The sequence below is a fragment of the Astatotilapia calliptera genome, chromosome 9, assembly GCF_900246225.1.
Source record: "Astatotilapia calliptera chromosome 9, fAstCal1.2, whole genome shotgun sequence".
Taxonomy (NCBI): Eukaryota; Metazoa; Chordata; class Actinopteri; order Cichliformes; family Cichlidae; genus Astatotilapia; species Astatotilapia calliptera.
The window spans coordinates 10,645,311-10,748,357 of NC_039310.1; the positions used below are offsets into that span (position 1 = coordinate 10,645,311).

General features: G+C 40.5%; 3 protein-coding genes across 7 annotated transcripts; 1 reads left to right on the forward strand and 2 right to left on the reverse strand.

Annotated features, from left to right (window-relative positions):
* The first annotated feature begins 27,975 nt into the window (after positions 1–27,975).
* Positions 27,976–38,194, forward strand: tecrl2a (trans-2,3-enoyl-CoA reductase-like 2a). Its single transcript, XM_026179237.1, has 13 exons — positions 27,976–28,002; positions 31,398–31,448; positions 31,629–31,680; positions 32,253–32,297; positions 35,611–35,714; positions 35,804–35,919; positions 36,096–36,201; positions 36,551–36,623; positions 36,708–36,751; positions 36,822–36,879; positions 36,997–37,085; positions 37,185–37,230; positions 37,370–38,194. Exons 1-13 carry the CDS (start codon positions 27,979–27,981, stop codon positions 37,495–37,497), a joined length of 936 nt encoding a protein of 311 aa, XP_026035022.1. The 5' UTR covers positions 27,976–27,978; the 3' UTR covers positions 37,498–38,194.
* Positions 38,195–38,270: 76 nt separating this feature from the next.
* abca4a (ATP-binding cassette, sub-family A (ABC1), member 4a) lies at positions 38,271–69,718 on the reverse strand. Of its 3 annotated transcripts, none has more exons than XM_026179232.1 (51): positions 69,386–69,718; positions 68,835–68,946; positions 68,451–68,544; positions 68,203–68,344; positions 67,905–68,044; positions 65,686–65,813; positions 64,936–65,133; positions 63,075–63,164; positions 61,310–61,544; positions 60,150–60,289; positions 57,828–57,944; positions 57,352–57,549; positions 55,235–55,440; positions 54,978–55,154; positions 54,547–54,769; positions 53,569–53,790; positions 53,105–53,309; positions 52,932–53,009; positions 52,566–52,778; positions 51,447–51,624; positions 51,221–51,352; positions 50,950–51,089; positions 50,636–50,773; positions 49,782–49,960; positions 49,435–49,537; positions 48,825–49,030; positions 48,491–48,545; positions 48,222–48,302; positions 47,409–47,566; positions 47,130–47,254; positions 46,853–46,951; positions 46,579–46,768; positions 46,334–46,428; positions 46,216–46,248; positions 45,894–45,999; positions 45,685–45,759; positions 45,401–45,570; positions 45,082–45,259; positions 44,854–44,969; positions 42,995–43,142; positions 42,752–42,875; positions 42,265–42,394; positions 42,004–42,124; positions 41,831–41,893; positions 41,641–41,747; positions 41,349–41,490; positions 41,123–41,257; positions 40,894–40,997; positions 39,875–39,967; positions 39,499–39,748; positions 38,271–39,303 (listed from the first exon to the last, which is right to left on the reverse strand). In XM_026179232.1, the coding sequence occupies exons 2-51, from the start codon at positions 68,898–68,900 to the stop codon at positions 39,184–39,186; spliced, it is 6,966 nt and encodes a 2,321-aa protein (XP_026035017.1). In that variant the 5' UTR covers positions 68,901–68,946; positions 69,386–69,718; the 3' UTR covers positions 38,271–39,183. The 3 variants fall into 3 exon arrangements, with proteins under 3 accessions (XP_026035017.1, XP_026035016.1, XP_026035018.1); XM_026179231.1 differs by having other exon boundaries at positions 42,986–43,142; XM_026179233.1 differs by lacking the exon at positions 48,222–48,302 and having other exon boundaries at positions 42,986–43,142.
* Positions 69,719–70,051: 333 nt separating this feature from the next.
* arhgap29a (Rho GTPase activating protein 29a) lies at positions 70,052–102,520 on the reverse strand. Of its 3 annotated transcripts, XM_026179234.1 has the most exons (23): positions 102,263–102,520; positions 100,786–101,179; positions 86,595–86,738; positions 83,652–83,748; positions 83,263–83,335; positions 82,722–82,782; positions 81,971–82,117; positions 81,047–81,111; positions 80,839–80,949; positions 80,650–80,730; positions 80,031–80,213; positions 79,663–79,800; positions 79,323–79,513; positions 77,318–77,487; positions 76,734–76,862; positions 75,205–75,303; positions 74,912–75,075; positions 73,975–74,163; positions 73,032–73,169; positions 72,519–72,754; positions 72,084–72,399; positions 71,784–71,892; positions 70,052–71,694 (listed from the first exon to the last, which is right to left on the reverse strand). In XM_026179234.1, exons 2-23 carry the CDS (start codon positions 101,051–101,053, stop codon positions 70,793–70,795), a joined length of 4,011 nt encoding a protein of 1,336 aa, XP_026035019.1. In that variant the 5' UTR covers positions 101,054–101,179; positions 102,263–102,520; the 3' UTR covers positions 70,052–70,792. The 3 variants fall into 3 exon arrangements, with proteins under 3 accessions (XP_026035019.1, XP_026035020.1, XP_026035021.1); XM_026179235.1 differs by lacking the exon at positions 86,595–86,738; XM_026179236.1 differs by lacking the exons at positions 100,786–101,179; positions 102,263–102,520 and having other exon boundaries at positions 84,675–86,662.
* Positions 102,521–103,047: the final 527 nt, after the last annotated feature.

The following is a 103,047-nucleotide window of genomic DNA, read 5'->3' on the forward strand; positions in this document are numbered from 1 at the left end:
ATCTCAGAGAGAGGAGACACCAGCATCTGAACAGAGACTCAAACCAGCAACCTGCAGCTCCCTGCTTGGGCTGCTCCAGTTTTCTCCTCACTCATGTTGCCCACCAGTGATTTCTAGCTGCCCACCCACACAGCAGGCTAGAATATGTGCTGAGCCTCAGCACCCAATACTTGGACATGTTTTCTTTATTAAATAATGAACCAGACCCCAAAAGTAAACAGCTGTTATTGCTAGGCAACGGGAGCAGCATTTGGTCATGCAGCACCTGACATTCCTGACCATGTGGGCGGAGCATGCATGAAATGGAATGTTCAGTAGAACTGTGCAACACAAGAACTTAGTTCCAGCATGTTTCATTGTATCCAGACACAGCTAGAGACACATCTACAGCAGCATCTCTGTGCAGGACAAACGACAGTTGACGAAGAAACATCGAAAACTTCACTTCACTCCTCTACAAAACGTTGGTTCCTTTGTTTAAAAGGCCAAAATGAATCAGGGGAGAACGAGAAGAGGATCGGCGAGTGCTTCACCTCACAATTCAGTACAGCTGATTAACCTGCAAGAAGAACTTCAAATGATACAGGCTGAAAATGTCAAATTAAAAGAAGAGGCAGAAAAATCAAGAGGAGAAGCTAAAAATTCACAGTTTGAAACTGAAGTAGTATTGCAGGAATTACTGCATGTGGGCCTCAAACTTAAAGGAGAGAAGATGGGAAAACAACAGGCAGAAAACGAGAATGAAAAGATGAAGAAAGAACTGTTGGAAGCTCAAAAAGCATTGGAGGAAGAGAAAAGCACAGCACAAGAAGCCAAAAATAAATATCAAACTGCAAAGAAGGAGGCAGGAAATGTGCTGCAGGAATTACAGGAGGTGCAGGAAGCTTTTGAAGAGGAAAGAAGGAAAATGCAGTTGGCGACACAAGAAGCTGCAAATGTAACGGCTGAAGCTGAAACACTAAGAAAGGAATTACTGCATGTGAAGCAACAACTTGAAGAGGAGAAAAAACGTAAACACGAGGCAGAAAATGAGATTGAAAATATGAAGAAAGAATTGTTGGAAGCTCAAAAAGTGTTGGAGGAAGAGAAAATGAAAATAGAGGAAGCAAAGAAAGAAATGGAAGATACAAAGAGTCACAATGAAAACATGAAGAAGGAACTGATGAAAGTGCAAGAAGAACTTGCAGAAGAGAAAATTGAGGTGAAGGTATTGAAGAAAGAAATGACGGTGACCAAGAAAGGCTGCAAAGATGCACTGAAAGAACTACGAAAGCACAAAAAGGAAGCTAAAGAGCTCCTCAAACACAAAGGGAAACTGGCCAAACAGCAGCTGAAAGAAACATTTAAAGATGCCGAGGAGCAGCTAAACAAGACCTTAAAAGAACTGAAGGCAAAAGAAAAGCAAGGCGAGGACAGGAGGGGATTCTGGAGCAGACTGCTGAGGAAGAACTGACCCAGCAGCATCTCAATAGTTTCTTCCTCCTCTCTCCACCTTTCTTTCTCCCCATCCTTCTTCTTGGGACGTTTGCTTGTTTTTTAAAAACTCTAATCTAAATACATGTACTGAAACACACAAATAAAATTGCCATAACTTGACCTCATGTTGCCTGCTTCTTTTCTTGTGTGTCTGTGGATGTAAAACAGTAACACACTTCCTGCTCTGTGTCTTTAATTGTAAATAAATGCAATGTTTTCATTTTAAGATGCAGAGCAAAAATCTTCTGCTCTAAATCTTTTTTTTAGCAAAAAGCTTTTTTTTTGCCTGTTGTGGAAGTTTTCCATTAAATAAAGCCTGCAGACGAGCGGTGAGCGGTAGCTAACATTCTTTAATCAAACACACAAAGAACAGACAACCAAGCTTGATGAAGTCCCTGCATGACCGCGGGACAGACGGTCAGCAGAGTCTCCCTGAGCCCAGCATGGCTCTCAGTTAAATACCTTCTCCAGGAACAAAAGGCAGCACACAGCTGTTTCACACCTTAAGGTTCACACTCCCTTGTTACCTCCCAGAGTCCTCGAAGAGACAAAAGACTCTTCCTGTGGAGTTGTCTGCTTCCCCCCAACTTCCTTACTACACCCCCACCATCTGTCTTACTGTATGAGTGTGAGACATGTTTAAATCCAGTGGCACCAAGGTATCATACAATAAAATAATCTGATTAATACATAAGTAAAAGAAATTCCTATACATGCCCCTTCCTGATTTCTTATGTTTTAACATGTTTGTTACACTTACATGTTTCCAGTTTCAAATGTTAACACAGATGTTCAGAGTAAATACAGATTGTAGTTTTTTAAATGATGATTTCATTTAGTTTGGGGAAACAGCTCCAACTTTACCTCATGTAGAAAAAGTCATTTCCTTCTAAACCTAATAAGTGGTTTTGTCATCTAGCAAGAACTGCGATCAAGCATTTGCAATAACTAATAAAAAAGCACTTGGGACAATTGTGTTGGTGACAGCTTTTGTTATAATATCAATAATATTCATATGAATATGGGATACTGTTACATGTTTGCATAGACTTTTGTGGAATATGGAGACACTCCTGGCATTATATGAGCAAAGTGAGACTCATTTTTAGGGTTGGTGGAGATGAGTGTGAAGATCCAAACAATCCCTGTCAGTGATGGAGAAGCTTTGATGAAAATATTTGGTAAAAAGTTCACCAGCATGAAGGAAATGAAGTTTCAAACTTTCCTTAGGAGGAGCCCAGCACGCCTGCTTAAAGAAAAGTGAGTGTGGCGATGTGGATGCTTGCAGCGACTGCTGTATAGAGGCCATCCTGCTACACATGAAACACATCAGAGTCATAATTGTTATTTTAGTCACGTTGTTTATTATCCTTATTGTTTTATCTGGGACTGTTTGCAGACATCTCAGAGAGAGGAGACACCAGCATCTGAACAGAGACTCAAACCAGCAACCTGCAGCTCCCTGCTTGGCTGCTCCAGTTTTCTCCTCACTCATGTTGCCCACCAGTGATTTCTAGCTGCCCACCCACACAGCAGGCTAGAATATGTGCTGAGCCTCAGCACCCAATACTTGGACATGTTTTCTTTATTAAATAATGAACCAGACCCCAAAAGTAAACAGCTGTTATTGCTAGGCAACGGGAGCAGCATTTGGTCATGCAGCACCTGACATTCCTGACCATGTGGGCGGAGCATGCATGAAATGGAATGTTCAGTAGAACTGTGCAACACAAGAACTTAGTTCCAGCATGTTTCATTGTATCCAGACACAGCTAGAGACACATCTACAGCAGCATCTCTGTGCAGGACAAACGACAGTTGACGAAGAAACATCGAAAACTTCACTTCACTCCTCTACAAAACGTTGGTTCCTTTGTTTAAAAGGCCAAAATGAATCAGGGGAGAACGAGAAGAGGATCGGCGAGTGCTTCACCTCACAATTCAGTACAGCTGATTAACCTGCAAGAAGAACTTCAAATGATACAGGCTGAAAATGTCAAATTAAAAGAAGAGGCAGAAAAATCAAGAGGAGAAGCTAAAAATTCACAGTTTGAAACTGAAGTAGTATTGCAGGAATTACTGCATGTGGGCCTCAAACTTAAAGGAGAGAAGATGGGAAAACAACAGGCAGAAAACGAGAATGAAAAGATGAAGAAAGAACTGTTGGAAGCTCAAAAAGCATTGGAGGAAGAGAAAACCACAGCACAAGAAGCCAAAAGTAAATATCAAACTGCAAAGAAGGAGGCAGGAAATGTGATGCAGGAATTACAGGAGGTGCAGGAAGCTTTTGAAGAGGAAAGAAGGAAAATGCAGTTGGCAACTCAAGAAGCTGCAAATGTAACGGCTGAAGCTGAAACACTAAGAAAGGAATTACTGCATGTGAAGCAACAACTTGAAGAGGAGAAAAAACGTAAACACGAGGCAGAAAATGAGATTGAAAATATGAAGAAAGAATTGTTGGAAGCTCAAAAAGTGTTGGAGGAAGAGAAAATGAAAATAGAGGAAGCAAAGAAAGAAATGGAAGATACAAAGAGTCACAATGAAAAGAAAACATGAAGAAGGAACTGATGAAAGTGCAAGAAGAACTTGCAGAAGAGAAAATTGAGGTGAAGGTATTGAAGAAAGAAATGTCACTGTCATAACTATTCCACAGGTTAACTCCTCTAACAGAAACACATCTCTGCTTTATGTTTCGTCCTTATTAGAAACTGTTCCCCTTAAGTCATATTGACTCTCTCTGACTTTTGAACAGCTTCTGAGTACTGGGCAAAGCAAGTTATTTGTGCTTTATACATTATCTGTCCATTTTATATTCAACTAAATCATAAAATTGCAGGTATTCAGATTAACAAACAAAATGTTAGTTGGTCTATATAGTTTAATTGTTTTATAATTCTTATAGCTTCTTTTTTGTAAACTTGAAAATATGAAGAGTGTTTGTTTTATATGCATTCCCCATATCTCCCAGACAGTAAGTCATATATGGAAGCAACAGAGTACAATAAAGTGTGTGAAAATGATTTTTGTTCAGGACATGCTTTGTTTATAGAGAATAGCAATGGTTTTTGACATTTTTGTTTTCACATGGTTTATAATGAAGACTTCCAACTCAGTTATCATCAATTATCACGGGTGACCAAGAAAGGCTGCAAAGATGCACTGAAAGAACTACGAAAGCACAAAAAGGAAGCTAAAGAGCTCCTCAAACACAAAGGGAAACTGGCCAAACAGCAGCTGAAAGAAACATTTAAAGATGCCGAGGAGCAGCTCAACAAGACCTTAAAAGAACTGAAGGCAAAAGAAAAGCAAGGCGAGGACAGGAGGGGATTCTGGAGCAGACTGCTGAGGAAGAACTGACCCAGCAGCATCTCAATAGTTTCTTCCTCCTCTCTCCACCTTTCTTTCTCCCCATCCTTCTTCTTGGGACGTTTGCTTGTTTTTTAAAAACTCTAATCTAAATACATGTACTGAAACACACAAATAAAATTGCCATAACTTGACCTCATGTTGCCTGCTTCTTTTCTTGTGTGTCTGTGGATGTAAAACAGTAACACACTTCCTGCTCTGTGTCTTTAATTGTAAATAAATGCAATGTTTTCATTTTAAGATGCAGAGCAAAAATCTTCCCTGTATGACCGCGGGACAGACGGTCAGCAGAGTCTCCCTGAGCCCAGCATGGCTCTCAGTTAAATACCTTCTCCAGGAACAAAAGGCAGCACACAGCTGTTTCACACCTTAAGGGGCCGATTAATGCTGTTTTGTTTTCATAATAATATTTCCATCCCGTGCCGTCAATGCTTGTCAGTATTTGCACTCTGAATTCAAAGTACCTGAGTTTCTGTGACAAATATGTGTTCAGTGGTAACAAGGATTAGAAGGGTGCAACGCTGCGGTGTGAGGTCCTAAGCTGTGTCCGGATGTCACTCTTACTATACTCTGCAGGCTCAGAAACAATAAAGGATTCATGACAATGTAGGAAACATAAAACAACATCACAGATTGTTAACGGTTTGATCTTTTAGTCATGCTCATGCCCATTCTAGACATTTTGGCATGGACATAATTGCCATTATACAAGCCTTACGTCTGTCAAATCTTACTGGATCCATAAAAGTTTGGGTTTTTTTTAAACTGCAGTAAAAAGCCAGTGTACACCCTTAGCCACTCTTTTGAGCTCTGGTCCTTTTTTAACAGCCTCAGATCTTCTATTTTCATTTTTTGCATTTTATGTATTGAATTTACTCATTAAGCTCACAGGGTATAGCAACTCAAGTTTGGTATTAGAGGATTGCATTGTATGTCAGTAAGCAGTGATAGGGATGGTCTCAAAGATGGCTATGGGTGTCAGAGCAGCAGTTTTGTGTCACTATTCTGCTGCAACACGACCAGGTTAGTGTGTGACTTTGGGTATAGAAAAGTTATGAAATGAATCTAACTGAGACGTATCAGAGAATCTGAAATTTAACTGTACGAACCCACTGTGTGCATCGTTCTGCGTCCTCACTGTTCTGTGGAAAACATGACAACAAGGATCAAAAAGAGAACAGATGTTTAAAACTGGTTGAAATTATCCAGCTTTATACAAATTCCAAGGACTCCTGCTTGTTAGTATGAATGCTAATGTACGACATACTGTAATTATAACAACTGTGAGTTCTGAGCTACAGAAATTATACTGTGTGAATGTGATGCTGTATATTATTATGTCTTCGATAGATTAAAAAGATTGGCAGTATATCTGTGGATTCTGTGATAGTCAACACCTATAGAAAAAAAATTACCCTCTCTGTTTGAACCAAAAAGAACAAAAAGGCTCTCTCACTTGTGTACAAGCACAACAGTCTGCTGCTGTGCCCGGCACTTCTTTGCCTTCACCTATGTCCCTATCTCATTTCTCCTCCTCCTCTGCCACAAAACAACCCAACTGTGAAGATGCTGGCTCGAACACAAAGACCCGGGGCTCAATAGAGGTTATGCAGGTGCTGTTCCAGTTTTGGCATTCTAAAGGAATATCTAGACCATAAACATGAAAGATTCCCATCAGCTTCCAAGCACTCGCGGCCTCAATCTCTAATAAATATAACGAGATCACAGGCTGTCTGTTGGGCAATGGACCTCAGGTTAGGGTTTACGATAGTGAATCCTCTCATTCCTCACTGAATTCCTCAAGCTGCCATATTTCATCAGTCTGGGATCCTCAGTGCATCCCAGAGCTCATTTTGTGATGAAATGTTGTAATTTACTTTCTTGGTCTAGCCACATTTTTACCCCACCTACCTCGTCTACTTCTATTGCAGTTCCTGATTTCCTATATTCTCTCAAATTACTTCTCAGGTCTCCATGATAGAGAGTGATAGCAAGTTCTCCTCTGTGTAGAAGAGAAGTGATAGTGAAAAGAGAAAAAGGACACACAGCTGCAGTAATTTGTTTGAATTACACAGAATGCTGCTGAAGAGTGTTTTGTTTTTCACATGTTGATGATGACAAAGCACAGAAAAAGTTGCTGGGAATGGATTTTAAGATGGCAACAATCACAGTTTCACCCATGTGGGGTGAAAAAGTAGCTTATTGTTAAATCACTGTAAAATGAAATGTGAATAAGTGATTTCTCTGTAACAATATCTTCAATTATTAGCAATAACATAAACCTAAAGGGTTGTTCATTATCCAGGGGAAAAAATGACTAAATGTGATAAGAATAAAAAAAAATAAATTCACAAGAAACCTAAAAACTGAAATGGACCTAGATGAAGAGGCGCAACCATTTTTTTTCATGTAATAAAAATAATTTCATTATTCATTCATTATTTACGTGATATTGGCTAAATTTAAGACCTACTTTATCTTATCTTATCATAAACAATTTAAACCTGTCCTGCCCCCTAACATAAAATAAAGTCCAGTGCGAGTCATTCTATTCATCTGGACTGGAGTGGTGGAGCAGTGCACTTAGAGGAGGTGCCTCTTTAAATACTGATGGATGCTCAAAAGATTCATTGTGTCACCTACCAGTATGATTCAGCTTTCCTCCCAGGTAAGACTGTGGAAGCAGTATTTAGATAGTTTTTATGTTAGTCTGCTCAGAGCTGGCCGTAGTCAAACATGATAATGATGACAGGAAGCCAGAAGTGCCAAACTTTTGTTTGTACTCGAGCATTCCTGGGACCTGTAAACTCAGAGCGTGAGCGTTTCTTGGAGGATGCAAAAATATGCTGATCTGAGGTAACTGAGGAGCAAACTTTCTGAAAAAAAGTGAAATACCTGCAGTTTGCAGAAATTATTCTGTTTTCTTCACACTGGAAATTCCATAAAATCTTGCAAGAAATTGCTTTCTGGCCTAATGCTCCTGTCCTTTCAAATGTTCATTACCTTCAAATTCTTACAAGTGCTTACAAGGCACAACCTGCATTTCAAACTTCAAAACTAGAAAAATTTGCATTTCCTGCGAAAATGCTGTGTGAATGCCTTGTAGTAGAATCTGAAAACAGCAGAAGGAGAACAATCTGCTGAAAAGAGCTGAAGTTTGTGCCGAAAACAGCTAAAGAATCTGGAATTTTTGCTGAAAAGAGGTGAAAGTCAAAAATTCTGCTAAAAAGCAGTGAAGAAGCCTAAACTTGCACTGAAAAGATTGAAAAAAAAAAAAGACCGAAAGACTTAAACTATCTCCTGAAAAGAAGGTTTGCCACAAGCTGGGTTCAAACCCAGGCCTCCTGGCGTCAAGGCAGGAACTCATCTCACTGAGCCAAACTGGTTCACAGTATACAGAGAAGAGAACTGAATATTCTGCTTAAATGAGCAGAAGCAGTAGCGATTTGTGCTGATAAGAGGTGAAAAAGCTGAAAATTTGGCTAAAAAGAGGTGTATCAGCAGAATTTCTGCAGAAAAGAGGTAAAGAAGCAGAACGTTGTGCTGAAAAGAGGTTTCTGCTGAAAACAGCTGAAAAAGCTGGGATTTGTGCTGAAAAGGGGTGAGAAGCTTAAATTTGTATTGAAAACAGTTTAAAAAAAAAAGTAACTATGAACTGAAAAAATTGTTGCCATAAGCGGGATTTGAACCCGGGCCTCCCGCTCTGAGAACGGCTGCTCATCTCACTGAGCTAAAACACAGCTCAACCCAGCAAGCAAAATCAGTGACCACACGGATGATGTGGTCCATTCATGTCAATGGGCAAAAAAATTGCATAAAAAATTTAATATCTCAAAAAGTATAGAAGTAATGAGAACCAAAAGCCAGAGCGGGCATTAGCAGAAAGAGCAGAATTTTTTAAAGTTTGAATGGCGAAAATCGGATAAAAAACTGTGGAAGTACTTCCACGGCGAAGAATCATGGGGCAACTAGAATAAAGTATAAAGAATAAAGAGAAACAGGAACTCAATAATGCGAATGCCTGTGAGGTATTCACACAATAAATGCTTATTGTGCACTTATGAGCTTCATTTTGTCTTGATTTATGATTCATGATTGCTGAACGTTTTACAAAAGTAACTATTTTCAAATAATGACTCAAGTGACCCTATCTCGCTTGGATTGCTGTATTTTTTTAAACGTGGTATCATTTTTAACAGTTTTATTGTCAGTAACTCAGATTTAAAGGAGGAGAACCCCAGTTTGACAATGGTAACCCTTTAGAGCTTAATTCAGTGACACTGAGGAAATTAAAGTAATTAACTGAACAGTTTATTTAATGGGAAAAGAAAAGTTTTTTCCTGCTTTTGTTTGGGGCTTTTTTTTTTTACTTTTTATTGCTAAACTTTCATATTACGCTTAAGAATCCCTGATATATATTTTAAAATTGTGAATTGTCTTTTCAGTGTCTGGATGCTGTTAGCTGAATGTATTAAACATAGAGTCTGAACTCGTTTTTCAGTGTTAAATAGTTGGCTCGTTAGCAATACTGTTGTTTTGATGTCAGATATTTGCTCTTTAAACATCACTTTGATATTCAATTGTTATAAACAGTAATATAGTCGTAGTTTTGTATATTCGGTTTATAAAGATCACCCATCATATTTGTAAAGATGAAGATTTTCTTTAAAAAAAGACTCCCTTTTTTTGCTAACTGTGGTTGCATCAGCGTGGCATCATCCCATCTCTGCTGAATTGTCTTCCTAACAACACCCATGCTCTTCCTAAACTGAGGAGTTGACAGTCACTTTCATGGCTTTTTTTTTTCCAACCGCATCGGCAGATTGGTGACTGTCAGGTGTTGAGAAAAAGAGACAATTCGAAAAATGGCAAAATGTCACGTTTCATGCTTTGAAAGAGTTAAGCGTTCAAAATGTCCTTGATCTTCGCATATAGCCCAGAAAAAACATACGAATTGACTTAAGATGTGCAACATTCATGCCAGTACCACAATGACTTACTAACTTCATTTGACTTTAAAGTTTTGCATTGTCCTTACTTTTAAACAGCACATCCTGTCTGCAACACACCGCATGCAAAGCTTTTTATGCTTTCAGCTGCACCCAGTGTTTCAGTGTTATGTAACTGTTCTCCAGTGTGTCAGCATTTGGCACCAATTAACCAGGTTTATTTGTCCGTGTGCCTATTGTGCCTAGTGAGTAAAAGTGTTTCTGAATCCACTGTGGAATTGTGAGGGGGTTTATGGACCGTGAAAACTGTGATTCCAGTTTGATCATTTGACATCGCTGCATTAAATGACTGCTGTGATTTTTTGTGATAATTACAGGATTGTGAAATTTCACACCCACTATAGAGGCGAGACACCTATGCAAGATGTTACAATGGGCTTTTCAATAAAAAGCTCAAAAAAGCTCTCCCAATGTAACAGTTTACCACTATGTGAGTTGTTAAGAAATGTTAAGTGGTGAATCACTTGAGTATCCTTTATTTTATTATCTGTTAGACTGCATTTGTGTGCGATGTGATGCATTTAGCATTGTTTTTCTGATTTATAGGTGTCTTCTGATCAGCAAGGAGGGCAAAACATTCATTTTCAAGCTAAGCTTTGGCTGATAAACAGAGTTCATGAGGTCTTACAAAGACCGAGTACTTTGAAGACCCTGGCTTATCAGCAGCAGGTAGGGCAATGACAAATATTTTTAAAATAAAATATTTTAAAGGACATTTTACAGACCGAATTTCATAAAATGCTTTCAATTTGATTCAAATTTTCTTCATATAGCGTTAAATAAAAACAACAGTCGACTCAAGGCACTTTGTACTGTAAGGTAAAAACCCTACAATAATGGAAAGAACACCCAAAAAAATCAAGGAACACTCCCCTCCTCTTGGTCACGGTGGGAAAGAAAAACTTCCTTTTGAAAGGAAGAAAAAGAAGAGTGCCTCTTCTTTCTGCTCCCATCCCTACTCATGTTTATTGCCACTTGACGGACTGTTTATTCTTGTAACAGATCTGATCTTGAACTGTGTGTTGACCTGACTATAAATTAAATCCTAAGCATTAAATCCTGAGGTCAAACACTCAGGTTAAACACAAACTTAACAACGTAATGTATGCGGTACAGTGCAGTGAGGAATGCTCAGACCTCTACATTGGAGAGACCAAACAGCCACTCCATAAATGCATGGCACAACATAGAAGAGCCACCTCGACAGGACAAGACTCGGCTGTCCATCTGCATCTAAAGGACAAAGGTCACTCTTTTGAGGACGCCAATGTTCACATTTTGGACAGAGAAGATAGATGGTTTGAAAGAGGAGTGAAAGAAGCCATCTATGTCCACTGTGAATGACACCAACTGTCTGTCATCTATAATGACCTCAGGAAATCACATGAAGGGTGGGGCTAGGTTTCACAATGGTTTTACCTCAAACCTTGGCTGATTGTGACCCACCCCGTTTTCACTCCTTGGGTTGTGTGATTAGGTAGAGGATCAATAGGGGGTCCATGACCCCCTTGGGGGACACTCCCATAGGGCTTAAAAATCTGCGACTTTCCACCAGTTGCTCTTAGAACTGAAGAAGCTTCTCGGATGAGAGGTGAAACATCTTCAAGCGAATTAAGGGAGTCCAGATGCTTTTCTATCCAAGCTCCTTAGACTGTATATGATAAAGTGACTGTGACATTTTCAAATATGAAATTACTGCAATTCTAAGGGTTTCCTATAGAGGTTTTCCAGCTTTGACCATCAAAAAAGAAAAGAAAGAGTCTTGTATTGCCTTCCATCCAACCTTCAGTGGACTCACCTTACATTGTATACTTCCTGCATTAACCAAAATAGCAAGTTAAGTAACAGAGCTGCACTTTCAGACTGTGAGAACAAAATAAAGCAAGCAAAGGGCAGTAACAGTTAAAAAAAAAGTTAGCCCATATACACACCCAACTCCAGATCATTTGTCCAGGAATTAAATAAACAACGTTTAGTACATCTTTGAGGTGCATATTGAGCAGTTACAGTAAAGATCACAGCACAGGTTTTGAGGACTGAGCTCAAGGGGCAAAGCAGCATATGTGGTCTCAAACAGGGTATGTCGGGAAATCGAACAGCCAGCCTGCTCAGTATGAACGTTATCTTAAAGTGCCACTCCTCCCTGATTATTATGGAGCTGAGACTTTTCCCCATAAGATAATCTATATGCTAAAGATTGAAATGACTGAGCGAATTGTGGGCTGAAGTGACATTTTTAAGGGTCAGCCATAAAAGAAGAGGAATTTCTGAGCTAGAGAAAAATCATTACTCTCCTGGTCTATGCTCCCTTATCATGCTACAACAGCCGCACGGCTTAGAAAGAGAAAGAAACAAATGCAGAGTTGGAGAAAGAGCCTTCTTGTGTTTTTATGCACGTCAGGTGTTGAGGCTGTAGCTCAAATATCATCTCACCAGTCCTCCTTCTCTTATAAATTACTAATTTAAGCCAAAAATTTTGAAGCTGCTTGTACAGGAAAATAAATTTGATGCCACAGATACAGCTGAAATCAACAGAAATGAACATCTACAGTAAGTTAATCAGTGTGGGTCATAGTACAAACTCCATTTGTAAGCCAAAAAAAAACCCCTCACTATGTATATTTATGCATCAGAGGCCTCAGGAGTTACTACATCCCATATCATGGATTTCAAAAAACAAAAAGAAAAAAGCATCTCTTCATTTTCCAAGCTAATAAATCACCTGTGTAGTTTCAACAGAATCCACACTACACGCAAGGAAGCTAAAGGTATGAGACAAACAAGGAAGAGCCTTTTCCATCATTCTTTTCTAAGGCAGGCATTGCTTTGCCTTTAGGCAACGCTTTGTCTTTGCCTCTTTCTTTCCCACATCTGACAATCCTCGAAGGATTGGTGTGCATGAAAAAGTAAGGATCTGATTCAACTTATAGCATACTGCTACGCGTACAGTCTCTCTGAAAGACACTCACACGCGACAGCTGTGTGAGAACAGCAGGCGACTTCTATTTGTGATAAAAACATTTTAAAAAGCATACAGTTATAATGGTATGCCACAACAGAGCATCGTGTCATTATGGATTCACTGTGCGCAGTTCCCTATCAGTGGCAACTCCAAACAGAATGGCACAGTGGTCATGGCAGTACATGCGAGCTATTTCTCACTTGAACCTTCTCATTAGCTGCCCATCGTAGTGCAGGAACTGATGCTTAGAAACTCCAGGAAATGGTTTTCATTTGCACATTCCATGTTAGCTTCTCCTCTGTTCAGTGGCTCGGTTTAAAAAAAATCATGTGAAATGACAGTTCAGCCACAGGTTCCTCTCTCTGCTGGATAACAATCACTTTTGGGATGCGCACAGATCATTTAGCTCCAGGCTGGGTCACCTCCATCCCATATACATAAAGCTTTAATCTGACTTCACTGGGAGAACAGGTCACCTTTACTGTCAAACTCTCTTTATCTCTGGAATAATGCTGGGAGGAGTTTGGTTTGATGCAATATGAAGGCACATCTTTGAAGTATTTCAAATGTAGGTATTTAATTATAGCTTTTTTAAACCTGAAAAGAGAAACAATTTTAAAACGTGAGATTTTTCAGGCTTCTGAGAGTGTTAGATGTATTGAGTTTACATTTCTAACAACCTGTCTAACAAGTCTGCAGTTATCTAAAGCAAGAATTTTAGATAAAGATTAAAGTCGCATATAGAAAAGAAATTCAGCATATGGTCAGGCTGGCAGGTGGAAATTACAAAATACTGTACCTCATACCTCAAAATAATTCAGATTAGTATGCAAATAAATGTGCAATCAGTGAAAGCTCTGCTCACTGCTCAAACAGCATCCATGCAACAGGTCAAGGGTTTGAATCCAGGCAAATGCCGTGGTTGCTCGCAGGAAAACAACTACAGCTCAGCAAAAACAAGCTGCAAACGGAAACATCAAACATCAAAATGCAATAGGGCCATATCATTTGCAATGCAAATGTGACACATATTAAAGCATTATGTTTATGGATCAGGTTAAAATACTGCAGGTAGGGAGCTAAAGATTTATTAGAAGTGAAAAAGACAGTGGAATATAAAGGAGGAAGGAGGCACTTGTCCATAAATAGCAGACACTGCAAACAATCTACTTTGAGTGCCTTTAATTGGCACCTTATGTCAGTCACTTTGCGCTACAACTTCACATCTCTTACAAACAGAAACCTCTGTAAAACGGGGCTATCATGGCTCAAAGAGTTGGCAGTTCGTCTTGTAACTGGAAGGTTGCTGGTTCGAGCCCTGGCTGTGTGCTATATAAATGCAATCCATTATTATTATTAAAAGATAGTGTGGTCAAGATAGTCTGCAGCAGGTCAGATTAATGGCAGTAAACAGCACGACCAGGTTTTGTCTGGCCAAGAGGAAAATTTAGTTTGTTGCTTCCAGCTGTTTGTAGGAGTCTTTTTTCTGACCTTATTACATACGAGCAGTTATCATATGCAGAGTTTTGCAAATTTACCCATGTTGCAGCAGTAATCTCTAACTCCTAATGAAGACAGAATGGATCTAACAATACTCCCAGAACCCCACGAATTCTAACAGAAATTGACAAACAAAACTTTACATGTGTGTAATTAAAATCTGTTTCCAATATGTACTCGGTCTGATCCATCAGTATCAAAGCAATTACATCAGTACATAGTTACATAAGGACATAATGACAGGCATTACAGCTCATCTGAGCTCATTAGTAGATGAGTTTTAGTTCAGCTCTGTTTTGGTTTTCACCTCTCTTTTGCCAAATCTTTCATTATGTTCAGCAGGTTGTTGCATATGTTGCCTGTGTCCTGCTTACTGCTGGCAGGTTTTGCAGAGTACGTTAGTCCCATTTTTTTTTTTAAATTAGCTGCCTGCTAAGAGAGCAACAAACTTGAGATAAAATCACAATGACATTTATAATACTTTACAGCTAATTTATGACAAATGGACTGACGGTGAAGAGAAGACACATGCAGTCCATGTTGGCTAGACTGTTTGTGATGCAGTTGTGCCCAGTGTCACATTTACAAGTTCTTTTACATTGCTTCAAATATTGGGTCTGACACAAACGTGTCTCATTTTATTAAATGCCTGTGGTGTTGAGACCCTCCAGTCCTCTTTGTGAAATCCACCCAGGTTTTGTGTTTTTCTGTCCGTCATCTACACTCTCTGTGTTTTACTTGTTGTGTCTGTGCTTGAGGGAGGGAGTCGACCTGGGTTCCCTCCCTTGTCACCTGCCTGTTCCTGATGAACTCATCCTCCACCACTTTAAGGTAGTGGCTGGCTTTCAGTCTTACCTGGATCAAACTACTCTATTTCCTTCTCTGTTGCGTGGTGAGAGTTTCCCCGAGATTGAGAAGTATTTCTGTGTGGATTTTACCTTCCTCCCTGGCCCCTGGGCCATCATTACTCCTTTCTTTGTTTTTGTATTTGTGCTTGTGTAAAATAACCTGTTGAACTTTTTAAGACAAAGTCCCACGTTTGAGTCCTGCCCTGCCACACTAGCCGTGACACGTGGCCTTGACTACTCTCTCTCCTCATGTCGCTTGCACGCCTTTCTGCTAGTATCTCTGGTGGGAGGATCTAGGACATGAGGGAGGAGTCGAGAAAAGGAATAGGTTGAAGAGGTTGTGGAGTTTGGGAAATGAGAAAAGGGGGAATCACAAAGGAGGAAAGACAGACAGGAAGCAAAAGCACAGGGAAGTAAAACAAAGACAATTATGCATAGCGAAGAAAAGACGGGGAACTATCCTGGAAACAATTACACAAAATATTAGAAGCATAAGAAAAGACTATCAATAAAATAAAAATAGGCCCCAAAACTCAATAAAAACTAAACAAAAACTTGGGAGAACACGACACTACAGGGATATCATATTAATGGACTGTACTTGATGTCTAGGTGTATTCACTTGTTCTGGCTGTCATGGTATGAGGCATATCTGTTGCTTTAACTGATGCCCCTGCACCAGCAGCCCAGCCTTGTGGGCTTTATATTCATAACCATATCCTGGCTTGAAGATAAGTGTCAAACACTTTGACAGTGTCAAGTAGAAGAACCCAGTGTGATGAACTCCCACACCCCAAATACATACCATGCACCTTTCATCTTTGTGAAAAAAAATCAATAGTGTGTGTCCGCTGTGAGTTTGCAGCTTCCTGAGTAAACCATGGGTGAGTCTAAATGGGTGGACATGTTTTTTCTGTCGTGGCTAGGGACAGTACAGTTGAATCAATCCCCCACCCCCAGGCACAGAACAGCCTCGGGCTATTAGATGGGGAGCTCTTACTGTCAGACCCCAAGGGTTAATAGTGCTGACAACAGCACTCGAGCACTTTGAATCAGATGCTCAGATTAGTCTTTATACTGTTGTGTATAACTAAGTTCAGCTAAAATGTTGAGGAAAGGCTAACAATTAGCATGCTAATCAGCGCTGTCGGAGCTTCACTTTGTACTCTACTCTTGCTGACATTATCACAGCACAGCAGAATTCATAAAGCATGTTGGTCAGAGCCTCAGCTGCTGCCATAGCTTCAGTGCAGTAAGCTCAAGCAAGACTTTTGGATTCTCCAAATATATACACTAACAGTGACTTAATTGCATTTTGACTTTTTGGAGAAAGTGTGATGAAATCCAGAGTAATCTTGAGAGTCTTGTGGATGTTTACAAGGTGCAGTGAACAGTTCATATGCTGGTCAATTCTTTTCTTTCAATGGCACATATTTTTGAAGTTTATAATGAGGGCACAAGGGGAACGATACTAATCTAGCAATACAGATCAAATAAAAAACAAAGAATGTAGCATCATATGAAAACCCAGTTAGAATTAAAAGAGTCACTGAGACAGCTGTGCATAAAAAAGCCTTGCTGCGTCTACTTCACCCGGTGAATCTATCCCAGCTGCTCTGTCACAGTAGAAAGAGGACCTACGTGTTAAGAGTGTGTTACTCATTCAAAACCAACTCTGCCAGTGAAAATCCCATTACCCAACAATGTATTGTCCAGGTGGTCCAGTAAAGCCTCCAAAAATCTGAATTACTAAAGTGATTTTTAGAGAATTATCATTATAAAAGAAAATAACTGAGGAACGTGGGGGAAGATTGTGGGGACATTTAAAATGTAATCATACACTGAATCGTTTTCACCAAATGAATTCTTTCATATGACCTGAAACACATTTATATACAGTATATATAAACCTTGGGCTGCAGTTCCACACACCAAAACAGAGCCCTATCTAATGAAGACACACATACAATCTTTCTTTTAGTATTTGCATATGAACAAAAAAAATTACAGCACATAGAAAATTTGAATAACAGCCCAAACAAACCAGACTTCAAAGTGTGTGCACTTTGGAAACATGTAAGGGTAGAAACAGAGGCTACAGTCCTGCAAACCTGACTGCTTTTGTGGCCTGTTGGAGTTCAGCATCTGGCTGCTGATGATTGCAAAGAGCCAAATTTCGATATGCACACTATTTGATCATGCTCTTGTCCTTGCTTGTAATGAAAATAAAAGTAATGTCCACGTCTCTATTGCTCAAAAGTTATAGACCAATGCACTTGAACTTAAACCAGCAGATTACAATACATGTACACAGCATGAGAAAGGAATATGAGTTAGATTTTTTTTCTTTATCTTTTTTCAGATACCGTAAGTAGAGAGCTTTTGTAACACAAGTAACAACATGATCGTAACTATAATAATATAAATTATTATAATATAAAAATAAGATATGATTACAGTAACACGTTAGTTTGGAACTAATTACACCCAAAACTGGACAAACATGCAGCTTATGCAGTTGGCAGAAGTATATAAAACAGATTATCATAGTTGTTTTTGTGTGGCAGAGCATTTAGCAGCAACAGTTCAAGACTTTCAAGAGCTGATAGATGCGGTGCTCTCATAACAAGCAAGCGGTGACCAAAAGTCACCTTTACAAACAGCCTCCTGAAAGTTTGGCCACTTCTGGCATTAATAATGGCCCAGTACTCCATCCAGTTCTTCCAGTTCTCCACCACCAATGGAGTGGTTTGGGACAGATTCTGCTGTTGACAAGGTCAAGTATCATTGTGTAACTCTGATCAAATTTCTCACAGTGCTCACTCCAGCTCCTTGCATGGCTGACTACCATTGGTGTGGGTTTATTTATTTGTTTATTTATTATGGACTATTTCAAATTAATGGAAGATAATGACTGCCAGGCAGGTAGAACAGAGAATTTTGGAATATGCTTTGGAAAACGTTTGACAGCAGTGTGTGCAATTTCTAGTTAATGGGCCAAAATATGCAAAACCAGCCTGCCTCCTTATTAGTGCAAACAACATCATCACATTATAAAGATGTGTTGACATTTCTATTAAACTTTTAGTCAGCAGTTTGCATTTATTGCCTCAGGATTAGAGGCACATTCTGGGTACATAAACAATACATAAAACAAGCATCCAATATTCCCCACTCAATACTGGAACAGCTGTGGAAGAATATGCAATACATGTTTAAAAATACATTCTATGACACTGGAAAATGATTTCTGTTTTAAAATATGTAACAGAATCATATGATGATTACAAAGAAATGGGTATGACAATAAAGCTGTAAAGTGGGGGTATATAACTCAGGGAAAAACTGGACATGCATTCCAGATCCAACAAAAACACATAAATTAATTCATTTAAAATAATAATAAATGTCTTTTCTTTTTTTTTCTTTGAAAACAAAGAATTAAAAATCGTCTAAAACCACATAAAGGCATTTTGTAAGCTAGGGGTAAAGTGAAATAGTTTGGAAAAGCATAAGATACGAAAAAGAAAACTTGGGCAACTTCAAAAGGTGGCTTTCATGGCCTTATGTAAAAAGATGTGGCTACACCTTTTTACATAAACATTGAAAAAGCAGCAGTATATCGAAAAATGTATACATGCCAAGTTTTCAGATAATAGCTCTTGGGGAAATCACCTTGTTGATGCAGAAATACTATTTTATGCCTGTCAACCTGTTTGTGAGGCTTTATTCTTAGATTCAGATGAAGAAACATAGAGAATTTGAATGTTTGAATGTTTTCTAATAAAAACGTGCCTAAAGAAACAATTTAAAGTGAGCTTTTTGCTAAGTTGTCTCTTATGTAGAGACATGACACTCTTTCATCTCTTGAGTAGGATGCCTTTTTTATGCTTGAATAACTGATGGGTCAGTGTTAAGTGGCTTAACAAACAAACCAAAGGAAACACAAAACATTCTCCTAAAAATGGTTATGTACAAGTGAAAAAGTAGCCAATGTCCAGAGGAAATCTAACCTTCAGAAAGCCTGGAGAAGTAATGCTCGAGACCACTTTTAAAAATGATAAGAACGTCTGGATCCTTAGAAGCAAAATACAAAGAAGGTATATAAATAGTCTTTTCTTTATTCTTCTTGATACAGTGACAGGAACATTAACAACTACATGTCTTAGGTGTCAGATGTCATGTTCCTATTCAATGTTAAAAGGGAAACAATCATTAAAAAGTAGTAGTGTTTTTACAAGTTTATGATTGGTAATCTTCACAGCTATCTCTAGGCTGGGTGAGGTCAGTTAGTCAGCAAGATATAAACCAATCAAATCAATAATTATTGTCAAATGCTGCCATGAAAGAAAAGTATGATTTAATGAAGACTTGAAACACTTTTCAGCCAAGTTCTCAGATCGAATGGAAGATCATACCATAAACACTGCTATATCTGGTCTAAAAGTCCTGCTCGATGCATTTTTCTCACCACATTTATCTGATCTGTAATTCTACAATCCCGTGCATTAGTGTGTCTGATTCACCGTTCAACAGGAGAAAGAATTTTTGAAAGGTAGTGTTAAAACAGTGTGGCTGAATAAAAGATTGACTTGAGTAGTAAAAATGCGAAAGACACGTGTTTATCACAGCAGCAATCATGTCACGGCTGAATAAAGAAAATCATTGTGAAGTCACAGAGGAAGCCATCTGTTCAGACAGCATCTGCAATTTTCCCCAAACGTTTTAGCTGGGACACAAGCAGGTGGCAGGTTTTTGACAAAGTATCACCGTGTGATACTTTATAATTTCGACAAAACTTTTCAAATCGAAAAATCTCCCATTGAAAACGTGAAGGCAACATTTATGTGTCTTCACCAGCTACAGCGTTTTCTGTTTTTAATTCATACAAATCCTCCAATTGTCTCCTAGCTGTTTTCCACAGCCCACTCTAATCTCCTTGGCACGCAATTATCGATTTTTATCTGTAATTTGTCTTTTTCTTCAAATACTTTGTCCTTGTCTTGTCTCTTATCCCCTCTAATAGAATTCTGAAGTTACCCATTAAGGTGCTCTTGTTTTTCCGGTTGTTATCTGATGTTTCTAGCTGCCTCTCTGCCTTCATATGTGCTTCACTTTTTCCAAATCAGCTTGTCGTTTCCTCTCAGATTTCTATTCTTTTTCTCATTGTTTGACGTAATCCGTGGCTGTCTGTGTCAGTCTGAACATTTTGTGCCAGTGGCTTTAACTTTCCCATGTCTGCCTCAGCTGTTCCACTTTCCTGCTCTTCTGCTCCTGACCTTTAGCACACACTAATGGTTGTTGCCCAGAAGGTCATTTCTATTTCCTCATTTTGATTTGAGGGGTTTTTTAACACCTGGATTTTCTCCCAGGTAGTTCTTAGTTAACAAGGAGGAGCAGAACATCTTAGTGCCTGCCAACATGCTCAGTAAGCCCTCCTAGGTCGAGGTCTTGGATTTGATTTTATCCCAGTCCCTCTGATTACTGGGAGACATTTTGGTCCGTGCTTGTGTTGTAAACTGAGAAAAAGAAAATGATGTAGTAGTGACTGCAGCGTATTTTATTTTTTCTTTTATTTTTTTATTTCACTGAAGTTTTGAAAACCAGAGATGAGATTCCTTTTAATCTGAGATGATTGTTGTTCAGTTGTTTTTCATATCTGCTGCACAGAGAGATTAGTGTCCCTGGTATATTGTACAGCCGACTGCAAAATTGCAATGAACACCCAAAGTCACACATCTCTGCCCTTTTTCTTTTTGCTTTTTTTACAGAATAATATCCCACTGGTGGAAATGGCAGTTATCAAGCTGTGCCTGTTCAGCAAAACTTTATGTACATGGCAGGAACTCATTTAGGAATAACTAAACTCCCATTTTATGATCTGTATCAGTTATGTAGTTAACTCGTTTTTATTGCAGTATATCTGTATTATTATCATACTGTGATAGCCTACATATTGTGTCTTCTTTATGTATTGTCCTAAATGTCCTGCACAGCTGTTTGGTCAGAACAGATACACTCAGCAAGACAAAACAGACAGTTGGTGCAGTGTTACATTCACCAAGACTTTACAGGAATGAGACAGTAATGTTCACATCCCTGCACAGATTGCTTCTATCTGTTGTTCAGTTTTTCTTTTAAGACGTGATTCAAAAGCTGCGTTTCACAATGACCATGTCCACTAAGAGTCAGTAAGGCAGGACAGATACCCTGTGCCTATGCCGTTGTCATCGTCCACGATTAGGCTTGTGCAGTAGTGTGCCTACGCTGCCCTGCACTAATAAGTGAAACTGAGCTAGTCATGATGGCCTTGGAGCTGATAAGTAATTCATGTCAAATGTCAAAATACATGGACATGGAATTTTTGTGTTGAGTAATTTTACAGATGAGGTTTAAAGAAATGGAAATGGGAATAAGGTTTTCACATGCATAAAAACCACACACATTTCGCTGACATCAGTGTCTAACATTCGATAATTTGCTTTAGATTGTGTACTACCAATATGAAAATGTTAATCTTATTGTGTTAATCTACAGATCTGCATTTCAGAGAGTCCTGATTACAGGATGAATAACTCATGCCAGTGTACTGATGATTTAAAAAGGCATTCAATTTGCAATTGTAAGAATATAAAAATAAATAATAAAAAAAAGTTACAGACATGGGTGGCTTATTATACTGAATAAAACTGTTGCTGAGGGGGGTTTTTTTGGACTGAGAAGTAAGCCTTTTAGCTTTGGCTTTGAATTGCTTATCAACACCAACTTATAGTGCATTATTGCACTATTGTTGAGCAGCTGAAAATGCCTAATAAAACGTCAGATTTTCAGACAGAGAGGCTTTTTCACCCCCCAAAAAAGGGCAGGTCAAAAAGGGATTTTTGAAAGTCAGAAATGTCAGCACTTAGGCAGGTAATCACCGAGTTGCTGTTATGAAGCGACCGCTCCTGAAGTTCATAAATGTAAAGAAAGGATGAATAATGTATTCCAAACTTAAAATATGGTATTACCCTGTGAAACAAAGAAAAACAGGTCGCTGGGGGATTTGTCACTGCGCATGCTCAGATATGTGCTGAAGTTCATTCTAATGTTCAAAAAGACATTTGAGTCAAGACCCCAATAAGACATGGAGAGAGTTAGAGTAACTTAATTCTCCTCCTGATTGGTGTTTGTGGCAAACTGAACTCTTTCAGTAGTGTGTCACAGAGAGAGGGGGAAAATTTAAAGCCAGCAAAATGAGTGTTAAGGATCCAGTAGTAACTACTTGACACCTTAAGGTTAATAATAGTCGTGTGCGCACACAGCCAGCAACACAAACCAAAAGCATAACTCCTCTGAGAAGTGACAAACAAAACAACATGATCTCCAAAAATCTCATGCAAGCAGAGGAAAAACAGGACCCCAGGGCTCCTCTACTGTATACAGGCTGCCATAGAACTTTCATAATAGCTGCCAGTGCAGCTGACTGCTTTACCATCTGTCTGGACAATGAAGATGACGTTACTTGAGTAAAACTAATGAAAACAATGATGTGTGAGGCTGCAGTGACACATTGTAATATGTTGACTGATTACTCGGGATATCTTCCGCAGCAGTGGTAATATCTTTTCCCTATAGCACTGACAAGGCAACAAAAAGCAGCAGTGACATCCCTCCTTACGAGCGCCTCATATCTGCAGTTTATGTGGTGAAACATTTACTTCATCTTTGTTGCGATGCAGGCATCAGCGTTGTTAACAACAGACATTGTTGCAGGCTTGATTGTCAACACATTGAAGACTTACAGAGTTAGGGTTAGCAAAAAATTACGTGTTTGTGCATGAAAGTGATGGAGCAACTTCTATGAGAAAAGCTCCTTTTTTTACTTGCAGTGGGGAAAGTGTGATTAATATAATCATTAGTACTAACAGATGCAAAAGATCACACGTTTTATCAAGGCTAAAACCCCTTTACCTTCATAATCTCTCAGTGTCAGGTCAAATTAGCTTGTTAGCTAGCTTGTTAGTATTCTACACTTTTTAGCTAACACTTTCAAGCTAACTACTTGAAACTTCATATTTATCACCAATATGTTTTGTAGGCTGAACAAAAATCAATCAAGCTGAGATTGTGTTGTAGTGAATGACATACCTGAGAGACTGGAGTGTGCCATTTTCCACACAAATGGATTTTGATGAAGGTCATTTCACAGAATTCTCATTATTTCTTTTTAACAAGTCATTAGTTTTTCTAAAAATAAATAAATAAATTAAAGGGTTGTTTTTGCCTTGGAAATTAGTGCACCCAGTCACTTGTGTTCTCTCAGTTCACTTGAGTCTTTGCTAATGGAAAAAAATCAAAGTAATTTTTTTCCACTGTGCTGCAGAAACAGCTCTGGGTAAAGCATACCCAAAACTAAACGATTAATTCTTCATGATTTTCTATTCTACTTCAAATTCAAACTCATTTGATAGAAATAAAACACAGAGCATAGCTCATAACTTCAGCTCAACTCCTTCATTTACCTCAGAATTACTAGTCGTCAACTCGACCACCATATGCTCTTAACTCACATATCATTTATATTAATAAAGAAATACTGAGTGCTATAAAATTGGAAAATGTGTATTCTTTTAAAAAAGGTTTAATGGTAAAAGTTTAGCTGACTGTCTTTTATACTCTACAGGTTTAATTTTAAAGTTGACAAACTTCATATAACTCGCTGGAAGTTAAATGTAATTAGTCTGTATTTTTTTTTTAAGTTTTATAAGATTTACTTCCACCTCCAGCAGAACTTCTCTTCTCAGACATCAAGAGGAACAATAGGTTGGCTGAGTAGTCTCCCATATGAGTTAGATTCCTCAACACAGACCGGAATCTAAGAAAGACGATCAAACAGAGACACATGAAAGAAGGTGGTTTAAGAATTTAAGAGATCCTGGCTTCATTCAAAAACTGATTCTGCAGGATACCTGTACTACCCAGTGGTAGGCCACTATCTCCCCCTATTGGAGATACACCGGTTTCACTGGAGAACAAGATCAAATAATGTGCAGCAGACCTTAATAAACTAATATATTGCCTTTAAACTGTAGATTAGTTTATAGATTACAATTTGCAGCAGCCACACTGAAGTGTGAAGAGGTGGTTGCAAGAGTGTATCTGCTATAGATTTAATAAATAAATGAATTTTAGCATGCATCAGTTTAAAGCAAAGTAAACCCCTATATATCAGACATGCCAGATGCTTATTTGAATTCCAGCCCATGCCTCAGTAACCCTTGAAGCACTAGCATAAGAGGCTCTCATGAGAGCCAGGTGGGAGAAGTGCTGCAGGCCTCCAACCTTTCTCTAACACTAAATAGATGACTTCAGTTCAGGTAGGGGGCGGAGAACTGTTCCGAATAGTTAATGTTTCCTGCAAATATGTGGAAGTCTAAGAAGGGGTCCTCTGACTTTTTCTCTCGTCTGAAGTGTTTTGTTTTTATTCCGCTGTTACTTTGCAAAAAGGGACATGCGGTTCATGAGGATATTTCATGTATGAACCATGATGCAAAAACACCAAGATGGTATAACAGCTTTAGGTCTGCATTAAAGATTCATTATAATATTTCCTGCTAGAGGCATCAAGCACTAACATGCCAGGGTTAGGATATTAATAGTTTATCTCATGTACATTGAAAAAGAACCTCATGTACTAATTTAACACTACAATAAACAGTATTTTGATTGTTGTTAGGAAAAAGCAATAGAGAGAGACACTCTGGCTTATCAAATCTCTAAACGTCCAATATTATGCCTCAGATAAGCTTTCTCTTTTCAGCATTAAACGTCATAGACTTGGCGGTATGCATGTGCATGCACTGCGTGGACACACGATGTCTTCTTGCAGAGGGTCGCCGCCTCAGGTCTCGACAGAGAAAGTGAAGGAGACATCCTGCCAGCCACCATCACACCCCCTCACCCAGCAGTGAGCTGATTACATTTAGCTATAGCCTCTAGCTCATTTCCTACTAAACTCCACATCCCGACAAAAAAAAGAGCCCCAAACTACAATGAGCCAGAGCTCTCGGAGGTTAGAGGGTGACGCAGCCTGATGGAAAAATCAATAATGGCCCATGGGATCAGCAGGCGACAGGACCTGATGTAGACTTGGAATTTTTTTTTTTAACATAGGAGTCAGCTACCATGAATAAGCTTTAAACAGCGAATCCGAAACTGCCCATTAAACTCCAAGATAAGCATATTACACTATAATTAAGTCACAACAAATTCTAATAATTTCCCCCTTTAGCGAATTGCAAAATACATGATCCCGAGCGCGTTTTTTATAAAGATAGATTATGTGTTTGCCTTGAAAGTATCTACCAAACTCTAACCTGTTAACTGGCCATCAGTTTAGCATCTAAAGTTTAATGTGTGGTCCAAAAACAGCTGGGGATTGTGGAGCATGCAGAACTAGATAAACAGCCACAGTAGGGTCACCAAGAAATACTGACCACACTGACCAGCAGAGGACAGTCTCATCCTACATGGTATAAGGAACTCAAAGTGGGAGTCTGTTCAATATAATTCCCTAAAACATTATTCCTCAAGTTGTCATGTGTTATTTTTCTAATAAGGTATCTACTACTGTACAAGTAGCACCTGGCACATATATTCAGCTTTACATGTTAGTGTGATACTTGACCTTGGTTAACCTTTTATTAACTGTAATTAGTATCAGTAGTTTGCAGTCAATCAGTGGGAACATTCCTGAAAAAAAGTGCTGGTGTATGTTTTTAAGTGATGAGCACATCAAATAAAATCAAACAGCACACCACTGCATAGACTGAATCCATCATTCCTTTGGAAGTTGCTCGAGCGTTCTTTAAAAAAATAATCTAAGACTATCGAGATAATTTAAAGAAAGTTGATGCCTGAAAAAAATCTTCCACTTTCTTTGATTAAGAAAGATTTTCATTCTAGATATTTGAAACTTTCAGTGAAGCACGGCATCAAGGAGAAAGCAAGAAGATGAAAACAGTGCTGATAGCTACTGAACCTTTATGTCCACGGATATAGGTATATGAGTTTTAATTTGACAACACTGATTGATTTTGGATCTGTGAAACATCCTAGATTTATGATTAATATAGTTACAAAAAGTTAAATAACATATGTGCCACGTGGTATTATCAAATTACAAAGGTTATTCATTTCTGTATACCTGCTCAGGGAGTAAGAGGCTGTACAAATACAAATACAGATACCAAGTCTTATACTGTACAGTGAATAATCATTTTGACTGAGGCCTTTAGAGTCTGGTTTAGCATCCAATAGCCTTTCAATCCCACAAACCAAATCCCCCTCAAGTATCACAACAACAGAAGTGAGGAGATGTTCTCAACTTGTTTTTTGTGTCTGAATCTACCTTTGAAGGGGACAACTGGAGAAAATGCTGAGTAAGTGCATGTGGAAAAACTACTAAAAAGAAAAGCAGGTTAGAAAAAAATAACTTACTAAGCAGGCAATGCAAACTCAAAATGTCTCACCAAGGCTGTGCAGGAGGGGTAAGTGAACCCAAAAACAGTCTGCATCTTTGGGCAAGATACTGTACTCCGAGTTGTCCCAATGACTGTTATTGTCCGTGTGAATGATAGACAAAGTGCTTAAGTGTAGAAAAAAGTTAGTATAGAAAAACACTATGGAAGCACCAGTCCATTCATTTATTATGGACCTCAGTTGTGTAAACGTAGCATATGTGTTGTGCATACAGCATATAGAGCCGCCTCAGGAGTGTGTGGACAATCAGCAGAAAAATATTCTGTGAAAACATCTTTTATCCTTGTAAAAATTTGTTGTTGCTATTGCGACAAACTTCTTTTAGTCATATTCAATTTGGATTCTTTTCATTGCAGGTGTTACCAGAAAGAATGTAACGCTTTATAAGAAACCATAAAGTAAAACCTCACAAAATATTCAGGTGGAGAGACCTTAGAATTCAAAGATACTTTTGGAAACAACAAAACACTTTCAAAGTGTTAAAGGTTTCACTCTGACAGGATTCAACTGTGAGGATGACTTCACGCTGAAGACAGTTTTTCACCAGAATGTGTGAACTACATGCACTCAATTAAAAGTGATTACAGTGTGACTCCATAATAATCTACTTTTGTCCTCTTCTTGTGGCACAGCTCAATATTGCATTTTAAGACTTACATTTAGATTAATGAAGTCTCAAATATCTCAAATGAACTGACATTTTTCATCAGTATTTCTTTTCACAAGGGAGTTATAGTTATTTCTTGCTCTTCCATTTCTGCACTCTTAGCCACTGCAGCAGACCATTTTATCCACAGGAGAATTTCAAGTTTTGTGCCATCTTGTGTATTTTTGAAACACTACTGTTCTTGTGCATACTCCACTCCTTGAGCATCTCAGTTTCCAGTGGCCACATGAGCCAACACAGACTTATGAGCCAAGAGTGTTCTCCAAAGATACTTTAACAAACAGGGAAAAAACAGAGTGAGAGACAGAGGGAGGTGGGGGGAGGAGGAAGTTGGAGAAAAGAAAATCAAGAGTAAGACCGCGAGCAGGATCTCTACAGTGCCTCTAGTGATTCTGTGTTCCCAGCACTATCACGGATAAAGAGAGGAAGGGTGAGAGAGACAGAGAGGGAGAGCGTGGTGAAGACTCGGAAGAATAAGGGTCAGTACAGGGTTTGTCTTTGAAAGGAGAGGAGCAATTCCTGCATGTGTGAGAGGGATCTGTGCATGTGTTTTGTTTGCTCATACTAATAGTTAAGGCCATTCTTTCACCGTGTGCACAGAGGACATATCAAAAATAAGCCACCGCCATGAGCCGGACCACCTTCTTTGAGGTAAGCCAATGCACAGTTTTACTGCTACTTGAATAAATGACACGGGCAACTGTCACTTCCTGATAGAGTGAGTTACTGAAAGGCACTTGACCAAAGGACTCTACAGAGTGATAAGAGGTGCAGCCAAATTTGGGGAAAACTTAACAAGGCTGAAAATATTACATGTTGTTCTAAAGGGATCGGAAAGTTTATAAAGTCCAAGTTTATTGTCCAGATAAGCTCAAAGCTGGTGGTGTTTCTATGATTTTTCTGTAGCCTTCAGTTTTGGCTTAAGGGCCTGACAAGCTTTAATGAAGAAGCAGACAAGTAATTTGCTGTAAGTGCAGCAGGCCTATGAACTCGAGCTAATTACAACATGCTCTGGGAAGTGTGCCATGCTCTCAGAAGCTGTTATTGAAAAAACTGAGTCACAGTGGAAAATATGGAAATAGTTAAGCTTCCAGTCTTTACAGTAAGACAGCCAGAAAATCCACCTTCACACTGACTGGACAGTTTTAAAAATGGTACTGATCCTCTACTTCTGATATATAAGAAAAAAGGAGGTTTTGCAGGATGGAGGCACATTTGCCGTAATGTTTAACTTTCCTTTAACTTCAGGCTGCCATTAGATTGGCACTACAATATTTAAGAGAGTATCTTTACCTTGATGCCTTGGAGGCTTTTCAGACGTACTTCATCCTTCACTTAGGAAACGTCATTTTCAACTTCATGAAACAGCCATTTAAGTAGTGGACTGTAATTTGTGTCTATTTGTGTGTAGTGTACAGGGTCAGACACACGTGAAAAATTTAAGACAAACTAAGAGGTGAATTACTGTCCTTGACTGAAAGAGAAACTGTCTAGATAGTCTGTCTATCTTATAAAACTTAAAAAAATTAAAAGTATGTGAGGGTCATGCAGGACATTTATGAAGACAGCGAGATAGTGGTGAGGTGTGCGCTAGGAGTGACAGATGGGTTCAAAGTGAAACTGGCTCTGAGCCCCTTCTTGTTTGCACTGGTGACGGACAGGCTGACAGATGAGGTCAGGCAGGAGTCTGTGGACTGTGATGTCTGCCGGTCACATTTTGATCTGTAGTGAGATTGTGAGGCAGGTGGAAACGTGTCTGAAGAGGTGGAGGTATACACTGAAGAGATGAGGAATTAAAGTCAGTAGAAGCAAGACAGAATACATGTTTTTGAATGGGAGGAAGACAGCTCACAACAACAGTAGCCTTGAGGGGATTTGTTGAACTGGTGCTATATAAATAAAACTGAATTGAACTAAACTGAACAGTGAAGCTATGAAGAGTAGAGGTGGTGAAAGGTTAATGAGTTTAAATACCAGCCATCCAAAACAACAGACAGTGCACATGAGAGGTGAAGGAGACCGTGCAGGTGAGGTGGAGCGGGTGGTGACAAGTATGAGGAGTGATTTGTAGCAGAAGGATGGCAGCAAGAGTGAAAGGGAAGGTATAAAGATGCTGGTGAAACCTGTTATGATATATTGTTTGGAGATGGCAGCACTAATAAAAAGAAAGGAGGCCAAGTTGGAAGTGCCAGAGATTATTAGATTTGTGATTAGAAAGGAAAATATTAGCATGACAGCTCAGGCTGAGCGGTTTGGAAACAAAGTTAGAGAAGGACATGCAGAGGAGGGACAATGGATATACTTGACAAAGGGTGTTGAATATGGAGCTGCGAGGCAGGAGGAAAAGAGGAAGACCACACACAGCAAAATCTCCAGTGTTAAATTAACACTAGAGAGTGTCTATATGGGTCCACACCTCTGAGTGTTAAATACAACACTGTTGAGTGTTAAATTAACACTTTTGACAGTGTTATATGTTTAAAAGTAACCTAGTCAGTTTTGAAGATTAACAATGGCTAACACTGAGCAGTGCTGATTTTCTAACACTGGAATATTTCTAACATTTTGAGTTATTTTCCAGTGTTAGAAAATCAGCACTGCTCAGTGTTAGCCATTGTTAATCTTCAAAACTGACTAGGTTACTTTTAAACATATAACACTGTCAAAAGTGTTAATTTAACACTCAACAGTGTTGTATTTAACACTCAGAGGAGTGGACCCATATAGACACTCTCTAGTGTTAATTTAACACTGGAGATTTTGCTGTGCAGATTCAGGGATGAAGGAAGACATGCAGAGGGCTGGATGTAGCAGAGCAGATGGAGGAGGGTAGGGTGGAGATGAGCAGGTGTGGGGACCCCTAAAGGGAACAGCTAGAAGACGAAGAAGATTATGGATGAGAGTTTTCTCCAGTTTTATCAGTTAGTTATATTAGTCCAAAGACAATATGTGTTTGTTTTTTAATTAAAAAGCTGGCAAGCTCAGTTTCTCAGATTTTACCCAGCAAACATAAAATAAATGTTTATTTAAACATTTACTTAAATTTCCCCTGCATCCCCAAGGCCTCTGCAAGCATGTGCATGTTCTGTACAACCTGTGCTGTCAGCACTGCCGCCCGCACAGGAGGACAGGAAATCCTAATGATCGGTTTTACAAAGCCATGGCACATCTGAGTGCACAGTGTGCAGCCCAACGACACCGTGATGCTCTTTACCAGCATGCTAATACATCAGCGTGTGCCACCAGAATGCAGCTGGGAAAGCTGGCAGATGGAAAGCAAAACAATCCCATCTCCCACGATGCGCTTTGCTGAGACATGAGCATGATTTGATTCCAGATCCCGCAAGCATCCTCACACATCGCAAAGAGTGAAAGGGTGAAATAATCATTTTATATATGGAACACTGAGGTTTGCAGCTAAACTTTTTACTTAAACCTCTGTATGAATTAAATGTCCTATAAAACTTCATTCACTCTATCCAAAGAGGCTGATGGCTTTTATGTTGAGCTTTTCCTCATCCTCATTCCCTCTGTTGTGACTGTGCACTCAGCAAATCTTCAGATACCCATTAGCAGGTTATTACACTGTCCAGTAAAGGAACCTATTTAGCTAGGACAGCTCTGCTGAGCAGCACAGTATGGAGTGCTTTCAGAGCAAATTGTGGGCCCACCCACCCACCCTCCTTGCATATGCTATACATCACCGCTGACATGGTCTAATTAAGATGAAAACAAAGAAAGCATGTGTGCAAGAAAGCATATCACTAAGGACAAATGGACACACTTTGCAGTAGGTATTTTAGGAGCAGACGTGACCACATTTTATTTGAGGCGTTTATATTTTATTCAAATTGTGTTTTTACAGTGATGATTACATGTGCAACAATGTCTACCTTACAGCTGCAAGAAAGCAATACATAACTAAAAGTAGCAATAGAGTTTAATCTTGTGCTACTGTGATCAACAAAGCTGAAAAGAAATCTTAAATCTGGCTTTTACTCTGTGGGTTATATACATTATAAAGGTGCCTCATTTTCTTTCTTCAGGTGGAAGTTCTTGATGCCAAGACAAGGGAGCAGCTTTGTTTTCTAGACAAGGTATGCTGACATTTTAACACAATTCAAAGGCCCCCAGGATACGTCTTAAGTTTATAATTATGAATAAATAAGGACATGAAAATGACTTTTCAATCTCATTGACACAGTGCTTTGTATTTAGTGCTTGAGTCTGACATAAAGTTGAGTTTATACTGACTGTAAACTTTCTGTTGCATTAAGGTGGAGCCCCACTCGACAGTAGGAGACATAAAGAGCCTTTTTCACAAATCATGTGAGTGCCTATAATAGTAATGTAGCGCACAAATGAGCCTGTTTAGATTTGTTAGAAGCACATGTGGCTGTAATTTTGTTAGTCTTGCTGTTACCTAGAACCCTGTCAATAAATAGAACAAGACTTGAGTTATACTATAATTCAATAAAACACAGAAGATCAGTGCTCCTAGTTCTTTATTATCTTTCACTGCATGTTTACTGTAAACAAATCCTTCAACTTGTGGTTATTGGATAAAAAAACATTATTACACTATCTCTGAATGAAAAATCTTACAGTTCCTCCTATTAAATCTCTTCACCAGAGAGCTGTCCTTCTAAAAAACAATTTTTTATTTACTTCTCTGAAGCCCACAGTGCTTCTGTCATCAGCATGTGTCTGGTCAGAAACGTTACCAAATGTCTGCTGAGCCCAAGGCCATCGGCATCTATCAGAGTAGCAGAGCTCAACGTTATTCCATTGTGATCAATTATTTTTGGGCCTGAGGCCAAAAAACTGTGTGTGCGGTACCAGCTATGTCCAACACTGCGACTGTGTTTGTGTGTGCATACGTGCTCGTTTGATCGGCACAGATCCTCACTGGTATCCAGCAAGACAGGCCCTGAAGCTTGATCCAAGTAAGTGGCTGTGTTGTAAATCTAGCATTTAGTGTGTGTGTGTGTGTGTGTGTGTGTGTGTGTGTGTGTGTGTGTGTGTGTGTGTGTGTGTGTGTGTGTGTGTGTGTGTGTGTGTGTGTGTGTGTGTTTTATAGCATTAAACACTACAGAAGGCAATGTGGCCCCAAAGTGTCAAGACTGGTTACTCAGTTCAAGTTTCAAACTGTCTAAAATATTTGGACATCATTACCCACAAGTACCCGTATAGATAAGTATGAGAGCTTTTTTCGTCGTAAAGGCCAACATCTCTACAAATACTCTTGATTTTAGTTAAAACTCATTTATTCATAGATACGTCTGTATTGGTCTGTATCCATCACCTCAGGTACTGCTGTTTTGCAATGCTACACTTACAAAACTGGGGTGGGACTTAAATACTGTATGTCTAGCTCAGTACATTTGAATCAAGCTGTGAATTTGGGTTTTGCAATAAATCAACAAAAACTGGAACGTAGAAATGTTTGGTCTGAGATTGTGTTGTACTTTCCAGGCCATAAACTTTTAGATACACATGCAAAATTGGATGCCACAATAAAGTCAAAGCTTTAAACAAGAAGCACTGTGAGAGCACAAACATCTTCCAAAGAAGCTCACTCTGTGGGCGCTACTTACTTTTAAGGGAATAATTTTGTATATAATACTTTGGTTTCTTTGATTTTTTTTAAAAAATATATATTTAAGAAGTTTGTAGTGCAATAAAAATCAGATAAGGGAAGCATAGCAGATATTTACTTTATTTACAAGTATTGATTTGTAAATAACTGGACATGAATAACTCAAGCTTACTGTATAATATTATACTTTCATTAAAAATGTAACACATTTGGAGGTCAACTTGACAGATAGGCAGACTTGAAACGTAAAAGTGAGGTCAGAGGTCAAATGTGAATAATATTTAGATCCAAATTATAATGTGATAATTATAATGTGATATTTAGAATCCCCCACATTGATATGATGTTCTAAATGTTTTCAGTACAAACAAAGGCAAAAGCATTTTTTAAGGAAAAGGCATAAGTTCTATGGTTTTTTGTCACTTTCCTGACTAATTAGTCATTAAGTTGACCATGAAGACTTCAGATGACCTCATTGGATATAAGATACATTTTAGTGGATTGTTAATACGACCCCGCTCTACACCAGTAAAAAGTTTTATCACATTGTGACAAAGTGGCTAGGACTGAATTCATTTACCATTTGTTACTTGCATATATTGTTATTTTGTGTTCTGTTATCTAATCATAATGCTTTAATGTAAACACAGCGCATGTAACCTCACCTCTGCATACTATCCCGGGTCTGTTTGTGGTAGTATTGGTTATACTCATTACAGCAGTGCAAATGTTCTCAAAGCTAAATGTCACTTCATCATTAGTTGATTTGAATCTTTCATTTGTTTATGTAGTTTGGTTATACTTGTGTGTTCCTTTGTGCAGGTCCTATGTGTAAAACAGGTATGTGGGAGGGGGAAAATTAAGAACACTTAAAAGAAGCTTGAACAGTCTGCAGATGCCGTGTTCCTATCACTTTCCATGCTGCTTATGTTATGCTACCCCACACACATTAATTGAAACCTTTTTGAGCTATCATGTTTGCAGACAGAATCACACCCACATAATCACTACCAAAAACATCACCTCCATGGCAGAGAAGGTTTATGTTAGTATACCGTAGAAAGAAAAGTACGTGTGAGGAACACAGTTCCTAGTTACAGTTCTGAAAGTAAGCCTACACCTGACTTCTAAATGTATCTTTGGTGCTGTCAGTTCAGTATTTTCAGGTGTGCTCCTGACTTGATGGAGAGCTAAAGTCCATCAGAAAGAGGTCAGAGGTAAAAGGTTTGTGATAACCTACAGTTGGATGCATCCAGAATGCATCCAGAATGCATAAAGAGGATCACACATCTTCAGTCCCCAAAGCACTTTTGTAGTGTTGCTGACCACTCAAAGTGCTTTACACTACAAGCCACATTCAGTTTTTTCACACAGCACTTTATGCTGCGCTCTATGCTGTGCTCTTTCAGCCACACTTATGGCTAATTCAGATTCACCATTGAATCTAACCTGATGTAAATGAAATAAATACAAACTAAACCTCTGCAGGTGCACGCTGTCTAGTGTTTGTCAAGCAAAAAATTTGATTAATCAAACAGACTAATGCAGAAAACTGATGATATCTGTTTGACCTGCTCCCCTGCTCCCCTCAGGCAGGAGGCTCCGGTCCATTCGCACCAGAACCTCTCGCCATAAGAACAGTTTCTTCCCCTCTGCTGTTGGACACATGAACAATAACCATATGACTGTCCCCACCACTAACACATGACCCTACGCTGTGTCACTGCATCATTCCATGTTTGGCACTGATCACCACCTGCACTCATGTATATATCTTTCAACGTAGCACTCTTAATTCTTATTCTCATGTATATATCTCATGTATATCTCATGCACATATCTTTCTACGTAGCACTTTTAATTCTTATCCCTACTTTTATTTTTTCATGTCTATTTAAGTGCTATTTATGACACTATGTTTGCACTGAAGCACCGCAGCAATTTCCTAATGTTGTAAACCTGCTCAACATTTGGCAATAAACCCCTTTCTGATTCTGATTCTGATTCTGATTCTGATATGCCACCTCCTAACCCTAAAAATATCCTTGGTTGAATATAGGATCATTTGCTATTGATAAAAGTTTATCCAATAAGTTCTGGCATATTTATCTTTACACCCATCCTGTACTTCAGTGAGCAGTGAACCATTAATACATTTCAGCGTGCTGCTTCCACTATGAAATCTTTTGTCCATTTCTCCTTTATTGTTTTAAAGACCATTTAATATGCATCACTGCTCCATCCATTTCAGCCCAAATTAAAGCTGTAAAGGCAAATACAGCCTAACCTGATGTATGATGTTGGAAGGCTTTAGTCTTGAATATCTGGGATCTACCTGGCTGCTAAGAATTAGACAAGAGAACTTTGGTTCAAATCTATTTGGGTCAGTTGCCCCTCAGGATATTCTAAAAATGCTGCCCAATTAGTAGAGCAAATTATCTGTGGCCGTGCCCCCTGGAGCTTGCAGGTAGAGAGAACGTGTGCTGAAAACCTGAAACTCTGCACAGCGCTGCCTGTGTCACTATGAAGATTTCTGCTGTTTTGTCCATTTCTCAAGCCCACATTCTAGAGGCGATGATCTCTGTTGAATAGTAAAAATGTTTGTTGGTATTTTTCCAGATGGATTTGTTTGCCTAAAGGTTGTTTTTGTTCTTATACAGAGGGAAAATCACTCAGAGATGATGAAATCTTACAGAATCTACCAGTGGGAACCACTGCCACCATGTATTTCAAAGATCTTGGTCCACAATTAGGCTGGACTATGGTACGATTAATTCAACAGGCATATTGGCAGTTGTTTTTTTTAATCTGTGACACATTAAAAAAGAAAGTCATCTTTTCTTCTGTTTTCAGGTGTTTCTTGCAGAGTATATCGGGCCCCTTCTGAGCTACCTCCTCTTCTATTTTCGAATACCCTACATTTACTCAAACAGATATGCACTTAGTTCCAGCCCCCACCCTGTTGTCACGTACGTTGAAAATGAAATATCAACTACAGCACAAATTACGACAGGCCACGGCTAAATTAAAATTGTTCTATGATGAAAACATGCTATTCTAACTATTATATATACGTATACATGTACTATGCAAGAGAATGACCTGTTGCCAGAAGCCAGTCTTATCCCTCGGCTCTCTCTCTCAGACTGGCCTGCGTCTGTCATACCTTCCACTACACGAAGAGGCTGATAGAGACAATCTTTGTGCATCGCTTCTCACATGGGACCATGCCTCTCAGGACTATAGTCAAGGTGAGGTACGTCTAAAGTTAAAGAGGAGAGCCTCTGATAATAAGCTCCTCTCTTTCACAGTGTGTGGCCTCATTTTTACTGTCCTGCACCAGTTTTTGTTTTTTCATGTTTTAATGTTTATTTATAGCTACAAGCATGTAGCACGTACCACTGCCAGTTTCCAATGCCCATCCACACAAGGTCCTTGAATGCACTATAATTCATGAATGTCATAATAAAGCTAAACAAAGCTTCGTTTGGCAATGCAGAATACAACTTGCAGTCTCTACACAGTATCTTTGTGAGGACTGGAACTTCACTGATCATTTTCACATTAAGTATTTATGTATGTGCTCATTTCGTCTTTCAGAATTGTGCCTATTACTGGGGGTTTTCAGCATGGTTGGCTTACTATATCAACCACCCTCTCTATACGCCTCCATGTAAGTCAGTCCGAGTATGCCACATACAACATGTTTTTCTCCTGTATTTTCATCATATCAAAGCCAAACTGTCTTTCTCCACAGCATACGGAGAACTGCAAGTCAACTATGCACTAATTCTATTTGTGGTACGTATACTAATAATTACACATGGCATATCACATATACAGACTCCTGATTTGTTTATTTCTGCTCTAGATGTGTGAAATGGGCAACTTCTCCATTCACTTGACTCTGAATAAGCTCAGGGGAGATGGTGAGTCGCTGAGCTTTGTTAACATTCATGGATGAAGCAGGGTCACCCATCAATTCAAATACTGTAAAATGAAATTATACATATGTAATCCGTTCACTGGACGAATTATCTTTGCAGGACCCAAGGGTAGAAGATTTCCTATGCCAAATAAGAACCCCTTCACCTGGCTTTTCTTCTTTGTATCCTGCCCAAACTACACATACGAGGTAACACGCAGCATTCAGAACGGTTTATCTAGCATTACATTTTCATTCATGCTTGAGCATAATCTCACTTTCTGCTTGCACACTGGACATACACTGTAGGTTGGAGCTTGGGTGAGCTTTTCTATCATGACCCAGTGTCTGCCAGGTATGAGCTTCCTTTCACCTTTTGCTGTCACCAAGTGAGCATGTCCATAAATATAATCCATTGTGGAACTGTATGGTTGATGAGAAAGCCTGCATAGTCCTCTTGGTTATCCCCACATGTTGTATATTTTGTCTTTCAGTGGCATTTTACACATTACTGGGGTTTATTCAGATGACCATCTGGGCCAAAGGAAAGCACAGAGCCTACATCAGGGAATTCAAGGACTATCCCAGTCTCCGAGTGGCTATTATACCTCTGATTCTTTGATAAGGCTTAAAGCATGAACCTCATACAAAGAAACAAAGAAGTCTGCTGCTGCTGCTACTATGCAATTTTGTCTACAAATGAATGAGCCGAACTAGGAGGAAACAGAGCAATAATGTGGCTGTTTACGTGTTTAAGGCTTTAAAAAACATGCCGGAAACCTTTAAAGTCAGCAATAATAGCAGTGTTTAATATCAACAGAAGATTGGATTTCTTTCTCAGAGGTTGATTTAGCATTGTGATAAAACTCAGAGTTCTTCCTGTCATATTAGCTACGCTTTAACATTTGGATTTTCTATGTTTGATTCTTTCAGAATATTAAGGAGTGTTTGAGAAACCAGCGAGGAGTGCTGACTGCATATTGCTTTGTTAGCATACGTTGTTGCTTTTTATTACGAGATGAAAGTTTTCTAGTTACATGTAAGTGAAAGAAATTGAGCATCCTCATCCTCATCATAAAGTGCCTGCGGAAGCAAACGAAGAAATTTGAAATGTCACAGCATCCATTTAAGAGTGCGACATCACTTTTAAGCTCTCAGGAGGAACGCTGATAAAGCAGGTGTTTAATCACGCTAAAGTTAAGCCCTTCTAATGCTTATCTCAGATAGTTTTCTCCAGAGAAGTGCAAACTGTACTGACGTTAATGTACAGAGACTTTATCAGGTAGTCAGTGATAAGTGCTGCAGTTCTCAAGCCTATATTGCCTAATCTCAGGTTAAAACTGTTCTTTTTTTAGTTATAAAAGTGAATGCAAGGTCTGAATAAAGGTCCACATCTTAAAGAAAACGCACTTCATTATTTATTATACTCTGCCTCACAGAAACACGTCATCATCTTCTAATGACACTAGGTGCTGCAAACAAATCATGAGGACAAAGCGCAAAAATTAAAAATGAATGGCATGAAGAGATCATATTAATGAAATGTATTTAACAGCGCAAGAAGGATTTTGTAATGATTATGAGCTGTATTACACAGATCACCAATAAATCTCATGATGCTTCGAGTAATACTGCATCAATAAGGTGCTAAGCCTTTGCTTCTCTGAGCCCTTACTCCACATATCTAAAGAAGGCAGTGAAAGTGAATCTTGCTTGGCATCTGAAGCAAAAATATATATATAAACAATCTATGCTTTCTTTACACACCCTTTCTTTACAGGTTGTTTTTTTCATATTTCATCAGTTAAAGGCCTAAAAGGTGAGCAGAACGTGGAACAAATAGCAGGCAGGCACAGAAATGCTCCACATTTTCCAAAAAGTCAAAGCCCGCTAACATTGTTTACTGGAGAAGCAAAATCGAGCAGCATGCACTTTTGCCACGAGTGAAATCAGTTTAAGGGATCGACTTCTTCACAGGCTGCGCTGTGAGGTTAGAGGATGCAACAGATCGACTGCAACATTCAAAAGACTCCATCAAACGTGGATTTAAAACACAAAGGACTTCTTTTCCGCAAAAGTTGGAAACCAAAAGTTCATCCTCTGTTGGCATCCAAAAAATGATGCGCCTGTCACTGGTGTCTGTTGGGTTGGGAGGGATTTTTCTGCAGACTGTCTCAAATCAAAAGGTGGCCCCGATTATGCCGACTAGCTTTCAGTCCCCTCAAAGTACACACATCAATAGGACTTTGAACACTGGCTGCCAATGACATAAAAATGATCTCTTCCAGCTGAGCTCATTAAATTAAGTTCACCTCCCCAAAGACTTGATGGGTGTGGTATCAATATATCGCTGGGCTCCAGCAGCTTTTGGATGCAATACAATACTTTCATCCTCTCTTGACTGCTGCTTGGCAAAATTCACAAACACCTGCAGGGACAAAGAAACAAAAACAAAGATTTGATTAAAGCAGCAGGTTGACATACGCCATAAAATTAGGAGCCAAGGCACAAAATGCAAAAGGAGGTTAAAATATGACCGACGTGCAAAGTCTTGCAACATAATGAAATAGATCTTTTTTCCATTTTATAATTCATTGTGTTGTGCATTTCTGCACCTATTTACCTGGTCGAGAGTGGTTTGTGACACTGAGTAGTCCTCTATTTTGAGTTTCTCCTTATTAGCCAGGACCATCTGAAAGATCCTAGCCAGGGAGGATGAGGAGATCTTGTACTGTAGCGTGTTGTAGTGCTTCTCTCTCTGGATGCAGCCAGGGAAGGTACTTTCCATGAATGCTTCAGCAGGGTTCAAGTCTGGGGCACAACCGGGCTTAGACGCCCTGATCTTCATGGTGACCACGTAGCCATCGCCAAATCTAAAGTGTGTAAAAAGTCTGGCACTTTTAGTGAAATAGTTACTGAAAGATTGGTGGATAGGAAAGGAGGAAAATGAAGATCAGGTATTTTGTTATATGAATAAATAATAAAGTAAAATGACCAACTTGTATTTGAGATGCTGAATAGTTCCCAAACACTTGAAGGATCCATTAACCATAATGGCCAAGCGCGTACACAGTGCCTCACATTCCTCCATACTGGAAAGAAAATCATAACAATTAGATGCCGTGCTCACTCACATGTGTACACACATAATACAGAGAGACAGGGGAGAAATCAGACGATCAGAACAAGAAAAAGTGTCTTTGTAAGTTATTTGGACACCATACACTGCTAGTATTGCCTCAGCGTAAGTTGTAAAGGGCATATGTATTATCTGGACACTGGGAGTGGGGACTTTAAAGCAGTAGGGTGGATGGTTTTCCTGCAGGAATTTTTAAGTGACAAACGTATTACTTCCTGCTTCCTAGTGAGATTTTGTGCATTGGTTTATGGAGTAAAAAACAAAATTCATTCACCAGGTGTGAATTCAAAATCCAAAGGAAAATAATGCAGTAAGGTTATCTCTGACTTATGGCATATGATTTACGTTTCCGTCTTCCTTTCTGCATTTTCTCTGGGAAAACAGCCCAGAGTATTAAACCCATGTTGCCCTATTATTGGGGGTACTGTACCAGAAGATGCCTCTAAGGCATGGGTGTTAAACATAAGGCTTGGGGACCAGAATTGGCACAGTAAAGACTTCAATCTGGCCCGCTGGACAGCTTTGGAAAATGCGAAGGAGGGCTTATATGTTTAGGCCTTTTTGCAGCTTTCGCTACTGATGAAGACCTGCTCTCTGGCCTTTCATACGCCAAAGAAATTAAATATAAATAAATAATTAAATGGCAGAACTTCTTTACACTGACAAAAAGTGGAGCTTCTCTGGACCAGACCATTTAAGATCAAAGTGTGGCCTACAGTGTAAAGTTTGACATCTCTGCTCTAAAGCAACGAAACATGTCAGCATAAAACCCCCACGGCATAACACAGCTGTGGAACGTAGGAGTCAAGCATTCAGATTTTTTTGCTTTATATGTCAGTTATCCATATGTATTTGTTTATGTTAAAATATATGCTTTACCTGTGTGACGTGAGGACCACGGCTCTTTTGTCCTGAATAACACTCATGATGGAGTTCCACAGAAAACGTCTGGAGAGAGGGTCCATACCTGTAGTAGGCTCATCCTAAAGTGCAGGAACAATAAACAAATTAGCTTTGGCACATTTGAATTTTGTCCATTATCTGCTTAATATTCTTATAACTGTAATATCCACTCATAACCCACTAATCCTGTTATTGTTGGACTCACCAGCAGCACCAGAGCAGGACAGCCAATCATTGCAATGGCTGTGGAGAGTTTCCTCCTGTTACCTCCGCTGTAGGTCCCAGCACTGTGACCTGCATATTCTGAGAGACCCAGCTTCTGGATGGCCCACTCTGCAACCTAAGTTAGAAGAAGATAAAGTTCCCCATTTCAAAATAATGTCACAATAAAACTTCATCCATCAACTGTCAGACCTAGTTCTGCATCTCACCCTGCTGATCTCAGACTCTGGCACTCCACGAAGGCGAGCGTAGAGGTGTAGGTGTTCTCTGCCTGTCAGCAGCTCATCTATGGCATCAAACTGAGGGCAGTAACCCATGTTCTGATGGACATCCAGGATATTGGTCAAAATGCTGTGAGAGATTTATGCAGATAGGTGAAGTGTATCAAACCTTCTTTTTCACCCAGCATCAAAGAAACTTAAAACAACGGCGATTATCAGCAACTGAATGTATTCGACATCAATGCTCAAATTCAGCACGGAACAACTGCGATGTACAAACCTGTGACCTGCAACCGAGGCTTCTCCTGAGGTGACATTAATGTCTCCAGTCAACATCTTAAAGGTTGTGGTTTTCCCAGCTCCATTTACCCCCAGGAGACCGAAGCACTGTGGATATTTGGAAGCAGAAAAAGACAGCCTTAGAGGTAACATACCGTACCATATATCAGTTTAACCAAACCTCTACAAACCTCTCCAGGTGATACTCCGACACAGATTCGGTCTACTGCAGGGATAATTGTTCCTGTGTAAGTCTGGCAAGAGAACATCAGAACAAAAATAAAGCTCAAACTCAAATCTTTCTCCAAAATCAGTTTTCTTTTTTTGTTGTCCACAGTGTGTCCTAATAAAGACTAACACTGACCTTGGACAAGTCTCTCACACGTAAAATGTCATTTGATTTTCCACTCTGATAAATTCGCTGTCTTTCCTCTCCAACATCCACGTCTTCATCCAAAATGTGAGGCTTTGGGCAATCGGGTATCCTGCCAGTGGGAAAAAAAATTGCTACTCAGTCATGGTTTGATTTGGTGTGTTATCTGGACAATGACTTTCATCACATGTGTAAATTTCAAATAGCATTTATTCATGTGCATCTAACAAGTTTGGTAACACATTTACTTGCCAGTTATTCAGGAAGAAGCAATACTGGAAGAGAATATTAATGATGAAATAGACAAATCCCTCAACACCCATGCAGAACAGGTTCTTCCCAATAAAATCCCAGTTATAGGGATCTGGACTGTAGTCCTCACCTGAGAAAATGTAGAAACAAAATTCCTATAAATCCTACTTTCCCAGTTGGTGCTTTTCATGTAAGTTTCTCCAGCCTTTGTAATGTGGAAAACACTGGAATGCATGAACCGTTAGATACACATCATTAATATTTCATGTTGCATCTTTAGTTCACATTTGCATAGCAATAATGCTGATTCTGCTCCAGGGGATCTTGTTGCCTAAGCAGTCTTTGCAGCAAGACTGCAGCTGCTTCGGGTCATGGTGGCAAATGTATGGTATGAGATTTCTGATGACCTCTTTATTAAAAAGACATTGTAGGATATTTTATAGCTACATGTATTTGAGGGGTATGAGTCTGTGTGGTTCATAATTACCAAAGCGGGCATAGACATCACTTATAGCTTGGTTCATAGCCATGTCTATGAGACCTCGGCCCAGGCAGTAATGGGGGAACATCAGCATCACCCTCTTCAACAGCTGGTTGAACCCATACAGAGCCTAGATAGAAACCCAACGTGTAATATTAAGTTTGACATTTTTTTATTTTTTTATTTTTTGTTAATTAAGTTTGACATTAAAATTGGTTGAAGTGGTAGAAACAAACCTACTGGGCTTACCGTGTTGCTCTCAAACAGGTCCAGGATGAAGGTAATGGCACTGCTGTTGATGCCAATGAAGAGGTTGATACATGACAAAGAGACGTAGGCTGTGCTGGGAACACTGAACACGTATGACATGGGGTACATCATGGGTGTCACAGACCAGCTGAGAGAGAAGGAAGGAGATTAGAAAAAGGATCAATTAAAGGGAAAGCCCAGTGCTTGATGCTGATGAGAGGAAAACGCTGCAATAGATCACATTTTATGTTTTTTTGACAGTATGTGCTCTCCAAATCTTTGCCAAATAAACAAAAATGCTGCAATATTTTTACTTGACATGGTATTTAATGACCCAGCCGGGCAATGTAGTGAAAACCTGATATACACGAGTTTAATAAGAATTCAGTGATGCAGTAGCTCACATTTAGGCCAGATGATAGGAAATATTTACCAGAGAAAGATTATAAAAACTCTACCCATGTAGACCAAACTCAAAACCAATCAATAATAAAATAATATTAGAATAAATATGTGATAGATATATGCAATATTAGAAAACCAGTCAGCTGTGAAATTAATTCAAGAAGTATGCTTGAAGTTTCCTTTTGATTCAGATCTACTTTCTTCTTGTTTTGTCTGTATTTCACAAGAATGCAAATCCAATGTAGCTCTTAGAGGACAGGCTGGAGTTTATGGTGTGACATTTAGTGTAATTACATTAGGTTACTGCAGGACACAAATGTCTATGGAAAACTGGAGACATCAGAGACTGGCTGCTTTAGATGTCATTTTTACTATTTTCAAACAATGTGGCTGTGACAATACCACATTATTACTAGTGACTGCAGGTGACGACTAATTTCTCAGTTGATTAAAAGAGAAGAAAAAGTTAGAATGACTAATCTAAAACTAAGAAACTAACTATCGAGCTAAATTAGAGGACTGTTTGATGGGCAGTGTCACATTCTTCGATCGTGCTGTTTCACTGTGTGTCTCGCGTCATTCATTATGAACACTGCCTGTTACAGCCCAAACGGTCGCAGAAGTAGAAGAATAAACTGATATTAAATATGATATGAAAACACTTTACGACAGATGCTTACATATTATTAAAATATCACAAATTAACATTAAAAAAACAAATAAATCGCAGATAAAAAGTGTTGCGCACAGCGTTGTGCCGTGCATTATTAAAGAAGCACATTGTTCTGCAATTAATGACAACCAATAAAATAACCACAATAAAAGTGCAAATCTGAAATAACAAGAAACAATAAATCATCTGTCCTTGTCCGGGGCGGCAGCCTAAGCAGTGAAACGTAGCCACGTCTTTCACCTCATTTGGGGAAACACCAAGGGTTTTCCAGGCTAGCCGAGGGATGTGGCCTGGGAACTCCAGCGTGTTCTGGATCTACCTTGTGTCCTCCTCACCCAGTAGGCAACCACCTCACCTGCCTCCATTCAATATGAAGGAGTAACAGCTCTACGATGAGCCCCTCCCGAATGACTGAACTCCTCACCCTATCTCTAAGGGAGAGAAAGCTCATTTAACCACTTGTCTCCACAATCTTATTCTTTTGCCTTCAGAAAATCTCAAAAAATAACAAAAATCTCATGCCTAGATTAACATTTTTCCACAATATTGTTTGGGCTGCAGCCCCACCTGGTGGCAGATGGCTGAATAACAGCTAAGACAGTTTACTGGCACTGGGAATCAATTAGAATGTTAAGAACTGGATTAAATGACTAGTATGTCTGACACCGAGTAGTTTGATCAGTGACAATTATTCATCTAGTCATGCACATCCATAATTATTACACCGTTAGTAACTAAAATCACACATGTAAAACAGTAAACTAAAAAGATTAAAGCTTACCCGTAAAGCATAAGCAGAGCAATTAGTGGTTGGAGGTTGGTTGGTGAGGTGTAGCACTTCCTGCCGAAAAAGATGAAAATTTCCACCACCATTGCTGCACTGATGGAATAATTAACCTGAAGAGAGTTACAGAAATACCAGTGTTTACAAAAAGCTACTGACGGGTCTTCTTGATTGTACTGAAATCTCAGCCACTGTCACAGTCTTAATGTAATGCTGCTGCAGTACCATGTCCCACAGAAAGTTGGCCATCCAGTACACCAGTGGACTGACACCACTGACAAACTGCAGGTGTTTGGCCTGAGTGACCCTCTCCTGGATGAGATAGAGGACAAAGCTGGCTGGGACAAAGGACATGGCAAAGATGACACAAATGGCCACCACTGCATCCACTGATGTGGTCAGACTGGGAAAATGAGAGAGAGATGGATTTATTTATTTATTTATTTTTTTAGGAGATCTTTGTGCAACATATATCTTTTTTGGCTCTCTTAAAAACCCCTTGAAATAAGATGGGGTGATAACTACTTGGCTGAGGTTGACTCACACAGTGATCTCAGAGAGCTGTTCTTTGGTGAGGTTCAGAGGATGGTTGATGGCAGTGATTCCATATTCAGCAAGGTTAGCTTCTCTGGGCAGGTTTGCACGGAGGATTGCATTGTTGGCCACGTTCATAAAAGATACCATGGCATGCCAGCCCTTATTGTTATACCACACCTGCAAAAAGGAATAGATGCTGCTGCTGATTCCTAATATCAAATTACAGCATGATCTTTCATATTGTGTAGGCAAGTTAATTTTAGAGACGAAGCTTTCATTTAATTAACTGACCTTGACATTGTTTTCAGTCTCCATGTACCTAAAGAATGTCCCTATATCCTCTAGCGTTTGTTTCGAGTATTTTCCCTGCAAGCACAAATTTGAGGCTTAAAAAATAATCACAAAGGAACAAAGTGATAAACATGCAGAAACAGAGATACAGCGACAATGACTCAGACCCTCCACAGAAAAAAACATAGTATTTGGCTTCAAAGGCTTACCCCTGTTACATTGAGCAGTCGTCCCAGCTGACCTGCTACGTCCTGGATGGTCTTTGGCTCCACCCCTAAAACAGGGAGCTGTGCTCCCACTGATATACCCCCGTACCTGGATGCCACACAGAAAATCCCTTTGACAGAGCCTTTCAGTAATCTGCCTGCTTTCATACTTAAATTATTACCTTATTTCAACCACTAGAGGAAGAACCATACCACTGCACATAACACAACGTCTATGAGGTGCACTTCAACCATGTCAGACATTTCCACTATTTGGACTGAAATGGATTTTCCAATAAATTAGTTTGATTCAAATTTAAATTACCTTTGTTCATTCACCCAGTATTTGCTTTTCAAGCTGAAAAAAAATCAGATGCAGTAATTAGATATTGTTTTCACCCTGGAGTATATTAAAACAACTGGCAAGAACTTGTCCAAAACACCTGGTTCTGATGATTCCGGGGTAGGTTTTCACCAGGTAGTCTGAAATATTCCTGCCTGTTAGGTCCATGAGGACATCTCCTGTTGACTGGATCCTCTGAGGAATAGGAACAGGATTTCTCTGTTAACACTTATCAGCAGCAGTGGATCGAATGCAGATGTAATTCCACTCATGGATCTTAGCGTTGTACTTATATAATTGCATGCACATAATGTGGTCATGTTCAGTATCAGTTACGTAACCTACCTGTGGAGGTGGCAGCCCTCCAGCTCCATCAGGACACACAGGAAGCATGGTAAGTTTTGTAGGTGTGCTGCACTTGCATTGTGGAGACGGTCTCAGGGAGCTCCACTCTGTGCCAGCCAGCATTTCTATGAGAGCAGGGTTGACCAAAGGCATCTCCCATTCTGTGGTGATGTTGTTACATGGGAAATCTCTTCCAATGGAGGAAAGGAACTAATGTTAAACAAAAAACACACAAGACAGTGCAAGAACCGCTAGTTCTGTTAAGTTGACTTACTCCAGCGGTTCATCCGCCATGCACCGAGTCCCAAAGCCGGGCTTTTCCAACAACACCTCGCCGAAATACCTCATCTGAGCATCTGGAGGGTGCTCATTACTACATTGGGTAAAGTGTAATGAATACAAAATAGCAAAAATATGAAAATTCTATCCATTTACACATTTTACACAAACATTTGTTAAAAGATGTTTTATTTGAGCCAGACTGATCAACCCAACTGAACAGGTACATCTTCTCGTAACAGCTAAACCTTTCATGATGGCCTAGTGCATACCTGAAGAAGGTGTATTGTTGTCCATACATCCATGGGCTGAGGGTCAGGCTCGGATACTCTCCAAAAGGTGGAACGATCAGAGTGAATGTCAGTGCCAGGAAAACAAAACTGGCAGGCAGGACAATCTACCAAAAACAGAAAAACAAAAACCAATCTTACAGCTGAAACACATAGTGCACTTTGTTTGTTTCCACAGCCGTCCAAGGCAATGGTAGTTCTTAAAAGAATAATGATAATGACAATGTCTTTTATTAAGATATCATAAAATAAGAAGGTTACCTGGGCAATGAAATCTTTGTAAGAGCGTGTGGCATGATGCAACCTCTTGATTACCAAAGCAAAGAATTGTTTGGTGGTCAGACAGAGGCCTCTGACCTGGTAGGATCCTCTGCCTGCACTGCCTTCTGATGTGTCACATGTACTCTGGCCATTGGACTCTGAAATAAAAGCTTAAATTAAAATGACTTCCACCAGAGATCTCAATGCTAAATTACAGCCGCATCTTTAGTCTTCACTGTGACCGAAAAGCATTTGCCAGCAGTGCTCAGTAGCCTGACTTTGGCTGGCCTAATAGCAAAGCTGAAGCTCTCTGCATTACACTGTTGCCAGGAATAACCTTTGCCAAAATAAGTAGTAGAAACAAATACATAAAACGAGATTAAAAGAGTATCTTATAATCTTATAATCTTAAATGTTAGAGTTTCATCAGTGACTGATAGGATTTTCTGGCCTGGTGAGGTTCTAGTTAGCTGAAAACAAATGCTACAAGCAGAAGGAAACAGCTAGCATGGCTTTGTATGTTAGCCTTTTCAAATCTACTAATGGAGCCATTATGTACCAGAGTAATTAATGGTCACTTCCTTTGTGTATAAAATGTTTCTAAGCTTTTGAAAACTTTATTACAAATGTTTTGTCAGCTTTTTCATGTTTTTTATACATGCTAGGCTAACTAGCTGTTAGTAAGTACTTTTATTTTTACCATGCAGAAATCTCTTTATGTTATTTCCTTTTTAGTGTAACCTTCACAATAACTGTTGTTTTCCTCACAACAGCAGCTACTGGCCAGAGCTGTGAGCTTAAAGACGCTGTCACCTTTTAGCGGTTCCATATCAACAGCGACTCTGTTGAATCCACAGAGACTAGCTCGAGAAATCTGTTGCCATGATTTGTTGTCTGAGAGAGTTAAAGAATGGATATGAAGGACATAAAACATGATTATAGGTGGACACGGTTGGACTGAGAAAACAATCAGAACTGTCAGGCTCCAATCAGGCTTTGATAAATCAACAGGAAGAAAAGAAGTGGTGAAAAGAAAATTCTGCCCTAGATTGAGCTCTTTCTACAGTTTGTTCATGCTTTACCTTGAAAACATTTCCTCTTGGTTGCATTCCCATCTGCAGTGACCTTCAGAAAGATCTGCAAAAAAAAATATATCCGTTTTAATTTCAGGACATAAGACGAAGAAAGTTTAATGAAAAAAACATATAAAATGTATCTTTTTACAGAGACAGCCAGGCAGTGACAGATTGCCGGTTTTTAAAGATATAATAATTATTTTTTGCTTCTTTATTTCTAGTTTTAGTTATGGAGTCACAATGTTAATTTGCAAATGTAAATGACTATTGATATTATTCCTATTATTGTAACTGCATGAAACTACTGCTTTTACTTTCAGGGTTATTTTTTTCCACACACCTCCTCCAGCGACGTGTCAGACACACCAAAGCTGCTGAGGCCGATGTCCAAGAGAGTTTCCTCCAACTCCCTGAAGAGGCTAGCATAAGCCCTGGGCTGGAAGTTACGATTGGGCAGAAGAAAGGTGAGCTCCTGGCCAATAGCCTCGATCAGGCGGGCCTGGGGCACATGATGATGGACCAAGGCTGTGATGCTTTCCATGTTACCTGCAGATAAGAAGATAAGATAAGAAATATATTTTGCCTTAAATCAGCCTTTTACACATTATTCTTTGCATTTAATCTGTTACTCAGTGCACTTAATTTTCACACTAACTAATGATAATGATTTTAATTTTATAGGTCACAGTATTTCACAGTGAATATAAGGTGTTTCTAGGTGTGTTGTCAGCAGATACAGTAACCAGAGTGACTGCAATCCATTGTAAAGGTATTATTCATCAACATGACAAAGGGAGTGTGCCCTATAGTCTTAATAATTAGATTAATAGCCTAAAAACAGGTTCAACGAAAATGACAATAGTGTTGTCATAACAAAGTGATTATATACTAATAATATAATGAATTAATGGCCAGCTTTTCCCACGGTAAGTCTTCTAAATGTGACTTACCATCCATCTGTCTGTCAGGGGTGTGACTCTCCTCCCGGTTCGCTTTAAATGTCGAACATTTCGAGCACACACACGAGCAATCCTCTGTGCAGTCACAGCTAGGCTGAAGGACACCGTAACAAGATATTAATGAGAAATCGCTGTGTCGCAGTGTTAAATATACCATCAGAAAAATAAGAAATCCCGCTGTGTTTTCTTTGTAATGTTGGGGGTTTTACAAATGTTATAAGGAGGAAGGAACTTAACTTTAAACCAGGTTTACTTTAATTTGCAAAACTACAACATCTATAACTTTAAAGAGGATAATGCACAAATATACAACAGGTTCCCTCTTCCTTAGTTCCCACCTTGAGAGTGTCATGCTTCATGCGGCGTACAAGAGTGAGGTAGAAGCCAGCACCAAAACAGTTCTTTAAGAAGATTGGGGAACCGCAGCAGTAGAGGCGACCCTGAGAAATGATAGCCACGCGGTCGCTCAGCAGGTCAGCCTCGTCCATGTGATGGGTGGACATGATCACTGTGCGCCCTGCAAACAGCAGAGAGAGAGTGAATTTAATAAAGAGAGGCTGAATAATGGAAATATGCGTTTGATTTAAGAAAAGCTTTTCAAAGCTGAGTAATAACTCGTTTTTATTATGGCGATTTCAGTGGAGCTGGTCTGATTGTGGTGTCATAAATCCTTCCCGCCTAAGAATATATTAAACACAGTCATCCATGTTATACTGGAGGCATCTGTCAGTTGTCATAGAAAATATATCATTTATTATATATTTCACTTTAAAGTTTTAGTTCAGCAAGGTTAAAGTTTATGATGGTGATATGAGGTATGCCAGAAAAGTGTAATACGTGCTGTTGATAGTGGTTTAGTTGCTATAATGATTTGTGCAGGATCTAAGCTTAATTATTTGCTGGCTGTCTGGACAAACCAGTCAGATTTATTCATCGTCTAACCTCTACAGGCCATGTTGTGTAACAGGTCGAGCTAAGTGTGTTTAATGATTTTCATTTTAGATTTCTTCTAATGTGAATAGTCGGGTTGGGTAATTAATTCTCTGTATGAGCACTCTTGTACTCAGAATATTTTCGTGTAACACATAATAATGTTTTCTTAGTACAATCAACAATCGCAAATACAACACATTGGTATAAATATTTTAAAAACCTTACATACTCATCTAAAATCAGTATTGATCAGTGTTACCTGCACGGTATTTGAGTAGCAGGTCCCAGATAGAACGTCTGGAGTAGGGATCCACCCCAGATGTGGGCTCGTCCAGGATCACCACCTTGGCCCCGCCAACAAAAGCCAGAGCAACAGACAGCTTCCTCTGCATGCCCCCTTGAACAGAACACCATCATTTATTGATGGGGAGTACATTATTGTGTGTGTGTGTGTGTGTGTGTGTGTGTGTGTGTGTGTGTGTGTGTGTGTGTGTGTGTGTGTGTGTGTGTGTGTGTAGTCTGCATTACAGTGAGCTTTGATAGATCTATGTGTGCATCTGCTTCCAAACACACCTGAAAGGTTCTGGGTCAGTACATCTCTCTTGTGAGGAAGACCCAGATCCTCCAGCATGTTCTCCACCTCCTCCTCAGCCTCTGCTATTGGACGGCCTTTCAGCAGAGAGTAGAACAGGATGTGCTCTGCCACAGTCATACTGATAAAGAGCAAGAGAAAGACAAGGAAACAGTGATCCAGCTATACAGTACGGTGCTATCTTTATATCTGTTTGCTCATGTAACATGTCCAAAAACTACTTCTGTTATTAATATGTGAGGAAGTACATACTACTGAAAAAGGACATTGTGTTGAGGACACATTCCCAGAGACTGTCGGATAGTGTCCATGTCTGTGCGGATGTCTTTCCCATAAACGGTGGCTGTCCCTGAGGTGGGAGGATACATACCAGTCAAGACAGACCTAGGAGAGACAGGAGAGAAGAAAACAGATATTATTATATTTTCTTTAGACTATAGATATACATCGATGGGCATCTATGTACTGTTTGGCATACATAGTGGTGGTCTTTCCAGCTCCATTGTGCCCCAGAAGGGCAGTAATCTGGCTCTCATAGAAACTGATGGAGAGGCCATCCACAGCCGGTCTGAAGCAACTACCGAACATCTTGACCAGGTCCTTGATGCAGACACCCTTTACTAGATCATCTGGCTCTGCCTCGAAGTAAGGCTGCTCTGTGGACGCCAAAGACACATTTCATCTCTTTCATTTGTCTGGATATGGAGTTAATAATGCAAGACAAATGAAAACTACTGAATTCCACAAAACAGAGTGACAGAATATATGTTTTTCAGTAAATTTAAAAAAATGTAATATTTCCCAAATGAAAGCAGGAAGGAACATATGAGCTCAGCCAACTGGAATGCCATACAGTTCAAAGGAAACGTTTCCATCACTTATTAACTAAGCATAAACCTGAAGGGTTAGCTGTGTACGTTCACAAATGTCAGCAAGTGCAAACACATACAAGGACACTGAGTTCCCACACAGGTAATGTTGACAGTGATAAATGGAAAATGAGGGGCAAAGTGAATGCAATGAAAGAGAGCCCTAATCCTGCATTGAAATCAGCTGTTTGCCTGGAGAAACATTACATAAGTCCAAGTCATAAAATACATAATTAACTGTACTGGCGAAAATGCACCCTATGGGAGGAAGCTAGTTCACTCACGTATGAAAACACAGACATGTATGTTGATTTATCAAGTTATTATCATGTATCATATCACTGTATACAGTGATAAAAACCATATCAATATGAATAATAGTGACACTAAAGATGGTACTGGATTAATACTAGCGTAACAGGATACTGTTCAGTAACCATGTGAATGGTGTTGAATAAATTATGTTTTCTTGGAAGTGAAAAACACACCTGCAATGTAAACAACAAACATACAGCAGATTTTGATCATCCTGATACCCTTTGTAGGTTATAAAGTGCGTTTCATTCAGATTGATTCATGTGTTTAGAGGGAACAGACTTGTATACATACTGTATGCTACGATCATTATAGTAAGATGTGTTCTTTAAATTGAGAAAGTAGCAGACAGTTAAATGTAGAAGCGTGTTGTATTTTTATACACTGTGGTAAAGCTGCTCCATCCGTTATACCGTCTTTCTCCTGGTTCTTCTCGGGCTTGTTCTCCTTCCCCAGCCTCTCACGCTGGTCGTGATGCTCACAGGAAGGTGGATCCTCTTTACCCTTGGTTTTCTCTGGGCTATTCTCCTGATCATGGATTCCATCTTCTTCTTTTGTTTGCTCTCCTTGCTCTTTGTTTGCAAGATTATCAAAGCCTTTTTTATCCAACTCCATTCTGGTGTTGCCTTTGGGAAATGAGATTTAAATTAGTTTGTTGCTAGATGACAAAAACAATATATTAGATTTATGACTGTTTCTTATCTGTCTGCAATACCCACTCTCAAACAACTTAACCCTCCCACGAAAAAGCATCCGGAAATGTATAATAGCAAACGTACCTGAAGCTGGAGCCACAGTGTTGAGCCAATAACAGGGCAGAAAGGGAAAGTAAAATGGACGGCCAATTCCATACTGTCCTATGATGAAAATAAATCGTATTAAATAAATGAACACAAATATTTATAATGAAATAGCTGTAATAAGACCCTTCAATATTCTCCTACACACTAACCAGGGAATACATTGTCCAGGTACCACGCCAGAACCCCATACAGGACTGTGTCCAAGCCCATCATGCAGATGGAAGTGAGGAAGGAGAACTCATCCCCCTCCAGGGGGCTTGTCTGGATGTTATCCCACTGAAGACCCAGACCCTGCTCCTCATACCTTGACAAATACTCTGTCCCAAACCCAAATGCCACTTGAGATAGTAGACTCTGAGAAAGGAATCAGTGCTAAGATTATCTTTGCTTGACATTTAAAGCAAGTCTATCAACCATCTGTAGTCTCATGTGTTATTCCTATTGTCTGTTCCTAAGTCTGCATCAGGGTTAAAAGTAAGGAAACAGAAGTAGCTGTGGTTGGTACACATACTGTGTGTAAGTATTAATGATTCGAATAAGCTAATCCTGTTCTATAACTAAAACTAAACAACAGTCATCATTAGTAAGCATGCTTTCAACTTGAGACACCCACCACCAGGAGCTTCATGTCTTTGGTGATGCGGTCTTGCCAGGCGAAGCAGAAAATGTGCGGAAGGTAAAGGGTGAAGTAGATGATACCACAGCAAGCAGCTGCCAAGTTTGCCTGGTTGAAGAAGACGCTGAGAAGGAAGCACTGCATGATGGTGGCCGTGGTGAAGGTGAGCAGAAACAGGAAGAGGATGACCGGGTTGCTGTAGTTCAACACCCTGCCTCCCTGTAGTTAAGGCAAAAAAGTGCATGGATGATGTTTAGCTGCTCAGTGTGCTTGTACACTGGAAGAAAAAATGGTCTTTAAAATAAATATTTGATGGCTTGGGTAAGTGAAAGACTCATTTATTTCCCCCAAACCAAATTTACTGGGTCATTATGAAGCTTTTGAAAATTTTGAGAATATAAGATAAGAAGAGCTAATAAATAATCACCACAAAAACAAGAAATACTTGTGAATTTTCACACATAATTTGGAAGTTTTAATATTTATTTTTTGTTTTTTTATACAATACTCCCACTAGATGTCACAACAGCCCATTTTACAATAATGTGCCTGCTGAGTAACTTGCTGTCTACATGAGAGAAGTTGTGGCTTAGAAGTGTTAATTATTCACCGGCACATTACTGCAAAGACACTGACATAATTCCCATGATATCACAGTATTCACAGTTATTTCATTAATGATTTATGGGGTCAGTGAGAAACTATTATCCATTTATTATTTCAAGGTAAAACACTTGTAATGATTCACAGTGTAAGTCATGATTTACTGGTGCGTTATATAACAGATGCACTGACTTAATCACACGTACTGCCTCTGGTAAAATGCCAGATTGCGGTGCAAAACTAAATGGTTAAATTGTAACTTCATGCAAATAAGGAGAGAGGTGTTGGTAATCAGATATTTGCTTGGATGAGTTGAATAAAAGCCCAGACACAAAAGGAGCTTCTAGAAAAAGCTAAGCTCTTTTTTCTCACCATGATGATGGCCGTAAGAAGAGCTGTGCTAGTGCCCATCACAATAAAGCTGTCAATAAACCAGGTGGACCAAATGACACCGTTGGTGACCCCTACGGCCTTAAGGGTCTCCTTCAACCGCAGTTCCTTCTCCAGAACAATGCTCTTTGCAATCATGGACACAGAGTAGACCCAGGCCAGAACCATGAAGATGGGGAAACAGCGATTGAGAGTCAGCATGAAGCTTTAAAGGAAGACAAAGAGGGCAAAAGTGAGAAATGTGCAGTGATTGTTGCATACATCTCACAAGTTGTCAGCTTTCCTGCCAAGACAGATCAGTTTTGGCACATGGACAGATCATTTATTACTATACCTTGAAAGTAAAAGCTATGATCTGCAATGACTGTTAAATGTAATTATTTGCATTCTTTAATTATAATAATTCCACTAACAGATCATCCACGTAACAAGGGTAGGGCATCTGCTGTAGGTAAACACCCAGCGGCCGCTCCTTTCCTGTCTGTGTCCTGATGATGGCATGCTCTATTATGTCCTGCAGGTAAGCGAAGCCACCCCAAACGTAACGGAGGTCATCCATAGGATCAGCTCTGGGGCCTGGATCCCAGTACCTGAGGAATACACGCATATTTAGCTCCTATGTGTTTACTGTGCGACACTAAATAAAAATTAAGTAGAATTTCATCCTAACCTGTCTTTGACCTTATTGGTGCGTTCCACTGCATCAATATCCATACGGATCTTGAACTTAACATGAGGCGGGGGATTAGTAGTCCAGGAGTACATATTTACAAAGACGAGGCCTGCCCAGAACTTTCTGTCCTCCAGCATTCCTAACGCCCGATACGTAACGGTATCCTCATCAGGCAGAGCCACAAATTTATCCAGAATCACACACTGGGAGCGAGAGAGGGAACAGAAGAGAAACAGTCATCAACTCAAAAACTCAAAATAAGTTTCCTAACAGGTCGTGCCGTCAATGCTTGAGTTTACCAGAGGAGTCAATGAACATTTATCAAAAATTCAGTTCAGTTCAAATGTATTTATATAGCACCAAATCACAAGAACAGTTGCCTTAAGGCGCTTTACATTGAAAGGTAAAGATACCAACAATCAGACGACACCCTATGAGCAAGCATTTGGCGACAGTGGGAAGGAAAAACTCCCTTTTAACAGGAAGAAACCTCCACCAGAGATTAATAATGATGATTAAATGCAAAATGGTGTATAAACACTTTGTGTTTAATCCTAACCTGTCTTTATGGTCAATAAGGTTTGGAACCTCGACAAGTTAAATCAAATGAACATTTACCAAATGAATAAAAACGTACAGGATAAACTTTTAACTGGTGTAAAAGTCTTCAGTAAAAGTTATAAGAAGACAAAAGGGAAAAAAATGACTGAAAATCATGACTGTCTTTACAAAAATGAAAATTTTAATCTGCAGGTGGTGCTAGAGAAAAGTACATTACCAGAGTCGTCTTGAATTCAATCAGTTTGGAGAACTATGAATATCAAAACTTCATTTGTGGCTGCTCCATAGGGACAGACAAATACTGCCATTACTCAAACCAAACCTAACAGAATAGCTCGAATGTTAAAGACAACAGAGGCTAGTGAGTCACAAAGACATGTGTGTATCTTCACACATGTGCAGTGGCATTGCAGTGGTTGTCTCTTCACTGAAAACCGTGTCTGATACAGCGATTCACTGTAAGTGAATGCAAATAGGGAGAGCCTGGTTTCAAAAGGGATCCCGCCACAGCAAAAATATTTACCTCTTTGTGTGCAAACACACATATGCATCCACGTATATTCATCTACAGTATGCATTTATAAACCCATTATCCAGAACACGTACTGAAAACTATTCCATATCCAAAAGGCCTCCCCTTCATTTAATCAAGCATCCAACTAACAACACTGCAGCCCAACTGGGTGGTGAGATCTGAATGCGTGCCACCAACCTGACTCAGCCAGCCATCAAGCTCACGTTCATTGTTGCCTCTTTATAAAGGATGGTGGACAGAGTGACAGCTGTATCTAATCGGCCTCAATCGTTCCCACTCTCGCTGTCACACAGAAGTGCTGTAAGCTTCAACTTGGACAAAAACACAGAGCACCAACGATCTACCCAACCATGCCCCCAGATACCCCAGTGTCACCCCCAAGTGTGATAGGCCTCTCATCCTGCTCAGCCTGTACAGGGAAATGGGTAACTTTGTTTCAAACACATTGGCCCACTCATAGTGGAGGGCACTCACAAGAGATGGTCTGTGATGCTTTTCTTTTATTTTACCCTCCCTCTCAATCAGCAGTAAACAAAAGAGACTTGACAGCCAGTTTGCTGCTCTGGCTCAGGCCCACCTGGGTGGATTTCCATGTCTTTGGACAGGGGGACAAATTACAGTTCCCAGAGACACTATCTAAATGTTTAGATCATGTCAAGGGTTGCATTGAGCACGTAGCGGTTAGGTAACCAGGGCACTGAAATCAGCGGGTGACAGGACCTGTGGATAATTGGATTATGTCATGAAAAAGCCTGTCACCTTTTCAGGTGAAGTGAAAATTGCACAACAGTCTGCACTCTTACTGTCAAAGTCAGACAGGTGAAAAGGTAAAAAAAAAACACTCTGCAAAAATTATTCTGACACTTTGGATTCATCTAGAAACGCCAAGCTCCCTTTGACAAGTCAGTATAATTCCACACACTGATACACACTTCACAAAAACAGAAGACTGGTACTGGAGAGGTGACCGCAGGAAGGAAATGCTAAATTCCCCAAGAAAAAAGCAACAGCCACTCACATCCCCATACTGGTTAAGCATCCGAATCACCCGGTCTGTAAGGTTGAAGATGTCCCGCCAGTCAAAATCAGGCACGTCATCTGGGCGTTCCTCTGGGGGGCCGCTGTGCAGGAAGTTGAGGATGTGTTTGGAGGAGAAAGGCGCCATCTCCAGACTCCGGTCGATGAAATCCATCACAGAAGGATTACGGATGGTGTCCTGAAATGAAAGGAAGAAGGGTCATCACACTTACTTAACTATTTTTTCCCCACTAACAGAAGCAAGAACCAGTAGGAACACGATAATCCTGCCAAGACAAGAACAAAGCATGCAATAATGTTACTGTTATCTAACGTTATTAGACTGATAGGTACTAGATTGTTGAAGACAGGTCACTTTATTAGGACATTAATATTTTGTTAATCTACTCTGTGGTTATCTTTTGATGTTAAATGAGCCTCAATCACTGACACCTTTTCATTCACACAGTACCCTACCCGGACCATCTTGACTTGGACTCCATCTTGGAAGAAAGCCCAGATCTGAGGAGCAACTTCTTCCCAGGCCTTCCCCATAGTCCTCAGCCTCTCCAGCTCCTCAAAGGTAGTGTTAGCCTACGGGAGACATGCAAATGTGCATGTCAGTAGTTGGAAAGCGTTAGCCAAAGCGAGGCAAATCTATTCAAACTGTTCCCCATATCTTAATGGAAAAACAATCAGTAACATAGGAACAGGTACAAACACAACCACAGTTCAAACAATATACAGAAGAATTCATTAAATCTGCACGTGTGTACACAACATTCAGACATTCAAACACACACTCTGTCACAGATCTCCTAATCTCCCGCTACATACCATTCCCACATTAAACTCCCTGTGAAAACAGGATCAGCAAAGACAACACACACATTCTCACACAAAGAATTCCTGTCGGCCTGTATAGATAACCGGCAACTGTGCAACAAATATTTACCACACGCTTATCGTTAAAACCCTGAATGTGCGTATGGGTACGCTACAGTGCTTTGTGTGGCACACACCCAAGGCTGGCTACTTCAGCATTCAGCCGTGTGCAGTGGGGGATGAAAGCACTCAAGAGTACACCCAATTAAACGCCTTCCCCTTGTGTGTGTCTGATTTTGGGTGACAATGGGGACAATGGAGCTGGGGTGACAATGGAGGCTGTTGGTGACAACTGGCTGAATGCATTCAGCCTGCCCAGTGAATCCCAGTCAGGTTCCCACAAGTGAGTGCTTCCTCAGCCCATGAGGCAGTTTGAAAACAGCAGGCAAAAGGGGAGAACAAGGGAGCTAGGGGGGATTACTTAGTTCCATAATTTTATCAAAGAAAGCAATCAAAGTATCTTTCGAGTAGCTGACGTGCAACTTTGAATATGAATATCTATACAGACACAGCAGCACATATGATGCATCTAATGTAAGAGACACTGTAAAGATAAAAGTGGATGTTGATTGTGCCCTCACAGAATAAATACGCCTCTATCTATGCTTTCCAGTAAAAAGAAGGCTCTGAAGTATGTGACTTTGCACTTTAAGATAAATTCTTACAGTGTAACAAATGAAAAATAAGCACGGTAACAGCAGGATACAGTACAGACAAGACCTACGTGGCTTACATAAAACAAGGGCAGTCACATAAAGCGTGATAACATATGTTTAAGCGCATGGTTCTTCGCTTTCTTATGAAACACACTGATGCATGACAGGAGCTGAGAGCATGACAACAAAGAGCCTATAGAGGCTATGTTTTCAGTCTTGTAAAGTAATGGATTAACCCCTTGCTCATTACATTCCTAGACCAATCAAGTTCGCAATCTGAAAGAAGAGGAAAACAAAGAGGTCATTAAAGGTTGGGAAGGGGGAAACGCACGTTTTTGTGTGTCTCTTTTGTGTCCGATCACACATCCTTAAGGAGACACTTTGTTGCTTACACAACAGTTAAAAAGGCCACGGCGCCATTAGACTGCGCCGTGGTTTCACCATAGCCGATCAGCTTGTGCTCTTGCATTGCGATCAAACCATCCATGACCGCTACCAACCCACCCCCGCCCCTCAAAGGCCTTTGACCAACACGTATCTACATCTAGACACAAAAGGTTGGACATGACTTGATGAAAGCTGATCCCCTTTTGAAGGAAAATGCATTGTTCACTACAGTGGACGCTGCTCCAAAAGACAAACAAAGACATGGAGGTTACTGAGTAAAACAAATCATCTAAAGGGGGTTATCTGTGATACAAGAAATTTTCAGTTTTTTAGATGTTTTAACTATGTCTCTTTACTTGGTTCAATCCTGTTAACTGCCAAGTTATTTCGAGTATTCACTGTTAAAATGTACAAAATGTGCAATAAATCCCTCACGTATTAGTATCAGAGTTGGAATCTACCAGGCATTAAATACATCAAGCTACGCTTTAACTTGCTGACTGTATGGCACCTGTGTTATGTGAATCAATACAACATACCTGCTATAGTTGAAATCTCTGAAGCACATGTGGCTGAATTATAATAAAATATCTCAACTGTTGCTGCCAAAGTCCTCCTATCAGCCATCCTATAAAACACCTCCAAGCACTTGTTTGGGCAATTATTTTGAACTGCTCAAATAGGTGCATTTATTAGCCAAACATACTTTACTTTGAATAGATATAAAGCTGGATATAAAAACTGCATAAAAACACACAGAATCACCAGTCAGAGCTCATTAAAAACAATTTAAAAGCTGTTTTTATTCCATAGAACAAGGTTTTGGTTTGACACCATGAGCTCCACCTGTCATCTCCTAAATGCCGCTTACATTTTGTATGATCTTTCTGACAGCTGGAGAGTCAGGGGCAAAGAGGATCCGTCCCATCAGCATGGGCTTCACAGAGTTCCACACAATCCTGGTGGCAGGGTTGGACTCCAGTTCTTTCATCAGGTCATTGCAGAAAGGAGCTGAAGGGAAAGATTATTTGTTATGTAAAAGCTGTTGCAATATAGGTCAAGCTAGGCACTTAAACAGAACCCTATCAAAGATGCCATGGCACAAAGAATTATTTGGAAACCAATTACAGAGTGCATAATTATTTTTATGCTCATCTAAATGTGTTGCATAGGTTGGGCAGGGTGGAGATCAAGTTAAAATTTGCTGATAAAGATGAGAGCAGCCAGTTTTTCAGTCATTCAGCCATGCATCAATCCATCCATTGTTTTAGCCCATTATCCAGCTGACAATGGGCAATCCACATGCAGAGACAGTGAAAGTAAAGAAATGCTGCTGCAACTTCCTCCACTTCCAAACTGCATAAAGCAGGAACACGACTGACAGCTGAAAACTCCAGCAACACTGGCTTTAACTTTATAGTTAACTGGATTATGGATAACTGGATTAACTTTATAGTAGGTGATGATCTAACAAAAAAGCCTCTTATCATGGTCAACACATTGCTGGAGTTCTTCCTTCCACAGCATGAAGAGAAAAAAGTATTGGGAGACCATGTGCTAAATCCACAGAAGATCTGAGCCCAGTTCTCCAAGAAACTTCCATATTTGTATATGGCTTTTAAGAGAATTTGCAAATCAGCAAAGTGGGTTAAAATCACAACTCTTATACAAAACTAGAGGGTTTGCAAACTAAAGGTTACTCCAAAAAAGAACGGCAGCAGTCTCAAGAACAGTACTTTTAGTTTGGTCTGTCATACAAGGTAATACAGATGTATATGTATACGGGCAGGGATAGCTCAATAGGTAGAGTAGCTGCCTCATGATTGGAAGGTCGTGGGTTCGACTCTACTGAACGGCTACCCTGAGGTACCCCTGAGTAAGGTACCGTCCCTACACACAGCTCCCCGGGCGCTGCATTGGTGGCTGCCCACTGCTTCAATAGGTGAATGGGTTAAATGCAGAGGAGCAATTTCCCTACGGGGACTAACACATACATACACACATATACACACATACACATGGTGTACTCACTGGTGCTGTTATCATATGTGTAACGGTCCTGTGCCCACCCAGTGCCAATACCCAGGAAGGCTTTGTAGTTATTGTCTTCATACCAGTTAAAGGAGGTGACTCGGGAGAAAGCCCCCTCAGTGTACCCGCATACAAGGCTGGAGGCGGCAGCCATCACTTCCCTGAAAGACAGATTTTTCTGGAAGAGAGGAGTCACGACTTGGATGAGCTCCCTGAAGCTACTCTTCTGGAACAACTGCAGAGAGATAAGAAGAATCATTCAAGCTTCAACAAACAAAAAAAGAAGATGAAAACTTTTAGATATAATCTAGCAGTTATCTAATGATAAAGATATGTTCAGCAGAAATCTATAAATAGGCTGGTGTAAATGTGTTTTTTACACATCCAGTTTCTGTCATAGGTGTAAACAGTATGCACCTGATGGGAAAAAGTATACACCTTCAGGTGTTTTCAGCTCCATTGCCAGAGTGTATACAATCAGGCACTAGCCAGTCTGCCTTTACAAACATTTGTTAAAGCCCTTCTTCCCTCCTAGATATTCCATGATCAGCTGTAAACAGTAAATGGAAGTGCATAAAAGTGGCCAGATGTTCCAAACCTCATCTCGCACTACTATCATCACAAAAACTGTGTGCCAGCAGCTTCCTGGCTGAGCAGCTCCTGTAGGTGTAATGTGTACTTTTGTCCATATATTTTATCCTCTTATTACAGGGTCAGCACAGCCACTAAAACACTGCATTAAAAATATCCTCGAGATTATGTGTAACCCGGCTGCAGTCTTCTACATCTTCCATATTAACTTGTTAAACGTTTTAGTGTCTGAGATATTAAATTACTTAAAACTGACATGTGCAATATTATAAAAAAAAAGATTTTTACAGATCTTAATACATACAATAAATATAAAAAGAGAAAGGGGGCTCTGTTATATCAAGCTACCCTCTACAGAGGACTAAATATCCCGTATCCTTTACACATGATTAGCATACGTATCAACATTAGTCAGTTATGATATATCTGAATAACAGCTGGCAGGTGCATAACTCAACAATTATTGGAACTTTTGACAAATATTTAATGTCTAATTTTAAAAAAGAAGAAAGAATGAGTTTATTTTAATGCCTTCCACTTGGATCATACGCTCTCTATAGTCCTGAGAGAGACAAGTGTCTCGCCAACAGGATGCCAGACTGTCAGTTTCAATGAATGTCCCATGGAAACATCCACAACAAACAAAACAGTATTTCCACATACAGACATAAATGGTAGTTTGTGAGCACGCCTAATTCTAACTTTAAGTCACACTCGTACAATAAATTTGGCTCTTTGGCAATCACTAAGCTGAGGCCTGCTAAGGTGTGAAAAAATTGTTTTTCCAATGACAGCAATTAAAATAAGTGAAAAATCATGTTCATAGACTTTTTAGTGAGAGAAACACATACACTAACACAATCATTCATCACCAGGGTTTTTTAATCTATGCTGATTGGAGACTTTTACCTGTCCTTGCAGCCTAGGTCTTTTTTGCTATGTTTGGGGGGCGTTTTTCCAGTGAACGGTCCCATAATGATGATCTATCTGCTTTTGCTGTTTTTGGGGGGCTAAAATGCCATGTTCTGAATTTAGCCTTCCTTATACGCACTAGATAATATCCCCCTACTGTCTGTTTGCGTAAAAAGCCAGGCCAGAGGAAGCAACTGTTTCCTGACAACTAAAAATAGCAGGCGGTGAACTTTTGAATTGAGCTGCTGGAGCCGGGGCTTACCTCTTTCAGTTTGTCCGAGGCAGAGGAGACAACCCGGACCCAGAAGTGAATGTCGATGCCTTTTGAGTGATTGTCCAGTACAAGAGGAAGCTAATGAGAAATACAAATGAATGAACATTTTCTGCTTTTGCATTCATACAAAAGCTGTAAACTTCCAGTATTGTACTTCTCAAAATGAACACATTTCCCATAAAGCCACTGTCTTATGAGGACATGGTGATATTATGTGATGCAAACAGAATTTTGAAAACCATCTGTAAAACCCTTCTCTTATGTTCATCTGAGTACTACCTTCTACCAAGGATCTTGCTGGTTTGCCGAGAGAGCTTCCAGAAAGTTCACAACACAATAGGCTAAAGGTTCAGGAAGCAGAAGAAGGCCAAGACACAGAATCACCAGTGGAAACATCCTTCCGCTTTGACATATGTTCCTATCTCAGTGCACGCGGACACTAAATGGGAGGATGTGTGGTTTGAGTGAAATTCATTTCTAAAGCAAGGCAGTAATATTTTAAGCTATTCCTGTGCCTGAAGTCAAACTACACAACAAACAATGGAGGATAAGGTTAAAAATAATGGTATTAAGAGTGGACAGAGTGGCAAGAACACAGGGATTGAGGCTTAAAAGAATTAGCGGACAGACAGGTTCATACAGTTAAGATCACTTGGCCCAGTCCCATATTCCTGCACCTGGATGAATATAAGGCAGAGGGTGTCCATTGTTTTCAGCTGCTTTTTTATGGTTTGTGTTTACTCTCACTCTTACTTATTCTAAAGAAAGCACTGTCTCTAACCTAAGCTAATCAAAGAAAGAGGCTAAGTCTGTCTCGCTGGCCAAAGCTTGCTCCTTTACAAACTGTTTGTATCACTACTGCCTACTTAAAGCATGTTGATAGACACTTCATTTTTATGAGGTAATTACAGCTCATCAAATACATAAGGAAAAATTAAAGCCATCTTTCACCACACAAAGTAGTGTATTTGACATTGTACATTCCTGGGGAACGACGCCTTGTTTGCTTTGCTTTTTGCATTTCCCAGAGAATTTTTGTTTTGCCCCACCCCATGAGTCATAGCTCTAATAAAAATACTAACATCTGTTTATCCTTTGCATCTCCTGACTTTGAACAGGAGGTATGTCAGGCGACAATAGGCGTGTGTCAGCTTGTTGGGTTTTGATCTGGAGGACAAACTATGAATGCAGTGCAATCAGAGTCTAAAACACAAAACGTGCTAAAGCATGATGGGACATACTGAGCTGAAGGTGGATAATCATGCATCATGGTAAACATGACGGTACCTCTTACTGTTTTTCTCTTGTTGTTTTTACAATATACTAGAAACTCGTGGTACAATCTAGTCATGTTACTTGATTACTTCATTTACTTCATATTTTACTCAAGTGTGTTTTTGTTGGTTGCCAACTACATGTATGTAAGAATTAGAAACACAGCAGTTTATGATACTGTTTGATAACTGTTTTTGAAATCATATCCTGGCAAATCCTACACTGCCCTTTGCCAGCTTGACCTCAAGTCGCTTAGCCAGCACATGGCTGACTTACCCAAATGAATTTTTAAACATGGCAAGATCCCAAACTGGATGTATCCAAATACAGCTCTATACGGCCTATTCATGAACCAACCAGATCACTGCCAAATTGTGGTATTAAGTGTATCCATTCAGTGCACAATAGATAGTTTAGTCAAAGGTATAAAGATGTAATTACAGACTGAGTGCTCCCAGTTTAACTGAGCCAGAATGAAATTTAAATTGTGCAACTATTTTTTAAAAGGTAAGCCAGTGATCCTTGGTGATTTCCATGTCAGCTCTCTAAAATCAAGAACAAAACTAACACTCACCAGCCGGAAAAGTTTGAAAAAGTCGACATTGGCGTAGAATTTGTCCTCAATGATCTGTAGTCGCTGTGGAGTGAGGATGCACATGGCGTTGCGAACTGCGTAGAGTCCTCGACGGCTGGGGAAAATGAGGAATCGCTCGAGCAAGTTGAGGCTGCACGCAATGTCTTTTAAATGCAAGTCCGGGACTCCAAAAGCAAACTGGAAAAAAGCAGATTTATGCAGATTCAGATGACATCAGCAAAAACAGAAGCAATCTGATGTGTATGTCACTGCGCCGTGACGTCTTTTGTCTGTTAGCTTTTATTCTATGTCTTGAATTAAACATCTGTATATTGTCGTGATGCATGCTTAATCACCCAGGTAACCAAGTCCTGTTCATCTGTATTTGGATACATCTGGACATCCAAGTGGCATCTTCAGTCTCAGCTGGCTGCAAGTTTCCCCAGCTTTATAAACAGTACATTTGCATGATGACTGAAACTGCTAACTACTGACTAACAATGGGCCGTGGTCAATTTCATGATGGTTAATTTGCAGTTGTCATGACCACTGATCGCCTGTATATTTCCCTTGTTTTTCTTCCTTTACTGTGTCATATTACCATTTGTGTTCCATACTGTACTCCACCAGAATCCTTGCCTTGGTGGTATGAAGCAATATCAGTGTCTTGACTTCTTAATGGTAAAATGTCACACTGTGTACCCTTGGCTGTGTGCGTGTGTTTATGCATGTGTGTGAGCACCCGCGTACCTGTTCAGGCCTGATTTGGGCATTAACTAGATGATACACTACAGACTCGGTCAGAGGAATGTCTCTGAGGAGGAATGACGTCAGAGTCTCGTCATCCTTCAGGATAGTCTCCACTTTTACCCCTCGACCTGTAGACAAACAGAGGCAGTCGGTGTAATGGAAAAATCATAAGAACGGTTTCATGTCTTTAACTGTCTTTAACCTTTCACGGTGAATGACTGTCATGGCTAGATAGATAACTGTTCGCTGTTTGATATGGAACTGGATAAACTGGACAAGTTGGAAAAAGCTTAGTTTCATAGTAACACATATTGGGCAAGTTGTGACAAATGTGTTTCATTAAATGACACAATTTCCAGTAGCCTGTCTGTGCATGAATGAAGGCTGCATTGCCAGGCAAAGTGCTGTTTTGGCTTTTATCCAGGCTGTGCCCCTGATGAACATGGTTTGAGATAAACACAAATTAAACAAACAAAGCTGAAACGTGTGTGTGTGTGTGTGTGTGTGTGTGTGTGTGTGTGTGTGTGTGTGTGTGTGTGTGTGTGTGTGTTATTGATGTCATTAAAGAAAAATACTAGCAGTAACTGCTGTATCAAGACAATTCTAAATATGTTTTAGCCAAGAGGTTTAATCTCAAATATTTCCTTATTTTTCCCCTTTTTCTTTTCTCCTCCTCTGTCTCTTTTTTTTCGTTCCTGATCACTTCTGCCACTCCCTGCCTGTGAACTCTGGAATTCCTAAAATGCACATATACTAATGTGAATAACAAATACGTAAAATGAAATCAAACATGAAAAAGAGTAATAAGAGAAGCCAATTGAGCAGGGTTGTCAAACATAAGGCATGGGAGCCAGAATCAGCTCGGCAAAGACTCCAATGGCTTTGGAAAAAGTAAATGAGAGGTTAAATCTTGGAGTTTTAGCTATATTTTCATAGATTTTATAGCATTTCCTGTTGATAAAGACCCCCCAACATTAAGTAATTAAGTAGCAGATGAAAAACAACTAAATGACAGAAAAGTTATCTGAGCAGTAAAAGACAAAAAAACCAGGATATTTTCTTTCGATTGATAAAAACTTTCTTTTTCATAGTTACAGAAGGGTCTAAGGAATAATTCTACAGCAACATTTCCTTGTTGTGTAGAAAGTCTGTACTGTTGAAACTGCACTGATTTTTCTTATATTAAGACATCTTAGAAATTGAATCTTTGAATGAATCTTTACACTTACACAAAGGTGAGTTTTACTCATCCAGCCCACTTAACATCAAAATGAGCTGCGCGTGGCTCACAATGTAAAATGCAAAGCAAATATGTTTGGCACAACAGTGCACGTGGATCATGATTCTGCTTGCTAATAATGCCAGATGTGTGAAAAAGAGGTCGGACGATTTTCCTGTTTAATATCCATGAGTCACAGTCGTCATTTATATAACTTTATTCTCAACGTGATTTAGTTTTCCTTCCCGGGGCTCATGGGAACACGAGTGGAATGTGGATGTGGATCTCTGTTAGCTCTGTTAGTCCATCTACATATTTCTGCATGAAAGTGGCAGCACAGAGAGCAGCCAGACATAATCATTCAAAGCCTGGAATGCACTCAGCTCCATTCCACTCCCATCATAAAGGTTTATTTTGCCAGTAGGGAAGCATGGCATATGTACAGTGCACACGTATATATGAACAGAGCGCAGTCTGCATGCAGGCCCTTGAGATGGGATGAGTGTTTCTGGGAGTGTGAGGGGTGGTATATGAATTGCTTTCCCACCAAATAAACAGCGTGCTAGCAGCAAAAGTAAGCAGCTTACTTTGCGAGCCGGTCTTAAACCGTTGTGATGTAATCGTGTTACTCCACGCAGACACCACAGACAGACTGATGGGAAAGAATGTGAGGTGTGATGTAAACTGCGATTACCAGGCGACGTGTTCAACTTTTAAAAGATCAACATCTTATGAGTCACAATACCCCTAAAAAAAGCAAAAGCGTCTGAAGTAAACGACACCCGTGTTGTATGATCTGCAAGAGGCACGACTGATTTGATATTGATTGTATTCATGGAGTATATAAAGATTTCAATAAACTACTTATTTTAAACCATTGTTCAGAAAAAAGCTTTTATTCCACTGCTTTAATGAAAGAACTTTATAAAGGAACCTTTCTGACCGTGGATTTACTTCTAAAGGCTTCTGCTGGATGTTGATGAAAGCCCAGAGCACTGACCTGAGACTTTTTCAGGATGAATACGTAGCGTGTCCATGAAGTTGCTCATAGCATTGAGCTCCCTCCATAGGCGACCAAGCTGCAAAAACTCTGGGTCCGTAAAAAGAAGCTCTTCAGCATCCGAATAGAACCGAGCCAATCTGAGGAGGAAGGCCATAATATTAACAATTATTATTAAGGCTAAATACCTAGATTCATCTCTTTCACTCGACTTAATAATTTTGCCTGTTCATCTTAGATCAGACACTTAATACGAATCCAAAACTCTTCCCACTGCCAGCCTACAGTTGATGCTTACATGGAGTTGTTGTAGTTGGACACCAGGCCAGGAGATTCACCACGGGTGGGGTATTGAAAACAAGGGTTGTTGGCATTACAGAAGATTCCTTGGATCCATGGCAGGACCCCAGCAGAGGGCATGGCTTTATTGGGGAAATGACCTGAGGCGGATGAGAACATTTATGAATTGCACTAGATACAGAGGATATTGTTTTTCTGTCTCAGCGGGCTGTGCTAATATTTTCCAGCGAAGAACTGTTTGCTCACATTCATGTTGGCGATAAAGTGGATTTACTTTTCGTAGCCACACCAGCCCCATGAACAGCATAACAGGCCACAAGATCTCCATGAACAAACGTACCTGGTTAAAACAGACAACATCTTTTAAATGAGCAGGTTTTCCAGTTTTAGTTGTGGTTTCTATCAATCTGACAAATTCTCCACTCTTACCAACCCCAGTTTGGGACAAAATCAGTAAAGATGCGTTAGTTTTTAAGTATATTCTGGGCTCGCATAAAAAAAAGACTTGCACTGTATAATATGCATTTAAAAAATGAAAGATATATTTAGTAATGTGTGAACTGGTGGGGTCAGAAGCTCTGGAGGCATAGCTTAGCCTTTACTGGGACAACTGGAGTGTGGAGCTTTTACCCTTTGCCTCCTGCGGATGGTCCAGTTCTTCCACAGCAGGAGTCTGACCTGTCTTCCTGCCCCCATGGTGCCTCCTTTTCACCCCCGCAGGGGCTGGCTATAGCCAGTAAATCTGTATTGAACCAGACCATAAAACATCTTACGGGCCAAGTAAGGCTAACTTTTGTCTTACAAAACTACTCATGACTCTAAAATGCAATTTGCATTTGAAAGGCAAAATTTTGTCGATGAACTCACAAGTCGGTCCATTCATCTGGTGAGAAATCCATGTGAAAGCTAGCAGTAGCTTAGTAATGAGGTTAATGAGCTCAAGACCTTGACATGGTCAGATTTACAATTATAGACTTGTCAAACGCTCTTTCGCTACAATTTCTGGTTAACGCCAATCCCCCCAAAATAAAATAAAATGAAATCCCACACTGTCTGTGCAGCCACACCATACATTTAATCTAGTTTAGTTCCAATCATGATGACATTCTCTATCCATTCACTGTTTCCACATACTTCCACCATAATCCAAAGGACACAGTGCAACTTAAATTGTCACTTACCTCAGAAGAGCACCTGTACTGTAGATTGATCGCCAATAACAACAAAATAACTCTGCATATTCTACAGACTGTTTGCTGTGGTTGCAAACACAGCTTGTTTCCAGACCTCCAGAATAGTTAAGCAGATTGTTTTAATCTCCTTTCTCGGTGCTGGGAGCCTGCTAACACCTCTCTGCCATTTGTAGAGGCCTGCATGACCCGGCCACCTGACATTAACAGTGCGGTATAATCCTACCACTATTATAATCCCATCACTCTTACATTTTCCTTACATTTTAACAAAAACTTGAATCTCCAGTCGCAGATTATCATCCTGCACAAACTGCATGAACTCAGTTTATTGCATTACACAGATTAAATTAATATTCCTGTAAAAAAAAACAAAAAAAAACACACGCACAAAAGACCATCACTGTTGTAAGTTGTCAGATATATTTTAATAAGTTACAAAAGGGTGTTTGTTTTATGTACCTGTTTTCTTACACTGAACTTTCAACACTGTGCCAGGCTTGTACATTACCATGAAAAACAGATACCATTTAAATAAATGATGCACTTCCCATTACTTACAAAGAAAGCATAAGATTCAGGTTATTGATAAAACTACTCAAATTGTAAAAAAACAAACAAAACAAAACAACCAACAACAAAACCAACAAAAAAAAAAACAATGAAAAAAAAGCTTTGGCTATTAAAAAATGTACATATATTAAAATTAGGAAGAATAATGCCATGTCAGAATCCTGTAGCATTTCTAAAAGCTTTTCAGACACATTTAACACCACGCAGTACAAAAACGAGTGGATTTATACCCTTTGTAAGTGATGCTTCCTTACATGACCAAACGCAAACACAGACATCAGAGTACATCACGTAACAGATGTTGTTAAATTGCAAAAAAATATTAGCAATGTTTTTAATTACAGACTACTTGTAACAGCTTAAAACACTCTTCAACGGTGCAGGCAGAAGGCTGATGGTGAAAGAGCGTTATCAGGTAAGTGCACCACACATCTCCATAACGTTATGCAGTATTGTTACGCCTCGAGGGCTTTTTTTGGTATAGAAACATACATACGTGAACCTGTAAGAATTTTACACAAAATATTCAAACAAAAACAAATTGCACAGATCCAAAAATTATAAATATCCTGGCTGTGTGCCAGAGTATACTGAGCAAGTGATTGGTAAATGTATGATTTGTGAATCAAAATTTACAGCATTATAAGTGCATTTTTTTTCTTTTGAGGATCAAAGATATCATAATACTTACAATAGATCTACACAGTGCCAGTCATACATCTGCTCATTTTCTCTACAGAGTCAATGCAGATGTTTCTGCATGTTCCTCCTAACGTGACACACATTGGGATTCTCGGAGCTCTAACAACAATGTCTTTAAGTGGCTTAAACAAAATGTGCCTCTCTGTGTTCCACCTCTGGAAGACGCCTGGGCCTTAGTCTCTGGTACACTGGTTTTGCCTGGTTTTGGTCCATTTCCTCAGGGCTACAGCTGGGAGACTGAGATATGGCTGTCTGTTCAATCTCAACGTCTTCCTCAAGGGGCTCATCTACAGACACCTCTATCTCAATGCCTATTTCCCCCTCCTCATCCTCCTCCTCATCCTCCTCTTCATCTTCTTCCTCAGCACTGTTAGCTTGTGCACAATTCTGCAGGACTTTAGCTTTGCTTCCCGATGGGGGCTTGTAGAAGGTTCCTGGGGGGGGCTGAAGAGTTCTGGGGGCTCTGAAAGTTGTTGCAATGGGGCTATACTTTGTGACATTATCTTCCCTTTTTATAGTCCTGTTGGGTCGCACTGCGACTGTGTAAGTAGTTCCAAGGGAGAGGGTTGATGGCACAGAGGTTGACAAGCCTTCCACTGCTGCACTCTCTGTGGATGAGCTGGCCTCAATTTTGACAGTTCTTGAGGCAACTTCATGTTTGTATTGTTTATCCCAAGTTCTGCGTAATGTCTGGGTGTCGATAAAGGTACTCCGGAAATGTGTGGCCGCTCTTGTTTTTGTATTCTCAGTCTCGTCCACTTCTTCGATGGACTGGTCGCAACCGCTTCCCTTCCTGTCATCTTGGTCAGTGGCGTTCCGGGAGTTATTCTCGTCTATTTGGCTTCGGTTAAGTATCCGTTCGGCCGGCATGCTAAACGGCCGTGACGGTAGCTTGTTGCGAGGGTGTCGAAGCTGAACCCTGGTGACTGTGATGTGATGAGAACGACACAGGCCTCTCTCCCCAGATTTTGCGACTTCAGGGACACTTGACGACAAACTGAGGGTCTCTGAATCAGTTTCATCAGCTTTAAAAAGAGGACAAATAAAACTTTTACGATAAAATAACAACATGATTGTTATTTTAATAATTATCTATTACTGTGACAATACTGACCTGGTTCAAAATCGCTTCCATCAAGGCTTGGCATCCTCTCCTGAACCTCAGTCAATAAGTGTGAAGAAGGAATTATAGACGAATGCCTTTTAAACACCTTTAAGCTCGACTGCAAGACAAAGACAGACAGTAAGAACAGAAAACAACCCACCACTCTACCACATGCTAAACAAGAAGAGTACTGTGTATAGTTTTTATACTTTATCACGCTATATAGATAACAGAATAGCTCTTTACTATCATTGTACATTTACAACATCCTGTGTCATTCATGTATCGTAGTGTTGGCAAACCAGTTACCTCTTTAATGTCTCCCAGTGACTTGGAGTGCCTGATCAGCTGCTGCTCTTTGTCCTGTTGCATAAGGCGAGTGTTAGCGCGGGTCTGGGCATCAACCTCTGTGGGCGAGGTGCCACTTACAGGACTCAGAGGCGTGTCAAAGACCATCTGGTAATGTCTGATCAGGAGCTCCACAATGAGCGCCTGATAAGGGTAATCCACCAGAGAAGAAAGGGAAACTTCAGCATCGGCCTGCCTTGGCTTGATCAGCGTCGGGCCAAAGATGATACCCAGATTGCTGGCGGTCATCTTGTTCTCCTCTGATTGCTCCGTCACCCTGGAAGGAGAATGAAACAGATAAGAAATGATCATTCCTACTATTATTAAAAAAAAGGAGCAACACATCCATATGTTGTATGTAATGGGATGCCCAGAAATCCATTCAGCCCTCCCTACCGGTGAAGATGCTCTATGAGGAACTGCAGCGTCTTGTAATTAGCTGGTGGCAGCTGTCTTAGCAGATCCTTGATCTTGAACAGGACTCGATTGAGCTCGACGCTAACCTGCGCAGGGGTCGCAGTGGTGGGATTAACTCTCTGTGCTTCCAGTTCCTCCACAATGATACTCTGGCTCTCCTTGGCCAAACCAATAAAGTCGTTATAATAGCGGAAGAGGATGAGTGGCTCTGGAAGCTGGAAAGTACGGAGGAAGAATTAGATAAACAAATGAAACAGAGATGATAATAAACAGCAGCAACCAAAATATGGACATAAATACACAAGTGGTACAGAATTAGAAAAGAGATAAGCACCCTGGTGATAAGCGGCAGGAATTATGCGCCAAAAATAAACAGACAAATGCACATTTTTAGTATTAATGCAGTTTGTCATCCAAAGCCTACTTTAGCCATCTCCTTCACAGGATGAAAGCTGAAATACCTCATTATGCTAATGACCAAAAGCAACCCACCTGTCTCAGGTACAGTTTGAGTACATTGCTAATGTCGTGGGGAGAAAGATCGGAAAGCTCCACCAGATCCTTGCCGTTCTCAAAGGCCTGGCACAGCTTCTCTACTCGAGACTTTGCACCATTCACACGGTAGATCCCCTTCAGAGCACACAAAATGCAATCAGCGCATGAAAATTACACACAAGTTTTTGGAATCAATATGAAGAAACTGGGCAAACATATGAGCAGAATACTAACAAGATCAGCCAAAGAAAAAAATGGGAGAACACTTCATTCTTATTTAAAAAGGGTTTTGGTCTTGTTTGATAAAACGTAACGGAAACAGAAACCAATAATTATCAAATAATTTAAAAAGCATAACAAATATCGAAGGTGAAGTGGAGGACTCGTTTTTCTAATTTCACTTTCACTCTGTAAAAGACTGCATGAACAAATAGCTTTGAAGGAAGTCTCAAATACTTTTATCACATACAGTGTGTTAGCAGTGCCAATAAAGATCCAGAGAAGCCAGAGAAATCTTTGTACACACAGGACAAGGCTGAAAACCAACACAGAGTGCCCATGACCTTTGGGCATTCAGGCTGCACAGCATTAAGAACAACTGATGGAAATCACTATGAAAAACCAAAAGCTTTCATCACTAAATCCACAAAAACTATTTTTTTGCCAACATAGTTTTAGAAAAACATATTTTTGCATATGTCGCTAATACACTCATTTTTTACATATTAGATAAATTCCCTCAACACATTGTGATTAGTCCTGACAGCAATGACAGCCTTTCACAGCGCAGCCACTTTTATGGTCACAGTATTGGATGCTTTATAAGTGAACTTTAATGCCAGTGCCAGCAGATCTATGCTACAGTTTTGGGTTCTTGTTTCATGAAAATTAATGATCAATTTATTTGTAACCAAACCACTAAAACACCTATTATAAGTACCTTGATGCTGAGGGCTCTATTCTCAATTTCCGACGTGCACTTCCGTATGATGAATGGGATGCCATCCTGGCTGTTCTTAGCCGACTGTGTGAAGTCAATGCCAAATAGGTGAAGCCTTCCCTGGAGCTTCTTGTGGCCACACTGGATAGCCAGGGTTTCCAGACACTTTTTATGGCACGCCAAGGAGCACTGCAAACACAGTGACACATACCTCAGTTATAACAGGGACAGAGTAAAACATTTCTAAGAAAATCCTGAACAGTTTTAACTGTATGTCAACAAAAACAGTGGAAAAACTGACGAAAAAACACGTCCTCACAACATAGCTATTTTTGTTAATTTGCCCAAAAACCAAGTCCAAGAAGCAAACGAGGAAAGCTTCACATCTAGTGACCCTCTGAACCACTCACACTGAATCATTCCAAGACTCTGCAGTGAGCTGCATTCCTATGTCAGTTTCTTCTCAATATGTCTATTGCGTTGCATAACCTCTTTTAAAAGCGTTTCTCCAACCAAGAGCCGCTCTTATTGTCTTCTTCAGTGTATCTAATACATATGGACAGAAACTTGATCTAAAATCAACAGTGGACAGAGGGTGCACAGGGACGATGGAAAGGACTCCTCAGAAGACGAACAAAAGGTCCTCAGTTTCTAGCGCCCATTCCCCCAACTGAGACCAGTTAGTGAATTTGGTCACAGAGGAGAGCTTGCGGCCAGTTTCAACTTTTCCCTTTATTTCCTCATCCAAACATGCTGATGAGGGGAGAGGTGGCTTTTCTCTTTTGTTTCTGCTTGATGTTTTTGCTGGCCACGAGTGATAAAGAAGCTGTTGTGAGCCTCTGGCAATCTTTATCGTGAATTTGTAATACGCTGAATGCTGTGGGCCGCAAACAGAAAGGAATAATACAAATAATAAAAGAAAGGAATCCAAGGTTACCTCCTCACACTCCGCTCCATGAAACACCACCAGGCTGTCACACTCACGACACTTGGAAGGTGCTCGAAGCTTTCTAAGCTTGTGGGTTTGGGCCGCCTTAGACATCTGAGTGTTTCTAAAGGGTCCTGGAGAGCTCGCCGTTTTGATTACCATTTCATTTAAACCTGCAGTGGCAAAGGAGCATTGTTACAAATGTAAATATGTGGCCTATAAGTGTAAGGAACACATAAGAGTACCTTAAAAAAAAAGGAAAAAATAAACACAAAACCCTTATACAAATACAACTGACTTACCATTATCAGACGGCGAGGGAGGCTCTCTCTCATCCAAGTCATCAGCAGAAGACATGGTACCAGTGGAGGGGGTTCTGGGTAATCTCCTCTTGAAGTCTCCTGAACAGTAAGGTAGGACACACCAAAAAGTCCACATCTTTACAGTCACGTCAGGACACTGTTTTCCCCCCTGTCTCCTATGCTCTACATCTCAGCGGTAAAACTGAGAAGCAATACGGCGATTTGACGAATTTAAAGTAGCAAATGAAAAGGCGGGCTTAACATATTGTTGGTAACTGAATCCAGCATGTTATTGTTGGTGGTGGATTAACACCTGGATTGGCTGATGAGTAAGGGGGTTGAATACTGATCAGAGCCTTTTCAGAATGTTTTTGATCTTCTGATGAGCTCAATAACAGGTTAATCAGAGATAAGTGCTGCCATTGTTCACACTCTGGGGGCTGGGAGAGCTTTGTGGCAGACTCCAATACACAATTTAACACCGTGCACCAACTTTCTCCAGTCAAGACCCGCCCATAACAACTAGCCATGCCTTACACACAGGTTTGGTAAAATCAATTTAACAGGAAATTGTTTGATGTTCTCCAAGGTTACTACAAACCTGGTGGTATTACCTAAATTTGTCACTGTAACATATAAAATGGGCATAGTGCTATTCAAAGTTTTCAATGTAAAGTCCATGACAGGAACACATAAAATAACAATTATAGCTACGTTCTTCTTTGCAAATGGCTTTTTGCATTCTGATTATAGTCGAACCGAAAGCTCAGAGCACTGCATTTTAAGAAAGTGCGTGCAAATGGGCAAAACAAACCAACACGGGAAAACATCTTAGCAAAAAAAGAACAAAAAAGTAGGCCCAGTGCAAAAGTATGGAAAACAAAAGAACAGAAGGGTGGTGCATATACAGAAAAACACCATTACAAAAAAAAGCCCCTGCAAAAAAAAACCAAAAAAAAAACAAGAACTACAACAACAAACTACAGGACGCAAAACACACATGTTGTTGCACAGCAATCAGGGAGCACAGGGAAACCGTTGCAACATTCTTATGTGTGTGCGTACGTTGCAGAGTGCAACAAAGAGGCATGACTGCCTCTTTACTCTGTGATTACACACCAACAAACCTGGGTGAACATCAAGTTCGCTAGGGGAAAAAAAAGATGCGTGCTGCCCTGAGGTGCTCTCAAGACAGTCAGTCCAGAAAAATGTGCCATCTCTGGCTATGGGTGGTGCTTTTAACCGTGATGAAAGACTGACACAAATGAATTTGATGTTGTGCAACTGTGGAGGGAAAACCCAGCGTGCTGCCTTTATTATCGGGACAAAAAAACATACCGACAGGAAGTGAATGTGATTTTCTTTCTTTCTTTTTTGATAGCTCAAGTGTGACGGCATGCAGAGATTTACCCAGCAGATAGACACAGCATTCGTACTCGTTAGCTAAATAGCTATTGAGTGCGGTGTCGCACTAAATCAGTTCTGCTAGTGATCATTTTAGGGGGACTTCACAATCTTCACAATCCTACCTGGGCTTGCAGTCGGCGAGTCCATGGACCGGGACTCACTGCTCCCTCCAGCACTTTCCGAATCACTGCACATCCCTCCACCCTGATTGGCCGAGGTCCAGGGACGAAATGGCGCCTGAATTTTAAGTGCTTGTTCAAAAACACAACATTAAAAGATAAGAAGTCCCATGTTAGCTGCATGCTATAAAACTGATCATAAAGTCAGTTGAAGTCAGTTTCCAATTATGTTACAAACACTTAAAGGCGGGCCTAAAGGTAATGAGGTCAACACCTGCACACATTACCAAAAACAAAACAAACCACAGGGAAGTTGGCTCCAGTTTAAATCTTCAACCTGGTTACCCGAACTTCATATTTCAAAATGTTTACTTGCTAGGCATTGAGCAAACTGTTGTGTACCTCCCTCAGCAACAATGTAGTGGAGTGCAAAACTATCTCTAGTGCTAGTTTCCGTCTTTGTTGTGCAGGTATTTACTCAGTGAGATTAGTAAGCTGTGTAAAAGTTTTTGTACTTTCTCTCAGGATGTCATGATTTGACCCCGTTTCTGTTGATTGCATTTATAGAAGAAATCCTAAACGTGTACCTTGGATGTCACCGCTACCGTTGGAGCGTCTTTCAGCAATCTTGGGGTGTTGGGCACTGATGGGGCTGTCCACATCATCTCCAACAAGGAGGTCAGAGGTCACAGATGCCTGTGACAGGTTACTGTGGGAGGAGTGGCTGCCACTTAGTGAGCGCTTATTGAAAGGCATCCTAGGGTGGAAAAAGACATCAACTTGTATTATTTACTTAAAAATCACAATGCCATATCCTAGTTATTTAAAACTGTTATATGTACAGTTGTTTACATTGATCTAATTAATAATATGGAGATCAAAGTATCCCCCCATCAGGGACTATTACACCCCAACATTATTTATCCCCAGAATAGGGAAAGTTCACAAAGAGCAAAGCTTTCAGCTTTCTGGCTGCCAAATGCTGTTAGTCCCCATACAAAGTATGAATATCTAATACCTACAATATTATATTTGAGGATTCCTGTCTAGCAGTAAGACCAGTGACTTCAAGACAATTTTAAGCTCAGTCAACATCCACATTTCCTCCTCTGCTGATGGAACAAATTTCCACTTACAACTGTAAATCTCATCAGTTTTGATACGATCCACGAATGATCAGCCAATCAAAGACAGCAGATAATTAGAGCATAATGACAACTAACTGACACAGATAAGCTCGGGAATGGCAAAAGCTACATGTGATGCCATCCATTGTTAGGCTAAGTATCCAGCTGCATCTAACAATATACAATAAGTAGGTCACGGGTCTATATTTAACCTTTTGGTGGCCGCTGCACTGGGTGCATGTGAGAGCATATGAGTGCTGGTGTGTGGGCCTAAGTTTCATTTCCTCTTTCCCAAGCCGAATTCTTTTGATCAGAGGGATCAGAGGTGGGTGTGGTGGAGGCAGGAGAGTGGGGGTCGTGGAGGGAGAAAACTAAGTGAGAACAAAGCACACTGTTATTTCCATCTGTCTGGTATTTGTGTGTGTGACCCCAAACCCGCGTCAACAAAACTCTCTCAAAAGGGAAACCGTCTATTTTTAACCATAGCCTTCAAAAGAAGTCGATACTACATTTGCCTAATTATGAAGTGACCAATGTGTGTGTCATCTTGGTCAATCAGACTTTGTGTGTACATGAGTTTAATGGTGCTGAAAATCTTCAAAGAGCTATGTTTCCCCTTGTGTGAGTAATGTGCAGCAGTGACCCCTAGAGAATTAGGCCAGCCATAGATGACTGACAAATGTAGAGACAGTGGCACAGCTCAAAATAAGAAATAAGAAAAAGTGGGGCTACATTTGGTAAATAAACTAATTCATCTTTTAATTTTGTTGTTTTCTTGCTGTGGCTTCTTACAGTGGGCTAGCCTCCACCCCAAAACTAATGCTAGGGGAAACCCTGACGGGGTTTAGTAAACTGATGGTAAGCCCACTGGCCCAGCTCCTTTCTCCCGTGACCACAGTAATTTCCGCAGGAAGCCCCGGCCAGCGCGATGTCACAACTGTTTCAGATTTTCCAAAGCAAGCTCTCTGACTCTGGAACTCCACCTATCACCGCTAAAGTATGTGCAGTCTCAGACAGTAATAGCTACAGTACTATATTTACTTAAATTTACAGTTCCAACAGTGAAGCTTTGAGGTGTTGAAGTAATTGTTTGTCAACACAAAATGTAGAGACAAAAGCATTCAATTCAAATCACATAGCTCCAGGAAAACATGGTTAATATAAACAGAATTGGTTCCTGCACAGAACCCTGCAGAACTCCATTGCATGCATCCTACTAAAAATACGACATACCTTCTAAACGATGCTGAAATTAAAATCTTCAAATAAATAAATCCACCCCCCCAATAACAAGTAAAAACCTTTAGGTAGGTAAACTAAGATAAGGTCATTTGATTACCTTAAAAACACATCACATTTCAATTGAATTCAAATGTTCAAATAGCTAAACTAAATTTAAACACCTGTTTAAAATGACAAGCTCTGACCACATTCAGACAGCAAATAAGAGGAAGGGACATCGCACCCTGTGTTTTGTGTGACAGGTGAATCCAACGAGTGACACTCAAGTCGAGGCGCATCCGTAGGTAAACTCCTGACAAAGTCGATGTAACGTTGGCCAGGCTCGTACAGCTTGGCATTTTCACACAGAGTCTGGTGGTTGACAGGTAGAGACACAACCTGGGCCTGCTGAAGCTGGAACCAGTTGACGGTCACCTGAAACAGGGACACATTCCAGTGAATGATGATTCAGCAACTTTGAGCCAGTGTTAACTTATCGGTGGAGGTGTGCATTATTTCTACCACTCAGCCTGGTTTCAGTTTAAATGAACATGTCTTTAAAGACTTAACGTATTTCAACTTACGGCCTTGAGGGTGAGGTCACACTGGGAGACCATCTCTCGGATCTGAGTGATAATCTCATTCTTGGTGTTGACCAGCTCGACTCTCTTCACCCCGACATCAACCTGACAAGCTTTGCAGTGATCTTTGGCCTCCTCGGCCTGCCAACAGAAAGAATATAAATCACTGAAATTTTCAATTAAAGTGATGGATTCAAATCTGGGGGGAAAAATAGGAAATAAGAACTTTAATGACTAAAAGCTGATCTTCATGTTGCAAATAGAGACTAATCACTTGTTCTCGAATGGCAACTGAAGGCTTTATAATCACAGGAAACAAATTCACTGATATCTAAAATGGATAGATTGGACTATTAGAGGTGATGCTCTACCTTCTGCAGCGCCTCCTCCTCCAGCCTACGCCTTTTTTCTAGCTGCTTTGCCACTGCCGCTCCCCCTCCCCCTCCAGTCTGCTCCTCCTCCAGCCGACTAGTCGACACCTTGGCCTTCTCGTATTCATCCTGTCGCTGGGTCTGCAGGAGCCGGGCCTTCCTCAGAGCCGTGTCTGCTTCGTGCTGCAGATGTACACGTATTAGTTTGAGTCACACACAGATTCATGCTGTGTACAACGTGAATGCAACCACAGAAAAAGATGGCTTTTAAGTTTTTGATAACATGCAATAATTGCTATAAAGATACAATTCACAAACAGATTTGCAGAGATAATTCATGTTCAGTAACATTTCTATTATGGTGTCCAACTACAGAGTTTAGGACTTTGACTATTTCTTAGATTTAGTCACTGGATTAGTGTCTCTCAATCCGTCATACGTGCAACAGAGCACTTGTCTTGGCAGGTTAAAAACAAACTATTTGTCTGGATTTGTATATCGGGCTGAATCACTTCAAGAGCATTCTTGGGCTGAGACCCCAGGTCAATGAAGCTTTTGATCCAGTGTGCATTTGTGTGTGGTCCTCTTAAAAGTGCAACCTCCGTGACTGTCGACTCACCATTTTCTTTTGCTCTCTCTGCCACTGCTCCTTGACCTCTTTTCGCAGTTTGTCCAGCTCATTTTTTCTGGCCAGGAGAGGCTGGAAAGAAACACAGAAAATCCACACCACACCCACAAAAGCAGTAAGACCACTTGTTTCCATCATACAACCCATGATAAAGTTAGATTTCATGAATGCAGCAGTTACCTGCATGAATTTGTTGCTTTGGAGTATTGCTGCAGTTTGAAGAATCAGCTGGCTATACTCGATGTCATTTTTGAAAGCTGTCATGTAGATCTCACGGAAAGGCATGAATTCCTTGAACGAGGCAGAAGAGGTTTAAATCTCAGTCCCTAACATGTGTGAGATGCACACGATGCCGATGTAAGTCAAGTTAACTGCAGCGTCAACTTACCTGTTGACTAGCAAGCGTCTTAGCAGTCTCAGCCATCTTGGCATAACTTTTTGCACACTCAATATCTGCAAAAAGACAACAAGATTCAAACAGGTTCAAATAGATTAAACAAACATTACAACACAACGTCCTTTCTGCTGGTTCAAAAATGTATATTTTATTTAAGTATCTTTCATTTTCAATTAATAATTGGATCTCAAACAAATGTTTTAAGTCATTAATGCTTTCCAAATCAACTGCACATTGTCCTTAATTCTGATAAAAGATAAATCAGTGTGTTTAAGAAAAGGAGCTGATAATATGGACTGCACAGCTTGACTGAGCGTTCTGTGTCACAGGATAAGTGAAACCATTCATTAACCAATCTATCAAACAAAAGTTTGCACACTACAAACTCAACCTTGAGCATGAACAAGACTTCATTGTTTTACGTCCAGCTCAGGTGATCAACATGGTTTCCCTGGGAACTAGCCTTTAATGGATCACTACACTGTCCACTCACTAAAATGATGTGTTTAGCTAGAAAATGTACAGCAGTTATCATTGACATTTCCCAGTGATCTTGTAATGGAGCTACTTTTAAGATCAAGTGGACAAATTAACTACTAAGATGGCTGAGACTCCATTAGTGTAGCTTTGCATGATTCAAGTTCATATTCATTAATGCCCCTTTTGAAGCCCCTCGGCTCATCTACTGTCCAAAACAAGACGTTTTAGTTCCCATCGTCATAAAAAGCTAATGAAAGGATCTCGTATGGCAACTAAAGAGTCAAGCACATGACCGTGGTCCATGACACCAACTCATGACATCATTTTGGATTCTTTTGAGCTACTTGGGCGTTAGTTAGTGACTTAGTACTTAGTTGCTGCCTCCCAACAGTACTTCAGAATTGGTCTTGTGAATCCACCGGTGTCATAACTCACCCATATTGAGACGCTTCTCCACCCATGCCAGCAGCTCTTTGGTATACTTGGACCACGCCTTGGCGTAGGCCAGTGCTGACTCCACTCCGCTGTCCTGCCTCTGCAGTGTCCTGTCCACCTCTTCGGCCCGAACCGGTAAAGAAGACTCTTTGATGAGCACACGAAAAAAAATAAAAAATAAAAATAAATCACATGAGGAAGCGTGTGCAACATGATCCCCACTAACCAACCAACACACATCGAACATGGCTCGATGGAGTAGGTGCATGTTTAGCAACATCTATGACTGTGAGTCAGCAGGAAAAAGCCCATGCTGACCTTGAGTTAGCAAGATGTGGGCTAATGCGGCTAAGATGTGGGAGCAGGGACAGCTCAGTAGGTAGAGTGTTTGGCCCCATGATCGGAAGGTGGGGGTTCGAATCCAACGAATGGCTACCCTGAGGTACCCCTGAGCAAGGTACCGTCTCTACACACTGAAAAAGCCCATGCCCATCGGTTAAATGCAGAGAAGAATTTCCCCACAGGGATCAATAAAGTATACAATATTAATGCCTTTTGAAGGGAAGCAATGATGACAGGAGAATGACCACATGCATTAATACCAGAATAAGGTGACTGGACATAATTGCAAATAACCCCACAGACATGCCAGGGAGAGGACAAAAAACAGAGTCAATCTCTCCCCACTCCTGAAACTTCCACACTGGAGAACAGTACAGTACAGTAGCTGTGTGTCAGTGATCTGCCTTACCTGGCAGATCATCTTTCTCAAGACCGGATCCTCCAGATTCCACAGAGAGGTTCTCAAAAGACTGGAAAACAAACCAAAAAAGTGTTTTTGAATAAATAAATATGAGACATAGGGGAGGTGCACGAAGGGTGAACTTCCTTGTCAAAGCAGAGTACGCTCGGCTAAAACGCTTGAAAAAGGCTTATCAGAAACTTGGCTTCCTCCTTACATCAGTTACAAAAACTGCAGTGGGAAAACAACAAAGCATGACATCAATTCATCATTTGAAGAGGCCATTTCAGAATCATGCTGCAACCTGCAGGTATGTTGCTTCACCCCTGATCTCCGCTGGGCAACTTTTCATATCTTATTTTTGACAATTCAGGGCCAGAAGCCAAAATCGTACACTTAACAGGAGAGTCCATGAACTGATGATGAATGTATGTTTAATAATGGAGCCCATATTCTAAGGTACGAGTTTCATTTTAAATCTTAAATGCAGTTCTGGAGGATGTTTATCAGGAAGTTAAAGCCTCACTTTTAAATATTGCACTTCTCTTACCCTGCTTCTCTTAGTCAGGGGGAGCCCCAACACTGATCCATTCTCTACATCTCCCATAAGGAAGTCAGACACTCTGAAGAAAAACAAAACAAAATAAAAGAAAGGTTCAGTAAAGAATGAAAAGCACAAAAGGAAATACACACAAAAACACGACTTAAATTATGTTCGGGGGGTTTATTTAGCATAAACAGAGTTTTTATCTGCACTCACAAAAAAGAACTGCTTTTATTTTTCCTTAGCTCTTATTCTCTCTTTTTACACAAGATTAATAAATATCGGCTGGCCTCCATTAGCTGCGTGCATATGCAAACGAATTGAACGCAGTAACAAACATCATCGAGTGAAATGAGCCGTGGAAGGAGCAATCAGAGTAATGACATCATACTCACACATTGCCAAAGGTGAATGCCAATGTGTCGATTGCGGCGTAGATCTCTCCGAAATGCTTATGTTTGTTGTCTTCGTTCACCTCCTTAAAGTTCACTCCTGTCAAATTATGGTGAAGTAAGACTGAGTCAACTTTCTGTAACAACCCCAAATCCTGCATACTGAAGACATCCTGTGTTTAAGGCAACAATCACAAGATATGATTCATCATCCTGTGCATGATGTTAACAACAGAGTGAATGAAAATCTCTTCTGACTCAGACTGTACTCCTCAAAAGCTCTGAGAGCTAGAGGACTGTTTGTGTGTAGACCTTTTAGAGTTGAGCAATCCCTCAGAGGCATCCAAAAACAACTTTATGTTAAATCAGTGAAGATAAGCAAAGACCGTGAGTGTGTATATTTGGCTGTAATCTGCTCTTGCAGTAGTTTCCTGCTGAAAATCTAAACACAGTGATGACTGAGGACAGAATGGAGGAAAAACACCAGTGTAAATACGGCTGTAATCAGTCTTCACAATAAACTTCCTGGCCGGACTGAGCAGAGGGAAAATAAACCAGGAGAGAGATGCTCAGAAATGAGACCCAGCAATAAATCAGTGATGTCACTGGTCATTCAGTCTTTCCTTTCCAATAGAACAATGGAGATTTCTAGAGTTCAATGACTTTCAGACATTTTAAATAGAAAACTAACAGAGTTCACTTGTTTTTTATTAGCTAAGCTCAAAACCTACTTCAATGTCTTGACTTTTGAACATTAATCCTAAGCTGGGACAACTTCAGAATTTCCTGAACTTTAATAACTTCTCAAATCCTGAAAGAAAACTAGCCTAAACGTCATCCACACCTAGAGTCCTAGATCTTCCACCTGGTCTCTTAGTATCTGCTTCACATAATGCAAACCACCTACAAACGCCTACTATAGACCTTCCCAGTCTTCTAAACTGCTATTACATATTGCCTCGTACCTCAAAATGTTTTCAGAAGGTGTTGCTAAAGAAGCACACAAGTGAACCAGCAATTACCTACCTCAAAACAGGTTTCTGTCCCGCTTTGTCCTAAACAGATATAAGCCTTGTTGATCATGGAAATCAACACCTGCTTAAGACTCCTTGGAAGAAGCCTTAAACATGACACCAAAATACTTGCAAATCTTTAGCTGGTCCAAGAAAAGGATTCCTTTGACCAACACAAGGAAAGACTGACCACTGAAAATAAATAAAATAAATTCAATGGGGGGAAAGAAAAAGTCTTCAAATTAAATTTAAAAACTGATTTTAACGGGGTGTCTCCAAGCCACCCCCAGCAGTTACCACCATTCAAATCATACAGCTCTGCTTTCGCATCTCCTCTCCCGCACAGCCCCTACCCCCCAACAGGACATCCTGAGGCTTGCTGGAATACAATGCCAGTACTCGCTCAGGCCCCAACCAGTGGTCCAAATGTGGAAGTTACATCATCAGAGAAAAATGGTATTGTTTCACTCGAAAAGCACAACACTCTCGAAACACTCATCAGTAGCAGAGTCCTGTGCTGCAATTAAGGGATCGGAAGCTCCAACAGAGAGTAATTGAAGACGTACTGAGGTATGCCAAGGAAACAGAGTATCACAGGGTGGGAGGTTCAATTTTCCACCAAAACAACTCTTTGACGTAGGGTCAGGGTGCACTTCAAGTAGAAATCCAAAACAAATTGCTAGTTTTGCCTCATATGTACGTTATTGTGTAAAATATCAGGCTTGGTGGCTCAAAAACAATGGAGCAAAGCTGATAACACACTGGCACCGTCTACATCTCTCTTTTTTGGGGGGGTGGGGTATCAAGAAGTGGACAGGTCTGGCCACCTAGTGGTAGAAAGATGTTACAGCACTTCATATAGTTATGGAAAGAACAAGTAATTACTGTGTTATAATATCTACTATTCACTATAGGAACTTCCTCTGAAATAAAAATAATAATACCATTACTCAGAACTATTTAAAAAAAAGTTTGTCTAACAGCTGAAGACTTTCAATCTATATACTTATGAATCCTCCTAATGATTAATGCAATATAATCACGAGCATTAATAACAATGTTTTTACAGAATGACTATTAAGCTCTCAAATCCAAGCCTTCCTCATTGACAAAGTTGTGCTTTTTTGTCTCGCTTGTGCAAAGACATGTTCCAGTGCCACATAAACACTCAAGTTACTGCATGAAAGACAGGACTTGCAAGAGCTTATTTTTTGTGGCACATATATGCACACGCCCAAATGTGTATGGACTCATTCCAAGTATTTCAGCTAAAGGTGAAGCCCATTCACATTCACATGCACATGCAGAGCCTCCTCAGGCCTCTCCATCATGTCACCATTCCTTAGAAGTAAAAGCTTTTTATGCAGCCCCTCTCTGCCCCTCTTTGCAATGCAAATTGAGACGAGGTATACTCTAGGGATTCTTGTGTGGCCGCCAAGTTAAGAACTGACCTGCATGCCAGATCATAATCTTAAAGAATGAGCGACTGAAAAGGATTCCTCTGTGCAGTTCCCACTGGACTGGCAGACAAAGCACAAAGGACACCCGCTTCTCCCTGGATCTTCAAGTATCAGGTACCCGACTCCCAAATATTATTTTCTTAGTCTCTATATGGGGTTTGAAACACACGTTGCTGCATTCAAAGTGCTCGAGTGACTTCTGAAGAACTGTGTCACCTTGAAGCTGAAAGACAACTCCAGAGAAACAGTCTCTGGGAAGTTCTTTAAACCAGGATTGGGAAGACTGTATGAGAGACAGGACGTGGTAATAGTGAATGCCCAGCAGAGAAGACTATCAAGGGAGAAGGGAGGATTAGATAAGCAGAGACAGAAAACAGACTAAAGGAAGAGTGGAGGAGTATCTGGCATGTTTTACAGGAAAGCCGAAAGTTATGAGGGTGAGCATTTAGGGGGAGCTGGTCATCTTTGCTCACCTTTGACCGTGGCGATGACGGTTCCAGCTGTACTGAGGATATCCACTGAGTTGAGGCTCTGGTGTTTGCTGATAATGGCCTTCAGGACTCGTAGCAGCTCACCGAGACGTTCGTGGACCGCGTGGTGAAGACAGTCTTGGTGCTCTGGAGATTGTCAAGACAGTTAAATAATGCTTATTGCACACATTTTCCACCCAGTCAGAAAGATATGCTCACATTTAGTCCAGACTGATGAGAAAAGGAATCCCTTGGCCCCTTAGAACATTTTGGCAATAACTAACATGCGATATATGAAATCAACCATTTCAAATGACAGAACTGACATATTATACAGCCAGTGGATTATCCATTAGCCTTGTTAACCTTTCACCAGTAAGAAAAGAGATCATTGGCAGTGTTGCTCCGTCTCAATGATGACAGGTCATATGCTACATGATACTGTAGAAGCTGGAAAATTAAACGTTTCCAAGGTGCCACTTTATGCTATGAACTGTGTCTGCAGGCCCACTGTGTTTCCAAACAGAAGTGTATCAAACAAAATGCTATCACGTTTTATAAACCCTGAGCAGATTAGTCCTAGGACCCACCAATTTACAGTGGGGCAAAAAAGTATTTAGTCAGCCACCGATTGTGCAAGGTCCCCCACTTAAAATGATGACAGAGGTCAGTAATTTGCACCAGAGGTACACTTCAACTGTGAGAGACAGAATGTGAAAAAAAAATCCATGAATCCACATGGTAGGATTTGTAAAGAATTTATTCGTAAGTTAGGGTGGAAAATAAGTATTTGGTCACCTCAAACAAGGAAAATCTCTGGCTCTCACAGACCTGTAACGTCTTCTGTAAGAAGCTTTTCTGTCCCCCACTCATTACCTGTATGAATGGCACCTGTTTGAACTCATCATCTGTATAAAAGACACCTGTCCACAGCCTCAAACAGTCAGACTCCAAACTCCGCCATGGCCAAGACCAAAGAGCTTTCGAAGGACACCAGGAAAAGTATTGTAGACCTGCACCAGACTGGGAAGAGTGAATCTACAATAGGCAAGCAGCTTGGTGTGAAAAAATCAACTGTGGGAGCAATCATCAGAAAATGGAAGACATACAAGACCACTGATAATCTCCCTCGATCTGGGGCTCCACGCAAGATCTCATCCCGTGGGGTCAAAATGATCATGAGAACGGTGAGCAAAGATCCCAGAACCACACGGGGGGACCTGGTGAATGACCTGCAGAGAGCTGGGACCAAAGTAACAAAGGTCACCATCAGTAACACACTACAACGGCAGGGAATCAAATCCCGCAGTGCCAGACGTGTTCCGCTGCTGAAGCCAGTGCATGTCCAGGCCCGTCTGAAGTTTGCCAGAGAGCACATGGATGATACAGCAGAGGATTGGGAGAATGTCCTGTGGTCAGACGAAACCAAAGTAGAACTTTTTGGTATAAACTCAACTCGTCGTGTTTGGAGGAAGAAGATACTAAATACTTTTTTGCCCCACTGTACATACTGGTGACAAGATAACTATGTGACACCATTCCGGGTTTGAGTTCTCCTGTCCTGGCGACAGCACCATAAAGTGGAGGACGGCAGAAACGCAACACACGAACCCAACTGCTATGTGCATAAATAAACGAGACCTACTATGGTCTTTTAGCAATCATCAGCCATCCAGCGAGCGAACCAAAGAAAACACGGCATCTCAGGTATGTGGTTCTCTGTACTGCACGTGACTTTACAAACAGTGAGTCACAGCCATTAACAAGGGGACAAAACACTCTGTTATCATCTAACCTTGAAAACGTGCTCTCGGCTTAGTCAGAGTGAGATCATGAACAGCGCAATGCATTAACTAAGGTAGGTAAGGCTGAGGTATTTTTTGCTACTTACTGGTAACATACAGTGGAGTGTGACCAGACTGCTGACACAACATGCATGGGTGGCTTTCTTAGAAATAACCAGTACAAGAGGGTAGGCACGTCTCCCTCTGTTCCCTCACTCATGCAAACACAATATACACACATACTCACATAATTACACTTGTGATCTAGATATGCTGAGTCCTAAACTATAATCACACTAAATACACAGGAGGCTGTTTGGGAGGTTGTTTTGATTTCATGTTTTAAATGTCATATGACTTCACTTTAATAGTTGTTTCCAGGTCACATATCTTTGCAGCCAAATACAGGTTAAACGAAAACACACAAACAAACATACACACACACACACACACACACACACACACACACACACAAAAGACACAGTCGGTCAAAGCCGCATTTTGTGCTGACGATCACCCCTGGATTACCCTTCATGGAAATGGGGATCAGGAAGACTTTAGCTGTCTCCCGTTTTTTCTTTTATTCGTTAGCTCTCTCTTTTGGAGTGGGACAAATAGTTCCGCCAGTGGGGCTAATAATGCTAGGTCTTTGTGGCCACCGTGACAATACTAGCTGAGGCCTGAAATGTAAATCCAGCCGACTGACCAGTCTGTGACAACTTCACAGTGATCAACAGTTCAGGTAAAACGTTTTGAACAGAACAGCTCTGACATGCAAAATGTCTATATATTCTGCTGCTTTACTGGGAACTAGAGCTGGGCGATAGAACGATAACGATATGTATCGCGATATAACTTTTACTCGATAGAGAAATTAAGCTATCGCGATAGACCTCGCCGCTCTTGTTCTCTTAAAAAAAAAAAAAGGTCAGCCGATCCAAATTCAGTAGCGCAGAGCCGAACCAATCACAGCCGCAGCGTCACGTCGCGTGACTTGTTACGTACAGCACAAGTGCCAAGCCGCACGTGTGTTTGTTTGGTAAGCAGCCAGCGGGTAATGGAGGAAATGAGTGCGCCGACTAGAAAAATCAACCGAGCGTGACCGAAGAGAAAACAGATGATGGTTCCAATGCCGGAGAGATTGTCGAACAGAAGAGCCATAGAAGTTCCGTAGTGTGAAGGTATTTCGGCTATTTCAAGTCTGACAAAAAACAGAGTAGCGTGCACTGTAAATTGTGCCGAAAGCAAGTCTGGAAATACAATAAACTGGTGCATGCGTCACACTGTGCGCCACGTTATTGTTTCGGTGAAATGAATTTCTACAATACTGTTAATTCTACTCTCTGCAGTGTTTAAATGCTTACATATACACACAGTTACTGTCCGTCCACACATACGACTCGGTTCTGCTTCTATGCCCCAGCTTTGTTTACTTTTTCCCACCGAGGCTTCTAGACTTCTGATTGGCCAACATTTCTACACGGTTAGGAATCTAGCGCCACCTGCTGCTTTGGCATGTTCATAGCAGCGTTTTCCTTCATTTCTCCCTTTATGTGTGGACGGGATTATTTTTTAAAACGAAAACGGAAAATCTCCGTTTTCAAAAATACCCGTGTACGTGTGGACGTAGCCTCAGTCTCTGACTGGAAGCGCTAATTCGTCATTCGGCTTTTGTCCTGAAAGCATCAAGCTTGGGGAGACTAAAGTAACTGTTACAACTGTTTGAAAAGCTCAGCTATACAACAAGGAGAGATTGAGAATTTCCTTTTAGTTCTCAGTTTATTTGATATTGACAAAAGTTAGTCAGTTTTGTCTGTTCTTCTGTAAAACAAACTAAGATTTATTTTTAGAATTAATATTTTGTTTCTAAGTGGAATTGACAATTTAGTCTGTTTCGTTTGTTCTATTTTGAAACTTAAACGCTTTAGCGGCTGCCTTTTGTGTAGTTTGCAATATTTGCCTTTATTTATCTGAAAAAGTCTCATGTTCCTTAAGTACATCTACCCTGTTGAACTTATTATGGGAAATAAATATTTAAATCAAAACAAGCTGCTGATTATTTCACATTTTACTTGTGAGCAACGGCACATTTAAATCTTACAAATATAGTTATTTGGCTTATATCGTGATAGATATCGTTATCGCCTGAAATGAAAAAAACATATCGTGATATGAAAAAATCTCATATCGCCCAGCTCTACTGGGAACTTTATGTCCAGCCGACTAGACTGTTGAGAAATATCATCATAAAGACAACAAGCGGCAACTCAAACCAATTAACCAGCAAAAGATTGCCTAAAATGTGTGGAAATAACTAAATAAGCAGCTCATTACCAAAAACTATTTCATGAGGGGACAAGCTCAATCACAAGACTGTTTCACTACCACAGTGAGATGGTCGTCCATGCCAACATGCTTGCTCCTTCTATTTTGCCAAAAGCTTCTCCACAGGACCTGGAATCCCATCTTTATCCATAGCAACCATCTTCATCAATCATCAGATGCCATGTGCAGCTCCTTCCAGTGCCGAAGACCTGGTGGGTTTTGAGGGCATAAGCCTCTAGTCTTTTTGTTTCAGCTGCCCAGCTCCACACGAGGCAGCAAAAGGAACCAGTGATGAACTTCTGGCACAACCAGACATCATAATAAGACTCAGTTCTGCCGTACAAAACTTGACAAACGTTGTTTTGTAATGGTCCAGCAACTACTCTGTTATTTTTACTGTTACTTTTAGTATTTTTGAATGTAGATTTTTGCTATTTTTATCCCTGGTGCTAGGGTTTTCCCACAACCTCTTTCTGTCACTATCTTATATGATAAGGGTCAACGTTTACAACAAGTTGCTTCAACCCTTGAGCCCTTAATGGGTCCTGGTCAGTTTAGATCCCATTTATGGACATTATCCTTTGAAAGACAACATACACACAATGGACTAAATCATCCCCACAGAGGCAAGATACCCTATTCATCTACCAAGTAACTGGATACCGAATCCTGAAAGCATCAAGCTTGGGGAGACTAAAGGTTTATTAAGGACAAGCCTAAAATCATGAATGCCCACAAGACAGAGGGTCTTCCTTTGCAAAGCTCCATGGGCTTCAATCGTCAATGGCAGCTGTGTGGCCTATTGGAAAAACCTAAATAGAGGCTAATTAGCAAGACATTATGGGTGCATCCACCAGCCCAGCATGACACAGGATAATGTACAGAGACTGATTATTTAACCCCTAAATTGCCTTTCTGGCTGGAACACAAAGAAAGGACTGGTTCCCACTGCAGAGTGCCTTTAAAAAAAACATAATGGCAGAGGTATTGACAGTGCAGCGATGGAAGACGTTTCAATTTGCAAATAGTTGAAGGATTTCTGAACACTGGTAAAAAAATAAACACGCCTCTGGGAAGATCATTCTGTTTTCCCTTGGGAAATCTAAGGACTCTGGAGTGAGGACTTGTTTGAGTACCAAAAACTCCCCATTGTCCCTGGGGCAAATGGCAAACAAGTGGGATTGGTCACCTCATGGGCCTGCTACATGAAGCATTTATGGAACATAAATCACAACAAAGGCTTTCCACAGGAAAGAAGGAGAGGAGTTTGTGCTTATCTTTGTCCAAGTGTGACAGTTAGCAGAGGAAAGATTGTAAGGAGTAGTAGGGGAGGAGTTTTAGTTTGATGGGAGCCAGAAAAAAAAGTGTGTGGGGGGGGTTGTGTGTTATTTGGGGTAGTACTCTTACTGGGGATTTGTCCAAAATTTACCCCAGCACCCCACATCCCTGCTTCAGAGGGGGTTATGAGGGAGGGAGTGAGTGAGAGACATTCCTGGGCATAATAAGCCCTGGTGAATGAAGGCTGCAGAGGGATCAGACTCTGATCCTGATGAGAAGGAGGCCGCAGATCAGGAGCTGCTCAGAGGCTGCCAGCAACGCATTGCCAGGTTTTTACTTCATTAGCGTCATGGAAACCCAACATTCCAGCCTCTTGTTTGGGAGCGCGGACGGGAGTTGCGGGAGCGAGGAGTGGAGGGGGATCCATAATGAAAACATTGTCAGATCGCTCACCACTGAGATGACACGTCAACACCAAAACACTGTGGAGCAGATGCTCTCTTGACACCTTCACGTGATGGACTTCAAGATTTAACATTAAGTTTAGGATGCATACTTCCATTTGATAAGATTCATGATTGGTTTAGGCTACGTAGTATGCAGGAAAGACATGTGGCACATCAGTGAAGCAGTGACGTGCACAGGAATTATTTGCCCGAGTTGTGTCTGTTTGGTTCTCAGAACAAAAAAGGATTTAAAACAAACAAACAAAAGACAAAAAAACATATTAAACTTAGACTAAATAAAAAAAATAAACCTTCTACTTCACGTTACCCACAATAAAAGAATAACCATATAATAAAACTAGCCGCTTTTGTTGCAACCCCAACGTCTTTGCTTGATGTGTACCACATGCCAGCTTTCACTTTTTGGGCCTTCAATGATTCGACTCTTTGAGGCACAAAACTTCCACTTGGGTCTGACACAATATGACTTGGCAACATTCCTTTTGCTGCGACCCTAGCTATGCTCATTCATGCATTGCAAATCATGGGAGCAATGTATTATTTATGCTTCAAAACATTTGAGAGGACAGAGGCTGCGCATTGCCACAAAACGAGTGTGAAATCGCTAAACGTGTCACGACCGGGTCTGTGCCGCTCCGATCAGATGGAAGCAGCTCAAGGCAGAGGGGGCTAAATAATATGTTGGACAGGCAACCCATGACTAATGTCAATCAAAACCACTCCATGTGTCCCATTGAATAAGACCGCAGCAGGACATTCCTTTGACTCACCCCCTAAATAACCAGCTGGCACTTTGGAGTGGCAGTAACTTGAGCATTCATCAAAAGCTACGGTAAGATTTGCTAAGCATAGTTTGACCCTTAGGTCTAATAATCAATCACTGTCTGACTCAATAACCTTTTTATTGTAAAGGAGTCATATTTAATTGGCAAGAGTGAAATGCCACTTTCTACCACCTCTCTCACTTACAGGCAAAAACGACCTCACCACCATTTCAAACTATTTGCGCGACTATAAGGCAATCCTGCGAAATAGGTCCACTTAACCTTTAACACTCTGCCAGGTCACTGCAATGGGTGGCCTATAGATCCCCTCGATATCCCCCCTCCCCATCAAACTTCCTGTGGTCAACGGCCGTGTTCCACCTCTGTCGACAGACCACCGGCAGCCTGCTCTGTGGATTAGCAGATTACACTCAGCTGGTTAAAAAAGGCAGGGGAACATCGCCTACGTTTCTATGCTCATGCCAAACCATTCCCTGTTGCTTTACCTTTGAAGCCATTTTCCCATGGCTGCATGCACAAAGAGCTGTCATTCAAGAGAAGAAAAAAAAATACCCTTAGGCTAGACACACAGCACCTTCTACCCAGGTAGGGGGCTTTTTTTGTTCCCACTCTGCTGGGAATTGCCTTTTTCAAGCTTGTTAGCAGTTAAAAAAAATAATTAAGAAAACGTGCCATCATGTTAACAGAGAGAAGAACAAACTATAACCATATTAATAACAATTACAAAAATCCAATAACATGTTAAGACAGGTGAAAAATCCCAAGATGTGTTTCTCTAATGACACATTTACCCATCAGATATTTCCCTCTTTAATCCTTTGAATAGAAATGAGATGCCCAGTAGAGTGAAGAATTTGTTTTCATCCTCTTTCATTTCTATTTGGAGCCGTCTGTCACAGACGAAAGACAGGCGACCTTTCTCTCTAGATATCCCCCCAGATCACCACCCTGCCGCTGTCGCCCACTGTGGACGCAAAGCCCTGAAGGCTGGCATTCCAACTATGCTTCTTTTTTTTTTAAAGAGAAACTTCAAATACCCCCACAGTGCAACCTCTAGTTTGCAGCCAAGCAGGCCAGGCATTAGACTGAAGAGAGTACGGGCAAAGGAAAATCTGCAGGACAGAGTTGGGAGAGCTGTCCAACAAGTGCACAGATGGGCCCCTTTAGTACACCTGTCAAGGGGCAGAATTGGGTGGTGAGGAGGCTGAGGTTGGGGGCAAACACTGCACTGAGAACAAGAGCACACTGTTTAGCTTTACTAGCATTCTAATCCTGGGAGAATGGGCTTTGTGGGCTAAAAAGCTTTAAAAAGACCCTCAAAACACAGTTACTTTCATAACTGTCAAGGCATTTAATTGACTGAAACAGTACATTTCAGTCAATAAAAAACATTCAAGAATTCCACGTTTTGTGAACTTAGCACATTGCTTTGTATAGCTCCAACTTGAACTACACCGAATATAAAAAAGGAATCTGGGAAAACCATACCAAGCATTTTAACTGAGCACATTGCACTGTTTTGTTTCTTGCAATTAACAGCGTGAGCAGACTCAGAACGTGCACAGGAGCGAAGGCATTCTGGGCTCTAGAGCCAGTGCTAATCTGCCACTCTTCTGTAAAAGCTTTCAAAGTTATGAACCAAGGAGTTTTCTCTTATATTAGTCATGACCTATTTCTGTTCTATCAAATGACTGGGAAGGTAATGGTTTAATTTTTGTGCTTATAATTCAATGAATGCACTCCCATCAGCTTTGTTGGCAGGTACCAACAGAGCTATGAGCTGTAAACAGCGTGGGGTTGGTCCAGTCGCATGCAAGCATGCACCAAGGTTAGGGTTAGCCCTGCGACAGACCAGCAACCTGTCCAAGGTGTACCCCACCTGAGATAGGCTCCAGCCCCCTGCAACTCTGAACTGGATGAGCACCATCATGCACCGTCAGCATTAATTTGGATATCCCCGTTTAATGGATGAATAATTTGCACCATAGAGTCTTGATGTCATTGCATAGTCTCAGTAAATCTTCAGCCTTCAAGTTTAATTAAAAGAGGCAAAAGAAAGTCTTACACAGACAAAGAGTCCTTTAATAAATCTATTATCTGTATTCTGAGTAATATTAATAAGAATAACATGACACTGCTATATGCCTGTTTTTCACACACATAGAAAACATCTTCAGTATCCATTTTTTATATGGGCAAAAACCTTCTACTCTATATATGAAAGAATACCCAAGGGCTGATTCTCTCAAGCACATTCCCGCTTCAGCTCCCACAGTCTATCTAAACCTCTCGTGCCCAGTGTGGGAATCCTGGAGCTTTATCTCGGTGTGTGGCAGACATCGACAGCCTCTTGGAACAAAGCTGCTCCCACAACAACAGTGCCCATAAGTGTAAATCTTTCTGGAGTGTACGAAGGAGAGGGATACGCACAGAGAGGGAGCTTCCTAGGGTTCCAACTTGAAAACAACTTACAAATCTTCAAGTCATGTTGGACTATCAAACTCAACAAGTCTGCATGGCTTTGCCACCTGTATACAGCCTGCCTTCAGTGTACACATTGTTGTTGCCAAAAGATAGATAGTCAGCTCAGTGCGCTCTGTACAGGGTGCATCATTACATGTTTTGTTCCCCCAGTCAGAGAGGATAAATTGACCTGCCATATGTCACAAGACTCTGTACTTTAATCCTAGGGAGGGAGAGAGAACAATCCAAAAATCTATCCAACTCTAGCCCATCAACTAATACCAAGACAATAGCTGTGCTTTTAAACAAGGATCCCCCAGAACAATTAAGCTAATGTAATAAATCCAGTTAGGAGGCTTAATTTACAAGATAAGTGTCCAGCATGATTAAATCGAGATCCCAGGAATCCCAAACCTTGCATGTAAGTACATATTGGGGAGACTTATTATCTTGTGCTCAGGATAATTTACAGCAACTTTAAATACAGGCACAGTAAAAGAACCATAAAAGGAACTTTTTGGAGGCAAGAAGAAGCTTGCATGCATTACAGTGGATCCCAGACCCAGAGGGAGAGACTGTCTAAACACAGCATAGCTGCGGCCATTAAGAAAGTCTGGAACGGTTAGTGAAAAGTACAAGAAGGGCTAATTTTAGGCTGGTATTTCACAAGCGGTGATTTGGAATACAAATTACGAAAATAGCATTAGGGCTTTCTCTGAGGACCCAGATCAGAATCACTTTCCCACAGAGCCTTTTCAGCATGGCAGGATATTCAGCCGGCTTTCAAAAAAAAGACACAAAAATAAAAAGACGGGCACTTACGTTATGACATGTGGGAAAATATTTTCACTTCAAAAAAATTTCAAAAAAAGTCCAAAACGCCAATATGCAACTTGCTAAACTTACATTACCCATGAATGAACCAGCTGAACCAATTTCTTTTTTCAAGGTGTATTACAGGATGCCGTTACACATTACTCAACACCTGCAGGTCACTTTTAGAAGCCACCTGTTAATCATTAAAATCCAGAACAACACAATCTAAACCTCTGAAAACCCACACTGATTAACAGAGGACACCTACCACTCAAAGGCTGAATTAAAGAGGGCAGCCATACGAGTCATCCATTCCCCCTGACAGATCATAACCGTGACAAATGATGACGAAGCTGTAATAAAACCCAGTTTTTATGTACGTGTACTGCACCGCAGGCATTTCCAGAAAGAATGATGGGAACTGTGCAATATTTGACAATCACAGAGCTGCTGAGGCCACGGGCTTTGGACACATCAGCATTCACGTGCTGCACTGAAATCTCACTTCATTTATAATGCATGATTAAAGACTTGGCTTTAAACCCCATTGTGGCCCACTTTGTCAGCATGTAATTCAAGAGATTCGCTAAACAAGTGTGTGTGGTTTGTTCTACAGCAATGTAGGGTACATGTAACATGAGTGTAGGACACACACAATGAACTAAGCAGTGGATGCAGATCTGAGTTTAAGATTTTCTATGTGAAGTTGCGTGTTTATAGTAGTCACAATATATCAGCAGTCCACAAAAGCAGTCCATAGAAAAATACAGGGTGTCAAATTAAGGCAGAAACAGGGAACAGATATTTGACCGACAGGGAAACGCCCTGACACCGATGCAGGGAATATATGAAACACCGCATCAGCTGCTGTTAATGCCTTGTTACAGCATGCTAATCTGGTTAAAACTGTTCTGTTCAAAGACTGACCAGACAACTAGAAAAGCATCAGAATTACACGATTTACTCACTGTGCTCGGGTCTTTTCCCTGGTTTTTCTTATTCATCTCCTCCCTGAAAAGCCCTGCTGGTTTTACACAGCAACAGCACAACTACATTGAAAAAGCTCAAATCAAAGCTGTCTGTATGCAGACGGACTGCTTGTTTAGTCTGCCACCATCTTTAAATTCAACGGATTTGTAAAGTAGTTAAGCCGACAGCAGCTGTCCACATCTCTCATTCTATCAGCAACACCTGCGATGTGCAGGAATGAGGCTAAATTGAACATTTTAAAGCTTTTGTTGCTATTTAGCTTCTACATAAAATATAAGTCCATTAACAAACCATATTATAGTCTTAAATATTACACTAACCGGCTTTATTATGGTTGAGTGAAAACACAAAACTGGGCCAGTAAATGTCTGAATGACCTACACTGAATGGTTTGCTTAGTGTTGCAGTTTTCCTTATTGCGCAGCTGACACATGAAATTGGCCACGATCCTCCTCGGTACTCACAACAACAGCGATGGCACACCTGTCGTATCAGGACAGGCACTCCCTCACCTCTAAAATAGACGATGAGAAGCAACAGTCTGTTGCTTGGAGTTTGTTATTTGTTGTAAGAAGACACATTAGGGGCTAAATAGTTGCTTGACAAATCATATGATGGAAAGACTCTACTTACAGCTGTACGCAAATGCCATGAGGGCAAACTCCACAGCTCATCTGCAAAACAATATGTCAAAATAACAATCCCCTCCATCCAATTACTAACAAGTCTTTCACAAGCAACCACTGGACAAAGTCACGCCCCCAAAAGTATCTGTCACACTGTGAATATGACATGTTGTCAACATTGACCCAACAGCAATCCAGGAGGATAAACAGATTTCTCTTAGCAAAAGACAATTCAGACATGCGTCACTGACCCACAACTCAAGAGGCACTAAGTACTAATCACCATTTAAGGTTGATGTGCATTGCCAGAAAAATAAAACACAGGCTGAGAAAAGCCCCTGTGGGATCAGTCCTGCGGTCAGCAGCTATTCTGGACTTGGGAAAGAATCGTTTCTGCAAAAAGTTGCCAGTTAGCAGAAGCATGATAGTCTGGAGATGCCTCCTGGGACAATGAGTGTCAGACTCACATCAGTGACTGTGAATACAGGCAGTGTTACAGGCTACAGGGGCTCTGAGCTGACTGTCGCTCGTCACTCTGTGTCGTTAAAAAAAAAAGGAGGGTTCCCTCCAGTTTCAGCAAGCGCTGGGGGTAATGAGAGGTTGCCTCTATTGTGAAGCACCACAGAAACAATATGGCCATAAATTTTGGGGGTGGGGTGGGAGGAGGCCTTGGGGTGTTAAATCAAACCCAATCCGAGCACAAGTCAGCGACTTCCAACAATCTGTTAGCGCACTCCCTTAATGCCCTGAAGCCCTAAACCTTAACAATGACATGACAAGCAAAAACCACCCTGATACAATCAAGATAAAGACTTATTTCCTGAATCAGTACATATTGCCAAGTTTGGCAGCCTCTCTGTAAGACCCTGCCCCGTGCTTGCATGGGTTCACGATGTAACAATCAGCCTTTAAACATTACTTCTAACTCTACCTTTTGCTTGAGCCGCGATCGACTTTTTTGCCACTTCCCCCAGTAGCGGGCAGATCCATTTTCTGCATCGTAATCTGCCCCGTTTTCCCCAAATCTGCCCTTTCCTGTACTTAGCCAAAATAAGCCTTTCAATGGGGATACTCACAAGCTTTGCAATCACGTGTTGGGATCTCAACGACTACACTGGCATGACGGAGCCTGTGCTTACTAGACCTGTAAATGATGTGCAGTTACATAGGCAACGACTGTAATTAGCATTAGGAGACAAACAGAGATTACAAACCGGTTTCTTAACCCCAGTAACCAAAGGCAAAAATATCTACAATGACAGCTATGCAACCGTGATCCACAGCGAGAACCTGCGCTAGCACTCTATGTATTGACTTTGATATATTAAATCTGCTATTAAACTAAATGAAAACACAACTGTCTGTTGATTACACTCGACCAAGTCGTCAATCATAGAAAATGTGACGCGGTAAAGGCTTCAAGGTATATTTCCTAAATAAAGTCTCCTCCTGCCCCCATAAAACTGGAGACGTCAGTCGCTCGCACATGATGATTTACTGCTTTGATCTGCGGCGTGCTGACGGGTCGCTGAAAAGTCTCTCAAGCTGCCCAGCCGGGTCAAGCACCTTTGCTGACCTTTGCTGAAAAAAAACCCAAAAAAAACCACTGGGATTCCTTTTTCCTAAAGCTTGAGTGTCATGGCAGTGCTAATGGGGGGAAAAGGGGACAGCCCCACCACCATATGTACCTTGACCTCATCTTAATAAGACCTGGGGATTAACAAATCTGGGTCTCATCCAAAAGCTAATGCACAACGTACCAAAGCAGGAATGGCGTAAACCTCAGTCCAGACCTTACTTCCCTGTAGATTGGTAACTGTCTAAAGGAAACGCATTAATAACTGGCTTAGTATTCCATCTAAATTCCTTACTGTCAGTATAGCCCAGCTGGAATGCTGCTGCTGTTGTTTTGGGGGGGGGTTTGTATCACGTTTAAAACAGATCAGAGCGGCGCCAACTTTTTATTCAATTCTCACTGTGTATTTTGTCTGAGACCAATTAAAAGACACATTATTTTCTACTTTACAGGAAAGATAAGAGCCATAGTGAAAGTGAGATAAGGCAGGTTCACTGACTGTGCAGTCAAGGCCGGGACATGACAAAAACAGGTAAATAGGGTCCGGACTGTGTCCTCTGCGGTGACAGCAAAAGTATGTGCACAAGAGCGGACCGGCAGCTACATTCAGCAATAAATCGCCGTTCCAACACTACTCAGCACTTCTGTGTCGTGAGAAGCCCGGCGTTTAAAGACCAATCAAGTGTTTTGGTTTTTTTATGACTGAAACAGAATAATAAAAAAGCAGAGGAGGTGTGCAGTGTTTAGTTAAGAAACAGGCAAACATTGCTAATACATGGAAGTACTCATTGGTGTAATTTGTTGAAAAAGCCCACATCCACAGCAGGCACACTGTTGTGGAAACAAACCACTCACAGTTACCCCCAAAGACACTCTCATAACAGCAGAAAGAGTCCAGATTAAGCGAGCCTTCTGATGCGTGTACACCTAATATGGTAACTAATGTGGTAATAATAACTGAACTGTTCGTTATTATCTATTGTTTAGTCAGGAGAGTGTTTGTGTCACTTTTAATCAGCTGTAGATTTTTTAAAGGTGGTGGCACATGTGCCGTGATGATTGCATTCTCTTGTTTCTAACATACCTTTGGAGTTGAACACCTCTTTGAGTTGCAGAAGCACGTCAGCAAACTTGCGCACGTCGCTGACCAGCTGCATGATGTAGTTTGGGTCGGAGGCGAGGACATCCGGGTTGTCCAAGCTCACCGAACCGCTCTTGGAGGCTCTGGCAGGTCCTGCTGAACTCATGCTGGAGCTGGAGAGTCGGGAAATACCCAGAGAGAGTTTGGTTCCACCACCACCACCACCGCCCGATCCTCCGCCAGAACTTTGGCGCAGCATGGCAGCAAGCATGCCTTTATGGTCCAGTGGCCCTCGGGCCTGATGCCTGGTGTCCTTCAGATCAGCTCTGTTCTCAAACTAAAAACAGCACCCCAGCAGGGATGAAGAGCACTCCACAGAGAGAGAAGGTGTCTAATCCTGAAACATGAAATTACAATAAGATGACATTACAAAGCTTTTCCACAACTTCAATACAACCACATGTGAAATCAGAGAGGACACAAACTTTTAACAGCAACATGTACAACAAGACTATTTTTCATCCAGCTTTGCCACTGCTAGAAATCTTTTACTGATAATCAGCATACTCAGAAATCATATCAGGCATTTGTTGATACTCAACAGGTGGATTTTCCACGTTTTCTATGGCACTGGCAATCGTGACAGTCTGCAGTGAGCATGAAATGGTCAATATGTACAGTTCGCAAGCAGTGTGGTGCTTTGAACAATGTGGAAAACTGCTGTGATGTGAATTCATCGAAATAATCTGCATTTTCACGCAGTAATTATTTAATTTACAACATTTACAGCACAGAACATAATGTGACAGAGACCACCAAACTACAGATTACTACTGCTATTACTACAATGTACTGACTAGTGTAGCGTTTCTGCACGTTTGGCGCATTACCACATTCAACACAGCAGTCATGAAATGTTAACGTTCAAATCTGTAGCTATAATGTTATATACAGCCCTGTGTATAGTGTTATGAATCTAAAAATGACGTTTCAAGTTAATTTTAAACAGCGGGGCGATTTTTGACTTGTTGCTAACTCAAATAAAGGCCAGATTTAATCCTCGTTAAAGCCAGTGAAACATTATGACAGAGTGGGTGATTCGGCGTCCATAAATCTAAACTAGCAACACTCTGATCATAAAATATCATCTTTTGCTGCCTTCTCCGAGCCAGCCCGCGGCCACCATTTGAGTTTAGCTGAGCAGAATGACTGGAAGAGAAAAGTGAAGTTCAGCATAAACTCATTCATCTTTCGTGGTAAAGAGACTTTGTGTTTGTGTCGTAAAGTTCGTTATCCAACAATAAAGTAAAAAAAAGATAAGCACGAAGTTCGCGTGGATCTAAATAAAAGAACTGCGACTTAACCCGCACTTTTTATTCACTTCTCTATCCTATTTTGTTAGCTTGAAGCATTTACCAGCACACATATTCTACAGTAGAAACTCAAAAAAAGTTCTAATCTATCAAATAAAATCACATACCTGCCGTTAAGTCCTGAAACATTGCAGCCCGAAAAATCCTGAAGCGAAAAAGTGTCCGATGGGCAGCATTAAAAACACATAAATTAATCCACAGACACCGCTCTGTCCTTATCTTCACAGCTGTGTCCCAAACCCTCCGGTGTCCGCCTCAGCCCCTCCGTGTTCCGTCAGCTCTTCTCTCCATGTGATGTAAACTGGAGCTCGGTTGGGGTGTGTGTGTGACCTCACTGGCATTTTTGTGGTCTCTCCCTTAACAACAGGTGTCTGGAGTTTTAAAGTGAAAAGCACACCAAACTAGAAGGCTGAACCTTCCGGTCATTCCTTTCAAAATAAAGGCGTAACTTCAAACACCATATGTTCTATTCTTGTTTTATAAAAACTGCCACCGCTAGGGGCGCTGTGATGCCGGACGGGGAGGTCTATTTAATGAGTGACTTCACCTGACTCAGGCTCAGGTGCTGCGCTGAATTTTTGCTTCTATTTTTATCAGAAAGCCTTGGGAAGAAGTAAGTTAAGTATTAAATTGAAGGTAAACAGTGTATAAATGAAACTTTTTTACCAGTGATGTGATGACTTTAAATGATAAATAGTTTGGACATTATGATAACAGTATGGTGATTTTAACATCATGATCACTTTGCGGTTACAAAACATGTAACAAGGTGCCTGGTGCTAAGCTCTCAGAAAAGCAAGAGTGATTAAACCTTTATTCTGAAAATAAAACTATCTATTCCAACCGATTTGACATTTTCTGACAAAACTATTTTTGAAATGCCATTCATAGG

Coding starts and splice junctions, on each gene's coding strand:
- tecrl2a (XM_026179237.1), top strand. CDS start 27,979: ATGAGCCGGACCACCTTCTTTGAG. Junction 35,920..36,095: donor AGCCCCCACCCTGTTGTCAC/GTACGTTGAAAA, acceptor TCTCTCTCTCAG/ACTGGCCTGCGTCTGTCATA. Junction 37,231..37,369: donor CATGACCCAGTGTCTGCCAG/GTATGAGCTTCC, acceptor TTTGTCTTTCAG/TGGCATTTTACACATTACTG.
- abca4a (XM_026179231.1), bottom strand. CDS start 68,900: ATGGGGGCAGGAAGACAGGTCAGACTCCTGCTGTGGAAGAACTGGACC. Junction 44,970..45,081: donor CCAACTTTCTGTGGGACATG/GTACTGCAGCAG, acceptor AACTCTCTTCAG/GTTAATTATTCCATCAGTGC. Junction 42,395..42,751: donor TGATGTCTATGCCCGCTTTG/GTAATTATGAAC, acceptor ACATTTTCTCAG/GTGAGGACTACAGTCCAGAT.
- arhgap29a (XM_026179234.1), bottom strand. CDS start 101,053: ATGCTTGCTGCCATGCTGCGCCAAAGTTCTGGCGGAGGATCGGGCGGT. Junction 83,749..86,594: donor CGTCATCGCCACGGTCAAAG/GTGAGCAAAGAT, acceptor ATAATTTGACAG/GAGTGAACTTTAAGGAGGTG. Junction 72,755..73,031: donor TCAAACTGTACCTGAGACAG/GTGGGTTGCTTT, acceptor CGTACTTTCCAG/CTTCCAGAGCCACTCATCCT.